The sequence below is a fragment of the Cheilinus undulatus genome, linkage group 24 (genome assembly GCF_018320785.1).
Source record: "Cheilinus undulatus linkage group 24, ASM1832078v1, whole genome shotgun sequence".
In the NCBI taxonomy this organism is placed as follows: domain Eukaryota; kingdom Metazoa; phylum Chordata; class Actinopteri; order Labriformes; family Labridae; genus Cheilinus; species Cheilinus undulatus.
In genome coordinates this window covers 12,122,894-12,234,656 of record NC_054888.1, presented here as the reverse complement: position 1 = coordinate 12,234,656, position 111,763 = coordinate 12,122,894, and the positions used below count along the sequence as shown (strand labels likewise).

The 111,763-nt window shown below is 38.4% G+C and overlaps 9 protein-coding genes across 14 annotated transcripts; 1 reads left to right on the top strand and 8 right to left on the bottom strand.

The window, feature by feature from the left end:
- Positions 1-2,952: 2,952 nt before the first annotated feature.
- LOC121505962 (OX-2 membrane glycoprotein-like) lies at positions 2,953-4,898 on the bottom strand. Its single transcript, XM_041781409.1, has 6 exons — positions 4,820-4,898; positions 4,258-4,593; positions 3,877-4,170; positions 3,632-3,794; positions 3,495-3,551; positions 2,953-3,271 (listed from the first exon to the last, which is right to left on the bottom strand). The coding sequence occupies exons 1-6, from the start codon at positions 4,863-4,865 to the stop codon at positions 3,073-3,075; spliced, it is 1,095 nt and encodes a 364-aa protein (XP_041637343.1). The 5' UTR covers positions 4,866-4,898; the 3' UTR covers positions 2,953-3,072.
- Positions 4,899-5,727: 829 nt separating this feature from the next.
- On the bottom strand, positions 5,728-9,005 carry LOC121505961 (OX-2 membrane glycoprotein-like). The gene is made up of 6 exons (XM_041781408.1): positions 8,951-9,005; positions 7,580-7,921; positions 7,131-7,436; positions 7,011-7,049; positions 6,829-6,922; positions 5,728-6,605 (listed from the first exon to the last, which is right to left on the bottom strand). Exons 1-6 carry the CDS (start codon positions 9,003-9,005, stop codon positions 6,602-6,604), a joined length of 840 nt encoding a protein of 279 aa, XP_041637342.1. The 3' UTR covers positions 5,728-6,601.
- A 539-nt stretch (positions 9,006-9,544) lies between these two features.
- LOC121506133 (OX-2 membrane glycoprotein-like) lies at positions 9,545-14,707 on the bottom strand. Of its 2 annotated transcripts, XM_041781722.1 has the most exons (7): positions 14,628-14,707; positions 11,922-12,260; positions 11,452-11,802; positions 11,273-11,366; positions 11,139-11,201; positions 10,866-11,022; positions 9,545-9,917 (listed from the first exon to the last, which is right to left on the bottom strand). In XM_041781722.1, exons 1-5 carry the CDS (start codon positions 14,695-14,697, stop codon positions 11,162-11,164), a joined length of 894 nt encoding a protein of 297 aa, XP_041637656.1. In that variant the 5' UTR covers positions 14,698-14,707; the 3' UTR covers positions 9,545-9,917; positions 10,866-11,022; positions 11,139-11,161. The 2 variants fall into 2 exon arrangements, with proteins under 2 accessions (XP_041637656.1, XP_041637657.1); XM_041781723.1 differs by lacking the exons at positions 9,545-9,917; positions 10,866-11,022; positions 11,139-11,201 and having other exon boundaries at positions 11,277-11,366; positions 11,448-11,802.
- A 4,074-nt stretch (positions 14,708-18,781) lies between these two features.
- LOC121506073 (OX-2 membrane glycoprotein-like) lies at positions 18,782-26,162 on the bottom strand. Its single transcript, XM_041781579.1, has 6 exons — positions 26,106-26,162; positions 25,722-25,811; positions 22,485-22,736; positions 22,037-22,378; positions 20,198-20,291; positions 18,782-20,083 (listed from the first exon to the last, which is right to left on the bottom strand). The coding sequence occupies exons 1-6, from the start codon at positions 26,143-26,145 to the stop codon at positions 20,044-20,046; spliced, it is 858 nt and encodes a 285-aa protein (XP_041637513.1). The 5' UTR covers positions 26,146-26,162; the 3' UTR covers positions 18,782-20,043.
- A 7,561-nt stretch (positions 26,163-33,723) lies between these two features.
- Positions 33,724-37,309, bottom strand: LOC121506074. Its single transcript, XM_041781580.1, has 5 exons — positions 37,017-37,309; positions 34,406-34,717; positions 34,079-34,202; positions 33,915-33,951; positions 33,724-33,823 (listed from the first exon to the last, which is right to left on the bottom strand). The coding sequence occupies exons 1-5, from the start codon at positions 37,078-37,080 to the stop codon at positions 33,731-33,733; spliced, it is 630 nt and encodes a 209-aa protein (XP_041637514.1). The 5' UTR covers positions 37,081-37,309; the 3' UTR covers positions 33,724-33,730.
- A 1,631-nt stretch (positions 37,310-38,940) lies between these two features.
- LOC121506414 lies at positions 38,941-44,715 on the bottom strand. 4 transcript variants are annotated; one of them, XM_041782211.1, is made up of 7 exons: positions 44,554-44,715; positions 42,704-42,855; positions 42,488-42,544; positions 41,754-42,062; positions 39,759-39,797; positions 39,358-39,448; positions 38,941-39,149 (listed from the first exon to the last, which is right to left on the bottom strand). In XM_041782211.1, exons 2-6 carry the CDS (start codon positions 42,765-42,767, stop codon positions 39,384-39,386), a joined length of 534 nt encoding a protein of 177 aa, XP_041638145.1. In that variant the 5' UTR covers positions 42,768-42,855; positions 44,554-44,715; the 3' UTR covers positions 38,941-39,149; positions 39,358-39,383. The 4 variants fall into 4 exon arrangements, with proteins under 4 accessions (XP_041638145.1, XP_041638143.1, XP_041638146.1 ...); XM_041782209.1 differs by lacking the exon at positions 42,704-42,855; XM_041782212.1 differs by lacking the exon at positions 44,554-44,715 and having other exon boundaries at positions 42,704-42,859.
- A 5,513-nt stretch (positions 44,716-50,228) lies between these two features.
- LOC121506449 lies at positions 50,229-60,731 on the bottom strand. The gene is made up of 5 exons (XM_041782266.1): positions 60,437-60,731; positions 58,343-58,654; positions 58,018-58,150; positions 51,734-51,788; positions 50,229-51,555 (listed from the first exon to the last, which is right to left on the bottom strand). The coding sequence occupies exons 1-5, from the start codon at positions 60,498-60,500 to the stop codon at positions 51,445-51,447; spliced, it is 675 nt and encodes a 224-aa protein (XP_041638200.1). The 5' UTR covers positions 60,501-60,731; the 3' UTR covers positions 50,229-51,444.
- Positions 60,732-69,697: 8,966 nt separating this feature from the next.
- LOC121506407 lies at positions 69,698-78,646 on the bottom strand. 2 transcript variants are annotated; one of them, XM_041782198.1, is made up of 10 exons: positions 78,500-78,646; positions 78,006-78,326; positions 77,613-77,745; positions 76,072-76,114; positions 74,451-75,984; positions 74,294-74,350; positions 73,867-74,172; positions 73,656-73,761; positions 71,186-71,243; positions 69,698-70,772 (listed from the first exon to the last, which is right to left on the bottom strand). In XM_041782198.1, exons 5-10 carry the CDS (start codon positions 74,506-74,508, stop codon positions 70,626-70,628), a joined length of 732 nt encoding a protein of 243 aa, XP_041638132.1. In that variant the 5' UTR covers positions 74,509-75,984; positions 76,072-76,114; positions 77,613-77,745; positions 78,006-78,326; positions 78,500-78,646; the 3' UTR covers positions 69,698-70,625. The 2 variants fall into 2 exon arrangements, with proteins under 2 accessions (XP_041638132.1, XP_041638133.1); XM_041782199.1 differs by having other exon boundaries at positions 78,063-78,326.
- A 12,548-nt stretch (positions 78,647-91,194) lies between these two features.
- Positions 91,195-93,404, top strand: gemin8 (gem (nuclear organelle) associated protein 8). Its single transcript, XM_041781981.1, has 4 exons — positions 91,195-91,254; positions 91,535-91,587; positions 92,005-92,341; positions 92,422-93,404. The coding sequence occupies exons 2-4, from the start codon at positions 91,546-91,548 to the stop codon at positions 92,679-92,681; spliced, it is 639 nt and encodes a 212-aa protein (XP_041637915.1). The 5' UTR covers positions 91,195-91,254; positions 91,535-91,545; the 3' UTR covers positions 92,682-93,404.
- The last annotated feature ends 18,359 nt before the right edge of the window (positions 93,405-111,763 follow it).

Here is a 111,763-nt window from a genome sequence, read left to right as displayed (position 1 = left end):
AGAATTATACACTATAGGCTATACATATTTATGGGTATCTGGAAATTAAATAAACATATTTAGGAAACCCATAATGTCTAGAGATTTCTTTGGTCTTTTGTCTTTCATTCCTTTAAGTGAGCTCATAAAATATTCTGTTTCCATTTTGAATTGTTGTGTCTTTGGTCATTTTTGTGTCCATTTGCACTTATGAATATAATATTTCCCATACATTATAATAAAATTTAAAAATACAGCTTTTGACAGTTTCAATTTCCACTATCATAAAAAAAAAAATAAAACGTCCTTTTCTGTGATGGTGAGAGAGTCTCTCGCGCTTCAGCCCCTCCACTCGTGGAGGTCGGTGCTCACAAAAGGACCAGCAACAATCAGAGGTGTTTCAGTGGGTAAACCAGGTAAACCCAATGAAGAAACTGGAGCACACGAATCACTTGAGGACGTTTAATAAGGTGCAGAGGACTAACGTTTCGACGCGCACTGCGTCTTCATCAGAGTCAAACAGTACTGGTGCAGTTTGAAAACCTTAAATCCCCTCCTGAATAAAGACTTACAGCACTGATTGCTTGTTTGAGGTGGGGCGTCAGCCCGCAGTGGATCAATACTGTGACAGCACTCATGTCAAACTATCTATTCCAAACAGGAATATGTGAACATACTTCACAACAAATATATACAAAGTATACAATATTTACAAAATACATAGACCGACAATGTAGACGGTAAAATGTAACATACTAAGCGTAACAAATCCACATATTACAAAAAACATGAGAGGCTAAGTTCTTCATTCAGTCCAAATGGTTCAACTGTGTTAAGGGTGTATATCCAGAATGCCTCCCTCCTGAGGAGCTTGTTGACAATGTCACCACCCCTCAGGGAGGGAGAGATTTTCTCAATGCCCCAGAAGCGGAGGGTCGCAGCGGAGCCGTGATTTACCTGTTTGTAATGTCGTGCTATTGCGTAGTCCATATTGTTGTTGCGGATGGCTGCTTTGTGTTCTGCTATACGTGCTTTGAGGGGACGTTTAGTCTGACCGATATAAACCATACTGCAGGGACATTTGAGCATGTAGATGACGTGTGTGGTACTGCAGTTTATGAAAGAGTTTATGGGAAATCTTTTACCCGTCCGGGGGTGACAGAAGTGTTTAGTATCAGAGGAGTTTGAGCAGTGAGCGCAGTGACCACACCTGTAAAAACCAGAGGGAGGAGCAGGCAGCCAGGTGGCTTTGTGAGGGGGTGGTGTTGTTGTGTGGAGCAGTCTATCTCTAAGGGAGCGGGCTCTTCTAAACGAGATGAGAGGGGGTTGTTCACAGATCTGCTTTAGGGCCGGGTACCTGTGTAAAACATGCCAGTGTTTCATAATGGTGTGTTTAATTTGGAGCGCGGCGGGCAGGGCGGAGTCGGCGAGGTTTCTTCCGTTCATCCTTCCATTCATAAATTTTTCCTTCTGCGTAGTCTTTTGTGTCTCTCTCAAACTTCTTCAGCTTGTAGTTCTGTAGTTCTTTTTCGAAGGATTTGAGAGAAGACATGATGTTGTTGGTGATGGTATTGCTGGTCCTTTTGTGAGCACCGACCTCCACGAGTGGAGGGGCTGAAGCGCGAGAGACTCTCTCACCATCACAGAAAAGGACGTTTTATTTTTTTTTTTATGATAGTGGAAATTGAAACTGTCAAAAGCTGTATTTTTAAATTTTATTATAATGTATGGGAAATATTATATTCATAAGTGCAAATGGACACAAAAATGACCAAAGACACAACAATTCAAAATGGAAACAGAATATTATATGAGCTCACTTAAAGGAATGAAAGACAAAAGACCAAAGAAATCTCTAGACATTATGGGTTTCCTAAATATGTTTATTTAATTTCCAGATACCCATAAATATGTATAGCCTATAGTGTATAATTCTGTATATACACGGGTGAATAATGTAAATGTCTGTATATATGGTTGTATGTGCTTTGCATATATCAGTAAAAAATGTAGAAAAAATAACTACATAATTACATTTCAACCAAATTCTATTTCTTTAATCAGACCTTTTAGGAATTCAAACTCTGCTTTAGATTTTCCCTTTCCAAGACTAAATAAATTCTTAAGGTTCAACACCCCCATTCCACATTCCTGTAGTAGTTCTCTTCTTTAGTAATAATTCTTTAGCGGTATGGTTGCTTCACCTTACTTCCCCTTACACCCTTACCCAGCTTTCACTGAACACGGAAGTGAACAGTATCATCGGGGTTGGGAGGAGTTGAGGTTTGGTGGTACAGTTTTGCTTATTAAATGTACACCACCTACAAATGAGCTCTGATGAATAATGCATGTAAAGAAGGTAGAACAGTATCATCCAAAGAACACTGTCCCCACAGTGAAACATGGTGGTGGGAGGATTATGTTGTGGGGATGCTTCAGTGAGTTCAAGGTGAACTGGGAACCTTGAAGAAATGAGGATATGGTCAATGATTAAACTCTAAACTCTGGATAATGAGTTGTTTAAAAGCGTGATTGTAAAGCGCATGACACTTTTTCAACGTGGTGGTATGTTCAGCAAACAGGAAGTGAAATAAATCATTAGAACCTTAATACTTGCTATCCTCTTTCTACATCTCCTATGGTCGTGAAGAACTCTTTCCTAGCCTCTGTATGACCCGACTTGAGGGGACCCATCCCACCAAGGAAGGATCCTTAACTTTAATGAGCCCCTTAAGTTGTCTTATTTCCTCATTATACTGCATGGTTCAGCACATTTTCCATGCTATAACCCAAACAACAAACACAAGTGAGAGAAGTCATGACAATAAAGTGCAATTTAATAAAAAAGGCACATATCTGCAGCTTACATGGAAATTCAGCAACACAAGGTTTAAGTAACAGATTATCTGAATTATTCCAGTTATACTGTTTTTTTAAAAGCAAAAGAATTCATCTATAAGTTCACAGCAGACAATTAGTGAAAGTGCATTGAATATTGTGCTACAAATAACATTAAAACACAAACACTGAACAAGTATAAAAGAGCAACAGTTTTAAATTAATGCCTCGTATTCTGTCCACTGTCTTCCTCCATCAATAAAAGCAAAAACACCCCAAAAAAATTAAACAGGATTTGTGCCAGAAGAAAACTGGGTGTGCTTCATCATGAATGAGCCATCCATCTTTGGGAGACGATGCCTTTGGAGAGTCATATTTTTCCTTTTTCACAGTAGACATGTGCTGCCTTGTGCCCGTCTGCTTGTTCTGTTGTTGGAATAAAGGTGTTGTGGTGCTTTAAATGAAAAAAAGACATTCAAGTCAATTTTATAATAGTGTATCAACAGATAAGTCCAGTACTGAATTTTAAAAGAAGTAATACAAAATGAGCTTTTCTTTTAGCAGCTTATCAGATGCTACGTTAGAGATTAGAAATAATACAGCTCTGGTATGGTAATAATGTAAGATTAAATGAGAGCATCCCTACAGAATATGTGTTAATGTATACCTTTCCTTACCTGTGATAGTCTTGAGACTTCAGTGGTGTTTTGATCTCCTCAGGGTCCACGTGAGGTCTACAAGATTAAAATTACTTGATTGAAATCACAGCATAAACATGATACAATTGGTACAAAAAACATGCATGTTTTTGAACTGCTCTGATTTGAGCTTAAGTATAGAAACACAACAATATCTGCTCCATTTATGCACACGCCACCAGAGAGAAACAAGGGCCACACAGACAACTCCTACAATGATTGAAGCCACAACTATCCGCATGTAAACCATGCTATCAGACTCAGATTCTGCCCTAAAACCTGGAAAGAGAAACCAGACATCAGACACATAGTGGCACCTATAAATCAACCTATTCAAATTTAAATTTGAACAAGTTCTCACCATCAGTAGACGGCTGTTTGGCCTCAAAAATCGTCCCAAACACCAGTTTTGGAGGAACTGAGGGCACTTGAACTGCACATTCAACTTGTGTGCTGTTGTCATAGTAACGCTGCAGCACAGCTGTAGTGGTGACAGTGACCGTGCCATTTGTGTTGTGGTCACTGTGGGTAGAGGAGTTGTGATTATGGACATTTAATGTCACAGTGGGAGCAGGTCGAGCTGTAGCCGAGCAGGACACGATGACTTCATCAGAGGAGTTAGACTCTTTGACATGTAGAAAGGGTCCATGCAGCTCTGAAAATACAAGATAATCAAGTTACAGTCACAGATGAACAGTCAGAGTGAGGATGAATGTATCTGACAGAGAGAGGTGGGTCTTACCATAGAGTTTGATGCAGGTTGAACATATCAGAGCACCATCAGGGTAGGTGTTAAACAAGCAGCGATAGCAGCCTTCGTCCTGCTCCGTCACCTCTTTGATCACTATGGAGCTGTCCTGAAGTCCAGCATCTTTAAACTCCACTTTACCCTGAAAACCAGGGTTCACTCTTTCACCGTATCGGTTGTAGGTCGCGACATTCCTCTCTCCATCTGGTAAAACCTTTTGCCAGGTGACTTGAAGGACATCCTTATATTTCACAAGCTGACACTTTAAGCAGGCCTGCTCTCCCACTGCGGCCATCACAGTCTGCTGTGTTTGAATCAGAGCCGTTAGAGCTGCAGAAGGAAGACAGAAACATCATTTTATATTTACAGGTGAATGAAGATAAACATGAAGGTCATGAAGATAAATAAGGTTTTAGATCTAGAGTTTATAAATTTAATAATACACTTGTAAAATTTACAGTGGTAATACTGGCCAAAAAAAAAAAAGAAACCCTAGTCATGCAATGTCAGCTTATTTCTTTTTTTTATGTATTATTTTATCTCTTAAGTACCTGACCTATTAAATATGTTTTTATAGGCTTTCCACTTTTCAAATATTGCATATATATTGACAGGGTGAATTCAGTTCAAACGGCTGGCAGGTAAACCGGGACTGATAAGGTTTAAAATCTAACAGCCTATCATGATAACTGACTTTGAATTGTTGCTGTAAACCAGTATCAACAGTAGTTCCTATTGGACAGGAGAGTCTGACGTGTGGGGGGCGGAGCATTTTCAAATGAAGGTAGGCAGGTGTGGCCTCAGGAAGTGAGCATGGCAAAGCAACATGGGAGGGGAATAAAGAGATCTTTATTTTACATGGTCTTTGGAATTAAATAGTTCAGGCCTGAAAATAAACTTCATGTGGAAAAAAGTCAGTTTAGTCCTTGACCTATCTTTGCTTAAAAATAGGTACAATGGACTGATTTACTTAATGTCAAGGTTAGTTAATTTCATATACTTGGTTCTCAGTTTTTGTACTCTTTCTCTTCTTATTTGTAAACTTTGGGTGGGTGCAGATTTGCCATATGCAGATAGTGGGCGCTTTAATGTCCTTGGTTGTAATTGGAAAACTAGAAATAAGGTATCAAACAGGTAAATTTTCAATACAATCTTCAGCAGATTTCTGGCAGACCAAGTAGACATGAGGACACAACAAAGTAGAAGGTTGAATCTGACCTGAACACATTGACTCACATATGGAATTAATATCACAAAATTGTTGCCAATATGAGGGTTATATCGGTCAAGTATTGATATAAATACATGGTTATGAGTAGTAGCATTACAAAGAACATTGAAAATGAAAATTAAAAAAAGTAAAAACAGAATATTGAAGGACATTTTAAAATTCATTACTTTGATAACGAATTTTTTTTTTCATTTCCAAAATTGAATTGACTTGGAGACAAATATTCATTCTCAAACCATAAAATAAAGATTTTATTACTTTTTCCGGTAAATTCAATGCAGTTTTTAGGCACATTCATTAACAAAGGTCTGTTAAACATTGTTTAAAAAAAAAAAACCAGTAATACTGCAAAACATTTTTTTTCTTTGTGGTATGATCATTTCCATTATGGCACCATTTGGTTTATCTGACAAAAATACTTAGTATGACAACAACCTGAAAGTGCTAAAATATCTCTGAGAATGCTTCAAATGTTCAGAAAAGAGAAAAACAAAAACAAAAAATAACATTATTTAAACAGTAAATCAGTGGCTCACTTAGGGTGTTTGAGGGGCAAGGGCAAAATAATAAAGGGTGCACCAGCTTCATGCTGTGGGGCACAAAAAAACACTATAAATAAACTGTTAATACTGGGATACAGTGATTAGATTATACATTATACCGAGAATACAACAATTATTTTTTTGTGTTTTTCACATAGTGTTTTATAAATAACTTAATCATATAAATGCCTGAATTAAAGTATTTATATAAAAAATATTCAAATTTATCCTTCATTAAATACTTGTGTCACAAATATACAGCTGTGTTACATACCTGTTATCATGAAATTTAAAAATGTTGACATATATGTAGGAAACATGAAACATTTACAATGAATGCACAGAACTACAGGAGATTTGTCCCAATAGTTTCTAAACGACTTCTCTGATTTCAGTTTTTAGGTTTTTAGAGAACTACTGATGTACAGCACTTTAAGAGCAACTTTTCCGTCATCTTTTCACATAATAACACACTTAATACTTGACTCTTGACAGAAGATATCCGGGATCCGACAAGCAAAGTCCCTCATAACCAAAGACTTGTACCTCACTTGTTTTTCTGATGTCACCTAAAAAGAGAAACAAAACAACAAGACCGGATTGAGGCACCTCATTTGCCTTTATATGTCCTACTATAGACAAAAGCTTTTTCCCCCTTATTATGTGAAATTCAGCCATGAAAAGAAAATTTTGGTTTACTGTTTAGTAAATACACCTAATGGGGTGCAGTTTTTTATTGAAGACAGTTTTTGTGATTTTAAAAAAAGAGGTAGCGGTCGTACGAAGTATTACCTGCTCTGATTTTCATATTGAAGACAGGACCAGATGAGTGTAGCAGCTAAAACACAGGCTGCTATCACAAACAACACGTTGATCAAAGTTTGGCCTTAGGAGAAAACAAACGATAAAAAAGTTTATTATTCAAGTAAAGATCACATGAAACAACAAAATAGGAATATTAAGTCTTAACTTACGGTAAACATCATTCTGGGCCACATATTTTTTATCAAAACCTGTAAAAAGAAAAAGAAACATCAGAGTAATAAAGTTCTCATCCATTAATCTTTAAGTCTGCAGCTTTGGACACGTCTTACTCTTAGCAGCTGATGGCCTCTCTATCTTATGAATCGTCACAAAGGCCTTTGTTGTTGCACCAAAGAGCATCTCAATGGCACATTCAACTTCTATGTTGATGTCATAGCTGTGAGGTAGCACGACTGTAGAGCTGACAGTGACTGTATCATTCTTGTTGTCTTGACTGTGTGTAGAAAGTTTGTGGACTTTGTGATGCAAGGCTCTTATCGTTACTATGAGGCCAGGTTGTCCTGTAGCTGAGCAGGAAATATACACCTCCTTAGGGAAGTTTGATTCTCTAACGTGTAGAAAAGGTCCGTGCAGCTCTGGAAACACAAGTCACATAAGTAAAGTCATCACATGTTCAGTGGCAAACTGGGTGCATGTCAGTCCAGTTTGAGTCAGACTTGCACAATAAAAATCTGCATGTAAACAGATGCTGTAAAGAGGTGGAGTTAATGAGTCTTACCATACGGTTTGAGGCAGGTTGTTTCATTTAACACCCCATCAGGATAGGTGTTAAACAAGCACTGATAGCAGCCTTCATCCTCCTCTGTCACCTCCCTGATCACTATGGAGCTGTCCTGCAGGCTGGCATCTTTAAACTCAACTCTACTGCTGAATTCACGCTCCACTCTTTGACCAAAGTACTTGTTGTCAGCTGCAACCATCTTCTCTCCATCAGGTAAAACTTTATACCAGGAAACTTGGAAAACATCAGAGGGCGTCAGCAGCTGACAGCTGAGCTGAACCTCTTCTCCCAGTCTGGCCATCACTGTCCTCTCTGTGTGAATCGAGACTTTAAGGCCGACTGCAGGAGATAAAAGTTAGAGTTAGGACAATCTTTTGTATTCATTCTCCACATTAAAGTTACTACATGTGATTTGACACTGATGCATTAAATATGTGGACAGAAGTTCGGTGATGTAACAGGTTTCAATATGTAGAATCTTGTTTTTACAAGTGATCTGAGCACACTAAAATAGGCACAGATACTTTAGCTGTGAAATATAGACATTGGTAATTAATCAAATTTGTTATTGTCTAATGATTAATAATTTTTCTTTGACTTTATGTATCCTTAACACCTTTTTCTATTACTGTTGACACTTAAACACCTTGTTACTCTTGTTGTTACTCTTGTGTAAATAAAGTTTCACATCATTTAAGATAAAGTTTTCAATTTGTTATGGGAGCAAAATAAACCTCTCTTAGTTGTTATTTAGGCGCATTTGAAAAAAAATGTTCCACGTCAAGCAACCTGAATAAATCTACGAGGCACTTGAATACTGCAATTACTGTAGTATTGAGGTCTGCGTTTGATTACGGCTTTTAAAAGGTAAAAGTCCAAAACAGTCATTGAGCATGACTTCTTCAGGCTTTCACTTTTAAAATAATACCGTTATAAAAACGACTGTTACGCATGTGTGTGTGTGTTTTTTTTTAATATCTGGCAGTAGGTATAGAGCGTAAATGTCGTGTCACTTTATCACAAATCAGTCTGGTGTTACGGTTGAAAGGGTGACCGTGTTAACTGGCGACTTCCAGCTGAGTGCGTCCCTGCGTAAGCCGAAAGCGTCTTTACGAATGCACCTTTTAGTATAAAAAAACATACATTTGCTTCTGTATCTAAGAAGAATAATTAAACAAAGCGACAGACGTACAGAAACTTTTCGTCTACATCTGTTGTGTACGAGACCTACTGACGATTTCGGGAAGTCGCTAGTTAACACGGTAACACCTTAAACCCTAACACCAAGCATGCAGGTTTCATTCGCGCTGTCAGTTTGAGTAAAATGACAGTAGCCTTAAGAAAGTAACACAGGTGAAGAATTCTCACTTAGCTGAAATACTCCAAACAACCAAAGGATGTGTAGAAAAGCTGAGCGCGTCATTTACGGCAGTTTTCAAAGAAGATTAAAACACTGGAAAGCGAAAGCTTTCATAGTACTCAGGTTATAGTCCAGGTATGAAGGTCAAGGGTGTCATCTTCACTGGTATATTAATGGAAATGTAGGAAGGCAACAACATAACTATTATAAAGGATTAACTCCTGAAATGAAGGCCTCATCAGATCGCTCACTCAGAGTAAATAAGTCTGTCTGATTAGATAAACACCTGTGACGGGGCAGATTCCCCACCCTTTATACAAGTAAAAACTAAAATGAGGACTATTACATACAAGGAGTAACACATGACAACTAGGAACTGTTGCTAACATTAGGAAATCAAATGAATTGATTAATTGGTGAATAAAAAAATAAAGGCGGATCATTAAAGACTGACGGGTATTGTACTAATGTAAGGAAATGCTGTTTGCTGCTTTGCTGTTTCTGAGGTAATTGGATCTTAGAATTTGGGGCATTTTTCAGGAAAAATATTGTTTAGAAATACACACACATATTTTAAATAAACAAGAAAGTTGAGTCAGTACTTCTGTCGGGACACATTTTCTTTTATTATAACAAGGGTTCCATGTAAAAAAACAAAACATATCAACACCGCGGCAGAAATCTTTAAAAGGCGACATCTAGTGGCCAAAATATGCTTGTTCATATTGTCATTAAAAAAACTGCAGATAATTCGCAAGAAAATATTTTTGCTTCTTTGAGGAATGAAATTCCTTTTAGAGTTTTACACCCTTAATGTTGGTCCCCATAAGTCAATCATGCAGAGTGGTGGTCAGAACAATCCAGCCCTCCACCATGTCTGTGAAGCGGGAGCCCCCCTCTAGCCTGGAGTTTTACACCAGAGAGCTGAACAGGGATCACCAGCCCTCACCACCCACCACCTAGCATGATTAATAGCTGCCACACAAAAAAGATATTTAATCAGAATCAACATTAAACATTAGAAAGAGCTGCCAAAAACACAACAATAGAAATGGAATGAAAATACATAGTTCTTTTCACAGTTAAGTATTTCAGTGTTTGATCTCATATTTAATCATTTAAGTTTTTTAGTTCTTCTTCATTACATCTTCATTTTACTTTTTTTGTCAATTGTTTCTCTAAAGTGTTAATGTGTCTAAGTTTGATAAATGCACACAAAGATGTAGATTTTTAAAAATCAACACTAAAAGTGTTTTATAACCATGAATTCAATACCAACTTAAAAAAAAAACATGATTAGGATTTTTGCCATAACCGAGCAGCCCTACATCAGAGATGGAATACAAATTAAAGCACTTTGATCAAACATTTACCTAATGATCTTTAAACCAGGAAATTATTCCCCTTTTTTTTCAGTCAATCAGTAGTTCCATTTGTTAAAATTTCACATTCAGGCTGACTTAAATAAACATTAATTTGACTGTTTGGTGTCAGTAACAGTGACATAATTCATTGCAAACATAAAAGACTGACATAATTAAAGATGTAAACAGGAAACAGTATAAAAATATTATTCAAAGACATTTCTGGCCATTTAAACAAAGACTTGTCTATTTCAACATTTAAAAAATATGAAAATATGTAATTCTCTTTTTACTTCCGCCAAAGAGGCTATGTGATCGGCAGGGTTTGTTAGTTTGTTTGTTAGCAACATAACTCAAAAAGTTACGGACGGATTTTGATGAAATTTTCAGGAAATGTCAGAAATGGCATAAGGAAGAACTGACTAGATTTTGGGAGTGATCCAGATCACCGTCTGGATCCAGGAGTTTTTTTTAAAGAATTCTTTACTATTGAGAGATAGGGCTAATGGTGGAGGTCTGTGCTCTCCAGGTGCTTTTCTAGTTTTATCTTGTGCCTCACCTCCTCACAGTGATGCACAAACTTCGTTCATCTGATCAGTGACACCGTCTCCTTGATGTTAAAGCTGACACATTTGTGTTACATCCTATTTTCTTCTCTCTTCACAGGAGATGATCAGAGTCTGACTGGAGGATTCTCCTATAAGGATGCTTCATCCCTGAAGAGAGGAAACAAAAGACATGATACAAACAAAGTTTCACATTTAAACTCATGAAGCATTGATGAAACATTGATAAGGAGTTTTATCCCTGATAAGAGTAAATGGGTTCTTACATATGAGGGTCTTTCAGTGTAGCTTAAGGTTTCTCAGTCGTCTCCAGGACGTCATGTGACAGACTGAAAGATTTAAAAACAGTTAAAGGAGGGAAAACAAAAGACTTTAAATAGGTATTGATGAGAAGAATTACCTGGTTGGCTTTTTATGTCTATGCAGGAAAAAGACGACTGCTAAAACAAAAACCGCAATCACAAAAACAGATAGCCCGATGAAGAAACTCCTACCTTTGAGAGCAAGAGAATAAAATGATTAAAATTACGCAGGTAACCATTTAAAGAAATACTAAATCAACATGGGATCATTACTTACCACGACCGCTGATTTTATCCTCAGATTCCTCATCAGAACCATCTTCATCAGACATGGGTCTGACCTCAGACAGCATGATGAACACGGCTTTCTTAGGACTAGAGAGCACTTCTGCTGTACACCCAACCTGAGTGCTGTTCTCATGTAGACGAGACAGCACAGCTGTACTGGTGACGGTGACTGTGCTGTTGTTGTTGAAGACACTGACAGAATGATTGTGTAAGAAGTACAAGTCCTGCTGAGGGGCTGTAATCGTCACAGTGGGAGTGGGCCGTCCTGTAGCCGAGCAGGAAACGACGGCCTCATTGGTGGCATTTGATTCTCTGAGACGTAGAACAGGTTCATGCAGCTCTGAGAAGAAAAATATTAAGCCACATAACATTGAACACAGTGAATTCTGATACATGTAAGCACTTCTTGAATCACCTCATTCCTCTTGAATGATTTCTGAATAGTGTTACAGATCTTACCAAGAACTTGCAGGCAGATTGTATCAATGAGAGCACCATCAGGATAGGTGTTAAACAAGCAGTGATAGCAGCCTTCATCCTCCTCTGTCACCTCCCTGATCACTATGGAGCTGTTCTGTAGGTCAGCATCTTTAAACTCCACTCTATGGCTGAAGTCGGGGTGTATTGTCTGACCATAGTGTTTGGTGTCGGTGGCGACTGTCTTCTCTCCACCAGGTGAGATCTTCTGCCAGGTGACTTGATGAACATCTTTGGTTTGTAAGAGCAGACAGTTTAAATGGGCCTGGTCTCCCACTGCTGCCGTCTCTGTCCGCCGTGTTTGGATCAGAGAAGTTAGACCTGCAGGAGGCGACAGTTCACAATGTGGTTGGTATTTTAGGGTTAAAAACACAAATACAACTGAAAAATAACCAGACAGAGTTATCACAATCAATATTTTTTTTCAAATGTTGTTTTTAAGAAGATAAAGGGATATATAGTCACAAAAATTAATCAGTAAGACACTCTAGATTTAACTAAAATGTTGAACTTTAATAATATCATTCATGTCTCCTGATTTTTTCAGTTTGGAGAAGTGTGTGTCACTGGCAAGAAGTGAAGTCTGTTAGTTACATCCACTTTTCCACATGTTGCCAACATTTCTGTGCAATTTTGTCCTTTTTCTTTATGTTTTGGTTAAATATATGACTGAAGATCATTATGTTTATGTGCTTTTGAATCATTAAAAAGTAGAGTTTTGATCATTTTCAAACACATGGTCTTTGAGAGCACAGACAGGGGTCATCAACTACATTTCTACAAGAGCCAGTTTTTCCCTAAACAGGCACTTTAGGGACTGAACTTTCACATAAACTAAATAATTTTCGAAAATGGTCTAATTAACACATTTTAGTTTAGATGTTTATATTTTCTTTCAAATGTACATAATTTTTTGGCTCTACCACGGAGATTGGTCCCTATATCACAGCCAGCCACGGGGGGGCGACTGAGATTTTCTTGCTGAATATTTCTATGGCGGTCATGTTGTCTCATACTGGGTCTGAAGCTAATATGCTGTGAAAGACACAAGCAGGAAATTGTACTCCCAAATTGCCTGAAGGCAAAAGTTTCCACAGAAACTGTCAGCTTTTACCATGAATGGACTGATAAATATGTATTTAACATTGATTTGAAATGCTACTGATGGCTGACAGGGGGATCTCAAAAATGGATGAATCACAAATCATTCCTGATGAAACCGTTTCAGTTTTTTTCTGCATTGTTAAATAGCTCTAGAGAGTTATGGGAAAAAAGGATACCGGAAATATCACAACATTATGTTTTCCTTGGCACATCTTAAGAATTGGATCATGGTTCTGGGGGCTGGATGCGGGGCCTAATGTGTCCCACGGGCCTCCAGTTGATGATCATAGGACATTTTGAAAAGCCCATCATACAGAGATGTTTCCAGTGTTTTTGTATAATCTAAATAATGCGTGAAACTTTGTCTGCAAATTTTGATACTTTGAACAAAACACTGCTAAATATGGGGGTGTCTGGGATGATGTTTTTTTTCACTGTGGTATTTAAAAACTTACAGAATCAGCTGAATTTGACTAAAATCATATCAAATAAAATAATTCTAGTGCTTTGACAACCATTTGCTATTTCATTATGGAAAAATATATTATCAGGAGTTACCAAGACACTGATAATATACATTATCATATTTTTTACTTTGGAAGGTATTTCTATTGATTTGCAGACCATTTTTTACATCTGTCTACCATGCTCTGATCAAGTTCACCAGTATGTCAAGCAAATTTCAAGGTCCACCACCTCTTTTAACTACATCAGTCATGAAAGCATAACAAAGTTAACACATTGCTGACACATTTAACAAAAGCAAATGAACAAATATGCGATCTTAATTTTTGAAAATACAACAGGATTTGCGCGATTGGACAGCACTTTATTTCTTTTGTTTTAACAGAACTATTTCAACAGTAACCATCCTTGGTTTCACTTGTGTAACCCTCCTTCCTTGAATGGTTCCCTTCTCCAGTCTCTTCTGGGAGTAGGTGATAAACGGGCTACAGGTTTATCCCACACAGGTCTTTGTTTGGCTCCAACAAACACCAAAACAGTGTAACAGCTACCTGTCCCTCAGTTATTACGTCCCTCCTGAAACTACGACTGGTAGGAACTAATCTTTACAACAATGGAAATGAGACTTATATAGTAAGTTAGACATTACACATGTAAACATTAATAATATTTAGATTACAGTGAATGAAAATAAGATAATAATTGTTAATAATTGTAAACTTAATTCTGTAAACCATAAATAATAAGAATAGAATAGAATCACTCCCGCAGTAATATACTAAATTCAATGCAGTGCACAAACTACCTTGATAACCACCAGGAGATTTATGAAGTCAAGTAATATTAATCAACTAAATAAATGTCGCGCATACGTTTTCAGCGTAAAATACGGATTTACACTATACCGCGAATTCTGACGTGCATACTATGTGAATACCATTTATTTCTTTGCATTTTGATAAATAACATTGAAATAATAGCCCATGCATCTGCAGTCCACCAACATAACCGACGTAGAAAAGTCACAATATTAAATACTATTACACTTTCAGGTAAGAGAAATGCTGAACATATTGGTACGTGAAATAGGTTATTCAAATTCAATTGGACATCCCTTACCTCTGACAGAGACAAAGAGCATGCAGAGCACGTGTGCGAATGAATTGTGTGCCATGTTTCCTTCACTCATTCATTCATTCTTCTTGTTCTTCTTCTACTTTTTCGGTTTTACGGCGGCAGGCATCCATCGCTTTGGTGCATTACCGCCCCCTTTCGCTGCGGAGTTTTGGCTCTGATCATGGATTCAATAAGATCAAGAACAGAAATATCCTTCCATCCTCAACATAAATAAAGCATCTTGACTACCCCAAATAAAAACACATATATACAATACACCTAAATAATACTAGCTCTTCATTGTCTCCATCCTGCCTTCCCTCATATCCTATTAAACAACCCTGTGCTCCTCAAATATTCTAACAGTTTCCTTTGATGTGTCCTCTCACCTGTACTCAGTAATCCTTTTAGTGTTTGTTGTAGCTATTCACATCATTTCTTTTGTTTGATAATTTTACATTTATTCATTATTTGTTTGGGGAGAATTTAAGGATCAATTTTGATACAGCTAATGTTATCGTATAGAGTAATTAATAATTTATTGGGGCTTTTGTTTTGATATATTTGGTAGTTTTGCACAAGGTGACATCTATATTATGGGCAGGTAGGATAGGATGGGCGTGCACCAGGGAAGGTGAATGTTTTTTTTTACCAGGAAGGCATGAGTCAGACAGACGGGGAGAACGCCAATTGTTTGTGAGAAGCTTTCGCGAATGAACGCCTCAAAAGTTATAATTTTTGCATGGACATTGAAATTTTTGATCCTGTGTAAGATCTACTATCCCCAGGCTACAGTGGTCGCTTTGATTTTTGAGTTTTGAAATTGTTTGTTAATTGAAAAGAACAAATCGCCACTATAGTGTTATTTCCTTCATTCCTACTCCCATCAGCTCCCTCCTCATCACCGCCCTTTGAGTATCATACCTCCTGAACTTCAGAATAACATGTTCTATTGACTCCTCTTCCTGACACTCCTCACACAAGCCAGTATCATGCTTCTCCAGCAATTTCAATGTTTTGTTTAAGGCACAGTGTCCTATCCTTAGCCTTGTCATCACCACCTCTTCTCTCCTGTTTTTACCACCGATCCTTGAAGCTCTGACCTTTTGCTGAATCTGATACAGGTGCCTTCCTCTGCTCTCTCTGTCCCACATGCTTTGCCAAATCTGATTCATTTTCCCCTTAATCACACTTTTTAATTCTGTCTCTGGTAATGCTCACTTGCATTTCAACCCTGCTTGCCCTCAGTGCCTTCTTTGCCAATTTGTCCGCCTTTTCATTCCCTTGCACCCCTACATGTGCTGGCACCCAGAGGAATGTGACCTGGCCCCCCTTGCTGTGTATTCTTGTGGCTGTGTGCAGAACCTGAAATAGAGTGTCTTGTCTGCTGTCACCATCTCTGCTGTGTACACCCCTAACCCATCACCTGTTCTTCTGTATATGCCCACTCCTTTTCCTGGTACTGCCACTCCGAATCCTGTTACACCCATGTCTGGATTTTTCACCCCGCCCGTGAACACCTGCACAAAGTCAGTATATTCTTGATTTATAAGATAGCTGAATGCACTCGGTAGGTCCACTGTTTTCCTCCCTGTTCTCCGCACCACTGCTTGTGCCTTTTTATACAGAATTAAGTTCTGCATGTTGTGAGTTCTTTTAACCAATCTTAACGCCCTGTTTCTTTGCTTTACAGCCTGACGACACTCCTCTGTCCACCATGGTACCAGCTTCCTCTCACTCCTTCCTTCACTCAGATTTTTCTGCTGCTGTGATGATTGTTGATGTTATCTGGTTGTTTAGCTCATCCACACCATCTGACTTGTCAGCTGCTGATATCTTCTCCTCACTCAGTCTTTGGAACCCGCCCCAGTCAGCCTTTTCAAATCTCCATTTTTTAACTCCACTGCCTTGTCTTCCTTCCACTTTCTCTCCCACATAACACGCCACTGGATAATGATCACTGCCCATTGTTGTTTGAAGAACTTTCCAGGAGCTGATTCCAGCCAAAGAGTTAGACAGAAGTGTGATATCTAATGCTGACACTGCACCCGTTGTTATATTAATCCTAGTGCCCCTTCCATCATTCATACAGGCTAGATCATCTCGTCGATGTGTTACATAGCCGTGCACAACAAAATCCAAACTAGGTTTTAACCAGGACTCCTGGATGCACACAATGTCAGGTTTTTCTTTCAATTCTTGGATGAAATGCTTGAACTCTTGGCCATTTGCCAGCAAGCTCCATGCATTGCACTGCAAAAGAAAGACCATAATCAATATTATGGTCCTGGCTGGACTGATTAGTGAGGTTTTCCCTCACTTCTTCCCATGTCAGTCCTACAAGTCCTAAGTGATTTACTGCTGCCTTGACTATCAGCTGTATTTTCACATTTTTTGACTTAACTTCAGCAGTGCTGTTTATCCTGCTGTGAAAGTTACAAGGGCTTTTTTGTCAATGTACAGCTCATTGTTGGGTTTCTTTTGTAACACTCGGCCCCCTGCCCCTGTCTCTTTCTTTTCCCTTGTTACTCTTGCTGCCTCTGCATAAGAGAGCTTTCTCTCCACTCTTACTTTCTGATCCCCCATAAGCCACACTATGAGCCCCACCATAGTTACAGCACTTTGGTTGCACTCCATCACCACACTTCCAGTATTCATGGTCTCCCCCACAGCGAGCACATCTCCTTTGCTCCTTACAGACTTTAGCTGTGTGTCCAAATCTTTGGCATTTAAAGCACCTTAGTGGTTTTGGCACATACACCCTCACAGGGTAGCTCGTGAAGCCCAGGAACACCTTGCTTGGCACATTTCCTTCAAACTTAATCAGTACTGATTCACTGTCCTTTTTTGCTCCATCCCTTGTTGTTTTCATTCTCAGCGCACTTTCACTTTGGCTCCTCTGATACTTTTCTTAAGTTCCTCCATATTACCTGTGATGACCCCTTTACACCCTCCTTCTTTCTGAGCTCCAACCCTCCTCGTGCTCTCCACCTTAGCTTTTCCTATCTCCTTTAAATTGAGAGCTTTCCGAAGCTGCTCTTCATCCACACATCTCACCAGTAGATTTCCATCATTAAGGGCTTTGGCGTACAATATTTCTCCGATCCTATTTGCCAGAGTTGTAGTTAGCATGAATGGATTGATTTTCTTCATAGATTCTTGTCCTTTTCCATTGAAACTTATGATGGCGTTTATCTGACTTGTTATTCTTCTGCTGCTCGTAGCCCTCTCCCTCACTGTCAGATCTGTCACTGTTCGATTTCCTGATCCTTTTCGTCCCCTTTCCTTGGTGATCAGTAACCCAGTTCCTCTCTCTCCCCTCACTCCCTTCTCCTCTCCCTTCACCACACTCCATTTCACACAAACTACACACGTCTGAGTCACAACAGGATTCATCATAACCCGCCTCCTCCCCTAACTCTGGCCATTCTGGTCAGGAAAACTTTCCCGGTTTTCCCTGATTTAAATGCCCAGATGACGTTTCCGCCATCTCCTCTCTACCACCAAGCAGCTGTTTGGCTAGCTACAAGGTGTAGCGCACAAATCTCGTCTTACTGGGCCTGTACAGGCCGTCAGCCGAAACCTATGCAAACCACTCCTTATAACCAACCGTTTACCAAAACCGAAGTCCACAATCCAAAATCAGAGCCAAATAAACCGTATATTGTTCCTACCAGATGTGCCGATACTGATTCAAATTTTCGCTCCACCGCTCAACGTCTGGGTCATCACTCCTATCACCTTCATTTCCTTGATTTGACCGCCAAAACTGCCAGGTATGTGACGTCAGCCCACGGCGCTACAGGACCATGTGCAGACGGGACGTACTGTACCGGAGTACAGGTATTCAGTTTTACAATATTCTCAATTATTTTGACACCATTAAACCACCAAGACTAATATAATATAAAGCCCCACACAACGATTAATCGAATGACGCTGAGTAAGTAAGTCTTTAAAATACGATTTTATGGCGCCTATCTCCAAACTTTACCCTCCACCCTTTGTCAGCCTGGTGGTACATTGAGAACAACAAAGCAGAGTGATATTACAGTTATATCCGAGGCATTTCAACGTTTCACTGTCACAGTTATTTAAGTATGGTTTGCAGTAGGCTACATTGTAGCATGGACAAAAATAAAGCAGAATTTCTGGAAACACTTGAGGGACAATTTAATTTCTTAATACACACCGAGTGTGAATATATAGATAATGTCCAAGAGCATAGAAATTACACAAGTGTAGAAGTCACAATATTCACGTGAAAGGTCATTTGATGACCTATGTATGGAAACAAAAGAGAATAAATTACTTTTTTGAAAAATCAGAAACGTTCCTATATTAATAAAGATAATACATTCATGCAAAACACAACTCAAAGTTCACAACAGACAATCAAAATACTTTGAACAATACTGCAATAAAACATAACACTGAACAAGGGGTGCAAAAGTGCAAGTAAAGTTAATAATGATTGATAAATGTGAAATAAATATCTAATTAATACAGATACCAACACAAAAATCTACAGGATTGAATTATCGGTCACATTAAGACATTTCTGAATCAATTGAGTGGTTTCGTTTTTTTGTAGAAAACAAAAACAAACATTCAAATTCATTACATTCTTTGTCGAAGAACTCCACTTTTCCTGGTCCTCATTCCAGCATCAGCTTAATTCCTAGCAATTAACACAAGGTGGCAGTATAGCGCCACTTTAATCCACTGCTACACTCTCTCTATTGCATTGTGTTGCAGTTTGAGCTCTGAATAAGAGCTCTGTAAAATCATAAATACTACATCAACAACGTTCTTTGTATGGATTGGAATAGCTTGAGGTCTTGTGTTGCTTTTGATACCAACAGTTTTTAACTGTTTAGTTAAATCTGGTTTATTTTATACCAGTGAAGCTTAAAAAATTTTCGGGTGTTGATTGGATGAATGTTCCGTCAGTCACATTCATTTCGGACCAAATGAGCAACATGACAGAATGAGGTAGTAGATTTGCAGCTCTGGAAGAAACCTGAGCTTGAAAGTCTTAGTTTATGAACAGTGGAGCTTGTTGGTAGAATAAACTCATGCTGAAGCCTGGTCCTTTAAAATGACGCTGATTGGTCAGGTCTGTTTTCAACCATTTCACATTTGCAAGATGGATTCGCCTGATGACAGATGTGGAATCTGGCCAGTCCATTTCCACTGCAAGGTTAATAATGTATAATCTTAGATAAAGCATAGTCTACAGTATAAAAAGCATGACAATGCCTTTGGGCAACACATTTAGCGCTCCTCCTCCTACTGACTGACTGCAGAATAGCTCAGAAGCTCTGCCTTCTTGATGGTTTCCCAAAGAAATACAGACATTTAAAGTGCATTCAAACTCTTAATACAACAGTGATGAGACTGGTGCATGAAAGGTGTCTTAAACAACTTGCGTATTCCTGCTCCTTTTTTCTATTAACCTATGGGAAAAAAAGAAAGATAAAGTTGATTAAAATGTGGGCTAGAGGTCACACAAATAAGATAACAAGTCCAAGGTATGTGGGGAGAATAAATCTGCTCATATAATGTCTCACCTTTTTCGATTCAGTACAAAAGCAACAACTATGAAAGTGAGAAAGATTATAGAACTGATCACAAGGGCGATTCCTGACGAAGACAGCCGTTTTACTGTAAAGAGAAAAAGTACAGAGTTAGTCTGTACAGTAAGGATACAAAGAAAGATACCTGGAAAGAGGAAGGTGAGTAAATTTCACACTGATGTCAACACAGACTTCCCAGTAGCTGTGCTTATGCAGCTGACTGGACTGTGACGTGGGTTTCTCTTGTGATGAGTCATCTGTGAAGTGAAAGTGAAACTATTTTTTCAAAGAGGCTGCTATTGAGAGGAAGGCTATCACTCCTGATTCACTACATTTCCCACACTCCCCTTAGGCGACTCACTGGATATGATGTACTTTCCTGGATCCTGGTTGTACAACTTGCCAGTAATTTGTCTGACTCAGGCATGGACTGATTAGTATGGCCATGCATACAGGACTTCAAACCTCAGTTTCATCCCTTGCATTTGAACACGAGGGAATATCCTTAAAGGCTATGTAAAGTGATTTTAAAAATTCTTTATTTTAGGTTTATTGTATGATAGGCGAAGGTGTTATGACCCACCAGGCAAAATTTTAGTTGTGAAAAATATCTCTAATTTTAAAAGATTAAGCTTCAAATCATGAAAAATGAGGCAAATCTGCTCTAGAATGTGTGGGCGTGTCTTCGAATGAGCTGAAGCCACACCCACTTACAAGAGACAGTCCTCTCAGTTTATAAAAATGGCTTCTGATCAGAGCACATCTGCCTTTTTGCCAGAGCAGAAAGATGGAGGTCGGGGGTTAAATTTACTGTTTTCTGGCACAAAGCTCTTAATTGTGATGTTAAGGTAAGTGGGCCTCATGTTCACACGTTGCTTGTCAACACAGAATCTTTGAAATCTTTTATTAGGTAAAAACTTTGGGAAAATGTCCACTCTGACTTAATGATGAGCTCATTAGAATTTGGAGGTTATACTGTAGGTCAAAGGGCCTCATGTTCATCCCTACCTTTCTGAACGCAATTTATCAAGAAAGCTTTGAGGGATTTTCTTCAAACTTTATACCAATGTCCACTCTGACTCAAAGTTGAACTCACTAGTTTTTCGAGGTCAAATATCCAGGATGCTGAGCCTCATGTTTATCCTTTGCTTACCTAACGCCTGCTTTGAGGAATTTTCTTCTAACCTAGCACAAATATCCACTCTGACTTACAGATTAATTGGTAAGATTTTATAGCAGCATGTCAAAAGTTAAGGTAAGTGGGCCTCATGTTCATCCCTTGCTTGTGAACACAATATCCTATAAAAACTTTGATTTTAAAACAAGTTTGCACAAATGTCAACTCTGACTCAAGGATGAACTGATTTGTTTCAGAGGTCAAAGGTCACTGTGACCTCAAATCTTGTGTGTTCAACATTTCAGGAATGCTTTGCTGTGTAAGTTACTCCAAATTTCTGCTCATCATTATTGTTATCCTTTCAGATTTTTGACTCTGATAGTCTTATTTACCTCATAATTTTGGTGTTTTTCACTCCAGTTTGTTGGATTGTAGGGGATTCTTCTCTTCGCCTCTGCATATTTAGATAACTTGAAGAAAGCTTTGCCTTACGTAAGGTTTCAAGTGAATATTTACCGAACACTTCCAGATAAACCAGCATCAGCTGTTCCTGACAATAAGTGTTTTGCTTACAAAGGGAGTGGTTTATGATTGCTGTGGCATACTTTCCTTTTAGTGAGCATAATGGCAGTCTTACTGGAACACCCTGGGGAAACAAACCCATGAAAGCCTAAACCACAGTTTCACAAAGACACCTTTACAGAGCAAGATCATACCAGTCTCTCCTGTCTTCCTGTCCTCTTCACCACCAAAAGTAAACTTCCTCGTCTCCCGCCGTTGTCCTGGTGCGCCTTTATTGATCACACAGTCCACATACCCGTTCCAGTCTGAATGGACCTGCAGAGTGATGTTGCTGCTGCTTGTAAACGTCCGGTCACTGTTCATGATCTTAGTGGTCGTGTGGTTGTCCAGATGTGTGGCATCAGCAGAGAAGTCCCACTCAATTGTTGGAGCTGGTTTACCTGTCGCTGAGCAGCTTACTGCAACCTCCACGTTCTCTTCATCCTCCTGTTGTTCAACACTGGGAGCTTGTACTTCTGTTTTCACCTTCGATATTCCTTAAAAGAGATCAACACTAGTTATTTAAAGGCTGGGGGCTACAATGCAAGACCCTCAGTGATTATAATTTCACTTTTTGACTTCTGTGTTGCCAGGCTTTATTACCTTGTACTGTGAGACAAATCTGCTTCCTCTGAGAGCCCTCAGGATAAATGTTAAAGGAGCAAATATAACAGCTCTCATCTTCCCACGTCACGTTCTTGACAGTGATGGATGTCGAGTTTAGAGATGCCTCTGTGAAGATTATTTTTCTGCGGTAAGGCTCGTTGACTTGCTCCCCAAAGCGTTTGCTAAAAGTGGCCAAATTCTCGATGGACTCGTCTTTAAAAAGTCTCTGCCATGTTACCTGAAGCACACCTGTGGGGGAAGAGACACCTCATATCAGTGTAACAGGCAGCTGTGAAACAATGTACAGACTTTCAAAACTTCACATAATTATCTCTGTTTTTCTCTTAAACTTTGACCAACTTTTTAAAATAAAACAATACATAAATCTCCGGCTTAAACCTTAAAGCACCTGTCTCATCTTTTTTTTTTTACAACGTAGTGCTAAACCAAGGGGATCTAAGAGGTATAATTTTTTCTGTGTCTAGTTAAAATCTGGTCTAATTGGTGATATAAACTCAATACAGTTTTTCCATTGTATAGATATCATGTATAACAATAAACCAGTCCTCCATGGGTGCCCCAGTCCTTAGCCAGCTCATCATTGTGACGTTTTTTTGCTTAGAATTAGCATAACCCTCACATGTATTTGTTTGCATTACCCTTTAGCTCAATGTTTTTTTTTTCCAAATAAAGTTCTTCAAAAAAAAAAAAGAAAATTCTAATCTTTATTCTTATGTCACTATTGTGATTTTCCACCAAAGATACTTTTCTTAAAAAAAGAATGAAATTTTAAAAAACAAAACAAGATATACAGTGCTTAACAAACTTATTAGACCACCCTAACCCTAACCAAAGTAAGGTTTATGCCACAGCTGCCCTAAATTAACAGCATTGGTAATTACCAAAATCATTTTTTATGTTTCTGCAATGGTTAATACACCAATATGTAGAAGCTCTTTAACTGAAATGATATTTTTAATGCTAAAATATAATTATTGTTATCTATGAATTTTCAAATTTACTGATTTACAAAAAAACTGAAAAATATTAAAGCACATTATTATTTCTTGATTAATATGTCAAATTATAGTTATTTACTTGCATTCCTGAACAGAAAATGAGTTTTAGTGGTTGAATGTTATGCTTGATTAATTTCTGACTTCTCAGAGAAGCCCAGTGAGCCGGCTCAAATTTGGGTGAATTCAGTTTGAAGTTCCTCATTCCTGTTCAAAATGGTAAAACGTGGAGAGCTGACTGAAAATGAAAGAGTCCGCATTAAAGCACTTCATGATGCTGGATAGTCTCTAAGACACACATGACAGGTGGTCTAATAAATTTTTTAAGCACTGTATGTTTAAAGATAAATGTTAAAAAAAGATTAATATATATATAACTTTTCATCTCTCACTGGTTTTTGGGCTTCCATACAATTCTCCCTTTCTTTTCTTAAAAAAAAAAAAATACAATTTATAAAACAACCAAGAAAACTCCTAAAATTTATAGTGTACAAAAATGTCTTAAAATGGGTAATAATAGCATTTTAAAATCTAGATTTTATATATATATATATATATATATATATATATATATATATATATATATATATTAGGGCTTTCAAAATTAACTAGTTTATGTGGATTAATCCATCATCATGATTAATCTGATTAAAAATTTTAACGCAGTTAACCCATCTACAGCGCAAAATGACTCAAAATCCCTGAAACGTCTCTGGAAACGCATTTTGGGGAGTTTGTCCAAGTAGGGTTACCATCGAGCATGCCGCCACGCATGCGCAAATGGGCCGTTGATCTGTTAGTGACCAACCAACTCGATATGGGAGGCGCTAAATTTAAACAGCGCGGCAGTTTGTTCACATTTTTCTTCAATAAAGGGCGGAAATCATCAGAATCCAGTCAATAAATGGTGTGCTGCGACTCACCTTACAGATGAACACAGACTGGAGTCAGTGAGAGGAGGTGCAAAGGTAATAAAAGTCTCCTGTCACCTCAAAAACTGCTGTATCTTTGCAGCACGAGCCCATTTAATCCTCTGAGCTGCACGTAGATGTGCAGATATGAAGAGCGAAGTTGCTGGCATTTTAAAAGTGATTTTAATCATCCATGGATGTATGATGGACTTTTTGCCGGGTCAAAACAAAAACAATCTTCTTCTTCCTCCTCCTTTGCGGGGTTTTAAACCAGCTACGTGCATACCGCCACCTGCTGTTTCAGACCAAGTAAAGTGCGCAGAGCGGTGGTGAGCGAGCAAGAGAGAACAAGCGCTGATCTGAACCATCCTTCACCCATGTCGTTGTTATATTTCCATGGTTGAAATCCACATGATAAATGAGCAAACTTTGGTGTTTAAAGTGAGGGTTCAGTGGTGAGCAAGTAAGGCGTTCTCAAGCAGTCTGTGATGCATTTTCCTTAATATTTAGATAGGTCAAGCATTTTTTTAATGTCTTCGGCAAAATTCAAATCTAGCATTTTAATCTAGATAAATCTAGATTAACTACAGGATTACAGTGAGATTAATGTAGATTAAAAAAATTAATCTATGCCCAGCATTAAAAAAAACCCGTCGGAACAAAAATTTGGTCCCGTTGAATTTATAATTGAATAGCCCCGGCATATATATTCCCTTCTTTCTTTAGTCTGTTTGCTTATGCAAAATAAAACGTGATTAATATAGATTAAAAACGAATGATATTTAATCATGATTAATCAAAATTAATCCACAGCAACCCTGTGATTAATCTGACTAAAAATTTTAATCGTTTGACAGCACTTATATATCTTTTTATCTTTCACTGGCAGCTTTGGGCTTCCATAAAATTTACCTTTCTTTTGTAAAAAAAAAGAATAAAATTTATAGAATAAAAAAGAGAACTCCTAAAATGTATAGTGTAAAAAAGTGTGCAAAAATTTGTAGAGTTAGCATTTTTAAATAAAGATTCTGTAATAAAAAATATATATCTTTTTATCTTTCACTGGTAATTTTGGACTTCCATACAATTCTCCCTTTCTTTTCTTGAAAAAAGGATGAAATTTACAAAACAAAACAAGACAAGGCCTAAAACTTGCAGGGTTTAAAAATGTATAAAAATGGGTAATATTAGCATTTTAAAATAAAGATTTTTTTAAAAAATATCTTTTTATCTTCCACTGGTAACTTTGGGCTTCCATACCATTCTCCCTTTAAATCTGCAGTATAAAGAAAGGGTGTCTCCCTTACCTGTGGGGTTGCTGACTACACAGCTGAAGTACGCATCCTTTCCAAAGTCAGCTGTTCTGTTTCCACGACTGATGATGTGTGATGTCGAGGCTGAAGGTAAAAATAAATACCATGAATAAGTGCAGGTTCTAAGTATAAAATGCATGTGTGATGTTGAGTAAAGCACCATGTGATAGCTCTAAAAGTGGTGCACACACTACCTAGGCATATTCAGACAAGATTTCAGCTTAAAACACAATGTTTCTTTAAAAAAGAGTTAATTATGCCATAAAAACATGTAAAAAATGACACATGACAACATGACAGTGCAGTGATTGCAAGCTACAATGCTAAATATATAAAGTAAATCAGAGGAAAGCATCCTCTTATTTAAATCTCCCTTACCTTTAAACAGCAGGCTGGTGATTATCAGGATGTGCAGCATGTTGACTGATATCAGCAGCAGTGATGCTTTCACTTTTGATTCAGCTGCAGTGGCTTTTAAATAGTCTGAGGGAGGGAGTGGTGGGTGGGGATATCCTTTTGTAGCACATCGGTAGAAGTAGAACACTGCTAATTTACAGGAATAAAACAGAAAATCCTTCAATGAGGTCATGACTGAATGTACCAACATTTATGGTACTTTAGTGTGTAATACACGTACTCTAATTAAACATTCAAACAAGATTAAAAAGACTGGCAGTTCTTTAATGCTTTAATTGATTTTATAAAAAAAGAAAAAGGGAACTAAGCAGAAAAAGAAGTCCTGACTCAGAATGTTTCTCTCTGATTATTCATGACCTCTCCTTAAATGATTTACATAAAGTCAAGCCGAGAACTTATTTGGTTATTAGCGATCTCAGGCTCTGTGAAATGACAGAAGCAGAAGTTCCAATCCCCCAGTGGCTTTCTGGTGTTGTGATTGTGTTTCATGATGCTTCCCCCGGCTGATCAAATTCTCATAACTGTGTGATCTCGCTAAACAATTGACTTTAGATTTCTCAGGACCCAGGTTTTTTTGGAGCAGACTTGTGATATCTCACCTTGTGACTGGAAAGTCCACCAATATTGACAAAACAGTCAAGAAAGAAAAGGTTTATACTCAGTACAGAACAGAGAAACTAAACTGTGTCATTGCATCTTCTTGGGAAAATTCATATCCCCATTAAAAAGAAATGACATCACATAATGGCTCCGTCCCACCACTTTCACTGCAGATCAATACATTTGCCTGTCCTCTGTTGCATCTCATCCATTTGGGAGTGGTTTCCTGCCGCTAATTGAATATGCTCCAAATCTCATTTTAGTATGACATTGATATCAAACAGATAGCATTTGGTGGCCATGCTTCTGTCCAACCAAGGGCTGTTCAGCTTTTTAAGTGTGGCAGAAAAGCTCAAAGGAGATGGAAGGGACCGTTGAAAAATAAAGAAATCACAGATTTTAAAAAAGTGCAAACTTTTCCCTGTTGTTAAAGACATTTGACTGACCAGAACCAACATTCCTGGGTACATTAGCCTACATTTCAACTTTATTGTCAGTTGGATTGTTTTTTTAAGATGCCACTTACATCCTGCCTCCAAATATAGACCTTTAGCATCAGATGTCACTTATTTCCATCAAGTGATTATGTTCAGTTCAATTCAGTGTTCAGTGTTCAGTTCCAGTGTTCAAAGTTGGGAAATCTGTGTAGTGCACATTTTGTAGATGGAAAGTTAAGAAAGCCCGAAACATCTGTATTACATACCTGTGAATAATGTTGTTAAACATTCCATATGGATGTGTTAGTTAGGACATAAGCACTGAATTGGCTAGCACTACAAGGGTTAAGGGTTAAAATGTGACCGTGTTTACTGGTGACTTTCAACTGAATGAAATGTTGAAAACAGTGAGAGGTGCCTCAGCTCATTTGTGGGAAGTTTTCTAATACATTTACGTCTGATGAGCATATTTGGACATTTTCCAGTGTTAAATGTTGGCAATGGTAACAATAGAACTGGTCTGTAGCACCCTACTTTTGGGCACCATTCTACTGTGGTACCAAGCAAACCTATCCTTGAGTACTTGCATTTCCCTCAGGATTTATAGAGTATCCACCCATCTGTCCTTCCATCTGTACTAACCCTAACCCTATTATCCATCTATCCATCCATCTATCTATCCACCCATCCCTTAAGAGTGGAGCTAAACTCTTAGTCCTTTGGTTAGCAGACAGTTTAACAGCTTTTCTCCCTCTTTTTTGGCACAAACAGTACTATTTAGCAAATAAATCTTGTGCATCACTGGTTGAAATGACGACCAGGTTCAAGACCACAAGTGAGTTGCGATGCGTTATTTCTTAGAGATGGCTCTCCCATTTGAAAACTTCTTTCCTTTATTCGCTATTTTTGTTATTTTAAAGACATGAAAAGCCAAACGGGATGCAAACGAAGAGCCATTTCAGAGATGAAAGACTCCTATAACTGCTGAGCCATGATCCAGGTCTCTAAGCAAGGCTACAATTCCCATCACTTTGAGTGAGGCTGGATGGGCGTCTGTGGTAAAATTGCGAGCAAGATTTTGGTGGAAATGCGCCACATATGTGTCTTGCAACAATCTAGACAGCAAAAGGACAACAAAAAAAGCATGTAACTCACTGGATACATTTTCAAAATAAATACACTAGTCCACAGATTCCTTACAGTAATCGGTATAGTGCACATCTTGATAATGGAAAGTTAAGAAAGCTTGGAACATATGAAAATGGATATTTGTGGTGAAATCGCAAGCATTTCTCAATGGAAATGCACCAAATATGACTCACACCACTGGGGACAGCAAAAGGGCAACCAAAAAGGGCATGTTACCCACTGAGCACAGATGCTAAATAAATACACTAGTCCACAGATTCCTTACAGTAATCTGTATAGTGCACATTTTGTATTTGGAAATTTAAGAAAGCTTAAAACGTAAAAACTACTGACCAGTAATTTGATTAAACATGCCTTAACAATGTGTTAGTTACAGTAGAAGCACTGGAAAGGCTTACACTACAAATGTTACGGTTTAGAATGTGACCGTGCTTACTGATGACTTTCCGTTGAATGAGATGTTAATGTTTGTGCAGTTTTCTGATAAATTTATGTCTGATGACAACATATTTTTTTTACATTTTTATGGAAAAGTTAAAGATGGTATCCAGCTACGCTGCATCAAGGCTTCAGACACGCCTCTTTCAGTCAAGCCTTGGGGAGTTTGTTGTGAACGCCCTTGAGATGCCTCAACTCACTCGTGCTAGGTTAGTTAATTATGAGACTTTGTGTTCCTGGATATATAGGGAATGCTTGGTAAGAATGAAACTCTCAGAATGAAACAGAAGGGTTATCTCAAGGATGTGTCAAGAATGTAGCTGCAATCTCATGCAGTGACTGTAAATCCTTTGCCTTTTTTGGATATTTCAGTTTATCACTAGACAATCCAACAGGAAGACAACGAATGGGGTCGTATACTTACAAAGGCATCCCAAAGGAATTGAACCCTCATTGTCTCTTTTCCTTACTCACCATGTTTCTAAAGTTACTGTGTGCTAAGAAGAATACAAACTCATCAACATGATTGTTTTGCTCCCCTTGTTGTTTACAAAACAGAAGTGGAAGTTTGAATTCCTCTTAAATCTGCAGGAAAGAACCTAACTCATCTCCTTGGAAAGAGGTTATTGTGGTGTAATGTGTATACTTGAGAACCCTCATTGATCAATGGATTGAATGCCTGAGAAAAAATATGAAAACCTGAGGAATTTTAATTTCATTTCCTCATAAATGCATGACTAATGAAGAACCACAGGGATTGTAGCAGCAGTTTAAGTGCATCTGATGATTTACTGCAGAAATGTTTGCTGCCTCTGTGTTTTGTTATTCTATTCTGATCTAGTCATTACACTGGGAAGTACCTGTGCTACCTGTCAGCTTTCAGGGTAATTCTAAACTAGCGTGTGTATACCTTTTGGCTTGTGGCTTTTGGTTGCTATGTGCTGGTTATGCAACACAAGCCCTATGCCCTAGAATAAAACAGGTGTAAGGTTCAGTTCTCAGATATTGAAACTCAAACATGCTTATGAGCTGTGCATGACCCACGCCTGCTGATCAGTTGCAAAACAACTTCTGTTTTTTTATTTCTAAAGCTGACTTGTCCAGTTTTACAAAAGGTTAGATTTTGCATTGTGCAAGAGATTTATAAGCTCTCTATAGGACTGTTTTCATCTTCTCTTGTGTTCTCTTTGATTCATGTCTAAAGTTGGCACCTGGATCCATTAATTGTTTTTGGTGGCAATTCAGCACCATTGGCAATGATGGGTGGTTTTGGCATTGCCACTACCTGGAGCTTGTGTTTACAAGGCTTGGGTCTGTTGATGGGGATACTGCTTGGGATGAATGTTAGCAATAAGGACGCCTACATGCTTGGATGGTGGGTGGTGAGATGTATGAAAAGTAGTGACTGTGGGGCGCTGGTATTACCAGCATTTTTAACTTGTCGGGTCCAACAATAAGAGCTTGACTTGGTTTAGGGATTTCCTAACTGAGCACTCACCCTTTAGTAAGGCACGTGCATCATTTGGTTTGCGTCAGAAGTCAGTCATTTGCTTATCAGTCATTAAGCCATACATGTGGTGTCATGAATCATCAGATCTTTTTGACCGAGGAAACCATGAGTTACATGTAAGGCATGTAAGGTATTTTAGTCATACTCTCATATAAAAATGTCTTTAGTTGGAATGTGATGGACTGTAAATGTTTCCTAAACAGTGAAAGAACTCTACCTGATGTATTATCTGAATGTGTTAACAGCAAGCTTTATCAGACCAGGATAATTCAGCTACACAATTGTTGATTGATCTATCATTCAAGCTGCTAAATGTATCTTCAGGCATGTCAGAGAGCCCTGTAGATGAATTTGGGGTCACAAAAGTATCTGCAGCTGAGATAAAATGGAGATTAAAAACATGAGTCATTTCTTGCTGGGTCATTTTCAGTGGTAACACAGTGAGGAAGTGATGAAACTGTACGGGATTTTTGAGAGTTTACTGTCTCTCGGAATTTTGCAGGATTGTTTTCACTATCAGTTAATAGCTTGGTGACGAAATTTGACTTTGCTTTCTTAATCAAATCAGTGCATTTGTTCCTGAGCTTTCGAAACTGCTGCCAATCACTCAGTGAATTTGTCTCTTTGGCTTTTTTCCATGCTTTGTCCCTGTTGTACAGCTTATTTGACAGTTAATTTAAGAAATGTTAACTTATGCAGACATATGCTTGAATTATTTCACCATCCAGAACAGCTGACTGCTTTCCCTGAAATCTCCCTCAATAACACCGAGGGAATCTGTTGAACTGATGCTTTAACATGACCCCTGCACAGACCAGACCAGCAGGAAAAAGAAAACAAAGAAAATGCTGAGATTGATCTTAAAAATCTGATTACAAGGAAAAAATGCAAAGTTTCAACCAAAAAGGAAGGACATGGTTGTTATTATCTGCGTGCGTGCTAACTTACTGACTGTAAATAAAAGAGAGAAAGCAGGGGAAAACCAGAGAGGAAGATGCGTGAGAAAATAACTGGCATCAAACAGCAACAGAAGAGATTTTTGTCATTCTTTTTAGCTAACAAACAAAAAAGCTCCGGGGGAATACCACAGCAGCTTGAATATAGAGCTAAAAAAGCAGCATCAACAGAAAACTGCTATTTTGATAAATAAATGCACCAATAAGGCACCAATTCAAAGCTGAACTAGCATTAAAAATAACTGTGCTCTCCCACTGAGCCTTAATAGTTTAGCCATGGCTGCAGCCGCTGGGCCACATGTGTGCAGGGTCACATGTGTGCAGGGTCCCTGGACTTGTCACATTAATCTTTATTTCTCATAAATAAAAATTTATTTACCACTGGAATCTGTTCTAGAGATATAACAATCTGATAAGAGAAAAGCTCAATCATATGTTTTCTCAAGCATATGCATGCATACACACTCTATATGGTTGCTATGCTTTATAAACTCTGTAGGTTTTTTAGAGAAACTAAACAAATGTTTCCTGAAAATTACATATATTTAAAAATATATATCTCCTGTGGAAACAAGCTGTTACACCCACAACCCTCAGTTAGGGAAACCAGATGAGTGTTTGTGTGGATTTTAACTCTTAAGAGTTCCTTTAATATCTTAATGCATTTGTCCCGAAGGACAGAAAATGTCAGCTTCCCAAAAAATGCTGTAAAAATAATATATATTAATATTGTTTTCTACTTTAAAAAAGACAGTATTTTTAAGGACTAATTAAGAATAAAATATAAATATCAAATATTAGTTATATTTGGGGGATTTTACCCCTTTAAAGGCTATCATGTTTAAACAATGCCATTGTTTTTAATAAAAACAAAAATACCATAAAACAATTTCAAGGAGTATTTGCTCATTATTATCATTATTATTATTATTATTACTGTACCTTCTTTATGACAATTATTTCATTTTTATTTTTCTTTTAATTTGACTTTTTTACTTTTATTATTATTATTATTATTATTATTATTAATATCATTATTATTATTATTATTATTATTGTTGTTGTTGTTGTTGTTATTATTATCATCATCATTATTATTATTATTATTATTATTATTATTATTATTATTATTATCGTTATTATTATTATTATTATTATTATTATTATTGTTATTATTATTATAACTGTACTTTCTTTATGAAAATTATTTCATTTTTATTTTTGTTTTAATTTGACTTTTTTACTTTTATTATTATTATTATTATTATTATTATTATTATTATTATTAATATCATTATATTATTATTATTATTATTATTATTATTATTATTAATATCATTATTATTATTATTATTATTATTATTATTAACATTATATTTATTATTATTATTATTAATACCATTATTATTATTATTATAAATATTATTATTATTATTATTATTATTATTATTATTATATTTATTATTATATCTATTATTATCATCAGTGCCTGAGATTGGTCAATTATTGAAAGCAACTCTGATTTTGATGCTTCATCATCTACAGTGTCAGATTTAAAACAAAACTTACATTCAAAGTCCTCATGACCAAAAAAGGTAGCTTCCCAAAAAACAGCCGTAAAAATGAAATAGATTGATTTTTTTTCACCATTTTAAATGAGTTAATCTTTTAAAACTGAAATATACATAAAGGTTTATTATACTTCTAAGATTTTACCCCTTTAAAGGCCAGTGTGTTTAGACACAGACACACCATTATCCAACATCAACAGTGACACACACTTATCCTTCAGCAGCATGGCATCCTTGCAGAAAAAGTGGACATGTGCAGCATGCTTTGAATGGGGGGAAATAGCTCCATCTGGTGGACAAATCGAAAAATTAGTCCGAAATGAAATCTTAACATAAAGGAATACATGAGTTTATGTTAAGATAAATGTGGGATCAAAAATGTATTTTTCAATGGATATTTTTTGTCCTTAGGAACAAATAAGTCCGTTTTTGTGCAGCTCAGCCATTTTAGGTTCATAAAAGGAACTTTAATGGCAATTCTAAATTTGAAAAACAAAAAAATGGGTATCCTCTTGCAAATTTGAGCTATATTCACTCAACACAGCCAAAATGTCTTAGAAATAGAAAAACTGAATGGCATAAAATGACTGTAGGATCTCTTAAGGGTTAACTGTTTTAATAATCTCTATTTACAAAATGAACACACTGTCATCACAGTTATGTTAAACAGAGTCAGTCAAACACAGCAGGTCATCAAAAAGAGAAACGGGGCCATCTTGTGGATAACTGACCTACTTTCACTTTCTACACAGTAAACAAAGGAAGCAGAGGCTGCAGATCTACAGCAGCCCTTTGGCTTTTACAAGCAAACCTACAGTGATGTTGATCACTGTGCATTAAAGCTTAAAAACATATTTACAAGAGCTAGAACTTCACAACAACCCTCCTGCTTGCTTTCCCTCTCTGTTAAACATGTTTTAATAGTTCATGTTGGTGGAGAGCTGAACAGTTTGACAGTTGAGTAGAGTCCATTTTCTCTCTGGGTGAAGGTGCTGTAGGGTTCAATGTCAGGAGGATCCTGCAGCAAAAGAAAACATTTAGTTTACTGACAAAGAAAACAATAAAAGCTGAATGCACTGAGATATAAAGAGATGTTTTTCTTCTAGTACCATGTTTGGAGGGCTGCTCAGGGGCTCTGCTTGTTTCCTGTAAAGTTAAAAATAAATCTGTTCACAGAGAATTTGCTGTGCAGGTCAGGATAAAAAAAAAACACTGGTCAGAATTAAATAACAGGTGCATTCTGGTCCAGATAGGATGGCTCCAGTAGTCTTACCTGTGATGTAACCTCCTGCAGACAAGCCCAAGGATGGCTGCAGTTATAACGATGACTGAAATTCCACCAACAAAAGGAAAGAGCTGCTCTGGTTTCTCACTGCTGTGTACTTCATTCTCTGAAACTTGAAAAAAAAAAAAGTTAGAAGTTTTACACCACTGTTTGGTATTTTAAAGCACAGTAGGCTGCTGAATGCTGTTTGTAGTTTTGTTCTAACAGAGTTAACAAATTAAATGAGTTTTTTTTATGAATGAGTAGACTTTCAAATTAAGAGTGATGAGAAAAAAACATGGAGGATACAGCCAAAGTAAAATATTTGTGAATTACCATCAAAACGGACACTGAGCTCTAGAGTGAATGTTCCACCTGTTTGTGAACATTCACAGGTGATGTTCCCATGATCCTCTGGGGTTAAGTCTTTCCACTGGATAAACACAGTCTCATTCTTTTTCACAAGTCTGAATCTTGAGTCACATTTATCCTCAATTTTCCCTCCATCTCGATACAACAGACTACAGTTTTGTCCCATTCTTCTCTCTGTTCTGATCTTACAAACGATCAGCATGATGTTGTTCATCGTGTCATTGAAGCACACTGACAGAACTCCTCGTTCTCTCCTGATGGTTTCCTCTCGTGTTCCTGCAAACAAAGGAAAGATATGATGCATTTTTTCATGATTATGACAAGTAGAATACAAAGGCTCTTTAGATGCACGATAAACTCTCCAGTGTCATCATGAGCTCAAACTGTTTGGAACCAGACTCCCACCCTCAGAGTTAGCTGAGCCCCTGAAAAACCCAGAGAATGGGCCCTCCCCTTTAGTCATTTACTGATGATGTCAATGTATGTGTGTTGGATCAATAGCATTGGTGCTAGCATCCTGGCTAACAGTTATTCATGCTAGAGCTGAAAAGTGTGTCAGCTAGTACTGGGTTCTAAAATTATTTATTCCCAGTACTTTTAAACCAGTTTTTCTGTCCATTATCACCACATCTTTGTGATGCCCTCTGACATTTTTTTTCCCACTTATTGTCCATTTTTGCTGCTTATCAACCATTTTATCACTATTCACTCATATTGTGCCACTTTTTTTGAGTTTTTTCCCATTATTATCCCATTTTTGCCCCTTTCCACTTATTTCTGCCACTTTCATTTTTAAATGCTTTTTGCCCATTTTTACCCATATTAGCATTTTTCTGCTCCTCTTTGACATTTTCTGTCACGTTCTGCAAAAACCTTTTGCAACTTTTGCCTACTTTAATCTTCTTTTGCTCATTTTGGATGCTTTTTAAACATTGTGCAATCATTCACCCAATTTTGTCAATTTTCCTGCCAGTTTGTGTGCAATTTTAACCCAATTTTGCTGCTTTTTTATCCCGTTTTTTTTCCATTTTTTGCCACTTTTTGTCCATTTTGCAACACTTTATTGGAACTTTTTCCCCAAGTTTTATCCTGTTTTTGCCCTTTTTTTTTTTTTTTTACACTTTGCCCATATTTTCAAATTTCCTCCCCCTCTTTGACATTTCTGCCACTTTTGTTTTGTTTGTTTTGTTTTGTTTTTTCACATTAGTATCCCATTTTTACCTCTTTCCACTAATTTCTGCCACTTTTATTTTCTAATGCTTTTTACCCCCTTTAAAAAAAAAAAAAAAAAAAAAAAAAAAAATATTAGCAATTTTTTGCTCCTCTTTGAGATTTCCTGCAACTTCTGCCTACTTTTACCAGCTTTTGCTCATTTTGGATGCTTCTCAAACATTTTGCAATCAGTCATCCAATTTTGTTGATTTTCTGTCAGTTTTTCGGCAATTTTATCCCATTTTTGCTGCTTTTGCCCACTTTTGCCACTTTTTATCCACTTTGCACCACTTCATCGGGACTTTGCCCCCAGAGTTTATCCTGTTTTTGCCTTTTCTTTAACACTTTGCCCATATTTGCAATTTTCTCCCCCTCTGACATTTCTGCCACTTTTTGCATCTTGACCTACTTTAGCCATCTTTTGAAACTTTTTGCTGCTCTTCACACATTTTGAAATCTTTTGCCTAATGTTGTCAATATTTTTTTTTAATGTTTCCACTCATTTTCTGTCACTTTGTACCCATTTTTTCCCATTGATTTCTCAAATCATCCACTTGACCCATTTTACCACTCCTTGCCCATTTTGCACCAATTTTTAACACTTGAATACATTTATGCCACTATTAGCAACTTCTTTTTGTCACTTTTTATCAATTTTTGTCACTGTTTTGGGAGGCTTTTACTGGAAACAGTTACAAGAGACGAGGAGAGACATGCAGTAAAGGGGCCACAGGCTGGATTTGAACCCGGGCCCTTGACCACATGGTGCACGGCCCAAACCACAAGGCCACCTGTGCCCCCATTTTGTCCACTTGACCCACTTTTGCAACTTTCCGCTCATTTTTGTCATTTAAGAAAATATTCTAATCCACCTTTTGTCTCTTTTCACAATTGTTCAATCATTTTCTAAAAGGTTGTGTCAGTTTCTTTTACTCTGTCATCCTGACATTTGTGCTCATTATTGCCTGTTGCTATGCAACACTACTGTATTGACAAGAGGACTATTATTCATGCTAAATATATATTTTTTTTATTTCAGCTTTTCTTTGCAGTGGACTCTGATTTCTCTGACCTCCATGGGCCCCAGAAAGCTCTCCCCTTCATCCCCCCTTCAGGGCAGCCTTGTGGACACCTGTAGTTTCCTTACTTTGTACCAACAGTAGGGTGGATTTAAATGACTGGTGTATGTAGTAACACGGCTTATAGTCCTCTATCAATCATTTACATAAAAATATAAAACACTGCAGTTTAGCTTTAACTACATTTTGCATCTTGCATTTCTTAAATCTCATAGATTAATCTCACCAAAGAGAGCAGAACATAACAGCAGCATTAGAGAATGATAGAAGCTAATGTACTTTACCTTTGCTGTCGAGACACACCATAGCTGGCAGGATCAGAACGATAAACAGAGTCCAGTTCGCCATAATGGTCAAGAAGTAAGAGCTGCTGGTGGAGCACAAAAGTGATGTGAAGCTGGCACCTTGCTGCTCTTTTCTTTGTTTTCAGTCCTCCTGAAGGTGAGACATCGTCAGTAAAGGAAGTAGCTCTCCACACGCTTCTGGTTTCACATGAAAACACTCTTGAAAGTACAGTCGAGTTCCCAGGCTCCAGGTCCAGCTATAGGTGCACTAAATCTAACCAAGACTGTGTATTGTCTGCAGTGGTCTTCAGAGTGAATAGCTAAGACTTGTATGTCAAATATGTATGTCAGAGAGGTCACTAAAACTGTCATGCCTACTTTTGTGGCCACAACATATTTAGCAGCATGAGCAGTAAATACAGTGCTGTGGTTTCTGCAGCTCAGTATTATCAGCCTATCTGAGACTTCACAATGTACTCTGAAAAACCAGAGTCCTGCAGGTGTCAGAACAATTCTCTACTGCTGTAAGTACATTAAAGAGAAGTTCATAATCCTAGGACTCAGAAATCTCAGAAATCACATAAATCACAGATATTACTTTCAACATTGTTATGGTAACCATGCATGAGCAGAGGGGGGCTAAGGGCCGCTCATTCAGGTCTTTGGTTCAAAGGTATTCAGGTTATCAGCTTCCTCGCCTCATCAAGTCAATGAAGCAATCGTGCTACAAATGATGCTAATAGAACATTTTAGTTCATTATTATTTACTCATGCAGGTGTCCATGTCAAAACCAAACTTAAGAAAAGTGATCACATTTCCTCATTTGATGCTCAAAGCTGAAACCAGGTCATCATGTGGGCGACATGTCAGTTTGACACACATCTATTGATCAAAATAGACACATGTGTACCTGAAGCAGCATGCGGTGCACTCACATTAGCTTTGTTTTGGTTTTAGAGCATCAAATGAGAACCAACGTACCAGTGCAGCTTCTACTTTCCTCTTTCTCTCATCAGTGGTGCAGAAAAACTCATTTAGGTAACTTTGTTATTTTAGTTATAACACTAGAAATCACTCCTGAAGACATGACTAATAGAGTAAAGATCCTGGAGTAGCACGATAAAGCAAATTTTCTGTAAAAAGGAATGAAAAGGAATGACAGTACAATAAAAAAGAGACCTTAAAAGTGTAAAAATTCCCATTATGAAGGTCAGGATTGGATTCTTGTGATCTTTGGGCCTTCATGTGGCATTGCATTAAAAACAGACGTGATTCTGTTCATGAAATCACTGCATCGGCTCAGGAACACTTCCAGAATCATTCTGTCAACAAGGTTGGCCATGCCATCCAAAAATGAAAGCTAAAGCTGTATCATACAGAGGAAAAGCCATATGTGAACACCATCCAGAAATGCTGCTGTCGAAACGGAAAACTGTTCTGTGGTCAGAGGAACCAAATTTAACAGTTTTTTGAAAACCACAGACGTTGTGTCCTCAAAAGGTCTCTGCACATGCCTTATTTTAATTTTTGAAAAATGTATTTTAAAGTTTTCAAATTATTCATTCATAACACAAAGTCCTCGTATCATGTATGAATTATTTGAAAGGCAACCTGACAATAGACACACACACATACACTGAAGTTAAATTCAATACAAGTGCCTTATATCAAAGTTAAGCTGATTTTCTTTTCCTTTATCTTTCCATGTTTAAAACTGTCATGGTTTAGTCTATCAAATTCTATTTTAATCAATAAAAAACTCCTGACTACAAACTTCTTAACATCCTTACAGTGAGTAACAAAGCTGACTGAGAATAAATGATCACAACGGTGACAACTGAGCTTTGTCATTCAAGAGCAACACTGTGATGCATTCTTTTATTGACGAACAACAAATGTCAAGAAATCCACTAAGAGTGTAACAGATTTTTAACTCAGGTGTGCTAAGATTTAAGAGAAGACAAAGGAAGATTTAAATGCAGAAAAATTGAGATTTGATATGAAAAGTGGGTGCAAATAAGGACTCAGTTTAAGTCTGTTGGTTTAATTTTCTTGTCTTCTGAGGCTCTCCAGCCATGCCTCCTCAGGAAGTTCTGCACCTAAACCAGACTCCCATGCAGCTTTTGTTTTGTCTGTAACCACAAACACAACAGAGAAACATGTTTCATATTAAAGGGGTCTGACTCCACAATAACATCAGCTGAATATTGGGTGGTGTATGTAGAGAGACAGGAACGCTTTCTTCACAAACGTGTATAAAGATATCAGTTAATTCTGCAACTTGGATCAGCCTCTCTCTAAATGATTCGTATTTTCTGTATTGATTAAGTTTTATTTCACTGCTGTTGTTGTGATGAAGAGGTCGCTCAGTAAAGGTCACTTGATGGTTGCTGAAGGTTTGAGTCGAGGTCATCTAGGTCCTCTCCAGCCCCTGAAAAACATCCAAAATTCAAATAGATTAGTATGAAAAAATGTCAAATTAAATGGTTAAGACACCTGAACTGAAAAAAGCATCAACGTTAGTCTCGTCTTTAAAAATAACAAAATGCAATAAAGAGGAGCATACAAGGTAAAGTGCAGATCATAGTTTTACATTTTTCAGCAGCATTAACCTTCAGAACAAAACAACAGCAAGATAAAGTAAGAATAAAAAGTTGCTTATGCGTTATATTTCACAATCCAGATTAACACCACTGTTAGTCCAGCCACAAAGAGAACAAAAGTCATGATGATCACAGCACCTGATGGTAAACTGTCGCTGCCCTTTTCCTCCAGAGCATCTTTAAAATAAAAAGGTATCATTTTTGTATTAATGAAACATGATTCAGCTCTTTAACATAAATATAAAGCTTCATCTGCCAAAAATTAAAAACTTATTCAATCATGTGAACCGCCTCCATTTTACATCAGAAATCTGGCAAGAATGACATCTATTTAAATCAAAACATCAAACCAAAGAAACCCCGATCTAACAGTGGGGGATGACCTGTATGAAAGCCCAGAAATGTTTGGTCAATATAAGAAAAAGTCAGAATAATGAGATGAAAGGTTAAAATTATGAAATAAAAGCCAAAATTTTTGATTTAAGGTTCATTTGCGAAGCCCCTGGACCCCTCATTTAAGTCTTTGGTTTGATGGTATTCAGGTTATCAGCGTCTTTGTCTCATGAAGAAAACAATGAAAGCAACTATACTGTGCAATGCTGCTAGTAGAACATTTTAGTTCATTATTATTTACACATGCAGGTGTCCATGTAAAAACCAAACTTAAGAAAAGTGATCACGTTTCCTCATCTGATGCTCCAAAGCTGAAACTAGGTCATCATGTGGGCGTCATGTCAGTTTGATACACATCTATTGATTTAAATAGACACATGTGCAGCTGAAGTAGCATGCGGTGCACTCACACCAGCTTTGTTTTGGTTTTAGAGCATCAAATAAGAACCAACGTACCAGTGCAGCTTCTACTTTCCATTTTCTCTCATCAGTGGTGCAGAAAAACTACTTTAGGTAACTTTGTAATTTTAGTTATATATAAGTGAGAATATATAAGTGTTAAATAGTTATTATAAGTGAGATGTGCAGCTTTTCTACATTGTTTAAAAAATGGTCAATTTTTCATTCAAATATGGTTACAGGTCCGCCTTCGGTCATGATGTTTTGTTCAAATTTTGAGTTGTTTCAAAAATGGTCAATTTATTGCACAAAAATGGCAACAGGTTCAAGGTCGTGGCTTTTTGGTCAAATTTTATTGATGAAAAAAAAGGTTATTTTTGGCCAAAATTTTGCAGCAGGTCAGCAGTTGTGACATTTTGGTCAAATTTTGAGTCATTTCTAAAGTTGTTTATTTCTCACCCAAATTTAGTGACAGTTCCACAGAGATAGTTTTTTAGTTGTGGTCAGGACTTTTTGAAATTGTCCTTTTAGCTCTTAATTTTGACTTCTTATCACACAATTTTGACTTTTCTTGATTCTGACTTTTCATATTTTTACTTCTTGTCTCATAACTTCAACTTTAATATAATTCTTATTTACTTTCTCAGCATTTCAACTTTCCTACTAACTATGACTGTATCATATGTAGCCCAGTCTAAAATATGTCATTTCAGACAAATACATATGTCAAAAGTCTCTAAAAATACATTTTAATAAAGTTCTTTTAAGAGAGTGAAACATTTTAAGCATCAAACCAGATAAATGTTCATAAAAGAGCAAAATGTTATGTTAAAAATGTTTAAGTTAATGAGTTCATAATGGTTTAAAAACAAGTGATTTTTCCTCCTGTTATACAGGTTAGCCAGAAGCCAAATAAATCAAAGTACCCAGGGCCCTGCCCATAGTACTACAACTCCTTTAATATTATATTACACCTATAGCTACATGGGTCGGGTGCTACAGATAGTTTCAAACTTTTATATCAAAGTTATGACTTACTTTTCTCTAAATCTGACTAAAGATGTTTTGTAACACCTAGGGTTCATATTTTTTGTGGCAGAAATGTGCGTCCATACATGTGAGGAGCCATGGGCCGTTTTGACCATTTTCTGACAAATGGTTTGATGATTTTGGTTTCTATTAACTGTTGTGTCATATTGTGGTCAATTAGTTATACAGTGTAATTCATTCAAGTTTTTCTACTTCACTCTGAAGTGACTTGAAAGTTCTACTTTTTTTTAGCCGTGTAGTACAAGGACAAGACCTTTAGACAATTCACAAGACAAAAAATTATATATTTACCATCCACAGAGAAATTTAGATAGAGAATGAATGTTCCATTCAAATTTGAACATTCACAGGTGATGTTCCCATGATCCTCTGGGGTTAGGCTGTTCCACTGGAGAAATACAGTCTGACTCTGTGTCACGAGTCTAAATTTAGAGTCACATTTGTTCTCAAAGTCACGTCCATCTCGATACAACAGACTACAATCTTCTCCTCTTCTCTCCATTCTGATTTGACAAACAATCAGAACAACTAAACTCTGAGTGTCATTGCAGCATATCGGCGTAACGCCTCGTTTTCTCCCAGCAGTTTCCACCCGTGTAGCTGCAAACACAGGAGAGACATCTTTATGCATCATTTTCCTGAATTCATTCTCATACAATTTAACTCTATTACTGTAAGTGAGCTAAGGCTACTTTACCCCCCTTTTTTGGCTAAAATGGACTTTTATTTTGAGGGAGAAAATAGAAACTGGAGCATAAATTTTCAGAGTAACTGCACAACAGATCAAAGAGTAAAGGGTGAACGAAAACAGCAAAGAAAAATGGTAAAAATGAGAATTTAGCACCTCCTAAAGCAGCATTAAGGACGCATCTTTCCTTGAAATAAACCACACAATCATCAGTTTGAGAATTGAACAGTCTTTCAGTAAATTCAGGGATTTTAAGATGATTATTATCTACAAATGATTCTGCTGTGAAACTGAGCCACTGAACAGACTTTGTGGGATTAATGCTCCTGTACTGTACCTCCATTCTCACTGTGTGTGCAAACAGGTCGGACCCCTGCAGTATCCTCAGCAGTCACTGCAAACAGAAGGGGCTTTAAAATGAATGTTCAGAACCATACAATACAACATGATGGGACACAACTTGCTTACACCAGAGATACCATAACAATGCAGACAATGTGTACTGGTCCACTGAGACTGTGACATTAAAAAACCATAACTTTTTGTACTTTACCTTTCTTGGAGAGACACGTCAAAGCCGACAGGAACAGAACAATAAACTGGGTCCATTTCGCCATTTTAGTCTAAGAGTGAAAGCTGCCAGTAGAGCAAATTTTGTCGTAGGTTGGCACCTTGTGGTTTCTCACTTTCGCACTGATGAAGTCTCTGATAAAAGAAGCATTACTTCACATGCCTCTGCTAACATTTGGCGACTCTTTTCTTGCTGTCGATGGTCAAGTTCTCAGGCTGCAGTTTGAGCTTCATGCACTACAAGTCTAACCAACACTATTATTATCTACAGTGGTCTTCAGTTTGAGAGCTGCATGACACAAACCCACTAACACTGACATGTTCCTACCAGAGGCCTTGACATATTTAGAGGCCTGAGCTCACGCAGTGAACACGGAGCTCTGTGGTTTCTGCAGCCTGCACAAAAAGATGTCTTCACCTTCTTGGAAGAACCTACACTCATGTTTCTCATTCAAAACCCAAAGTTAGGAGAATTACCCTCCATATATGACTGCTAACTGCAAACCTGCTTGAGTTGCATCAACCAAATGTCCTTCATCATGACCGCACTGGAGCTGCTTGAGCAACACAGAGGTAGCAGATGAAAGGAAGTGGTCCAAACAGGAAGAGAAAGACATTTCCTTTTATTTAGTTGAAATTCTAACATTATTTTGTGTTAAACTACAAAGCTACATCTACGATCACAGACTCAAGATTGTATGTCTTTAAACATTAATGATCATGTAGAGGTCAACTAAACTCAGTCCTTCCTTACTGAAGTGTCCAAAAGCCAGAGATGAACCTGCTGTTTCCCCTCATGTTTGTTCATGTCTCTGGCTGCATGTTAAAATCCATTTATGCTCTAATTTCAGATGGATACAGACAAAAATAGAGAAGTTGGATGTTAGGAAACTGGTGACTTATGTAGAGCAGTTTGGTGTTCAAAAGAGAAGTTGGATGTGAGGGATCTAGTGACTTCCATCTATCTATGCATCCAATTTCCTCTGCTGATCCAGTTGGCAAGCAAGTCCACCCAGACATCCCTCTCCCCAACATTTCGGCATTCCAAGGCCAGATGTGATATATAATCCCAATAGTCCTGGGTCTATGCCTGAAAGACCTCCACAAGAAAGTGACCAGGAAGCATCCTGATCAGATGCCTGGACCACCTCAACCGACTCCTTTTGAGGCGAGATCCCTCCTCACCCTATCTCTAAGGCTGAGTGCAGACACCCTCCTGAGAAATCTGATTTTGACTGCTTGAGCCTGCAGTCTTGTTCTTTCAGTCATTACCCAGAGTTCATGAGATGGGGGTTGGGACGTAGATCAACTGGTAAATGAAGAGTTTTGCCTTCTGGCTCTGCTCCCTCTTCACTATTACAGTACAGAACAGCATCCTCAATACTGCCAATGCTGAACCAATTCACCTGTCGATCTCGTGGTCAGATCTACCCTCACTTGTGAACAAGACCCAGCGACACGAGAACTCCTACACCCTCCCCACCTGGAGGGAGCAATCCCTCGTTTCATGGAAGTGAACCATGGCCTCGGACTTGGAGGTGCTGACCCTCATCCCGACTGATTGGGTCACTAACTCCAGCATCCAGCTTCTCTATAGAAGACACCTAGGCCCCGTCCACACGGAGACGAATTCAGGAGTATAAGCAAAAGTTTTTTATCATGTCAGTGTTTCATCCACATGGAAATGGCATTTTGGGAGGCTGTAAAAGCTACTTTTGGAAACCGGGTCCCAGAATGCACGAATCTGTAAACACTCACCGTTTCGTCTCCATGTGGACAGCCAGCCGCATCTTTATTGAAATGATTACGTCACACATAGCGTAGCCCACTTACCCCGCATGTGCATAGCGAAGCCAAACAACAATAGCAGATTACGGAGGTGTGTTCGTACTGCAGAAGCTATAACGCTTATAATAGCTTTTATAGCAAAATCTGATGCTCCTTTACCATCACCAGGAACAACGTACACCATATGTTCTTCAATCCAACACGGAGAAAAACCAGAAGGGCAACTAGAAGAAAGTTTGTGGCAGTTTTCTGTGATCTTCTCTTTTTTGGTGCATCTCCGTGGCAGCAATACAGCGCCACATACAGGCTTGGCATATGTACTACAGCGTTTCCAGTCGTTCCGTGCTTATGCAGACATTTCCTGGAATGATCCCATATTTACTGAAAACGTTTTCAAAACGAAACGGAGATTTAACGTTTTGTGGACAAGGCCTAAATCTCTGGGTGTTAAGGATTTCGAGAATTAAATAAACAGATTCAGAGTTGGTGGTATTACGAAGAAGCTGGGTGGTTTTTGAGGGTACACTGAGAAAGTGGATGAGATGTTGTCTGTTTTGCTGTCTTCTTGTAGGATCTGAGCCGAGCCACATCGCTGTGATTAAAGTTCATTATAGAAATTTTGAAATCAAAATGAACCTCTGTTGCTCTGAAAATGTTCTTTATACCTAAAATGTTCGAAAGGCATTGATCCAGGTTTCCTCTCACATCTTCGCCGCTGTGCCGTGGACCAGTGTCACTCTCTCAACCCAATAACATAAAGCACTTCTTGTCTTGGTTTCTGACATGTTTCTTATCAAAGAGCTCTAACTCCAGAACAACATCTGACTGACTTTTGGTGTGTGTGTGTGTGTGGGTGTGGGTGGGTGTGTGTGTGTGTGTGGAGAAGATAGGGACACGTTATTAGTAGAGCTGCATATCTATAGATATGTAAAAAAAACGGTTTATGGATAGTGAGAATGCTGAAATGCATCAACATTATGGTTTGTTCTGCAACTTTGATCAGTGTCTCTATAAATAATTCACATTTGCTTTATTGTTTGAGGCTGAGTTCTTCTGGTGTTGCTCTGATGATGCACTGGAGAGATAGTTTGGTAGAGGTCACTTGTTGGTTGCTGAAGGCTTGAGTAGGGGTCCTCTCTGTCATCTCTTCCCTATAAAAACATTCAAAAATCCAGATGGATTAGATTGCAAAAATGTCAATCGTTCAATCAATCTGAATGTTTGAAACACATTTGAGAATATAGACTGTAATTATAGTTCACTCACCAAAGGTTGAAAAGTTTCCTGCTCAGATCCAGGAGCAGCAGATCTTGAAGAAACTCTATAAAAGAGAATTATTTAAATCAACTATCAGAACAATACGACAGCAAGAAAAGTTATTACAAAAAGTCACTTACACATGATAGTTCATAATCCACCCTAATCCCACAATCACTGCAGTTATCAAGCTGATTAAAGTCACTCCAGACAAAAAGACGATAATAGTTATCAGGATAAAAACATGATTTAATTCTGATGGTGAATTGCTGTGGCCCCCAAAGTCTCTAAAAGAAAAAAAAGGAAATGTTTAATGTTTTCTATTCATGATTCAGTTCTTTAATATGAATATAAACCCTGTTATCTTCTGCTAATTAAACAACATGTCTTTCTACTTTGCTTTCTGTTGTAATTTTGAGTTCAGCCCTCAGTGGGTTGATAACTTTTTAAAATGTTTTTCAATTTAACCTTCATTTGTCAGGGAACCTCCTTGAGGTTAGAAATGTCTTTTTCTAAGAGTGTCCTGGTCAGGACAGGCAGCAGCTCAGTTTACAAAGTTACAGACAGGCGATGAGCAGATATGAACACAAGTCTGTCAAAATTGGCAAACAGGACTTAAAAAAAAAAACATAGATTACATAAAACATCTATAAACAGATGTGTCTACATCCTCTAGCATCCTCTTAAAAATGTCCAGTTAGACCTGGGATGGATTATCAGAATCTGTGTGGGATTGGACGCACCTGTTGCAGGTGCAAGCAGGAATGGACCGCAGACGTTGCATGAGTTGGGCTATTTTAGAGCTCCAGTGTCTGAACATGTGAACTCTGAGATGAGGCGTCATGTACAAAACATCTCCATAGTCCAACACTGACATCAAAGTGGCAGCAACCAGTCTCTTTTTTTGACTCAGAGGAAAGGCAGAAATAACCCTGAAATAGTGTTTCAGTTTTAACTGTTTAACCAGCAGCTGAACGTGAGGAGCAAAAGAGATTCATCAATTAAAAAATATGGAGCTGTGGCCCAAAACAGTCTCAATCTGTCGACCCTGAGGAGTGACGATTGAGGGCAGGTTTTGTGGCTTAGACTCAGCATTTAACTGAACAGTGTTAAAAGCAAGTTGTTGCTGAATTTTCACCAGTCAGGTCTGGAGCGGATGCTGAATTGTACAGTGTCATCAGCATAAAAGTGAAGTTTTGCATTCGCCACATTTTGATTCAGGCTATTAAAATAGAGAATACAAAGGAGAGCCCCAGGACTGTCTCTTAAGACATTATTTCTGGGAGCAGAAGTTTAACCTTTAGCCTGCACACTCTGCATTTTGTCTGTGAGGTCGTTGTCAAACCAGGAAACTGTTTGCAGAGACAGACCTGCTCTAACCAGGATTTTCTTTAGCAGTGGATGATCCAGGTGTCAAAGCCCTTTGAAAGATCGATCTAAAGGGCTGCATAATCTTGTCTCTAAAATCATTAAAAAATTTAAGAGCTGCCGTTGTTGCCTTTTACTAAACCCAGACTGAAAATCAGATAAAACCTCATTACTGTTAAAAACAAAATCTTTGAGCTGACAATGAATTCCAGGATTTTTGCCAGGTCTACAAGTTATCCTAACATTTTTTGAGCAGTGCATTTTAAGGGTGAGAATAATTTGATACACCAAAGCAAGTCAATAATGCGTTTACTTTCCAGCTGGACACTGAGCTCTAAAGTGAATGTTCCACCCGTTTGTGAACATTCACAGGTGATGCTCCCATGATCCTCTGGGGTTAGGCCTTCCCACTGGAGAAACACAGTCTCATCCTTTTTCACAAGTCTGAATCTTGAGTCACATTTATCCTTAAATTCCAGTCCATGTCGATACAACAGACTACAGTTTTGTCCCATTCTTCTCTCTGTTCTGATCTTACAAACGATCAGCATGATGTTGTTCATCGTGTCATTGAAGCACACTGACAGAACTCCTCGTTCTCTCCTGATGGTTTCTTCTTGTGTTCCTGCAAACAAAGGAAAGATACGATGCATTTTTTCATGATTATGACAAGTAGAATACAAAGGCTCTTTAGATGTCACAGTAAACTCTCCAGTGTCACCATGAGCTCAAACTGTTGCCCACCCTCAGAGTTAGCTGAGCCCCTGAAAAACCCAGAGAATGGGCCCTCCCCTTTAGTCATTTACTGATGATGTCAGTGTGTGTGTGTTGGATCATTAGCATTGGTGCTAGCATCCTGGCTAACAGTTATTCATGCTAGAGCTGAAAGTGTGTCAGCTAGTACTGGGTTCTAAAATTATTTATTCCCAGTACTTTTAAACCAGTTTTTCTGTCCATTATCACCACATCTTTGTGATGCCCTTTGACATTTTTTTCCCACTTATTGTCCATTTTTGCTGCTTATCAATCACTATTCACTCATATTGTGCCACTTTTTTGGAGTTTTTTCCCATTATTATCCAATTTTTGCCCCTTTCCACTTATTTCTGCCACTTTCATTTTTAAATGCTTTATGCCCATTTTTACCCATATTAGCAATTTTCTGCTCCTCTTTGACATTTTCTGTCACGTTCTGCAAAAACCTTTTGCAACTTTTGCCTACTTTAATCTTCTTTTGCTCATTTTGGATGCTTTTTAAACATTGTGCAATCATTCACCCAATTTTGTCAATTTTCCTGCCAGTTTGTGTGCAATTTTAACCCAATTGTGCTGCTTTTTTTACCCCGTTTTTTTCCATTTTTTGCCACTTTTTGTCCATTTTGCAACACTTTATTGGAACTTTTTCCCCAAGTTTTATCCAGTTTTTGCCTTTTTTTTTTTTTTTTTTTTACACTTTGCCCATATTTTCAAATTTCCTCCCCCTCTTTGACATTTCTGCCACTTTTTGCATTTTGACCTACTTTAGCCATCTTTTGAAACTTTTTGCTGCTCTTCACACATTTTGAAATCTTTTGCCCAATGTTGTCAGTATTTTTTTTTTTTTTTTTTACATTTCCACTCGTTTCCTGTCACTTTGTACGCATTTTTCCCCATTGATTTCTCATTTTGTCCACTGGACCAATTTTTGCCCATTTTTGGCATCTAAAAAAAAAAAAAAAAAATTCTAATCCACCTTTTGTCTCTTTTCACAATTGTTCAATCATTTTCTAAAAGGTTGTGTCAGTTTTTTTACTCTGCCATCTTGACATTTGTGCTCATTATTGCCTGTTGCTATGCAACACTACTGTCCTAATAATTTAGTTCAGTGTGTCCATCCATGTTGTTAACATCATTAATAAAGACGTCCTGTGTTTTACGTAAAGGGTTTTACATTTTAAAATAGTCTTCATTGTGTTACAGCATAGATAAAAATCATCTTTGTTGTTTTGATAAGAGGGTTATCATTCAGGCTAAATATTTATATTTTTATTTCAGATTATCTTTGCAGTGGACCCTGATTTCTCTGACCTCCATGGACCCCAGAAAGCTCTCCCCTTCATCCTCCCTTCATGGCGGCCTTGTGGACGCCTGTAGTTTCCTTACTTTGTACCAACAGTAGGGTGGATTTAAATGACTGGTGTATGTAGTAAATTACATGGCTTTAACCACATTTTTGCATCTTGCATTCCTTAAATCTCATAGATTAATCTCACTAAAGAGAGCAGAACATAACAGCAGCATTAGAGAATGATAGAAGCTAATGTGCTTTACCTTTTCTGTCGAGACACACCATAGCTGGCAGGATCAGAACAATAAACAGAGTCCAGTTCACCATAATGGTCCAGAAGTAAGATCTGCCAGTCGAGCACAAAACTGATGTGAAGCTGGCACCTTGCTGCTCTTTTCTTTGTTTTCAGTCCTCCTGATGGTGTGACATCATCAGTTAACTCTTAAAAGTAGAGTCTAGTTCTCAGGCTCCAGGTCCGGCTAGGTGAACTAAGTCTGACCTAAATAGACAGTGCTGTGGTTTCTGCAGCTCAGTATTATCAGCCTATCTGTGTCTCAACAATGTACTTTGAAAAACCAGAGTCCTGCAGGTGTCAGAACAATTCTCTACTGCTGCAAGTACATTAAAGAGAAGTTCATAATCCTAGGACTAGCACACTCAGAAATCACACATATTACTTTCAGCGTTGTCATGGTAACCATGCATGTGCAGAGGGGCGCTAAGAGTGCTGATGTTTAGCCCCTGATGTCCAAAGGACCGCTCGTTCAGGTCTTTGGTTTTCAGGTATTCAGGTTATCAGCTTCTTCGCCTCATCAAGACAATAAAGCAATCATGCTACAAATGATGCTAAAAGAACATTTTAGTTTATTATTATTTACTCATGCAGGTGTCCATGTAAAAACCAAACTTAAGAAAAGTGACCACGTATCCTCATCTGATGCTCCAAAGCTGAAACGAGGTCAAGGTGTGGGTGTCATGTCAGTTTAACACACATCTAGAGATCAAAATAGACCCATGTGCACCTGAATCAGCATGTCTTGCACTCACACTAGCTTTGTTTTGGTTTTAGAGCATCAAATGAAGACCAACGTACCAGTGCAGCTTTTCTACTTTCCTCTTTCTCTCATCAGCGGTGCTCAAACTCAGATATGCAGAAAAACTCATTTAGGTAACTTTATTTTAGTTGTAACACTAAAAATCACTGCAGAAGACATGACTAATAGAGCACAGATCCTGGAGTAGCATGATAAAGCAAACTTTATGTAAAAAGGAATGAAAAGGAATGACAGTACAATAAAAAAGAGACATTAAAAGTGTAAAAATGCATTATGGTGTCAAAGAGCAAAAAAAAGTCAGATTTCTTTTCTTGTACAACTAACAGTCTAAATCCACCAAACAGCAAATATTTTTTTATCATTTTTGTTTTAAAAATGACCGGACAATTTCCTGATTCATACAACTTAAAACAGTAGTTCATCACTTTTTATCTGATTACAGCTGGACTGATACAACAATAACAACAGAGTCATAGAGAGGAGTTATCTGCACGACGTGGGATTCTGACATTCTGGTCAAATTTTGAGTTGTTGCAAAAATGGTTTTTTTTTTTTTTTTTTTTTTTTTTTTTTTTTTGCATGAACATGGCAACAGTTTGCAGTCATGACTTTCTGGTCAAATTTTGAGTCAATCATTTTTGATTAAAATCATCCATTTAGCCATACTGGTCCAAGAGGAAACAGTGTGACACCTTGTTGCACTAATGTGTTTTTTCACTCTCAGAGATGGTGTGAAGTAATATCGCTTCACACGAGTATGCCGTAATATATGACAACTCTCTCCCACCAGTTTGGTGTTTAATTTGAGCTTGATGCACTAAAACTCTGACCCATTCTAATTATAACCTGCAGGTCTTCAATTTGAATGGTTCACAAAAGATGCGCATCACAAAACCCACTAACACTGACATGTTCGCTGTGACCATGATGTATTCAGAGGCCTGATGGAGAGTGCTGTGGTTTCTGTAGATCAGACAATAAATGGCTTTACCCCCTTGAAAAAGGAGGCACAGGTTGCACTCGTAGCTCTTACTCAAAACACAAGGTTAGGAAAGTTGCCAGCCATGCAGAACTACCTGAGATATAAATTTTAAACTCAAATATCCCAGACTCATGTTTTTCTGTCTTTAACCATTAATCATCATGCACCATCAGGTTGATTCTAACATTTATGAATGAAGTGTCAGAAATGTGGATTTGCTGTTTTGTTCAAGGCAAAGCTTCACTGGTGTTCTGTTGATGTGCTGGAGTGATAGTTTGGTAGAGGTCACTTGTTGGTTGCTGAAGGCTTGAGTAGGGGTCCTCTCTGTCAGCTCCATCCTATAAAAAAAAATATAAAAACAAAAATCCTGATGTATTAGGTTTTGAAAATGTTATGTGATCAAACTGAATGGTTGCACGAAAAAATGCTAACAGTTAAATGTTTGAAAGATTGCAGATATCAGGTGCAAATATTACTTAAATTTGAAAATATAAAATATAATAATGGTTCACTGACCACAGGTTTAGGAGTTTCCTGTGTAGATCCAGATGCAGCAGATCTTGAACAAACTCTGTAAAGGAGAATAATGTAATTAAGTGAGCGGACAAAAACATGAAAATTCAAACCAAGCATCAAAGTGATTTTCATTTTCATAAAATAATAATAACAACTGACCAGAGGTGGAAAAGTGCACAGCTACTGTACTCAAGTAGAAGTAGCATCAGGCCTCTGAATACATCATGGTCACAGTGAACATGTCAGTGTTAGTGGGTTTAGTGATGCGCATCTTTTGTGAACCATTCATATTGAAGACCACTGCAGGTTATAATTAGTATGGGTCAGAGTTTTAGTGCAGCAAGCTCAAACTGGAGCCTGAGAACTTGACCTTAAACACCAAAACGGTGGGAGAGAGTTGTCATATATTACGGCCTTCTGGTGTGAAGCGATATTACTTCACACCATCTCTGTGAGAGTGAAAAAACATGTTAGTGCAACAAAGTGTCGACCAGTTTGGCTAAATGGATGATTTTTCTGTTTCTGCCAGCTATGATGTGTCTTTACAAGGAAGGTAAAGTTCATAAACTTCTATGATTTTCTAATGTTGCAGTTTCTGGTTAAAAGAAGGCAAGTCGATATTTAGATCTAAGAATTGCAAGATGCAGAAATGCAGTTAAAGCTGACTTGCAGTGTTTCATATTTTCATGTAATTAATCAATTCAAAGATCATAAAGCTTTCCTTCTCTTATTGTGCCATTCAAGAGATCTTTCCTGTGTTTGCAGGGACACAGGAGGAAACTATTGGGAGAGAAGGATTTACACCAGTATGCTGCAATGACACAATGAACACCATCATGATGATTGTTTGTAAGATCAGAACGGCAAGAAGGATGGGAGAAAACTGTAGTCTGTTTTATCGAGATGGACATGAGTTTGACAAATGTGACTCAAAAGTCAGACTTATGAAAAAGAATGAGCCTGTATTTCTCAGTTGGACAGGTTTAACCCCAGAGGATCATGGGAACATCACCTGTGAATGTTTGCGAATGTGTGGAACGTTCAGTCTAAGGCTGAGGGTCAAAGTGGAAGGTAAATGTGTTATTGACTTGTTTTTGTTCATCAAATTATTCTCATCCTTAAAATAGACTGCTCAAAAATGTTGTATCAACATCCACTTGTAAACTTGGTAAAAAAAAAAATGAATTCCTTGTCAGTGATCTGCTAAAGGAGGTTTTTTTTTTTTTTAACAGTAATCATTTTCAATCTGGTTTTACTTAAAGGCACAGTACAACAACAACAGCTCTTCAAGTTTTTAATAGTTTTAGTGGTAACAGACAACGTTAGACAGCCCTTTATATTGATCTTTCAAAGAGGTTTGACACAGTGGACATGTGGACCACTTCTGACTCCCAGAGAGAATTCAAAGGACAGTCCTAGGGCCTCTTCTTTTTATTCTCTATTTTAATAACATGGTTCAAAATGTGCCAAATTAAAAGTGTCACTGTTATGCTGATGACGCTGTATTGTACAGCTCAGCCTCCGCCACAGACCTGACTGTCATGCTGTTTTTTTTAATGCTAAGTCTAAGCCACAAAACCTGCCCTCAATCGTCACTCCTCAGGGTTCACAGATTGAGACTGTTTAGAGCTACGGCTCCATATTTTGATCGATGAATCTAAATTTTGCTCCTCACATTCAGCCGCTGGTTAAACAGTTTAAACTGAAACAGGGTTTCTATTTCAGGGTTATTTCTGCCTTTCCTTTGAATCAGAAAAGAGACTGGTTTCTGCCACTTTTATGTCAGTATTAGACTATGGAGATGTTTTGTACATGCACGCCTCGTCTCAGAGTTCACATGAACGAAACGCTGTAGTGCATATGCCAAGCCTGTATGTGGTGCTGTATTGCTGCCATGGAAATGCATCAAAAGAGAGAAGAAGATCACAGAAAACTGCCACAAACTTTCTTCTAGTTGCCCTTCTGGTTTTTCTCCAGGTTGGATTGAAGAACATATGGTGTACGTTGTTCCTGTGATGGTAAAGGAGCATCAGATGTTGCTGTAAAAGCTATAATAAGCGCTATAGTTTCTGCAGTACGAACACACCTGGTAATCCGCCATTGTTGTTTTGGCTCAACATGCGCATGCGAGGTAAGTGGGCTACGCTATGTGTGACGTAATCGTTTCAAAAAAGATGCAGTTGGCCATCCACGCGGCGATGAAACAGTGAGTGTTTACAGATTTGTTCACTCTGGGACCTGGTTTCCAAAAGTAGCGTTTATGGCCCAAAATGCCATTTCCGTGTGGATGAAACGCTGATACGATAAAAAACTTTTGCTTATACTCCTGAATTCGTCTCCGTGTGGACGGGGCCTTAGTGGCTTATATAGAGAAGTTGGATGCTGGAGTTAGTGACCTGAAGCAGTCAGAATGAGGGTCAGCACCTCCAAGTCCAAGGCCATGGTTCACTTCCACGAAACGAGGGATTGCTCCCTCCAGGTGGGGAGGGTGTAGGAGTCCACGTATCTCTGGGTCTTGTTTACAAGTGAGGGTAGATCTGACCACGAGATCGACAGGTGAATTGGTTCAGCATTGGCAGTATTGAAGACACTGTTCTGTACTGTAATAGTGAAGAGGGAGCAGAGCCAGAAGGCAAAACTCTTCATTTACTGGTCAATGTATGTTCCAACCCCCATCTCATGAACTCTGGGTAATGACCAAAAGAACGAGACTGCAGGTTCAAGAGGTCAAAACCAGATTCCTCAGAAAGGTGTCTGGGCTCAGCCTTAGAGATAGGGTGAGGAGGGATCTCGCCTCAAAAGGAGTCGGTTGAGGTGGTCCAGGTATCTGATCAAGATGCTTCCTGGTCAACTCCCTGTGGAGGTTTTCCAGGCATAGACCCAGGACTACTGGGATTATACATCACATCTGGCCTTGAAATGCTTTGGAATCCTCCAGGAAGAGCTGGGAAATGTTGGGGAGAGGGATGTCTGGGTGCTCCAGCTGGATAAACAGAAGAAAATGGATGCACAGATAGATGGAAGTCACTAGATCCCTCACATCCAACTTCTCTATCCACCTTATTTCTAGCCCCCATGATACTTTGCATTAATCTTCATCAACTCAGTCTGTATCTATTTAAAAATTAGAGCATAAATGGATTTTAACATGCAGCCAGAGACATGAACAAACATGAGCGGAAACAGCAGGTATATCTTGGGCCTTTGGACACTTCAGTAAGGAAGGACTGAGTTTAGTTGACCTCTACATGATCATTAATGTTTAAAGACATCCAACCTTGAGTCTGTGATCGTAGATGTAGCTTTGTAGTTTAAAACAAAATAATGTTAGAATTTCAACTAAATAAAAGGAAATATCTTGCTCTTCCTGTTTGGACCACTTCCTTTCATCTGCTACCTCTGTGTTGCTCAAGCAGCTCCAGTGATCATGATTTGGTTGATGCAACTCAAGCAGGTTTCCAGTTAGCAGTCATATATGGAGGGTAATTCTCCTAACTTTGGGTTTTGAATGAGAAACATGAGTGTAGGTTCTTCCAAGAAGGTGAAGACATCTTTTTGTGCAGGCTGCAGAAACCACAGAGCTCCGTGTTCACTGCGTGAGCTCAGGCCTCTAAATATGTCAAGGCCTCTGGTAGAAACATGTCAGTGTTAGTGGGTTTGTGTCGTGCAGCTCTCAAACTGAAGACCACTGTAGATAATAATAGTATTGGTTAGACTTGTAGTGCATGAAGCTCAAACTGCAGCCTGAGAACTTGACCATCGACAGCAAGAAAAGAGTTGCCAAATGTTAGCAGAGGCATGTGAAGTAATGCTTCTTTTATCAGAGACTTCATCAGTGCGAAAGTGAGAAACCACAAGGTGCCAACCTACGACAAAATTTGCTCTACTGGCAGCTTTCACTCTTAGACTAATATGGCGAAATGAACTCCTTTCATTGTTCTGTTCCTGTCGGCTTTGACGTGTCTCTCCAAGAAAGGTAAAGTACAAAAATTTATGGGTTTTTAATGTCACAGTCTCAGTAGACCAGTACACATTGTCTGCATTGTTATGGTATCTCTGGTGTAAGTAAGTTGCGTTGCATCATGTTGTATTGTATGGTTCTGAACATTCATTTTAAAGCCCCTTCTGTTTGCAGTGACTGCTGAGGATACTGCAGGGGTCCGACCTGTTTGCACACATAGTAAGAATGGAGGTACAGTACAGGAGCATTAATCCCACAAAGTCTGTTCAGTGGCTCAGTTTCACAGCAGAATCATTTGTAGATAATAATCATCTTAAAATCCCTGAATTTACTGAAAGACTGTTCAATTCTCAAACTGATGATTGTGTGGTTTATTTCAAGGAAAGATGCGTCCTTAATGCTGCTTTAGGAAGTGCTAAATTCTCATTTTTACCATTTTTCTTTGCTGCTTTCGTTCGGCCTTTACTCTTTGGTCTGTTCTGCAGTTATTCTGAAAATTTATGCTCCAGTTTCTATTTTCTCCTTCAAAATAAAAGTCCATTTTAGCCAACAAAGGGGGTTCAGAAGCCTAAGCTCAGAGAATGCTAAAAAAATAAAGCACAAAAAAGAGCAGAACAATTTTCTGAGAAAGTCTTTCAGCTTAGTTAACCTTAACTGTGACATTTACAGAAATAGAAATGAATTCAGGAAAATGACGCATAAAGATGTCTCTCCTGTGTTTGCAGCTACACGGGTGGAAACTGCCGGGAGAGAACGAGACGTTACACCGATATGCTGCAATGACACTCAGAGTTTAGTTGTTCTGATTGTTTGTCTAATCAGAATGGAGAGAAGAGGAGAAGATTGTAGTCTGTTGTATCGACATGGACGTGACTTTGAGAACAAATGTGACTCTAAATTCAGACTTGTGACACAGAGCCAGACTGTATTTCTCCAGTGGAATGGCCTAACCCCAGAGGATCATGGGAACATCACCTGTGAATCTTCAAATTTGGATGGAAAATACTCTCTATATCTTAATTTCAGCATGTAGAGTAAATATATTATTAGTTTGTATTGTGAATTAAATTACCCAAAGGTCTTGTCCTTGTTCTACACAGCTTAAAAGGGTAGAACTGGGGAGCAGGTGGCCTAGTGGTTAAAAGTACTCCCCATGTGCGCGGGTGGCCTGGGTTCGAGTCTGGCCTGGGGCCCTTTGCTGCATGCCTCTCCCCCAACTCTTGACCCTGTTTACGACTCTATCCACTGTCCTCCTCTATCTAGTAAAGGCACAAAAATGCCCAAAAATAAATCTTAAAAAAAAGGGTAGAACTTTTAAGTCACTTCGGAGTCAAGTAGAAAAACTTTAATGAATTACATTGTAGAACTATTTGACCGCAATATGACACAACAGTTAATAGAAACCAAAATCATCAAACCATTTGAATATCAAAAGCAAAGTAAAAAAAAAATATTATAAAAGATATTTGGATGTCGGTAGCATAGTGACCCACTTTTTTAGCAACAGAGAAAGTAAATAAGAATTATATAAAAGTCAAAGTCATGAGACAAGAAGTAAAAATATGAAAGATCAGAATCAAGACAAGTCAAAATTGTGTGATAAGAAGTCAAAATTAAGAGCTAAAAGGACAATTTTAAAAAGTCCTGACTACAACCTAAAAGGTGTCACCGTGGAACTGTGGACAAACTTGGGCGAGAAATAAACCACTTTTGAAATTTGACCAAAATGTCATGACTGCTGACCTGTTGCAACATTTTGGCCAAAAATAACCTTTTTTTGAGCAACAAAAATCTGACCAAAAAGCCATGATCCTGAACCTGTTGCCATTTTTGTGCAATAACAACTGCTGCTCTCACTTATGACACTGCTGCTCATGAGTGTGTGTATGTGTGCAATAATTGTATTGTAATTTATCTGTACTCTTGTCTCTATCTATTCCCATTTTTTTAATTCCTATTTATTACCTAGTTTTTTATCCTAGTCATGTGGATGCTGACAGTCAGACCTCCTCATGAGTACCATGTTTTGTACCATCTTCAACATCTTTAACACCTTTAAATGGACCATTTTTGAAACAACTCAAAATTTGACCAAAAACATCATGACCGCTCAGGAGCTCTGCTTGTTTCCTGTAAAGTTAAAAATAAATCTGTTTACAGAGAATTTGCTGTGCAGGTCAGGATAAAAAAAACACTGGTCAGAATTAAATAACAGGTGCATTCTGATCTAGATAGGACAGCAGCCGGGTCCAGATCTGCTAATTAGTGACCCAAGAATTAAATGTGTCAAAAACAATCATTAGAAAAGCTCCAGTAGTCTTACCTGTGATGTAACCTCCTGTAGACAAGTCCAAGAATGGCTGCAGTTATAACGATGACTGAAATTCTACCAATAAAAGGAAAGAACTGCTCTGGTTTCTCACTGCTGGGTTGTTCATTCTCTGAAGCTTGAAAACCTAAAAAGAGAGAAGTTTTACACCACTGTTTGGTATTTTAAAGCACAGTAGGCTGCTGAATGCTGTTTGTAGTTTTGTTCTACCAGAGTTAACAAATTAAATGAGTTTTTTTTATGAATGAGTAGACTTTCAAATGAAGAGTGATGACAAAAACATGGAGGATACAGCCAAAGTAAAACATTTGTGAATTACCATTAAAACGGACACTGAGCTCTAGAGTGAATGTTCCATCCGAGTGGAAACATTCACAGGTGATGTTCCCATGATCCTCTGGTGTTAAGTCTTTCCATTTGAGAAACACAGTCTCATCCTTTTTCAAGAGTCTGAATCTTGAGTCACATTTATCCTCAAATTTCTGTCCGTCTCGATACAACAGATTACAGTTTTGGCCCATTCTTCTCTCTGTTCTGATCTTACAAACTATCAGCATGATGTTGTTCATTGTGTCATTGAAGCACACTGACAGAACTCCTCGTTCTCTCCCAAAGGTTTCCTCTTGTGTTCCTGCAAACAAAGGAAAGATACGATGCATTTTTTCATGATTATGACAAGTAGAATACAAAGGCTCTTTAGATGCACGATAAACTCTTCAGTGTCATCATGAGTGCTAACTGTTTGTAACCCGACTCCCACACTCAGAGTTAGCTGAGCCCCTGAAAAACCCAGAGAATGGGCCCTCCCCTTTAGTCATTTACTGATGATGTCAATGTATGTGTGTTGGATCAGTAGCATTGGTGCTAGCATCCTGGCTAACAGTTATTCATGCTAGAGCTGAAAAGTGTGTCAGCTAGTACTGGGTTCTAAAATTATTTATTTGCGGTACTTTTAAACCAGTTTTTCTGTCCATTATCACCACATCTTTTTGATGCCCTTTGACATTTCTTTTCTACTTTTTGTCCATTTTTGCTGCTTCTCAACCATTTTACCCACTATTCACCCTTATTCTGCCACTTTTTTGGAGTTTTTTTTTCCCATTATTATCCCATTTTTGCCTCTTTCCACTAATTTCTGCCACTTTCATTTTCTAATGCTTTTGCCTTTTTTTTTAAACCATATTAGCAATTTTTTGCTCCTCTGTGACATTTTCTGCCACTTTCTGCAACTTTTGCCTACTTTTACCATCTTTTGCTCATTTTGGATGCTTTTCAAACATTTTGTAATCAGTCACCCAATTTTGTCAATTTTCTGCCAGTTTTTCGGCAATTTTATCCCACTTTTGCCACTTTTTATCCACTTTGCACCACTTCATCGGGACTTTCCCCCCCAAGTTTTTGCCTTTTCTTTAACACTTTGCCCATATTTGCAATTTTCTCCCCCTCTGACATTTCTGCCACTTTTTGCATCTTGACCTACTTTAGCCATCTTTTGAAACTTTTTGCTGCTCTTCACACATTTTGAAATCTTTTGCCTAATGTTGTCAATATTTTTTTTTTTTAATGTACCCATTTTTTCCCATTGATTTCTCAAATCGTCCACTTGACCCATTTTACCACTCCTTGCCCATTTTGCACCAATTTTTAACACTTGAATACATTTATGCCACTATTAGCAACTTCTTTTTTGTCACTTTTTATCCAGTTTTGTCACTGTTTTGGGAGGCTTTTACTGGAAACAGTTACAAGAGACGAGGAGAGACATGCAGTAAAGGGGCCACAGGCTGGATTTGAACCCGGGCCCTTGACCACATGGTGCACGGCCCAAACCACCAGGCCACCTGTGCCCCCATTTTGTCCACTTGACCCACTTTTGCAACTTTCTGCTCATTTTTGGCATTTAAGAAAATATTCTAATCCATCTTTCGTCTTTTTTCACAATTGTTCAATCATTTTCTAAAAGGTTGTGTCAGTTTCTTTTACTCTGTCATCCTGACATTTGTGCTCATTATTGCGTGTTGCTATGCAACACTACTGTATTGACAAGAGGACTATTATTCATGCTAAATATATATTTTTTTTATTTCAGCTTTTCTTTGCAGTGGACCCTGATTTCTCTGACCTCCATGGGCCCCAGAAAGCTCTCCCCTTCATCCTCCCTTCAGGGCAGCCTTGTGGACACCTGTAGTTTCCTTACTTTGTACCAACAGTAGGGTGGATTTAAATGACTGGTGTATGTAGTAACACGGCTTATAGTCCTCTATCAATCATTTACATAAAAATATAAAACACTGCAGTTTAGCTTTAACTACATTTTGCATCTTGCATTTCTTAAATCTCATAGATTAATCTCACCAAAGAGAGCAGAACATAACAGCAGCATTAGAGAATGATAGAAGCTAATGTACTTTACCTTTGCTGTCGAGACACACCATAGCTGGCAGGATCAGAACGATAAACAGAGTCCAGTTCGCCATAATGGTCAAGAAGTAAGAGCTGCTGGTTGAGCACAAAAGTGATGTGAAGCTGGCACCTTGCTGCTCTTTTCTTTGTTTTCAGTCCTCCTGAAGGTGAGACATCGTCAGTAAAGGAAGTAGCTCTCCACACGCTTCTGGTTTCACATGAAAACACTCTTGAAAGTACAGTCGAGTTCCCAGGCTCCAGGTCCAGCTATAGGTGCACTAAATCTAACCAAGACTGTGTATTGTCTGCAGTGGTCTTCAGAGTGAATAGCTAAGACTTGTATGTCAAATATGTATGTCAGAGAGGTCACTAAAACTGTCATGCCTACTTTTGTGGCCACAACATATTTAGCAGCGTGAGCAGTAAATACAGTGCTGTGGTTTCTGCAGCTCAGTATTATCAGCCTATCTGAGACTTCACAATGTACTCTGAAAAACCAGAGTCCTGCAGGTGTCACAACAATTCTCTACTGCTGCAAGTACATTAAAGAGAAGTTCATAATCCTAGAACTACCACACTCATAAATCACACATATTACTTTCAGCATTGTTATGGTAACCATGCATGTGCAGAGGGGGCGCTAAGAGGGCTTGAGTGCCTGTTGTCCAAAGGACCGCTCGTTCAAGTCTTTGGTTTTTAGGTATTCAGGTTATCAGCTTCAGCTATGCAGAAAAACTCATTTAGGTAACTTTATTTTAGTTATAACACTAGAAATCACTCCTGAAGACATGACTAATAGAGCACAGATCCTGGAGTAGCATGATAAAGCAAATTTTCTGTAAAAAGGAATGAAAAGGAATGACAGTACAATAAAAAAGAGACCTTAAAAGTGTAAAAATTCCCATTATAGTTTCAAAGAGCACAAAGGTATCTGTTCAGATTTCTTTTCTTGTACAAGTAAAAGTCTAAATCCACCAGACATCAAATATTTTTGAATAATTTTTGTTTTAAAAATGACTGGACGATTCCTTGATTCCATAAAACTTAAAACAGTAGTTCATCACTTTTTATCTGATTACAGCTGGACTGATACAACAATAACAACAGAGTCATAGAGAGGGGTTATCTGCACGACGTGGGATTCTGACTGACTTTTTGATCAAATTTTGAGTTGTTGCAAAAATGGTGGATTTTTTTTTTTTTGCACAAACATGGCAACAGTTTGCAGTCATGACTTTTTGGTCAAAAATTCAGTCAATATTTTTTGATTAAAATCATCCATTTAGCCATACTGGTCCAAGAGTAAACGTGTTTGCAGAGAACAACACTGCACGTAGGTTGACACTTTGTTGCACTAACATGTTTTTTCACTCTCACAGAGATGGTGTGAAGTAATATCGCTTCACACGAGAAGGCCGTAATATATGACAACTCTCTCCCACCGTTTTGGTGTTTAAGGTCAAGTTCTCAGGCTCCAATTTGAGCTTGACACACTAAAACTCTGACCCATACTAATTATAATCTACAGTGGTTTTCAATATGAATAGTTCACAAAAGATGCGCATCACAAAACCCTCTAACACTGACATGTTCACTGTGACCATGATGTATTCAGAGGCCTGATGGAGAGTGCTGTGGTTTCTGTGGATCAGACAATAAATGGCTTAACCCCCTTGAAAAAGGAGGCACAGGTAACAGCTTCACCTTGCACTCATAGCTCTTACTCAAAACACAAATTTAGCAAAATTATCAGCCATGCAGATCTGCCCGAGATATAAATCAAAAGTAATTTAATGTGCCCATACTGTAGCCACGTGATCAAAGCATGGCTACAGAGGTAGCAGAGAAAGTAACACAGTTAACTGCAGTTAAAGAGAGCTCTGAGTGTCTGTGTCGCCATCAGGAAACTATACAGGAAGTGCAAAGACAAACAGGAAGTGCCAGACATGACTTTTATTTAGTTTAACCTCAAATATCACAGACTCGTGTTTTTCTGTGTGCATTAATCATCATGCACAATCAGCTGGATTCTAACATTTATTGATGAAGTGTCAGAAATGTGGATTTGCTGTTTTGTTCAAGGCAAAGCTTCACTGGTGTTCTGTTGATGTGCTGGGGTGATAGTTTGGTAGAGGTCACTTGTTGGTTGCTGAAGGCTTGAGTAGGGGTCGTCTCTGTCAGCTCCATCCTGAGGAGTTTCCTGTGTAGATCCAGATGCAGCAGATCTTGAACAAACCCTTTAAAGGAGAATAATGTAATTAAGTGAACGGACAAAAACATGAAAAATCAAACCAAGCATCAAAGTCATTTTCATCTTCATAAAATAATAATAACAACTGACCAGAGGTGGAAAAGTGCACAGCTACTGTACTCAAGTAAAAGTAGAGAACTAAAACTACTGGCCTATAAATCTACTCAAGTGAAAGTAAATGAATTTAATTTAAAGTTTACTTTAAGCACAAAGTAGCCACTGAAGAACAAGAGAAGAGATCTTCAACCAGGTTGTTCAGGTAACGTCTACACAGCAAAACTGACAATGTAATTTAAACTCATGTAGAGTTTTAAAGTGTCTATTACATATGGTTAAACTGCACTTTTTAAATAAATATTTCACAGTATGATAGAGATGCAGGAACCTGTGGAAAATGTGGTGTTCCCTGGCAAGAATGAAGTAGAAAGTCAACTTCATAGCGAGGCAATGCATACTGACGAAGAACAGCATGTTATCCTACAGGCAGACATGGAAATTTCTGGTGCTTTTTACTACTCATATATCAGCCCCAGCCCCCAGTAGGCTTTCCCCTCTATCCCCCCTTATTGGCGGCCTTGGATAAGATAAGATAATATTTTATTGATCCCCAAAGACGAAATTTTGGCATTGCTGATATGAAACCAGTCTTGAATATATTTCTCAGGTCTCTGGTTACCATGGAAATGTGTACTAATCCCACAAATGAAGGTTGTTGACTGTTAATGATGACAAAACATGCAATCACAGTATGAAGCTGTAAATACTCAAACTAGGACACATCATGACTTCAAATACAATCACTTTGATAAAGATAAGTGTAGAAGAAAGTTAACTACATGGTTTGAAAACTTAAAAAGCTATCAATAACAATGAATATAACAAATCTCAATGAATTGTGGGATACATAGTTCCTACATACTTAGTATACGTAGTATTGAGCAGTTGCTGCTCTAGGGAGGGGCTTAGTGAAGGGTCAGTTGTATGGAACAGGAGCATACGGGACAAAGTGCAAATCCATGGTTTTATATTTTTACTGTTAGAATTCAATATGGCAACAACAGAAAAGTTATTAAAAATGTCACTTACCCACTATATTTCATAATCCACATTAATCCCAGTATCACTCCAGTCAGAAAGATCACAATAATTACAGTGATCACAGCAGATGGTTGTGATAGTGAAGTCCTGCTGTCCTGTTGTGTGAATGAAATGTGTTTCAGTTATTGAATATAAAGCATGTCATCATCTGCAAATTAAATAAGTTTATCGTCATGTGCATGGTAAAGAAAGCTTACACTATGAAATGAAAATCCTACTCTGCCAATCAGTAAATAACATGATTTATTGAGTCACCTGACGCTTGAATTTTTCAGAAGAAATCTAGCAGTAATCACTCTTTTCTTAAAAAAGTAAAACTGAAGAAAGTCAAACTGCACAAAATCAGACTGGATTTCATTTTTTTAAATTTAAAGTTCCCATAAGAAGTATTCACCCCTTCGGATGTTTTTCCCTTTTACTGATTTAAAATCAATCATAGTCAAATAATTTGGCTTTTTTTAACAAAATGTTACTGTAAAAATCCTGTAACGTCAAAGTGAAAAGAGATTTCTTCAAAGTAATGTCAATTAATGATTTTGAGGAGTGTAAGCTGAAGATGAGACTTAAAGTGGGGGTATTATGCCTTTTTTCAAGGCTTTACACATCTCTCTGATATCAACGTGACAGCTTTACATGGTTTACAGCTCAAAAAACTCCTCATGTCTCTCACACTGGTGTCCTGAAAAATCCTTATTTTTACCTCCGTCTGAAACGGTTCGTTTCCACTGCTGTCTCTTTAACCCCCCACACCCCACACCCACACACACTTTATGCAAAACTTTATTTTATTTATAATAAGTAGTATGATAAGTATAAGTATAATACCCCCTCTTTAAGAGTTTTTTGATTCACAAAAGCAAGAAAATAATACATTTACCTTTTACGGTGATTTGAAGATGTAGAGAGTATGTTCCATGCAAACTTGAACATTCACAGGTGATGTTCCCATCATCCTCTGGGGTTAGACTTGTCCACTGGAGAGATCCAATCTGACTCCCTGTCATAAGTCTGAGTTTGGAGTCACAATCATTCTCAAAGTCATATCCATGTTGATACAACAGACTACAATCTTCTCCCCTTCTTCTCTCCATCCTGATCTTACAAACAATCAGTGTGATGCTGTTCAGTGAGTCATTGAAGCATATTGGTTTAACTCCTTGCTCTCTCCCGATGATTTCCACTGCAAACAAAGAACAGATAATATTCTCAGAAAATATTTTGGTTCATTTTTTATACTTTATTTTGTATTTTAGCACTGTCTTGATCTAAATCAACTTTTCCCCCTTTTATTGGCTAAAACTGACTTTTATTTTGAATTAGAAAATAGATCCTGGAACGTAAATTATTGAAGTAACTGTACAGCAGGACATCATATGAGGACATCATGGCTTAAAGAGCCTTTACACAAAACATTTTCATGTAAATATGAAATATTATTTGAGCTGGCCATTGTTACATCTTTCAAATACTACATTTGATATAATAAAGATGATATACTGTTGCAGAAAATGTGCATTTGTGGTCTTTTAACCAAAAGCAGCAATACTGGAAAATAACAGTGCTATGTGCAATACCTTGGCTGAGCAGACACAGCATAGCTGGCAGGAGCAGAACAAAAAACAGAGTCCATTTTGTCATAATGGTCAAGAATTACAAGAAGTAAATGATGTTTGCTGAGCACAAAACTGTTGTGCAAGTGGGCACCTTGTAGAACATTCTGTTTGAGACCAAAATTAGAGAGCTAACTGTGACAACAGTGTTGTCATCAGGAAACCATAGGAGCAAACATTGACCACAAGCAATAGCACCTATGAAGCACAAGGACTGAGAAGGAAGTGGTCTAAACTGGTCGTGCACAACATAACATTATATTCTGATTCAATTTATATATTTTTTTTCTGTCTACAACCAGCTAAATCTACACTCACAGACTCAAGGGTTTATGTCTTCAACAACTATTTAAGATTGCCTGTTGACCAAAAGCCACATTTATGAAAATTTCCCCAAATCAGAACTAAAAGTTGAAAGTGATGAGGAATTTTGATAAGAAATATCTGGAAGAGAAATTTCAGATGCAACTCACTCAATTCTTTGTAAGAGTATGATGGAACCCCCGGGAAAGCACACCTGACCATCATTATGTCATATTTAGTGCTTTACAATTATCTGTCCTTGCAGCACAAATCTATTTTCTCTGTCTCAGTGTCGGTGCTTCATAACACACCATGTCAGGCCGCCTACTGTGACCTTGGTGGGTTTGACAGCTCTACTTCTGCATAGGTAAAACTGTCAGACTCTGCAGACTGCTGCTATGCTCTGTGGTGTTTGACCCCTTTTCACAGGCTTCATTAAACCTCACAAAGACAACTCTTAGGTGTGGACAAATTTATTTTAGATTTCCATAAAAACATCAAATAATAATAATAATAATACAAAAATATCATATTGTCTGCTATAAATCAGAACCAACACAAACAGTAAAAACCTGAGTTTACATAATTTTTTCTTGATCTGATTTAAAGGTTTTCATAGATTTCCAATTTGGGCAGTGTTGTCACCCTGGTATCGTGTTGAAAGCGAACTCGGGAGATAGTCGGATAGACATCATGTGCTGGTTGTTGAAGGGTTTCATAGAGGTCATCATGGTTCTGTGAAAACAGTAAATTTAAAGCATCAGACAATCCATATTAAATACAATAAAATGAGTTCAAAAGCAATTAATCCATAGTGGCATGAATCTGAATATGAGGGTGCCACAGCTTTATGCTATAAAGGAGGAGGCTGGGGTGGAGGAGGTTAAACTTTGCCAGCAGCAGCACTGTAGTGCATCAGCATGAATGCAAGCAGGGATTAGTGAGAAGTATTTAAATACACCGCTGTGTTGAGAGAAAGAGCTGTGATTGGCTGTGGGAGCTGGGAGGAGATAATGTATGACTACCTTGTTCTGAATGAACTAACGCTAGACTTTATTTTAAGAGTCTGACAGAAGAGAGGGACAAAGGGAAGAGGTTTCTGGGGTCACGCTAAATGGTTTAGTGTGGTAAAAAAAAATTAAAAAGTGAAAAAAAGAAAAAAAACTTGGTAAAAATGGTTTAAAGGTAGCAAAAAAGCGGATAAATGGGTTAAAAGTAGCAAAAAAAAGTTGATAAAATGAGTTAAATAGGACAGAAGGTGGTAAAAATTGATAAAAATGGCAATAAGGGGGGCACAGATGGTTGAGTGGTTAAGGGCGCTACCTGTGCATGCGGGTGGTGGGGGTTCAAATCCGGCCTGTGGCCCTCTACCCCATGTCCTTCCCCGTTCTCTTCCCTGTTCCTCTGTCTAATAAAGGCATGAAAAGGCCCAGAAATAAATCTTTAAAAAAAGTGGCAATAAGTGGCAAAAGTGGCCTAAAATAAGCAATGAATAGCAAAAATGGCTAAAAAGCAGCAATAGTGGCAAAACTGGGTCATAGGACAGGCAAAAACATAGTGAAACTGGGTTAAAAGTGGACAAATTGGTTAAAAGTGGTAAAAACAAGTGGCAAAACAGGTTTATAAGGCCAAATGTGTAAGAAATGGGCTAAAAGTGGAAAAAAATGCTTAAATGAGTTAATGTGCCAGAATGTGGTGAAAATTGATAAGAAGTGAAAATGACTGGCACAAATAAGTCAACATAAATGAGTCAATCTTGGCAGAATGTGGAAAAAAAATGAGTTTTAAGTGGTGAAACAGGTGGGAAAAGGGCTGGAATGGGTTAAAAAGTGGATTTAACAATTTCAACATTAGACCCAGTAATTGTTTGACCCACTGCACCAAATGAGGAAATTGTGCCAGGATGCTGGCACCAATTCTACTGGTCCAACACTGGAGGGGGGCCTGGACTTATATGTTGCTTGTCTTTGTGATCTGTTATGTCATTTCTCAGACATCAGAATGTTGCTGGAGCGTTGTTAGAGGTCTTGAGTTAAAAAGGGCCTTTATTACTGTACATGGTACAGTACATATGTACTGTACATACATGGTTTAAGAGTGGTGGCTGTGTCAGAGACCCACTCTTACTTTCCTGTCTGATGTAATGTCAAAAATCCAAAACAGCAGAAAAAAACATCTACCATGAAGTTTTCAAACTCACCAAGGATGGAATGGTTTCAGTTACATGCTGACCAGATGCTCCTGAGCCTGTATTAACCCTGTAAATCAGAAAACATGTCAAATGGCGCAGATTTACAACATGTGGGATAACCAAGATAAGTCAAGTAGTTAGGCTGCAGCCTGGGTCCAGCCTTTGGACTCGAACCAGGTGCAAAGTTCCAAGAAATTCCTGCTACGCTACGCTGGCTGAAGGCATGAAATAAAAAATAAGATATTAACAATGTGAAGAGGTGGTGCTAGCAAAAATACCTATATTAGGGTGAATATGCACATAAGTTATAGAGGAAGATCAAGTATGCAGTATTCCTGTGTACATGTTTTATATTAATTATTGTCTGTACTGTCAGTCTCTTACCTATGAAAAGTTTTTCTGTAGATAAATCCCAGAAGAAGTCCTACTATGATGATGAATATGATCAGTGCACTGATTATGAGAAATTTTGGAGGCGTATGAGTGGAGATGCTTATGGCTTCATCCCCTTCAAAATAAAAGAAGAAAAACATCCAAATCCTTAATGTGTCACTAGTATTACTCACATCTTTAAAGAAGACAAATGAAGACACATCGTGGGTATTTTATGATTTTTTTCTATTGTGTTTTAATGCAAAGTCTAAAGAAAATGTCTAGTTTTGTTGGTTTGATTACACTATAGTTTCATTTAAATTGAGAAAAAAAGGGTTTAACCTTCCAAAATGTATCACTAATAAAATATATACAGAAATAATTAAATAAGTGATTTGGAATAGTTTCAAAATAATTTACCTTTCACAGTGATGTGCAGATGGACAACCTTTCTGTGAAAGAGTTGCAGGCACACACGAGTAGTTCCCACTATCCATCGGTGTTAAACCAGTCAAATGAAGAAAAACAGTCTGATTTTCCTTAGAAAGTCTAAATCTGGAGTCACATTTGTTCTCAAAGCCATATCCATATTGATAAAACAGATCACACTCTTTCCCTCAACTCGCCTCCGTACTGATCTTGCAGACAATCAGTGTGATGAAATCCTGACTTGAGTTTCTGCAAATCGGCGTCACATCTGGTCCTCTACCGACGGTTTTATCGAGGTTTATGACAGCAGCTTCAAACAGAAACACATAATCAGCAATGGGTACATTTGTGAGTTGCACACCCTATTACATTTTGCAAAACAAAATAGTAAGCAAACAAGTGACATTATGTCAAAATCTAGAAGATAAACAGCTATTTTTAGTTATTTTATAGAAACTTGTACATACCGTGGTTGTCGACAAAAGGCGTGAGCATCAGAAACAGAACAAAAACAAGTTTCCATCTGACCATGGTGAACAAACTTCTCAAGAGTTCAGCTGCTACTGGGGTGTCCAGTAATGTAGTGTGGAGGACAGACCTACTTCTTTGTACCTTTCTATACAAAAACCTCAGTGAACGTGCTTGTGAATGTTTTCTAAACAGGAGGAGTTAAGCTACAGTGTTTCTGCTTCTATGCTAAAATAAAAACCCTACATCACTACAAGCCAAAACATAATAATTGAATAAGTAGCCTGCAAACACACAAATATCTCAGGCCTTGATTCACCATCTCACGTGGTGCAAAGATAATAAAGCAGCTGCCATCAACCAGAAGAAGAAACTACTCTTTCACCCTTGTAGGGTGTGTTCAGATGTTCCTCTTAAATGTTTAAGGTTTTACAGAATTGTGATGGTTTTCAACAGTAAAGTTTAGGGTAACTCTGAATTCCAAAACCTAGATATGTTTGCAAAACTTTGGAGCAAAATTGAATAATCTACTAGTATGCCAACTAAAAACCGAGTGTAGGTGTTGGTTCAGGCAGGCCATGGAGTCAAACGCTGCCATATAAATGAGATCAGCTGATCTCACAAGCTCTCATCAGCTGACAGCCAGCTGTTTCCACCTAAGCACGCAATTGGCTTATTGCACTCATGCTGCCTTATTTAAACTGCTCTAGCCTGGCTACGCTTTGCTTTCCCCTCTACAAACCGCTTTGCAGCCCTCCTCCACCCCAGCTCCTCCTTTATTCTGCACCTGACTTAATCAGTGTCATTCAGGTGTCACTGATTCCTGCTCTGTTCTGGGGTTTTTTGCTGATTCTCTGCCTGTGTCAGACTTTCCTTGTAGGCACAGGAAAGGCAGGAATGTGTGATGTTCCTTCTTGATGCTTTCCATGTAGGCTTGTTGAAGGGCAGGGGGATCCAGAACAGCCATACCATGAAATATGTAAATCAGTGACTGCTAATAAAGAGAAAAAATACATTTGTAAATCATGTGTGTGTTTATTATTGTTATAGCTCAGCAATATTTGAAAAGGGTCCTACAGTGGAAGATCGGTTTTTCAAGGAGTAAAATGCTTTTGGGATATGAGAAATAGCAGTTACAAAGCTCTTCTTAACACACTACATCTACAATAGAATGAACAGCAAAGAAATCACATGCAGCATGTGTTCATAAAGGAAGAAAACCCTGAAGATACAGATTTCTACAGTTTTGGTCATTGTGCAAAATGTTATAAAACTGAAAATGCCAGATTAAATACAAAAATGTCAATCCTGGATGTAATCAAGAGACACAGGTATGCAAGTTGTCCAAATAAGAACCAAAAGATGGAACTGATGAGGAATTTTACTACCAAATAACAAATCAAATGAAGAAAATAATTATCATATTGTCTGCAAAACTAACATTGGTAGTAAAATCCTGATTTTGAATCCTGTTTTCTTAATTTGAAAAGTTTTCATAGATTTCCCATCCTGACTTAGTCACTGTGTTGTTGCTCTTGGTAACGTGCTGAAAGTGAACTCTGGAGATAGTCTTATAGATGTCATGTGTTGGTTGACGCAGGGATTCATAGGAGTCATCGCAGTTCTGTGGAAACATTAAATTTTAGTGCAGCGTATTCCAAAAGTTACACTGAGGACGGTAAATTCCAAATGATTGAAATTTTTAAGAACCATGTTTGTTTCTCTTCAGTCTTAAACACTGCTTATCTTTGTGTATCTTTTATGACATTTAACAGCAACCAGAATGCTGCTGAAGCTTTGCCCTTAAAAAAGGTCTGCATTACTGTAACATGTGTTGACTATTTGGGGTTGTGGTGGCTGTGTGGTTTAGACACAGACTGTATACTGCGCCCATAGAATCTGATACCAAATGAGGAAATGATACCATGTCATACTCCCCTCTTACTCTCCTGTCTGATTTAATGTCAACATTAAAAACAACAAAAATGAATGAATAAATAAAATAAATAAAATCTTCCACACAGTAGTTACACTCACCAAGGGTGGGTGGGTTTCAGCCCCATGTTGTCCAGCTGCTCCTGACTCTGTATTCACTCTGTCAATCAGAAAACATGTCAGATGTCATTTTCTGTACATAATGCACACAAAGCTAATTTTACTCACATAATAAATATTACATTTCTTTTAAAAGTACACCAATGTTTTTAAAAACAAGGCTGTCACAAAAGTAAATCTTATGATTACTTCTATATACAAATGATGACTCTTTCTGTCCAATGCCACAATGTGTACTTCTTAAAAGATGTATTGAAACCTGATACAAACTACCTGTAGCCATCTGGGGGGGACAGTTGTTTTCTGTTTGTTACCATTCAGTAGTTAGAAATACGTGTTCAGAGAATGAACAGGAGAAAAATGGGTACAATATTGCAAGATAACAAATAAGCTGTTTCAATCATGAGATTCCAAAAGTCCACTGGGGGACAGGAAGTGGGGGAAAGCCATTAAGAATGAATGGAAATGGAGGAAAGTTAGTACTTTACAGCTCTAAATGGATCTCTACGCAGCAATTGTCATCAGAAGATTTTGACATGATCCCTACAGTTTATAAAAAAACTGTTTTCTTTTCTGTAGTTTAACATGCTCTTACTTAAAACACTGATATGCTATCAACTGAATAAACCTTGTGGGCTGAACGATTGAGGAAACTTACATGAGCCTTGTTTGACACTGCTCACCCAGGCCTTAGACCACAGGTGTCAAACTCAGGGCCCAGGGCCCAAATCTGACCCATGGAACGATTATATATGGCCTGCGAGATCGTATCATATTTGTATTATTACTGGCCATCCAGTATGAGGTCTGCAGATTTACTCCACTATAATAATGGAAACTTCAAAGTGATTATTTAAAATATCTGTGTTAAGCCTAAAAATCTGAAAAATTAAAGAGAAGGAAAAATAGATAAAAAAAGTTGGGGGGGGGGATTGTTTTTTATTTCATGTTTTTAATTTTGCATCAAGATTATGATTGAAACTTATGATTTTGACTTTTCTTTTCATGTTTTGACCTTTTCAACTCAGAATTTGGACTTTGAATGTCACATTTTCATCTTTAACACTCACAATTTTAAATTTTAAGTTATATTTGACCTTTTCAACTCCTTATTTTGGCTTTTTAATCCCATATTTTGACTTTTAAATACATGATTTCATTTTTTTCATATTTTGACATTCTAAATTCATAATTTTCACTTTTTATATCATATTTTGACCTTTTACACTCCCAATTTTGAATTCAAATCATATTTTTTTAACTTTTGAAGACACCATTTTGAATTCTAGCTCATATTTTGACATTTTCAACTCCTAATTTTGGCTTTTTAATCCCATATTTTGAACTATCAGACTCACAATATAGAATTTTAGGACATAATTGACTTTTAAACTCATGATTTCAAATTTGATCTCATATTTTGACCTTTCAAACTTACGATTTCCACTTTCTCCTTGTATATTTGCTCTTAAAATGCAATATCTTTCTATTTTTAACATAGTGTTTTTGAACTAATAAGGTGGAAGTTTTATCTCAGATTTTAGCTCTTAAACTTATCATTTTGACTTTTTAAAATTTCCAAATCATTTATTGTCAGTGCTGTTTGTTTCATATTTTATCATTGGTGAAAATAAGGTTGACAGTTTAAGGTTGTGTTGACCCTGTTTGGCCCTCAGGTTACACCTAAAACCAGAATCCAGTCCCTGCTGTAATTGAGTTTGACACCCCGGCCTTAGACAGAGCTTTTAAATTCACAACGTGAGCTAATACCACAGTAAAACTGATTTATTTATTTATTTATTTTTTGCCTGAATATTTCACTACTTTCAGGACAATAAAGTAGCTTGAGAATATTATTTTCCTGCTTTGAATGCTTGGCCTAGATGTGGACCACTCAAAACATGGCCTTTTTTGCATTTCTCTATGTAGAAGTCACCACTCGCCCCCCACTGGGAGTTCTCTCTTACTGTGTGGCGTCATCTGCAAAGAATTATAGGTGAAGAAGTCGGGAACATACGTTTTGTGATATTTCATTAACAAAATGTGGTACTATTTTCACTTTTTCAGGTGTTCACATTTTTGTTGTTTCTCAAAGTAACTCATAAGATTAAAAACCAAGCAAAGACATTTTCAAGGAATTGCTTTTCATCATGCTCTACTTTGTGACTGATACTGTCGTAAGCCGAGACCCTTTTATGTCCTGTTCAGGTAAAAACTCTGCTTTTATTCTTGAGTAATAACATTGGCTTAGCCATGAAAAAAAAGACATGTAATAGATGGAAAAGTACATTTTATAGCAAAATAAAACATGCTGATTATTTTTGACTTGTCCGTTGAGCTGTCAGAGTTTTTATGCATTATCTTTGTGCCTTAATCTCATTGCAATTAATGCATCTGTTACAATGCACTGAATTACAAGGTTTGAAATTCAAAGACATGATGAGAGTTATACCTGCAGTACTTTTTTCTCAGAAGATATCCAAGTGCAACTCCGGCGATTATAATAATGATGACCAAAACCCAGGGGAGGACTTTCTGAGAACTGATGTGTGCCTGCACTATAAGGACAAATAAAGAGCCTGTTAAGTATTAAAACTCAATGCACACAGAAAACACATAAAATCAACAAACCACCATGGCAAACAAGTCAGAAAAGTGTTTACCTTCCGCCGTGACATTAAGATGCAGGATGTACATCCCATCGGTGCGTGAACACTCACAGACGATGCTCCCACTATCCTCCACAGTTAAACTTCTCAAACTGAGAAAAACACTCTGACTTTCTTTCTTAAGTCTGAAATTTGAGGCACATTCTTGCACAAAGTCATGTCCAATGTTATACAGCAGACCACATTCTTCTCCCTGGTTTGTTCTGATCTTACAATCAACAAACAGGATGATGTTCAAAGCATCACTGGAGCATATTGGCGTTAAATCTGGTTCTTCCCCAACGATCGCTACATTTATCACTGGCAACAAAAGGACAGCTTTTTATTCAAGATTAAAAATTAAACACAGTAAAACTGATTGTCTATTCTGTAAAACAGGCTTGATCGTATTAACAATGTCATGAACGTTCCTGTGGAGTACCTTCAGAGTCTTTGTGGGTTGTGTCTGGTTCTCTCCGAATGGTTTTCTCGATCATAACTGTAAAAATCAAAAATCACAGGATTACTGACGACAATTTCCTTCCAATTTTGAATGGAAACAGGCAACAAAATTTAGAATGAAAATAAAAAGACCCTACCTTCAGATTTGAGACACGAAAACATCGACAGAAGCAGAACAAACCTCCAACGATCCATAATCACATAAGGTCTAAACAGCAGTCTTCTTTGTCTGTACTGCAGAGAAATAAAGTAGAAGTTTGCACGTCCCCTTCTGCTACCTTTACCCAGAATACCTTTAGTGAATGAGCTGATGTAATGTGTGCTAAAGCATAAGATGTGACTTCCTCTATTGTGGAGTTAAGGCAGTCTGTGGGTGAATGTTTAGTTATGAAAACAGACAGAAATACACCTGTGGTTCTCAACTGATGGGTCAGGACCTAAAAGTGGGTAACAGAGCTTCCTTCAGCGGGTCATTTATGTGCGCCTGAAAAAACTAAACCAGGTATTAACATCTGGATCATTACAGAACTTAGACGACAGCACCTTTTGTTTGAACCTACCCATTTTCATATGACCTAAAGTGTTGGAACATGTGACACCGTTGCTTAGGTGTGTCCCATTACATCAATTATTCTAAGAAATGTCTACAATCAGTTCCATATTTGGGTTTTGCCTGTGCAGACTGCATTTATAGTCAGACGTGTAACCAACATGAAAACCAGAGAGCTATCTACCAAAATTCACACATTTATCTTGCGTTTTGTTCCATTTAAGGTCAAAATGTCAACATTTCTCAATAAATAATAAAGTTCTCAGAAAAGCAGGCTTTAATACACATTAGCTTTGGTCTTTGGCATCCCAATTGGACCAGTTGAAACCACCACCACAAACAGCTCTACACGACTTCTAAAACAGCAGCAAATTCGCAGAGCATTCCCCAAAAGCACTGTTCACATTTTACAATTTGATGTTTTATTATTTAATGATAATAGGTCAACAGTAAATGCCATTTTCTCTCAATAAAACAAGAATAAAAGTCTGAGTTTCCAACTGCATAGAATCAAAAATGGTTCTTTCTTGGTATCAGAACAGCGGCTCTCCATCTGTTGCATCCGTTTTCATGTCCATTATGTCATGCAACGCATAACCACAGTCTGAAGCTGCCTTTAAAATAAGATCTACTGTACAAGCTCATGCTGGTGAGTCTTTCTGTTGGGCCTTCTCTGTGTTGATAACAGTGAGACGGAAATGCGAAGGAGGCTGAGAGGCGTTCACAACATCACGGAGGTGGCTCAAAGAAAGCCGCAAGGCAGATTTTGGTAAGGACAGGAAGTTTGCGATGGAAATTATGGTGTACATGTCAGATCATTGGGGGTACTTTGAAGTCTTCAAGCCGAGCCAACATAGCTGATAAAACACACGTATTCACAGTCAGCTACGGAAATGAAAGGGTCTTCTCTTTAATCAATGCCACGTTTACTTGAATGCAAGACAACTTTCCTTCACCCTTAAAATTATCAAGAAAATACTGTCTGATTTTCAAATTAGTCAGAGCAATAAAAGTCCTTAACAGTTTTGGTGATTTTGTGTCCTGGGCGTTATGGTGACAGAATAAAGTGCATTCTCTATTTGTATGAAGGTGTCGTAGGGCTCAATGTCTTCTGTGAGTTCCTGCAAAAGAACAAAGTGATTAAAGAAAATGAATGACGTAAAAGCACAGTGGAAATAAAGCAGAACAAATACTGAAGCGGACCGTACCATTACTGGTTGACTTGGTGGTTGCTCCTGATGTCTTCTGTGGCTTAAAACAAAAAAAGCAAACAACAAATATGGTCACTCTGCTTTAAGATTGTGCAGGGACAATAAAGTGATGATAACACATAAGGTGTCTTTTGCCACTCTGGTTATACAAGAACAATCTTGTGAAATTCTTAAGTTGAGCTGCTCAATATGAATGGGTAAATATAAATTTAAAAGACATAAAATCTAGGACGACTATATATTAATTATGTGCCAATCTAAGGTATACAATCATGGACAATGAACGTGCATTGTTGGTTCAGGAAGAATAGCTTAAGTGGTTTTTGACCTCTGACGGGATGAACATGAGGCCCATTTACCGCTGACCAAAGACCTCCAAGATAAGTCTATCCTAGATTCAGAGTGGACATTTGTGCAATGTTTGAAGATTTACCTCCAACTAGTCTTGCAATATTGCATTCTGAAACAATGGATAAACATGAGGCCTACTGACCTCTGAGCAAAGACCTCCAAGGTCTAGTAAGTTTATTAGTCAGAGTGAATGTTTATGCAAAGTTCAAAGAATCCTTCAAAAAGTTCCTGAGATGGTATGCATTTATAAGCAAGGCATCAAATGTGGCACACTGATCTAAAATGCTGAGCTTGAATATCTAACCAATCAACCTTGAGTCAGAGTGAAAATATGTGCAGTGTTTGATGAAATATCAAAGTGTTCTTGAGATATTGCATTCAGAAGCAGGGGATGATCATAAGGCACAATGACTTCGACCTTTGGCTATAGTTCAAAGAAAAACCCTCATAGGGTTCTTGAGATATGGCATTCAAAGAATGGACATTTGTGCAGCATTTGTGGAAATACCTCAAGCAAGTATTCTCAAGCATAGAAAGAACACAAGGCACGACGACTTTGACCTCTAAACAAGGACTTATAAGATCTAGAAGTTTATCCTTGTGTCAAAGTCAATGTTTATGCATATTCAAAAGAAAGTTCCTCCAAATGTCCTTGAGGTATTGCATTCAGAAGCAAGGGATGAACATGAGGCCCAATCATCTTGACCTTTGACTAATGCTCAGAGATTGTATAAGTTAAGCCTTGATTCTGAGCGGATGTTTATGCAAACTTGACAGAAAAACTCTCCAAAGGTCAATGAGATATAGCGTTCACAAGAAAGGTGTCATAATGAAGCCCACTGACCTCAAATGTTGACCTCCAAATCTAATCTAATCAAGCTTGAGTCAAAGTGGACATTTGTGCAAGGTATAAAGTAATTCTTCAAAGCTTTTTGAAGGGATTGTTTGATAAAAGTATTCAAATAAGGCACATTGACCTTAAATGTTATCTTAAGTTTGAAGAAAACCCCAAAAATGGACAAACTGAAACATAAGAACCCTGTCTACGCTCACACAGAGGCATGAAAATAAAATTATTAACACAGTGAAGGAGTGGTGCTAAACAAACAAGATGTACATTAGGGAGAATATGCACATAAGATATCAAACATCTTCTCTTTGTCTTCTATATACTGTCAATGACTTACCTATGTTTGTTTTTTCTGTGGATGAATCTCAGAAGAACTCCTGTCACTGCTACAATGATGAACGTTATTATCGGTACACCAATAATGAAAAAAGCAGGGGGCATATGAGTGGAGTTGCTTGTGTCTTCACCCCCTTCAAAATAGAGAAGAAAAACATCCAGATCAGTAAACTATCACCAGTATATTTTACATTTCTAAAGACACATGAAGAATGTTTGAAGAAATATCTCTTTAAAGGTATTTTATACTGTCTGTTCATCCGAAGTCCATAAAAATGTCTATTTATGTTGATTATTTACACTGTAATTCATTTAACTTTGGAAAAAAGTTTACCCTTCTGCAATTGCCACAAAAATGACAAAAAAATGTCTGGTTTTAAATGAAAAGTTTTACCTCTCACAGTGATGTTCAGATGGACAATTGTTGTGTCCAAGAGTTGTGAGCACTCACATGAGTAGTTCCCACTATCCATCGGTGTTAAACCAGTCAAATGAAGAAAAACAGTCTGATTTTCCTTGGAAAGTCTAAATCTGGAGTCACATGTGTTCTCAAAGTCAAATCCACGTCGATATAACAGACGGCACTCTTTCCCTTGGCTCATCTCCGTACTGATTTTGCAAACAATCAGTGAGATGAAATACTGAGTTGAGTTTCTGCAAATCGGCGTCATGTCTGGTCCTCTACCGATGGTTTTATCAAGATTTATGACAGCAGCTTCAAACAGAAACACAAAATCAGGATAAATACATTTCTTTAGTCAGTTTTAGGTATATTTGTAAGTTGCAAGACCTTTTATATTTTGCAAAGACATAAAAATAAGAGGAATCACGTATAAATCAGCAAGATAGACAGTTATTTTAGCTTTAATATGAAAACTTGCACAGTACCTTGGTTGTCGACATAAAGCGCGAGCACCAGCAGCAGAACAAACAAAAGTTTCCATCTGCCCATGGTGGACAATTTCTCAACAATGGGGGTGTACAGTTAATGTAGTTAAGATAGAGGAAAAGCCTACGTCTTTACGCCTTTACAAAAACCTCAAACCCTCACAGAGGAACAGGCTGGTGTGAGAGTCTTCTTTGAGGAAGTGCAACGCTTTACTGTTTCTGCTTTATGTTAAAGATGCTATAACACATCAAGCAAGACAGAATCATATGGTGTGTGTGTTTATTGTTGAAACCGCAAATAAAAATGAGTAGGGATGTGGCATATTTGCATGATCGAATAATAACTATCAAAGACTACAGAATTTTTGAACAGTTCCAAAGATACAAAGTTTTTATTAAAATAAAGTTTCTCACAGAAGCATTTTGTCATTCCACGATGATGGACATCACATTTATCTCTATGATTTAATTGTTTTTATAAACCATGTACACTGGATTCATTTCATCCTTGGTGTCACGCTCTGGTTGATTTAAAGAGAAAGTTTGGTAGACGTCATTGGTTTGCTGCTCCAGGCCTGCATAGAGGTCATCCTCATCCTATCAAAAAACATCAAAATTGTATTAAATGTTGAAAAAAAAAATTTCATCATTCCAACAACGATGAACAGAAGAATGGCTCACCAAATACTCCAGTGTTTCAGCTCTGGTTAACTCAGATACAGCTGGTCCTGTGATTTCTCTGCGAAACAAAATAATGCTCGAGCCAATGAGACAACATAAACCAGTCAACAACAGAAAAGAAGGGGTGGTACTCTAGTTTTTAACAATAGAATGATGCATTTAAAACTGATCACACTCCTGCTGTAATATTTAAGCTGCTCTAGCCTGGCTACACTTTGCTGCTTCCTCTGCAAACTGCTTTATGGAACCCTCCTCCACCCCAGCTCCTCCTTTATTCTGTCTCTGACTTAATCAATTTGTTCTGTTGTCTGTGATTACTGTTTTCCGGTTATATAAAGTGATCTTATGCTTGTGTTCTTGAAATCTAAACTCATTTGACAAGACAACCCCCACCCCTGGTTGTGATTTATTGATGATGTCAGTGTATTCGTGCTGGATAAGAAGCATTGGTGCTAGCATTCTGGCTAAGAGTTACCTTATTTTGGAACTAAAAACTGTATTAGGGTATCTTTAGGTTCTGATGTTGAAATGATTTATTCTTACAACTTTTAGCTCATTTTGCCAGGTTTTCCACCAATTTTGGCCACTTTTTTATCACTTTTTAAAAACAATTTAATCCTATTTTTACTGTTTTTACCCTTCCCACTCATTCTTGCCACCTTTTGCCGTTAAGTGCCACTTTTCTCCCATTTTGTCCACATTCTGCCACGTTTTAACCCCCTTCAACCCATTTTTGCCACTACTCCCTTTTTTTGCTCTTTTAACCACAGTTACTCAATTCTTCACCCCTAAAGCTGTCTCAGCTTCTTCCACTTTATTCTCTGGCATCCTGACATTTGCGCACATCATGGCTCAGCTCTGAAGTCTAACATTACCTCCTCAATAGTTTTATACAGTGTGCCCATCCACATTGTCAACATTACCACTAAAAGGGTAATTCTATCAAGAAGGGGATTTATGCTATAGGAATTTATCTATAGCATAGGTAAATAACATCACAGATTAACTTAACAATGGACCATGATTTTCCTGATTTCCATGGACCCCCAGTTCTGTTGGGCCACAGAAAGCTCCCCCTTCATCCCCCTTATGGGCGGCCTTGACAGTGCAGTAATCCCCTTCTCAAATTAGTAGTTTCAAAGTTGCTATAAAGTACAATCATGTTCAACAGGGAGGATGGCGTCTTCCTGTTTCCACAAAGAGTCCTGGTCACCTGCTTTCAGCACTATGCAGCTTTTACGGTTGGCCCTGATTTTCTTTATCAGATGTGGGTATAGATTTTCAGCACTGGTTCACACAGCAGCCTTTGGCTAAGAAGAAGCCAGCTGGCCTGTCTCTGTACTGTTTGATAAAATGACAATCGAGTATGGCAGCAGAAGAAGCAAATAAAAAGTAACACCTTGTAAACACCCCTACAGATGTAGATATAATGCTAGGCTGTATCATTGTTCATGTTGAGGTTCAGAAAGTCATTTAACTCTTGTTCTTTAAATAAAACCAATCAACCTTACACTAGCACGTTGTCTCCCTCTTTGTCGGACTTTAAGTCAGGTTCATCTAGTCTGGAACCTTATAGACCCGTCTCAGCTAGCTAGCTAGCTTGACATCATGGTGACGGGTGAATATGCACTTACTGCACATGCAAACAGTTTTCAAACAACGGGCTGTAGACACTAGCACGGTCATATTTGCCCTGATTTCAGTAACAGTTCTACACCTTCTCAGTTGTAATGGTTAGTTGTTTCTTATGTCTTTGTCACTTTGCAATCCATGTGTCAACAAATGCTTGTTGTCTATAAAAAAAGGCATAACAGCAGTGTTTACATCAGTGTTACAACAGTCACTGACCTTCAGTGGGCGCCAAAGTGCACTAACCTGAATATCTACATGTTACTTTAAAAAAAATGTATAGGGTGTGCAGATGGTGGTTTAAGGCACTACCTTGAAGCCCAGGTTTGAATCTGGCCTGTGGCCATTTGCCACGTCTCTCCCCACTCTCTTCCCCGTTTCCAACTATATCCACTGTCCTCCTCTAACCAATATAGGCACAAAATGCCCCCAAATAATTTTTTAAAAAATATAAAAAGTGTTTAACCTAGATTTCTAACACCTAAATCAAGACTCATGAGACTGTTAAGGTTTTCTATCATGGAGAATTGTCAAGTTTTGTTACTGAAAAAAGTTACAACCTAGTAAATCTATAGAATTTCATAGTTTCTCACCCGTTTCGCCTCCTTTTACAGTAATGAGCACAGATAATTCCGGCTGTAATGCTTAAGGTGGTCGCAACAGTAAGAGGGATCATGACTACAGCGATCAGCTGCCGCTCCTCTTCTGCTACAAGAAAAACAAATCAAGAACATTTGCATCAGACGCTTGTGCTCCTCCTCAACCATAATATATGTTCTCTGTAAAACTGACCTTGCACCACGGTGATCTTAACCTCAACGACTTGTGTTCCTCTTTCATATGAGCACTCGCAGTTGTAACTCCCACTGTCTGCTGATGTTAAACCAGTCAGGTTGAGGAAAACCTTCTCTTTCCTGTTTATCAGACTGAACCTGGAGTCAAACTCACAGTTAACCTCAGTGTATTGAAGCAGACGACACTCCTTTCCTTGGTGTCTCTTTGTGTCGATTTTACAGCTCACAAATATGAAGGTGTCCAAGTTTTCCCTGGTGCAAACTGGAGTGATGTCGGTTTCTTGTCTAATAGTTTTCACGACCATCTCTGGAATCAAAGAGAGAAAATGATGGACTCAGTCTATCCAAACTATTTATCTACAGCTACATAGAGCGTTATGAGAGCATAAATCTAATGAGATATAAAGAAGGTTTAGAGTATTACCTTTGATGTCAGCCTGCACACACAGTACCAGAAGAGGAAAAAGCAAAAGTTTAAGTCCACACATTCTGGCCTCAAGATGCAAAATCCACGTCTGACTACTCACAAGACTCTTTGAACTATAACTGGACACACGACTACTTGAAGCTCTTCTATATCAAAATGTAAGGTACAGTTCAGGCTGATGTGAGGCATTGTAAAAAGGAAGTGAACCTTACTGCATCCACTTTCAAATTAGAACACAATAGCAGCCACTCTGAGTGTTGTTACAGTCGTCCTTATTAATAAAATAATCAAACCTTACTCAAAGGCATAGAAATGAACATTGCTCTTAAATTTCAAGGTGTAAAATAAAGCCCTGTCTCATAACAGTTAAGCGACCCATAGGCTTAAGAGGAAAAACAGCATTCATTCTTCAGATGCAAAACCTACAGGAGCTTTAAAGTGCATTTAATGGAAGCCAAACTTAGTTGGCATTAGGCTGACATCTTTGAGAAGAAATTTCAGGATGACTTAAGAGCATGGTACATAATTTCAGCTTCTAACCCACCCCTGAAGAGTGGTGATGGTGCACAGAAGACCTAACATTACAAGTGATCTCCAATGTAGCTCAAGCAGAATTCATAATCACAAAATAGGTCATTTATTTGGGCCATATTCATGTTTCAACCTTTGTTTTCCAATGAAATCTTTGCCGTCCTCCAGCCCCTTTTGTCCAACATTGCACTCACACTAAGAAATCCGCACCACGCTCAAGCTTGTTTGAAGCCCTGTGTCCCGTTTGTTTGATGAGAGTGGGTGAATCCGTACCGTGCTCAAGCAAGGCTGACTTCCATGGTCCTGACACGGTTTGAAGGTGTGTTTACAGCATACATTTGCTCATGCATGCCCACACGTACATGGATACGATGTATAATGGATACGACTGTTCCTCTCGACAATCATTTACACTGAAATTTTAAGGGCTGTCACAAAGTAAGTCAAATTACTGTCATATTGTTTGAACTGCTTATAAACTGCATGTGTGATGACATATCCATGCCCAAGGACAGCTGGATCAGGAACAAGGTGAGTGCAGGCCAGCAGAGGACTGTGGAGGGTTGATAAACATGTCCCAGTATTGAGCAACTTATCCCGTACCATACTGAAGTATTCCCCCTTCCCCTGTCTCCCGTTGGCCTTCACTCACAAAGCTCCAAGTCAGACCAGGCCTGAGCACGGTTACCTACTCTACAAACATCATAACATAATAATATGACACATGGGGTTTTCATCTGTAGATAATCTTATCTGTAGAGCTACTGTACCTATGGCTACTGTACCTATGACTGCAGCTTTACTCCCTTCAATGGCTTATTTTGAGTCGTTCTTGTCAGATACAGCCCTCTTAACGCCCGACCACTAAACAAAATGATCATGGAAAGAAATGGTCCTATCGTTTCTAAGTTGCATCCATGCTTGTGCATTCATGCTGTACCAAAACCCACTTCTTCCATCCGTGCCAGGTCTAAAGAAGTGTGTAGTGCTTGAACACAGCGTGGCACAATCACACTAGTCAAGCAAACTGAACTTTAGGGGGAAAGCGTGCTTGGGCACAGTGCTGATTGCATTAAAGTTGACTTAATTGGACAAAGGAACAGGAGGGTTTTCTCAAACATTAAAGGGGACATATAAACCCACATAAATCTGGGTTTCTGGAGAAACTAATGATCCTCAGAAAGTGAAATAGGCAAACCTAGTCTTTTATTTTATATTACGTAAGATATTTCTTGTTATGAAAGTACATTGTGGAACAGTCTACCTGTCGAAATCAGGTAGGCATCTTCCATTGAGGTATTTAAAGAAAAGCTGAAGACCCACTTGTTTACTTTTTTATGAGTCTTAAATTGTTTGTTGTCCTTCTTATTGTTTCAGTATGTTTGTATATGTTTGTTGATTCTCTGATGTTTTAATTATGAACCGCTTTTATCTCTATGTACAGCACTTTGACTGAAAGCGCTTTATGAATAAATTTATTGTTATTGTATTGTTACACATCTCATCAGGACATACCATTGTTGATTTTGGGACATTTTAGTGTAAAGGGTTATACGCCGTAGTTATAGATTTATTCTGGTAAAATTCTATGTGATATGAAGTCAGACAGCAATTTATTTCCATTTTGTTTGTATATAACCCTTTTAGTTTTGACACAAAGACACAAAAACCTCTATATACAATCCAGATAATTTGATATTGATCGTCACAAATCAAAGTACGGCAAAAGATCAGAATTTGAGAAGTTACCCATATTGACAACATATAAAAGGGAAAAGTATTTGCCCTCAAAAACACAGACGAAAGACCTGGCATTGATACATATTCAAATTAGTTCAGTTCTGATGGTTTCGGTGCCTCAGTTTGTAGCACAGATCCAGCAACAATAGCCGGCCGAACAGTGGATGAGCAGAGTCAGAGCCCACAGAGCAGTCAGACACGATAAGAGGACGATAAAGACTTTCTGGGTCCAAAGGAAGAGATCCAACTTCTTCTCCATTCGGCGGCTGCTGGACGTTAGCTGGAGGAGCTGGGGACAAGATGTGGATTTAAATCAGTGAAAAAAAAAGGTTACATCCTGGGTGATGTTTTTTGACCATCAGTCCTGATTGTTAGCACGTCATTTACCATTGCTTGAACATTCCCGTCATTGTTCAAAGTCGCTGGTGTGCCGTTGTTGTTGGTCGTCACTTTGAGGACAGGTTTGACATCCTGTAAAACTTCACATTTTAGTCTGAAAGTGAACAAAAACACATAGTTTTGAGTTAATTAGGTTCATGCTTTTGTGGTTTAAGTTCTACTTTTTAGAGATGAGAAATGTTCTATTAATCCGGCACAGGAAAACTTTGGTGTTGCTCTTATACAGATGATAAGAAAAAAGGAAATCAATAGATAAATAAAACCACAAATAGTTAGGAAACATATGATTAGTCTATGTAAATAATGAGATCATATAAAGAAATAGGAGGAGCATAATAAAAAAGCTGTCTATTCTAATCTATGTATTTATTTTTGGAGAAAAAACATAATCCCAGTTTGATAAATGATGTGCTTAAACTAGAAAAATGTTAGTGCTGGACTTCAAAATCCATTTTATTCATCCACTTGTTCACATGAGGTATTTCAGTAGTTTTGTCAGTGTATTTTCAAACAATTAAATTATTGACAGCGCATTTTTTATTTCAGTTTTAAAATTTGGCTGATTAGTTGACTTCAAAGACACTGGGACTAAAAGTATAGACTAACCCTAACTTAAGAAGGACTAAAATGTTTGTTGTTGTTGTTAACTAAAACTATAATGGTTAAAAATGATTAAAATGCAATCAAAACTAGAGAAACTTTCCATTCAAAGATTCAGACTAATACCTGATTTAACAAAATTAACACAGGTATTCAAAAAACACTAGAAATTTGAGGCATCTGTTGCAGACCTCTACAATGGGGTAACCTCGACTGTGGGGTTGGGAGAGACGTACTAACCCTTGATGGGTTTTTCCTTTCCTTTCCCTTCCTTCCTTGTAGTTTCTTTTTGTGGTGTGTTTTTTACCCTAACCTTTAGGGTTCTGGTGCCTAACCCTAACCCTTTTTGGGTTTTCCTTTGTTTGTGGTGTGTTATTTTTAATTTTATCCCCCCTGCCCTACCCTAACCTTTGGGGTTTGGGTGCCTAACCCTATCCTTCTTTGGGTTTTCCTTAGTTTGTGGTGCCCCGCATTTGAGGTTGCCCCATTGTAAAGGTCTGCAGTGCAACGCCCCTCCATAGAAGTCTGCAGCCAAATCCTCTTGGGGAATTCTGACCAATCAGAGAGCATTTATACTGTACATCCCACATTTTGGTTTGCTTGTAATCTACCTCTAGCGAACAGGAACAAAATTCAATGTAATTATGCAAAATGTTTAAAATTGAAGAGGGGTTGCATGAGGTACTTATCAATAGTAGGTACATTAGCCAGAGGAGATGCCAGTCTGCGTGGGCTCCTAATGGAGAGACCAGCCAAAGTGCAGACACAGAAGCAAGACCATACATGCTCCCCTCATCTTAAGACAAACTACCTTGACTTTGTTTTTCATCTTTGTCTTCTTTTTTTTTGTTCTTAAATAAGCTGAAACTTAGGGCCCAGTCTGCTCGCTTCTGTGCCGTCCTCTGGTCAGTTGCTTCTTAAAGGGTCCACACCGAATAGCATCTCCTGTGGCTAATGTTATCAATAGTTTATGAAACATCACTAATGCTTATACTGAACAGTAGTGGACTGATCACACTCACTTAATTCGAGATTGCTGACCCGATCCTTACTTGAATTTTCTTTCCAAAAAGGAAACTCAGAAAAAGACTGTCCTCCCAACTCCCATTTTAGACAGCTTGATTAGCAGGCCTTCCTTCCACATTATGTGTTACGCTTTTTCAAAACATTGAAGTTATTTTTCAGTCAAACCTTTTCTTAATCATGTCCGACTGGGCGATTTTTTCCCAGTAGTGGGCCAGAGTCTGAACGTTTGGTTTCTTCGCAGCAGCCATGATGAGGTAAAGTCCTGAGAAGATGCCTGGAAGTTTGTTCAGAACAGCGACATCAAGTCAGTGTTCATTTTCAGCCTTCATTGACTTCCTCTGTCAAATAAAGCCATTGAAACTTAATGCTGCAGACTTACCTCCACACAGAAAGGGCAGTGATTTCCACAGAGCTCCTAGCTGCTGCCTCAGGCCTTTGTTGTGTATGTCTGTGAAGTTAAGACCACATACACAAACTTTAGGAATCTGGTCAGTCAATAAAAACAACTCAAACAGACTTTGAAACTGGAAAACAAACATAAGATTGGGGTGGAGTTCTTCTATCACTTCTCTGAATTATTGATGACTCAATCAGCTGGTTTCACTTAACCACAAAGTTAAGTAAGAAGCAAAACCAGTGTTCATACTTTAAATCACTTTTTTGTTTTGAAAAACATCTTTTTGGTCATCTTGTGGCACCTGGCGTAGTAAAACAGCACTGAGCCAATGTAAACTTTGAATTTAAGCCATCAAAGCATTGACTGCATGTTTGCACTACGTTATAAGACATGCCTCTAAGGCTGAAACTTTGCGTCTCGGCTGGACAGGAAGCAGAGTTTCAGAAGCATTATATAAACTGAAACTCCAACAGTGACATGATACGCTGGAAGAGATATTCAAATAGACGGTCCCTAGCAGGTTGTGAAACCAGATAGAAGAAGTAATCAACGCCAACACTGGCTTTTGATGTTGGTGTTGCAGGTCTGCCCAAATGTGACAATGACAGCAGTGAGGTTGAAACGCTGCAAAACACTCGAGTAGAGGAAACTGGTTCAAGCTGCAGTCATGAGACAGGCATGAAAATTAAGTGTGTGAAGGAGTAGGTTTATTATTGTGGTCTGCTACTAAAGATAAACACACACCTTTACTGTGTGTTTTGTTTCTTATATAACTTCTTAAATTTAAATATAAAGGCATGCAAAAAAAGCCAGCACCTACAACTGAGAAAGATGATAATTTGCACATTAAATAACCCACAATTTAGCCTCTATGCTGACACACGTGTCACAAAAATATCTATTTTTCCTCTGCCAACAGGCTAAATCAAGTTTTAATGCTTTGCCAGTCTCTCTAAATATTATGGGAATGAAAACTGCTGCTTCAAGGTGCTACACCATCAGGATTATTTATGTAGCTTACCAGCAGAGGGAGCAGTTCCCTCTTCATTGAGCTGTGTGACCTATATTTACCAGCCTCCAGGTTGTTCTTCTGAAATCAAAAATCTGCTTTATTGACACTCCAGTTAAACATTAAAGGTGTAAAATCTGCAATAATGTATGTTTATATAATATATATTATATATGTATACAATGTATGTTGTATTTCTCAGCAGCGAGGCTTTGGTGACATTGTGACACATGCATTCAGTTTTTAAGCATTTAAATTAATCCAGTTAGAGATGCTACTGAAGATAAATGCTTTTTGCTTTATTGTATTGTGTAAAAATGTGTCAAAGGCATGACAGGTCAACTATATATATGCATATTTGGATTGATTTATGGGTGATTAATGCAGAAAACCACAAAAAAAAAAGTCAAATAAATTACATTAGAGTCAAAATGTGGGCATGAATTTCAGAATTGGAGGGGTGCATCTGAATTTAAATCACAAATCATGCATTAGCAGGCATTGCACAAGCTTATAAATGGATGAAGATGTGATCAAAGCTTACCTTTCATGATCCATGCTGGCTCCCATACAAGTGGTTTAACATCAAGGACCTTGTTGATCTAAAAAATAAATAAATTTCAATGTGGAATGTAGCATCTATAATCTGTAATGCAGTGGGTAGCATCTTTCAGTATTATATACATGTTTCAGGAATACTAACGTCCAGTAGAATATGGTGGTGTATTCACAGTAGCAAGAAGTAAATTATTTAGCAAAGTCAATGCTCTATATGGAGGAGATACCGTGTTTTATTTTTAGATTCACTCCTTTGCATTAACACATCCAACATAGGGGGGAACATGTTTGGAAAAGGCACATCTGTCTTTCTGCATTTTCTCTGAAAGCTTTGAAGCCTGGAGCCAAAGCATGACCCAGATATACAGTCAAATATGTTTCTCAGCACTCAAACACTCAAAAGTACTCTGTTTTATACCGACTGCCGAAAATATCACAGTGCAATCCTCGCTCGTGCAAGAGAAGAGACGGAATTCACAGCTTTTTCTGCAAAGTAATCAAACCTTACAGCCTTATATTCTGATTTCATACAATGTGTACGAGTCTGAAAGTGTCAAGATTTAATATATGAATTATTTTAAGAGGATGAATTTGAACTCAAACTTGTCACTGCAATTTGGCCCAAAAAGTGTTTCATTTTCCTTATAAGAAATTCCTCATTTTGTTGTCTTGCTGATGTCTTTTCACATGGCTGCCATAACAAAGTTTTTGTAACAGACAAGATGTTATTTATTGCTGTGGAACCGCTGGATATTACTCAAAAGACTGCAAAATAGCCACATGTAAATTATCACTGGACACTTCTGTTGCCGTCCTTCATTGATGCTTTGTGCCTGTTGCTCATGATGGACCACAGTTAATCTCTGCAATAAGCAAACACATTCTGTTGCCCTGGCAACCCTCTAACCCAGTGTGTCATCTCCACTGACCCTGCGGCCCCCCTAGACATTTCTAAGTTGAGTAGAGCCTGGCAACTTGCAAGTCTGTAGTGTTTACCAAGAAGGTGATTTTTAACAGCTTTTCTCCCTCACTGTGTGAAATTAATCCATGAGAGTTAAATAGGTGGTTTGCTGTTTTATAGAGAGCAGTTTCAACTAACCAGAGCCCTCAGTTTGATAGAGTTACATGAAAACGCAAAGGGAGCGAAAACTCAAATACACATTTCTGACAGAAGCTTGCAAATCTCATACCAAACTAGACCAGAGTCTGACACCTCCGACAGGACTGTTCATTTTCCCTCTTATGTAAAGTTAGAGCTGCAGGACCACTTTTTGTTTTTCTCCTGAGCATCTTCTTATCTTCAGTGGTTCCCCCTAAACCAGACAGAAAAGTAAGACGCTTAGATTCTTTAAATCAAAGGAAGGCACGGTGAAGTTAACTATATGTTTCTTATTTTTTTATATACTGTGAAAAATTAAAAGCAAGGTAAGCTTATTTATGGAGAACATTTATTTATTTGTTTATTTTTATAAAGCACATTTAAAGCAGTTCAGTGATTTACCTGGTTACAAAGAAAAATTTTATCATTAAATGCATGACATGGAATACAGATCAAAAATGAAACATTTAAATGTAAAACCTTGTAATGTATATAAAAAGAAAAACTGAAATTTAAGAAAATACCTTTAGCAATAATATGACATAAAAATGGAAATAATCCCAAATATTAAAAATAGTAAAAGCTTAAGATGATAAATATACTTTACAAATACCAGTTTGACATTTTTTCTTTCAAGAAAAGTCACACTTTATATACTTAACTGCACTTCATTGGCATTATTCTTAAAATATTTGTCTTGCTAATTTACAACGGACAAATTTTACGTGAATGCTAGCTATTTTTTCTTTATATTCAAACAAAAGTCAAATTTAGCTGCTGCACAATAAAAAGGAGCAAGTAAATTAGTCAACAAGTTACTTTTTTAAATACAACCTTCGTAACAAATAATATCAATACCGCTGACCAGCATTATTTAAATTTATACTCAAGAGTTAGGCTATTAAAATGTTTGTGACTAGCACAATCAAGCTAGCTAGCTAACTGGCTTATCTCAATAACTTTGTTTTTGAAAGCATTATGTCCGCCATGTTTCTTTCACGTTTCTTTCAATTACCAATGAAAAAAATGCTCTTATAACTTTTAAAAGTGGTGGCTAAATGTTTTAATCACCTTTTCAATCGTCTCAGCATAATTTGAATTCTTGTTTTTCATTACCCTATTTTTCTAACGGTTTTAGCAAACGGTTTTTCTTCCTTTTATTTGACGCAAATCAGCGTAAATGCACATTACCGCCACCTACCGGATTAGTGTGGAACAGACAAACAAACTAACAACAACAACAACAACAATAACAACAAAAAACTGAAAAACCAATCCTTACAAATAAGTTTCTGTTATATAATTGTAAAGGAAGTTTAAAATGTAAAGAAAACGTGATTTAAAATTTTGCACAACACAAAAGTGAACGTTTTGAAGACTACGTTAAAATCAGGAATTTGTAAAGCCTTAAAATTTTAAAATAAAAGCATACAAATTTTGACTGGACCTTTCAGGCAAATTAAATAGTGGGTTACAGTGCTATACAAGGACAAGGGAGTGATTTGCAAACGGTGGGATCTTTCAAATAAGCTGACCAACGTATATAAAAAAGAAAGGTAAATCATGATTACACACAAAAATTAGAATAAAAAAATATGACTTAAAATATTTTAAGAGGACCAAAAGTGAGTAAAAATAAGCTTAAATATACCAACACAAAATGGTTAATTTAAGATCAATTATTGCGCTAATAAACTGAATAAGGCACTTATTAATCATATAAAAGTAATGTCAGCAGACAGGTCCAGTATGTCAAATAGTTTGTCCACTCGGTGGCGCCAAATAGCTTTTATTACGTTGTGGCTCAAAGGCTGCTGGGAAATTTTCTCTGAGGAAGCACGATGAGCTGCTAAAACATCAGGGAGGTAAACATTTCCAAAAGAGACACTAAAACAAGCTATTAGCAACTTTAAAACCGGTGTTTTTATCGCATTGTGTTGTTTATTGTCGGACTTTGCTGTAGGTCAAAGTTTGTGCCTCCATGTTTGTTTACATACGTCGGCGTGTCGCTCTCTTTCCTCCCCTGTAACTTAACCATGCTGTGTTTTAGAGCAATATTACATTAAACAGAAGTCAGAATACTTTATATTGTACCCTAGAATCGTTAACTTTTGTTGTTAATTGTTGTGTTTGTTTGTGAAATAGCTGGTTGGCGGATGCTAGTACAGCAGGGAGAGACAGTCGCATCTCCAGTCATGGTAAGTCCACTAAAGAGGTCCACTGTTAATGTCTGTAGCCCGAGTTTTACACACTATTCATGAAGTATGGTGTTATAATCACACAGTTTAGTTATTATCATCACTGATGAAGTGGGAATTTAAAGTTGAAATGCATGAAAATCATTTAAAATTGTAACCTTGTAGCATTGTGAATGTGTATTGACAGATAACAGCTTTCTGTAATTGTGTTTGTACTTTTAACAGAAGTAGATTGGTGTAAAACTGTACATTAACCCCAGTATAAGTGTCTTATGTGCATCTTTGCAAGTATGTACTGTCTGTTAGAGATGCTGGTGTGGTAAAAAGTGCCCCTCTATGTGTAGAAATGACCCTTAACTAGCCAATTTCTTCAACTGAATAAAGCATGTGTAATGAACTGGTCCTTCTCATTGACAGGAGGACATCAGCAGTGTGATGTCCTGGTTTTCCAGCCCCGTGTACAGCCGTTACTGGCAGCACTACCAGCAGGCGATGGCCTGGCACCAGCGACACAGGCGGGCCTACAGAAAGGCCTTAGAAGCCGCCTATGGCCCTGGATACAGCCAGGAGCAGCCTCCCAGTGGTCACCAGCGCTATGCAGACTGGCATGAGGGCGAGTGTGGCACGGAAGAAGAGGATGAAGAAGAGGAGAGCAGCTCGGACAGCGAGATCGAGTGTGACGTCAGTAACATGGAGATCAGCGAGGAGCTTCGGCAGTACTTTGCGCAGACGGAGAGGCACAGAGAGGAGCTGAGTAAGAGAACAGACGGTGTAGATGTTGAGAAAAGGTGGAGGAACTGTGCCTATAAATAACCTGTTTTCCTGCCCTTGCAGAGAAGCAGCAGCAGATGGAAGCTGAACAGCAGGACAGCTACGTGCCGGCCGACCAGGACCTGCACGGCGTCTCCTGGCGAGGAAGCGCGGCTCCTCCCCTTGAGCGACCGGGTGAGAGACGAAAAGCGGAGATGCAGAAGCTTTACGGCAAGGACTCGGCTAAGATCATGGCTATGGAGGCAGCAATGCAGCTCACTTTTGAGAGAAACTGTGACCTGAAACAGCCAAAATACTGGCCTGTCATTCCACTGAAACTGTGACAGACATGGAAGAAATCAAGCAATGCATGGAGGTGCCTGACTGTGCTGGTGTAGAACTAATAGTGGGGTTAACTGAAGTTTAAGGTCATTTTAAGTACAGAAAGATGCATAGATTAGTTTAGCTTCTGCTCAGAAAGGAGCTGACTTTACAGACCTGTTGGATTATTCTTATTTAAATACCTACAGGAGTTATTTTTTACCTTTGTCTGCCTGTCTGCTATTTGAAAACACAATAAGCAGCACTAAACTCTGCTCCACAGGTCACAGGTACAGTAGAGCTGCTGCTGCAGGTGATGTAAATGTATTCAAACAACATGTGCCTGCGTGTTTCCTCCTAATCTCTTCCTGTTTACCCTCCAGCTCGCCAATGTTACATGCTGCAGTGGGTCCTCTTATGCCTGTCAACTCAGTTTAACCACAAAAAAAAAAAAAACGTTTAGACCCTCCTCCTGCACTGAAATTTAGAAAAAGTGTTCCCGCATGGCTGCTTCTGATATTCCCCCTGAACAACAAACACAAAGACTGATTTGTTGTTGTTGCTGCTAAACTGTGCCTCTCTGATTCTGACATCATGTTCAAAGCCGTTTCCTCAGGAGAGACACTGATTATTCTCTTTTATCTGCTGTTGCGCCATCCAGCACCCTTTTTCTTTTTTTAAACAGATGGAAGTGTGTTTTAATATAAACTCTGTTTATAATAAAGTGTTTTATGTTTGGAATAAAACCGGCTTTGTCAGGAGTCATTTTTGATGCTTTTCTCTAATTATGTAACTGCTTTTAAGCTCATGGACCGTACTTTGGCAAAGCAGGAATGTGTTTTAATTAAACATGTGCCATTTGGTGTCTAGATTTTAAGATCTGACAGGTTACTTTGGTGGATTATGTAAGGGAATAATCAATGAAGTTGTATCCAAGAGGAAAGTTTTCCTGCAGGGATTTGAAATGAGTGGATTACAGCATGCATTTTTTAATAAAACCTCTTATTATGAAAATTCACCATGACTGCCACTTGCTTCAGAGGCATATCAGGACATTATCCTCTAAATTTTACAAAGCCCAAAGAGGAAGTGCATTCAAACATTTATTTGATGCTGTTTCCTCATGATAAGGAATGTCCACCAAAGCTCTCAGTCTTGACTCACCACAGCAAGCTTCATCCTATAAAGGAGGAGGCTGGGGTGGAGGAGGTTAAGCTTTGCCAGCAGCAGCGTGGTGCATCAACATTAATGCAAATAGCGATTTGTGAGTCATATTCAAATACACCATTGTGGTAAAGAAAGAGCTGTTGGAGCTGGGAGGTAATAATTAGGATCAGCTGGCTGTCAGCTGAACACAGCTGGGCATATGACTACCATACAGTTCTTGAATTAACTCTCTGCTTTATGACTGTGTTTCTACTGAGGGCTTCTATTAGGTTAAGTAGAAAGTAGCCAATAATGGAGATACACAGGTTTTATAAAACTACTTGGGTAAATGCTATTGGTGGAGCTCCAGCACTGCATGCTGGGATTTGGAGTCCTAACTTGTGATCAATATGGGATTTTTATTGCACATTTTCACAGTAGTGAAATATGAAGTTTAAAGTTCAAAATCAATATTTGATAATAGTAATATCAGCCCAATTTTGCCAAATTTAAAATGTTTTCATCTCTTTTCCTACCAATTTTTGACACTTCACACACATTTTTGCCACTATAACTGCCCCAATAACATATTTTCACCTATTTTTACACCCATTTTTGTCCATTTTAACCAAATTCCACTACTTGATATGCCTGTTTTTACTAGTTTAACCCATTTCTGCCATTTTTCTGCCTCAGCTAACCTATTTTTTAGTAGTCTAAACCATTTTTCCAACTTTTGAATCCAAATTTACCACTTTTTTTCACCCCTTTCTTCAACCTTTAAGCCAGTATTGCCATTCTTTACCCCTTTTACCACTTTTTTTATGCCAGTTTTTGCCACTTTCATATACTTTTATATTTCTGCATCTTTGAAAATCCCATTTCCCCATCTTTTCTCCCAATTTGTGCCATTTTTAACCCATTTTCACTCTGTTTTTAGGAAAAGGGATGTACATTGTTAAGGTGGCACACTTCAGCACAAAAGAATAAAAATATAGATATTTGATGCAGATAATAGTTTCTCAAACTCTTGTTTTGAAAAGTTACTGAAACTGTTACTTGATTGAGCATTTGATTTGAGGACACGCAAGATACTTGTGCACTAAAAACTCAAATGCTTCGCTGAATCCAGTGACAGTTTCGGTAACTTCTCGAAATAAGAGTTTGAGAACACAAAATTATGTTGATTCAGCAGAGTAAAAGTATAACATTACACAAAATTGAATATAGCAAAGCAAAAAATAGATGCATAAAGTTTGATAAAAACATTAAACTTATACTTGAACTATATTTAGACAAATTTAATATGTCAGTTTTCAGCTCTGCATGTTTGATTTGTCATCTTAGTGGCATTTTTCAAAAGAAAGCCCACTCTTAAGCATAGAAAAGATGGTTGATAAAGGCAGTAGGGTTTATCAATACCTTACTGTGTTAAATAATTTACCTGTAAAGCTGCTTTTCATCAGGAACAGCACACTGAAATCAGTGTGTCTCCTGTCTGCACTTACGTTAGAGAAGTGTTGAAAAACAGATGTTTTTATCTGGACTTTTAAAGTGAAGTCTGATTCATTTCTCAGACTCCTTTTTTGGAAAGTTGCTGCCACTGGCACTTACTGTAGAGGATTAAAAGCAGAATATTTTCTTGGAAACTGAGTATCAAGCAGCAGAAAGTGGAAATATTAACATTAAGTGCGGATATTTTGGAGCTGCACTTAATTACAGCTGTGCATGCTGGGAATTGTAGTCCTAACTTGCAAGCATGTACACATTTAATGGCATTTTAAAGAAGAAGGCCTACTATATGGTTTACAGCTTAATAAAAACAGTTGGTACTTTCATAGAAATGCAATTTTAACCTAATATATAAGTATGCATGCTTTACAACGCCTTTTTAATCAGTAACGTTTCTAATTCACATTATAATCAGTGAAGTTAAATAAAGGTTTTAAGTGATTGTTTTGACTCAGGATTTGAGGAGTCAGTGACAGCACTGATGAGCGTTTTTGGATTAATGAAGTCTGATCCACGTCCAGACCGGGCGATGACGTCATCCCCTCTACCCCCACCCCTCCGTTTGATTCCCAAACGGGACGTCCAGTTGTTGGTACGCTGCCCCCTCCAAACAACCTGTGGACATCATCTGGGACTTTCCTCACTTTCTGTCTCAGGGCCAGTGTGCACGAGAGCTGACGAGAAAATGGGTGAGTGGGAAATTTATGCTTTTATTTCGCCTACTTCCGTTTTAATGTGTAAATAAGCGGGTCATATTTAGAAGTCGGGGGGGTTTTTTGTGATGTTTGGATGCTGTTTGCTGCTTCTGTGGTGTTGTGTGCGCTGCGCGTGATGCAGGGTTTTGTTTGTACGCCCTCTAATCAGGTTAAAGGCTCAAACCGAGATTGTAACCCACTTCGGTCTGTTTACTTTCACCACAGCACGTCTTGGGTTGGTGGAGGCGACGTTAACTTCTCATAGTGACTTCTTTTTTTAACGTCGCCGCGTTCCCTTCATTGAAACTGAGCATGCGCGCGCACTAGTGCACGATTTCTGCAGCCTTCTACTCTTGGTAGCGTCTCTTCTACTAGCAAAGCCTACTTATCCAGGAGTTTAATGACATTTTTGTGACATTAGCTTCTGTTTACGTAAGAATAATTAGGATTTTATCACTCAGGCTCTGAAATAGGGCATACATGCTGCACAATTTGATTCAAAACTGCAGTTTAATACTCATAAAGTTGTTTTATTAGGGGAATGCTTCCTACTGAGAGGTAAAAAATGGGATTTTGTGTGATTGTGTTTCAGTGAAAACACTTAGCCTTATCCTCACGTCAACTCCTCATGTGAGAGTTGATGTTGATTGGATTAAAAGGCAGTGATCCGCTGGCTCACTGCAGATTAAGCAGGGTGGACAAGGTTGAGACACGGAAGACAATTGCTGTTGTGCTGCAGGAAGCACAGGAGTTTTCACATTATTTTACAAGCTATTTTCAATCAGCTAAGACCAGCAGTGTTTTTATGAGAGAAGGCACAGCAGGGGGGAGCGCAGTCAAACAGCATCAGCAACAGTTGGAGTATTTTTAAAATGCAACCAGCTGAGTCTTCTGAGTAGACGTGAAGGGAAAAGACTTAAAGGATGAGTTGTGTGATTAACCAGGCGTAAACTTTCACTTCTGGCACCGGCACGCTAACCTTGCAAAGCTGGTGGACTGGCTAGATTCCATGTCTGTCCTCAAGCGGATCCATCTTGTAAAGCTTTAAAACTTTATACCCGGTCAGAGAATGAGTTGACCAATTCTGAGGAAGTGGTTTGACGGTCCTTTGTAAAAAATGTTCATTTTGCTGCTCTTGAGCATGTAAAGATCATCAGTTTAGTTTAATCTGCGTTTAGTTCAAATTGTGGGAAACGAAGCTGATCTTGGACTAAATCAAAAGCATGAAGATTTGTAAAAGCATGTGCAGGTAAAGAACAGCAATAAATCACAGTATCATCGGCATAAAAATTCAACAAGGAATTGGGAATATTCTGTTCAAGGCAATTTATATGGATGGTAAGTAAGAGCGGACCCAGTATCGAACCTTGTGGCACCCCCTTCTCAAATGTAGATATACAAGTAGTTTTATTAGAACTAGCTTGACTTTTTTGCACGACACTAGAACAGGTCTAAAACAATTTTGTACAAAATCCAGTTACGATCAAAGGGTAACTAATTCTAGGATGAGTGTAGTGAGATTTTTCAGGTAAAAAGAAAAGTTTAAGGCAGAGGTGTCCAAACTTTTTCCACAGAGGGCCACATACAGAAATGTATAAGGATGGTGGGGCCACTTTCATATTCCTCCCCATGAGGGTTTTAAATTTAGTAAGGCTAATCCAGTGTAAGTTAAAACATGCTTAGTGATAGAGTACGCCTAAATGGTTAGTTAATGCCTGACAGGGCAAATAGACAGTCATTTTTAGGATTTTGGGGAGCCAATCAGATTTCAGTGTTGCCCCTGGCTACCACTGGCTCTGCCCATGAAATGTTACCTTTGCTGCAATAATCCTTTAGGACGTTATGAATCAAGATGTCTTCTTGTCAAAATGTTTGTTTACAGAATTAACATAGTAGCACTGCCTTGTGCTGAAACTAAGAAGTAAAATACAGTTAAGCAGAAGTTTCATTTATTTCTGGAATATGCTGCATGGCCAATCAAAATAGGGCTGCAGGCCACATTTGGCCCCCGAGCCATAGTTTGGACACCCCTGGTTTAAGGTCACAATAGTGAATCTGCTTCTTTAAGAAACTGTTTATCCTCCTTGTACTTGCAAAAGTCTTCTCTGAAAAATGCCATTGTTTTATTTTAAGGGTCAAAGGTATCACTCATCAAGAAACTCTGTGGTGGGAAATGTAAACAAAGCTATAAATCACTTCGTCTGACACCTACCCCGCGGCAGCTATTACAAGCATCGCTATACTATCTAGTTACATAGAAACAACACCTTCCTGATGGTTTTCTTTGCTTTTTGGGGACATGGAGAGCCATTAGCACTGTTTTTAGCTGGTTTTATAAGCAGCTAAAAACTCCTTACAGGAGCTTTAAGGTGGAATGAGCAGCATTAAGGTGCACAATATGAGCACGAGTGTGATCTTGTTGGTTAAATTTGGGTATACAAATTGTCCTTAATCATAGAAGCTAAGTAGACTATCCAAAATGTTTGCCATGAAATGTCTATTCACAAGAGTAATTTGCACTATTTTAAGTCTAAATTCAATCTGAGCCTGGCTAGGAAAAAGCCACAAACACACAATAGTGGTTTGGATACACTTCCAAAGTTTAAAGTTAAAACATTCAAGCCGGTCTAATTAATTAGACATAAAAACCAAAGGTTATACTTCATTTTGTTTTCAATTAATACAAGGATGCACGCATTCAAGTTGACAGTGATAACAGCAGCTCCTCATGCATGAAAAGCAGAGCAGAACAAACCATAAATACAATCTGCATTCACTCATTTTCTTAGGAAAGAAGGCCATAAAGGTGCTTTATTTCCAGTCCTAGAGCATGTCATTCATGTGGCTTGCTAACATGACTGGTTTAAAGCCCCACAAATGTTTCCATTATGTTAGAGATCACAGAAAATACATTGTGGATGCTGGTTTCCAATTTGTTATGTAGGAAGTAATCAGACCAGAATGTGCTGGCTAAAACTCCGCCTCCGTTTGAATCCAGTAGCATTCAGATAGATCTCATTATAAGACCCAGAGACACAAACTCCATCTCTCTCTCTTTGTTTCCGTCTCCCTCTTTTTGCCCATTCACAACATCTGTTTCCAATAAGGCAGCTGGCCTGTTTATCGCCTTCAGGCCGGTGAGAAGTTGAGAACAGACAGGATGTAGCCAAATGACATGATTTACTACGATGGGGAGCTAGTGCAGCATTTCTGTGGGAAGAAACTGCAAACTTCTCCTCTTTCATCTCCTGATTTTTCAGCTCCTCTCATCTCATCATCATCAGCATCATCACCCCGTCTTTCATCTGTATCTGCTCCTCTCATTGTCTTCATCATTATTCTTTCCACCCCCCCCCCCCCCCTCCACGTCGCGTCCTCCTTCGTGAATTCGCTCTTTGTGCTCTCCTTTTCCGTCTCGATATGGAAACTCATATCCCCTCTCCTCGTCCTCTCCTGTGGATTTTTTCCGCGCGCTGATCTGCAGAACGGATACTGAAAGTAGCAGCGGTGGAGCAGGCAGACTTCAAAGGCCGCAGATTTAAAAGGGATTGTTTTATTCTGAAGGAATAAATGATGGCTGGGTAGAAGGGGAAAAAAAGTGGAACGATCCGATGACCTGATTAGAAAAACAGAAAACCAACACTTCAGCTGTAGAGAAAGTGTCATAATAACAGTCTGGGGAAAGTGGAATACAAACCACAATCACCTCCTTTTTGAAAATATCTATAGCTGTTGAGTTTGCAAGTTATTTAGAGCTGACGATTCTAGAGATACTGTAATCTCAATGCAGGCGATCACAGGGTTTTAATATATTCTATATTCGTCATGTCCAATATCTCAAACTTTGAGGGATTATCCACAAACTTTGCACTGATGTCCACTCTGACTCAAGGATGAACTGATTAGATTTTGGAGATCGTAGGTCAAAGGTCAACGTCACTGGGCCTCATGTTTATACCTGGTGAATGTGGCGCTTCAAGAACACTTTAGGGATTTCTTTCAACCTTTGCACAAATGTCCACTCTGACTCAAGGATTAGCTGAGTAGATTTTATAGTTAATAGGACAAGATCATCGGGCCTAATGCTACAAGTCAGAAGTCAGGCTCACTGGTCCCCATGTTCATCTCTTTTTGTGAAAACAGTTTCTCAAGAATGCTTTGAGAAATTTCTTCTCACTTTGTAAAAATGTCTGTGTCTGTCGTTTTAGAGGTCAAAGCACAACATCATTGGGCCACATGTATCAAGAGAATGCTTTAAAGTACTTTCCTCAAATTTGGCACAAATGTCCACCCTGACTCAGGGGTTAGCCAAACAGGTTTTTAGAGTAAGGTCAATGGGCCTCATGTTCATACCTTTTTGGAAAAAAATAACCAAAAACGCTTTGAGGGATTTTCTTTAAACTTTGCAAAATTGGAGATTCTCTGTCAGTGTCATTGGTCCTCGTGTCCAAACCTTGCCTGATGTCCCAAGATTTTTGGGGGGATTTCCTCAATGTTTGCACAAATGTTGCACACCCTGACTGAAGGATCAACTGATATGATTTTAGAGGTTAAAGATTAATGTGAGTGGGCCTTATGGCCATCCCTTTTAGTGAATGTAATATCTCAAAGACTTTAAGGGATTTTTCTCCATACTTCACTCCCACTTCCACTAAAGAATTAACTGGTCAGATTTTGGAGGTTAAAGGTAAAGTCTCAATGACAGTGGGCCTCATGTTCTTCACTAGCTTGTAAACACAATATTTCAAGAACACTTGGAGGGATTTTCTTTAAAACTTGGCACAAAGGCACACTCTGGTTCAAGGATAAACTAAACACATTTTGAAAGTCACAGGTCAAAAGTTACTGCAACAACAAATCTCTGAACCCAATATTTCAAGAATGCATTGAGGGGTTTTGTCAAATTTGGCACAAACCTATCCTTGCAAAGCAGATGGACACGCCCGTTTCTGTGTTTCTCACTGGAGAATCCATCTTGCAAAGCTCCTGTCTGAACCATTTAGGCCCAGTTAGAAAGTGACAGGACCTGTCAGTGTCGAGGGGCAGTACTTTCGGGCGCAGAGGAGTCGTGACGTAAGCAAGCAGCAACAAGAGGCTGGTGCAATAATGGCAGAAGACATTAGCACGGATGCTGCTAAACCGCCAGTTTTATCAGAACTTGACGACATTTCTTCATTAAAAGAAGAACAGAGAACAGCATTGAGTTGTTTTTCTTTTTTTCAAAAACAACAAAAGTCGTGGACTGACATGTCTACAGTCGCCATTGTTTACGGCGTTATGCAGTTCTCTATGGAGTTTACCCCTTTGGTAGGGGCGCAGCTCGGTAGTGGCTACATTATGTGTTTTGTTGCTCTGATTGGCCCATAAAGATGTGACACACCCAACGTCCACCCTCTGAGTTTTTTTTCAAAGGCTCTGCCCTTTCCAAATGCTGTCTATGAGCGGTTTTCCAGATGGATGTGTGAAACAAATCAATCTGGCGTGCCAGGTTAGCACAAACCTAAACTTGTTAGATTTTGGTGGTCAAAAGCCATTGCGACCGTTAATACTGTGGGGTTGCGTGGACCTTGTAACATATTGTAGTTTGACCCACCACTGTACTTTCATTGTCCGGTAATAGTACATCTTACAAAGGCATTTAGCTGCCAGATGCTACTTATATTTAAATATAAAGCTGTATGAATGAATAAAGCAACTAAACATACTGAAAGAGGTGTAACGTTCTGCTGTTAGATCATGAGTAAAGACATTAACAAAAGTATCCAAACGTACACATTCTGTGTTTTAGTCCATCCCCTATGGTAACTAGACAGCCCATTTTCACAGCTTAATTTTCCGTGTTAATTATCAGTCGTTGACAAGTGTTGATATGACTGCTGGGCAGCTTCTCAAAAGCATCAAGAGTGTTAATCTAACTGATACGTGTGGGTTTATATCAGTACAGGCAGAAGATTCCTCAACTTTAGATTCAAATCAAGAAGGACAAGAAGTTGTTTGGAAAAAAGGACAAGTACAGATATGAAATGCAAAGATCATTATTTAATCTTATTGTCTTTTATGATGGTCACTGTATCAGAGTCGGATTAGACTGAGGCCTGAGCTTTGACTCGGCCACTCCAGAACATTCACCTTGTTGTCTTCAAACCATTTCTGTGTAGTTTTTGCTGAATGCTTCAGGTCATTGTCTTACTGGAAAATAAATCTTATCCAAACCTGTTGTTCTCTTGTGAATAAGATTGCCCTCCAAGATTTTTCTTTACTTTGCTGCGTATATTTTACCCTCTACATTTACAAGCCTTCCAGGGCCGGCTGACAAGAAACATCCCCACAGTATGATGCTGCCACCACAGTGGGGATGGTTTGTTTGTGGTGATGTGTAGTGTTTGGCTGTCTGATGGCAAGAAAGCACCATTCAGGACCAAAGAACTTTCTTCTACTTGACCATGGAGTCTCTCACATGCCTTCTAGCAAACTCTAGTCCAGCTTTAATGAGTTTTCTTCAACGGTGGCTTCCTCTTTTCCATAAAGCTTTGACTGGTGAAGAACACGGGCAACAGTTGTTGTTTGCAGAGTCTCTCCCATCTCAGCTGCTGAAGCTTGGAACTCCTTCAGAGTAGACGTAGGTGTCTTGGTGGCCTCTCTCACTAGTCTTCTTCTTGCACGGTCACTCAGTTTGTGAGGACGGCCTGATTTACACATGTGCCGTATTCCTTCAATTTCGTGATGACGGATTTAACTGAACTCTGGGCGATGTTCAGTGCCTTGGATATTCTTTTATCCATCCCCTGACTTTTCAAACCTTTTCTCTGAGTTGCTTTGAGTGTTCATTTGTCCTCATGGTGTAATGGTAGCCAGGAATACTGATCTACCAGTGATTGGACCTTCCAGACAATCACTTCACTATACTCAGATTATCCCCATGTCACTAATTTAGACTATTAGCGCTGATTGGCTGTACCTTTGTTGAATTACATCAGAGGGGTGAATATTTATGCAATCACAAATTTTTAATTGTATATTTTATTTAATTGTCATTACTGTGTAGAAACCTGTTTTCACTTTGACATTAAAAAGGGTTTTGTTGTAAAATTTTTTCATCAAAAAAGCCTAATTGTATTGACCATGGCTGATTTATAAAATCGATAAAAGGGTAAAACATCCTTTTTTATAGCCACTGTACAGGGAAAAGAAGTCGACAAATCAATGTTTTGATAAGCCCACGGTTAAATGAAACAATGCCAGCAACTTTAAGATTAGTAACAAAAGTTAAAGACAGACAGACTTTAACTTTTGCTCTGTCGGACCAGAAATACTTTGCTGATTCACTCGTCTTGTTGCCAGATTTAGAGTTTTGTTCAGCCTTTGCCTTCGCAGTTTAGAGAAAATTCCAAAAATTAATCATCTCCTTTGTTGTTGAAGAAAACGCCACCCCTGCTTTCATATTGTTCACTTCACTCTTTGTTCTCTTTTATGAGTCAGAAGTTTTCTCTCAATATTTTAGCAGCAATTGTGCTTCTTGTGCTCCTATTCTCTGAGGCAGTTTTGTCATTTTATTGATCTTTAAGGCCACAATAGACCCAGAATTAAACAATACCTCTGAAAACTCCAAGTTTAGAGCCTTGAAGGATATTTTATTGTTCACCTTAACCTAAAGTCATCTCTATTTGTGTGTTTTTGCTTCATAATGCTGCCTTTTTCCATCCATATTATTGATTTTCTATCTTTTTGAGTGTTTTTAAAGCTGCTCTTGGGTTGTAGTTCCACATATTTGTTTTGTGAGATCTCTCCACTGCTGCGGCCCTGACTGGAGGCTTTTAAAGACACTTCTTTTTAAAGCGTTTCCAACATGAAGCAGCATCCTCAGAAAGAACACCCACTTTCCCACCCTCGTATTTGCTTTCAGCTGCAGTCTGCTCGTCTTTTCTCTCCCCTCGTCCTGCATGTGAGTGTTGCTTTGCTTTTCTTTTTTTTTGTAAGCTCAGCCCCCCCCCCCGACGGCTACTCTGATGTGTCAGAATCGGTCGCCGTCGAAGGACCTGTTGCCATAGCGACGGGGCGATGCGCAAGGCTCCCAGGCGGGCGTTGGACCAAATCACGGCACATGTTTCATCGTATATCTGATCCCACACAGGCAGGAAGAGGCTGAATTAAAGTTATCTGCGCATGACTGAGAGACGACAGGAAATTGTCCTTCACCTCTATGATGATGATGATGATGATGATGATGATGATGACGATGATGAGCCCACCCTGCTTTGCATGTCCTCCACACAGTGACTCACGCTGTGCATGAGTACTGTAGATGGGAGCAGCTCTCTTTAGCCCACATTGCTGCTGGCGTGTGCTGCAGCGCGGTACAGTAGGTCACAGGTGCTGCACGCTTTTGCACATGACGCAGGACAGCAGCTAGGAAGCCTGCAAAGGGGGTGGGGGGTGGGGAGGTGGGGGCAGCGTATGGATATATAGAAGTGTGGGGTGTGTTTGCAGTTGTTTGGATGACAACAAACATCATGTGGAGCAGACTGTGGGCCAAATCTGGGCCAGCGGGATTAGCGGCTCGGAGGATAAATTGTTGGACAGAGGGGAGGGAGGAGGGAGGAGGGGGGAGGGGTGTGTAGGTTAAGCCATCCATACTGACAGGAGTTGCATATTACAAATAAAGCAGAGATGAAGGAACAACCACGTTCCCAAAAAGGTTGGGACAACGTGTGCAGAGATTTGCAAATCTCACAAGCCTGTCTTTTATCCACAATAAAACATAAACAACATGTCAGATGCTGAAACTGAGACAAAGCTGGATGGTCCTTCTTCTCCTAAGTTCACAGCATCTGTGGTTTCAAAAAAGAATGATAAATTTTGATTCATTTGACCACAGAACAGTTCTCCTTTTTGGCTTGGCCCATCTTAAACGAGCTCTGGCACAGAGAGGACAGTGGTGTTTCTGTACCATATTCACATATGGCTTCTTCTTTGCATGATGAAGCAATCTAGATATTTTGGGGTGTATTAGTGCCCATCACTTGGGTTACTTGCACACCTATGAAGGCATCACGAGAGGCACATACAGGTCTTGGAGTAATATTTGCCTAACCCTAACCGTTTTTATCCTTGTCCCTTACACACAGAGATTTCTCCAGATTCTCTGAATATATTATTGATACAATGCACTGAAGATGGTGGGTTATTCAAAGTTTGCAATTTTAAAGAACATTTTTCTTAATTGTTCCACAATTTTTAGAAACATTTTTTCCACAGATTGGCAAACCTCCATCCACCTTTACTTCTGAGAGACCCTGCCTCTCTAAAATGCTCCTTTTATACCCAGTCTATATATGTATACATGTTAGTGAAACTGGTGCCAGTTCACCTAATTAGGTACAAAATACTTCATTACTTACTTTTCCAGGCTTTTGATGCCCCATCTCTACTTTTTAAAGATGTGTTGCTGCTATCTGATTTAAAATGTACTAATATTTTTCATGAAATTGTTAAAATGCATATATGTTTATCTTCTATTGCAGGGTTTACAAGATTTACAAATTCTCTGCACACAGCGTCCCAACTTTTTTGGAATTGTGGTCATATTTTGGGCATTTATGATAGAATAGATATCAAAACAGAAGCCAAATCACTGCACATTAAAGTCATGCAAATAGCAGCACAGGTGCACCACCCAGTGCACATGATGACGAAGCATGATGGGATTAGTAGTTTGCATGAATTTGCATCAAAGTTGCCCGCTTTGTATTTCATCAGACAGGAAAAAAGAGAGACAGAGTGCTCCACTGAAAAACAAATCCTGTTCTATTTTTATTTGGAACACTCCTTTAAAACTCCCGCACAATAGGATTGACCTGAATTGACAATAAAAGTGTTTTTATTCGTGCTGATGTCATTATAACAAGTGTGTGCGTGATGGGCTAACCTTTGCCAGCATCAGAGCGTAGGGATGAGAGGGAAGCGTCTCCTTGGCGACTGTCGGCAGAGGGCGGGGTCGATGGGGGGCGAAACTGGGTCATCATCACTACCACAGATTAAGGGCCCGGACCTGGACGCACAAATGCGCAGGAAAGAAACACACTTTAGCGCACTAAAAGCACAAGCATGCTCACTCAGATGGGGAGTAAAAACAAGACGAGGAAGTTCCCAGGTGAGAGACAATGCAAGGTGCTCTGTTTAGCTCTCCCTCTCTGCCAAAAGGTTTCCCTTTTAGAGGAAGCCAGAAGCCCATTAAAATGGCAAGGATTAGACTGAAGCGACAGCGGGAGGCTCGTAAAGCCGCCGCTGAGACACAGTGTGTGTGTGAGTGAGTGCAGCAGCGTCTTTGTATCTGTATGTTTGCTCATCTGATGGCCTGTTTCCAGAATCACTGATAAAACACTCGTGTTTGACTGAAGCAGGCAGATAAATCAATAGGCAAACAGATAAAAACAGACATGCTGAGAGACATGTCGGCAAAAGATGGGATCAGACGGCAGCTTAAACTGTTGCATGAAGGAGAAAGTTTCTCTCCTATTAGATCAATGTATAAACCCTTTTTCCAAAAATGCTGGGACACTGTGTAGAATGTAAATAAAAACAATGATCACATCTGTTTTGACCTATATTCATATGAATACAGCAAAGAGACAAAAAAGTAACTGATTCCAATTTTTGGATTGGAATATACACACATTGTGGATTTGATGTTTGCAACATGTTCCAAAAAAGTTGGGACAAGGGTGGGAGCAGACAGGGAAAGTTGTGGAATACTCATTTAGAGATTTCACCATCTACAGTCCATAATATCCCAGAAATTGGAGAAGCGTACTCTGGTCTGTTGAGTCTTGTTTTTCGAAAGTAAAGACCATCAAGTATCAATGCAAAGTAAAAAAAAAAGAAACAGCAATCTTGGTTGTGGAGTGTATTGGTGCCCATCACGTTGGTTACTTGCACATCTGCAGTGGTGCCATTCATACGGAGATGTGAATACAGGTTTTGGAGAAATATCTGCTTCCACCAAGATGCATTTGTCTATGATGTCCCTGCTTATCTCAACAAAGCAGTGCCTAGCCACATTCTGCACGGGTTGCAACAGCATGGCTTCACAGTAAAAGACATGACTGCCCAGCATTTGGACCAGATCTGTCTCTCATTTTAAATGCATTATGAAGCATATGGCAAGTATGGCAACAGCAACCGTGCATTTTTAATACCATCATAAGAAGAAAGTGTGCTGTTGTCTAATGAATCCATATGTCAAATGTCAAATTGGTCCTGGCAATAATAATGGCTTTCAAGTCTTACAGGCTGAAACAACACAAATTCCAAAAGCCAGCAATCTACAGTGTTTGGGGTGTATTAGTTCCTGTAGCATGGGTTACTTACAAGGCACCATTAATGCTGAGAGGTACATACAGGTTTTCAGCAATATCTGCTTCCAGGGAACATCCCTGCCAGGTATTTGTGCATTTATATTGCTAAACAGTTAAATTAGGATACCTTTGTAAACTTAAACACAGCAGCTTTCCACTAGTAGCCACTGTAGTTGTTCTTAATAACTCCTGCTTTGCTGCCACAATGCTTAAATTCAATGTAAACAACCACTTACAGCTAACACTGATAGCATCTTGTGGAAACAGCATGGTTTAGCAATATTTTGATCTAGAAAATGGTGATAAAGTTACCCAGAGTTGTGTCAGTGTCAGATATCAGGAATGTGGAAGTTTACGTGCGAAAGAGATGGAAAGCCTTCTTTGGTAGCGACATTATGCAAACCGTCTCTACGTTGTTCAGTTTAAAGTTGGTTTGCAGAATGTATCCACTTGATTTTAGACCAACCAGCTAAATCTAATTACATTTGTGTTTAATCAGATGGGAAATTGTACCTTTGAACATCAAAAGTCCTTGCCTATTTCAGCAAGACAATACCAGGCCACATTTTGCATGAGTTACAACATGGCTTCACAATGAAAGAGTGAGAGTACTAGACTGTGTCCTGTTGAAAATGTGTGGCCCCCTATAAAGCACCTCTTCCACTTTTTAATACTTCAACAATTAGTGTCGTCAATCCCTCAGAAGGCTCTGGCTGCAGACTGGCGCTCTCAGACGCCCCCTCCTGCAGACCACAATGAGACACCACCCCCATCAAGACAGAAGCAATGCAATTTGCAGTTACAATTGCAGTTTTGGAAGTAGAAATACAAACATGAGCTGTGCTAGTATGTTTCCATGGAGGATAAGCTTTTTTCTGTAAGCACGATGTTTAGGCGGCTATATTTGCTGGTTGGTGTAAAAGGCTTCAAGTTATTGATTTAATATGATATACTATCACTGGGGCCTTTATTTTGAAAGTTTTTGCCTTTATTTCCTCCTAACGGTGGTGGTGTCTGACATGGGCGGTCCGCAGTCGCACTGTCTTGCGGTCTCCGGACACCAACAGAGTGTTATTAGAATAAAAGGTGATGCAACACAGTGGCAAACACATTCCTATCCCAATTTTTTGGGAATGGGTTGCAGACATCAAAGTCCCAAAGTCTATATATTAAAAACAGTAAAGGTCATCAAGTTGAGCATTGAATAGCTTGCCTTTGTGGTGGTTTTAGTTTGATAACGGTTGGAAAGGATTGGCAAGTCGCTGTACTTTGTTTACACACCATCCCAAGTTTTCTGGAAATGGGGCTTGTACAAGACAAACACTTAACCAACTGACAAGTTATCACAATATGTTATATGTGTGTTTCAGAGCTACATATTTTCTTCCTTGTGATTGCGTTACTTGAGGAAATTTGAACAAAACCGATTTTTTTTTAAACTTTTTTTTTTTTTTGCCAAAACGGACATGATGACTCAGCTAAATTTGAGCCTTGACTCCCACTAAATAACTGGACTTTAGTTAAAACACACTACAAATTTTACAGCACTGGTTGGCCTTGTAGTTAGCTCGCACCCTTGCACTAAACCGTGACTCCTTTGTGTTGGCAATTATGAGTTGCACCTATCGTATTACGCAAATTGCTCTGCTAAGCAACAGCAACAAAAACCATTGGTGCTAATTGAATGCTGAGCTGAGGATAAGCCCCGCCTCCCTGTTGTGTCCCATACTCGTAACCTCACAGCACCCACATAGACACAAACACAAGAAGCTCACAGCGGTCAGCGCTGATTTAAGGCTCAGGACGACAGAAAGCAGGGGGTCACGGTGAGGTCAACCTCTGGGATCAGAGCTCAGAGCCGGATCGCCAGTGTCAGAGCTCGACAAGAGAGACGCTTAATGGTGTTGAGCAGCATGACAGGAAGACAGTTAAAAGGTCAATGTGATGCCTGGGGAGAGGCTGAGCAGCCCAGAGAGGAAAAAAGAGAATAAGGAGACAATAACCAGGAGCTGAGCAACGTCAGAGCTCCTTAAAGCATCTTTCTTCAGTCGTTGATGGAACAATTATTCATTTATGACAGTGATTTAAACCTCAGAGCCGTTTATTGATCGATGTTGATGGCATCATCCATTAAATGAATTAAACAAGAGCCTGCAGCCAATCTAGGAGCTCTGGAAGGATGCACTCTTGGTTCTAAGGATCTTAAACCCTAAAACATTTGAAGACAGTAGAAAGGACAATAAATCAAGGTAAGACTGCATAGAAAACAAAGGTAAACTCATGGTAAAATGCCTCCTGAACCATAAAACATCTTTTTAGTCATAGTGGAATCCTTCCGGCCTCACTTTAGTCCAAGATGAAGACGTAAAGTCCATCATTATCTGTAAACGGTGTTGACCACAGTGATGGACCAACTGAAAAGGAAGCTACCATGTCAGCTTGATTTTGCTACATCAGGCCAATGTGGCTACCTCTGGTGTTAAAAATGGAGCCAAAGCCAAAACCCAAACTTCAGAGTTTATCTGTTGGTCCCAAAGTGTAAACCATTAGGATTCATGGTAATTCGTCCAATGGTTGCAGGCATATTTCAGGCCAAGTGCCACATGTAGGTGGGTACTTTTCTACCCTTTTTTTGCAAAAACAATCAATTCCACATGCGTTATGCTCTGAAATACATCTTTTTACTAAGAGGCAGCAATGACGTCCTTGGCAAGCTAAAAGTTGTCTCAATTTTAAAATTGTCCCACCAACCAGAACTGGGTCTTGTAACAAATGGTGGGCAAATGGAGGCCAGCAATATCATGATTCATTGTGAAGTTAATCTGTGATAATCATGTTTGATTTTTAATCTGAATATGAACCATTTTTATAAAGGCCCAAAAGTGGCAAATGGGTTACAGAAGAAGTTGCAAAAATGAGTCAAGAGGGGCAAAACTGGGACAAAAGCAGTTAAAAGCAAAAAAGGGACAAAAAAGATGCAAACATGGCTGAAAAGAGGCAAAAATTAATTAAAAGTAGCAAAAAAAAAAGTTGACAAGATGGGCTTAAAGTGGTAAACATGGGTTAAAGTTGTAAAAAAAAGGCCAAAAAGTCTGCAGAAATGGTTTCCAAGTGGCAATAAATGTTGCAAAGTTGGGCAAAAAAAAGGGGGCTAAAAGCAGCAAAAAAAGGACAAAGAGAAGCCAATATTGGTCACAAGTAGCAAAAAGAAGTCGAAAAGACGGGCCTAAAGTGTTTAAAGTGGAAAAAAAGAGGCAGAAAAGGCGAAGACGGGCAAAAATTGGTTACAAGTGGCAAAAAGAAGTTACAAAAAAGGGATTCAATGTAGCAACAAGTGGCAAAAATGGACAGAAAAGTGGTTAAACAGGATAAAAAGCAAACCTTATAATAGCTTGGCTCTTTTCATGAGGTAACTGTAAGCCAGGATGCTAACGACAATGTTACTCAATTAATAATCATAACAGGGGAGGGCTCAACTTTGTTTTCTACAGGACCGAGCTGATTCTGTGGGCAGGCCTAATGAGGTTTGTGTCTGTGAAGCAGCATGACCTTGGTAGTCCATTCAGGAGTCTCTGTTCATCACCATAAGCAGGAGAAAAGTCCAGTCAGCACAGGCCTGGGTCTATGAGGATGCAAAAGGATGCTCTGCATCTTCTTTCAAATTTCTGCACCCTCAACAGCCTATGAAATTCTCACTCTCTGTCTTTCTGTCTCATTAATAATCAATGTAGAATGCCATTGATGCCCACTCTACCTCACTAACTTCTAAAATTTAGGGTTAGGGTTTTTTTTTAAATAATGTTGTGGGTTTCTAATGACAACAGTGAGTCAGGTCATGTTTTGTACATCTATGAGCTTGACAGGTGCACATGGCCTGTCCTGCAGGTTATTTACTAAATGCATGCATACGCAGGGTTAACTTGAGTTGAGATGCACCCTGAGTCAGTTTGTTCTAGAAGCAATGTTGACACCAATCATTTCGGCTACGTGTGACATTGCCGCGTTAATAAAAGTGATAACACTGCGCAGCAGTGACGTCAAACAGAGAAGAAACCAGAACACGGTGGAACGCTCTGAGCCTAAAGCTGGAAATGGAGTTTCTAAAGGTCTTTGTCCTTGGAGTTTTCAGACCTAAAATGCTGCTAGCATGTGTACGAAATGTCAGAACGCACAGAAAAACCTCAGCTTATACATGAGGACTCGGCCCTGATCTTCAGTTAAATGACTGACCAATCAAACAGGGAAGCTTCATCAGGTAAAGAGGACTGTAATGATGCTCTGTTTAAAAAACAGGAAGGTCATCTGTGGAGATAATGACTGTGGGTGGATAATTTCATGATGATGGCTGCAGAGATATTTAAGTCCACACTAAAGTGATTTACAAACTAAAAAAGAACT

Coding starts and splice junctions, on each gene's coding strand:
- LOC121505962 (XM_041781409.1), bottom strand. CDS start 4,865: ATGCAATATTTGAAAAGTGGAAAGCCTATAAAAACATATTTAATAG. Junction 4,594..4,819: donor TATAAAAACATATTTAATAG/GTCAGGTACTTA, acceptor TTCCTTCTGCAG/CTCTAACGGCTCTGATTCAA. Junction 4,171..4,257: donor AACCTGCATCAAACTCTATG/GTAAGACCCACC, acceptor TTGTATTTTCAG/AGCTGCATGGACCCTTTCTA.
- LOC121505961 (XM_041781408.1), bottom strand. CDS start 9,005: ATGACGCGCTCAGCTTTTCTACACATCCTTTGGTTGTTTGGAGTATTT. Junction 7,050..7,130: donor GAGGCCATCAGCTGCTAAGA/GTAAGACGTGTC, acceptor TTCTTTTTACAG/GTTTTGATAAAAAATATGTG. Junction 6,923..7,010: donor GGCCCAGAATGATGTTTACC/GTAAGTTAAGAC, acceptor TTTTCTCCTAAG/GCCAAACTTTGATCAACGTG.
- LOC121506133 (XM_041781722.1), bottom strand. CDS start 14,697: ATGAGTGAAGGAAACATGGCACACAATTCATTCGCACACGTGCTCTGC. Junction 11,803..11,921: donor AATCTGCCTGCAAGTTCTTG/GTAAGATCTGTA, acceptor TTTTCTTCTCAG/AGCTGCATGAACCTGTTCTA. Junction 11,202..11,272: donor AGACATAAAAAGCCAACCAG/GTAATTCTTCTC, acceptor TAAATCTTTCAG/TCTGTCACATGACGTCCTGG.
- LOC121506073 (XM_041781579.1), bottom strand. CDS start 26,145: ATGCTGCACATCCTGATAATCACCAGCCTGCTGTTTAAAG. Junction 22,379..22,484: donor GATTTGTCTCACAGTACAAG/GTAATAAAGCCT, acceptor ATCTCTTTTAAG/GAATATCGAAGGTGAAAACA. Junction 20,084..20,197: donor TTTGTACTGAATCGAAAAAG/GTGAGACATTAT, acceptor TTTTTCCCATAG/GTTAATAGAAAAAAGGAGCA.
- LOC121506074 (XM_041781580.1), bottom strand. CDS start 37,080: ATGGCGAACTGGACTCTGTTTATCGTTCTGATCCTGCCAGCTATGGTG. Junction 34,203..34,405: donor GCTCAGTGTCCGTTTTGATG/GTAATTCACAAA, acceptor TTTTTTTTCAAG/TTTCAGAGAATGAAGTACAC. Junction 33,952..34,078: donor TGCAGGAGGTTACATCACAG/GTAAGACTACTG, acceptor TTAACTTTACAG/GAAACAAGCAGAGCCCCTGA.
- LOC121506414 (XM_041782209.1), bottom strand. CDS start 44,692: ATGGTGTACGTTGTTCCTGGTGATGGTAAAGGAGCATCAGATTTTGCT. Junction 42,545..44,553: donor CTTCGCTATGCACATGCGGG/GTAAGTGGGCTA, acceptor TTCTGTTTGCAG/TGACTGCTGAGGATACTGCA. Junction 39,798..41,753: donor TCTAAATTTCTCTGTGGATG/GTAAATATATAA, acceptor TTTATTTTAAAG/ATGCTCTGGAGGAAAAGGGC.
- LOC121506449 (XM_041782266.1), bottom strand. CDS start 60,500: ATGGCGAACTGGACTCTGTTTATCGTTCTGATCCTGCCAGCTATGGTG. Junction 58,151..58,342: donor GCTCAGTGTCCGTTTTAATG/GTAATTCACAAA, acceptor CTCTCTTTTTAG/GTTTTCAAGCTTCAGAGAAT. Junction 51,789..58,017: donor TACAGGAGGTTACATCACAG/GTAAGACTACTG, acceptor TCTCCTTTACAG/AGTTTGTTCAAGATCTGCTG.
- LOC121506407 (XM_041782198.1), bottom strand. CDS start 74,508: ATGGATCGTTGGAGGTTTGTTCTGCTTCTGTCGATGTTTTCGTGTCTC. Junction 74,173..74,293: donor AACCCACAAAGACTCTGAAG/GTACTCCACAGG, acceptor TTTTGTTGCCAG/TGATAAATGTAGCGATCGTT. Junction 73,762..73,866: donor TCTTAATGTCACGGCGGAAG/GTAAACACTTTT, acceptor TTGTCCTTATAG/TGCAGGCACACATCAGTTCT.
- gemin8 (XM_041781981.1), top strand. CDS start 91,546: ATGCTAGTACAGCAGGGAGAGACAGTCGCATCTCCAGTCATG. Junction 91,588..92,004: donor CAGTCGCATCTCCAGTCATG/GTAAGTCCACTA, acceptor TCTCATTGACAG/GAGGACATCAGCAGTGTGAT. Junction 92,342..92,421: donor GAGGCACAGAGAGGAGCTGA/GTAAGAGAACAG, acceptor CTGCCCTTGCAG/AGAAGCAGCAGCAGATGGAA.